Below are 122,326 nucleotides of genomic sequence, written 5' to 3'. Positions count from 1 at the left end.
TATCTGTCTCTCTTGTACTGGAAAGCCCACAGCTGTACACAGGACTCCAGGGGTGGCCTCACCAGTGCTGGGTATAGGGGAATGATCACCTTTCTCAGTGTGCTGGCAATATTTTGCCTAATGCATCTCAGTTTACAATTAGCCTACTTTGTGAACATCCGGAACATCGTTAACTCATGTTCAGGTTCATGTCTACCAGGACTCCAAGGACCCTCTTTGCATGGCTGCTTTCCAGTTGTGCTTGGGATTATTCCTTTCCATGAGGAACAAGAACACCAGGTGCATGTTTCCCTTTGACTTCATGAGATCTTTATCAGCCCATTTCTAAAGCCCATCCAGGTCCCTCTGAAGCAAAACAGTATAGTGCTATAGCAACAATTTCTCCCAGTTTTATATCATATACAAAAATGAAAAAAAACTATCTAGAGGTTGAATTGATTCTTGGAAGGCAACATTTAGGCATCAATATGAGCTAAATACTTAATTGCCTGTTAGACATTGCCAGATTTTTCCTATGCTTATTTATATGCCTCCTGGTATGCTTAATGGTGATCTCCATTTGCCCGTGAAATATAAGCATTGGTTTGACTGCAGTGTAAAAACATAATTTTATGTTCACATCACCCTGTGAGTAAAATTCATATTTTCATTTACTGAAGGGGTCATGGACAGGAGTAACTTTCTCAGAGCCACTCAAGAAAAGAAAACCACTGGCAAAGATAGGAGTTAGAATCAAGAAATCTTGGTCTCAAGTGGCTTTTACTGGTAACATCCTACACTCACAGCTTGAAAGAAAAGAACGTGCCAAAGAAGAGGATAAGAAAATAAAGTATTTAAGTCAGTATTTAATTGATGCCTCTGTAAAAACTACTATAGATATGCCATAACTTCTAAATGTGACCATATTTTTCTTCTGGAACATCGATACAGAAGTCACTCCAGAGCTTACTATTTGCCCATGCCGTGCTACAAAAGATCGAACATACTCACATTCACTGTCACATAGTGAAACTGTCTGTCTTCGAGGGTTATGATCACTGTTGCTGAGTAACACGCATCATACATCTGGTAACATTAGATAATAAGCTTAGCAGTAATTTAGATGTTTTCCTTGATAAGATTTTCCTAGTGAAAAATTAAACATAGATTCTATGTGCATGCCACTAAATAAAAGAAAGCTGGGACTCTTCATGACTCCAAGGTCAAGTAGCACTGGCTAGTTTATGTCCACTTAGCTTGGGTGAATAGATTAGCTTAAGGGCAAATCTGCCTTGGAGAAAGCTAAACTAAAAAGTGAGAGAGTAAGCATTGTGTTCTTGAGTTCCCTCTGCATCTCTCCTCCATGTAGCAGCATAACTACATGCTGAGAGACCGAGACACCTGTGAAGCTGGCCTGGAAAAGAGAAAAAAAGAAAAGAAAAAGGAAAAACACGAGGAAACACTACTTACACAAGCATATTTTTGTTTCTGTTTGTGTGATCATCCAGATAACACTCCAAATTATTTTGGGATAACTACACCTTCCTCCTGACACCTTCAATAGTGAGATCTGTTCAGAGCACAGAGTTTAACCGTACGCAAAAGGTCAGTCTGGGAAAGGGTAGTGGTCCTAGAGGTACAAAGCTCCTTGAGATGTGATGCTGTAGCCATTTGCTTGACTTCCAGGCAGAAGGAATGAAAGAATAAAGCAAAAGGATTAGGTCTTTCTGCAGTTCCTGTATCCCTTGCCCTGAATGCAGCCCAGAGAAAATTCAGGAGACCTAGCTATTTGTTGGTACATTCAGATAGGGCAATGGGAAAAAAAAGCACACAATAGTGATTTCTTGTGTAATTTCTTTAAAAGTCAGTCAACTGTGAAACATAAATGCATTGGGAAGCAAAGTCCTTGATTGGTCATTTTCATTGCTCTGATCAATGAAAAAGATAATTTCTTCTGAAGAAGAACACTTGCATCTCCTGCTATTCCTCCTGCAAGCCCAATGACATGCCCAGAGCCTGGACACAACAGTGCCAGCAGTCTCTCCTCTAAGCAGTAGATGACTCATTTGGCGGTGCTCCAGATGAGCATTTCCACTAGAAAACAGAGACTTAGTTGTACGGACCCTATGGAAAGCAGGGTAGTCATGAGAGCAAACAGAAGGAGATGACAAGAATGAAGCAAAGACAATAAAGGAAAGGTGAGCAGACATTTTAGAGAGAATAGGAAAACAAACACCAAAAGTCAGGGTAGAATGAGGAAAAGAACAAGAAAAGACTAAGTGACTGAACTAAGGACATAAATGCAGAAAAATACGGTTATAGGAAAAGAGGTAGAGAATAACAGGAGGTCTTGACGCTCCTGTGTACATTCCTGTGGAGATCATTGAGAACATGGGAAAGCGAAATAATGTTGAGACCAATTTCTCATAGAACATTTGAGTACCAGTCCTCTGTACTGCTTGTACTTAAGATTCTTCAGTATCACTTCCCAGAAGCTGTGGCCACATCCTCACTGTTGCAGAATGACTTAGAAAGAAAAGTCTGATGCTGAAGAGATAAGCAGGAAAGTGTCACACTACCATGAAGGCTTTATCTGCTGATGCACCAGCACAGTGTCCTGCCCTGTCTCTACTTCTGGAGATTCTAAAAGATTGGTTATGTTGAGCCATTTTCATGAAGTGTGAGAAGCCCTTCAAACACAATCAAAATTCCAGCTTGCTTGGATCAAACTGGATTTTTTGCTTAAACCACAAATGGAGTCAGTCTTAATCTGTTCTTCTGAAATGTCCAAAACAGTTAATGGAGAAAAACAGACAATTAACAGACTACTAGCACGTTTCTACACCTTCCCTCCCTCCCTCCCCTCGTTCCTATATTTGTTCCTATATTTATCAAATAGTCCTACAATTAGCCCTAGAAAAGGGATATCTCATGTCTTCTGAGGAATTCCTCTTCAAAAAGGATCATTAAGATAATACTGTCTCTTCGGGGAAAATTAGTCTGAATACTACACAAAGACAGAATAAGGTTCTGGAAGATGTTTACAGCTTATGGAAAGAAATTCATAAGCTCAGAGGACCAGAAAGGCTGTATACTGTTTATTAATATGTAGTTATTCAATCAACTAAATTAAGACATAGAATCACAGTGTCAAAAATAGCCATAAGGGGAGTAAAAGCAAAGGGGTAATAAGCAGCTGGATTCAACACAGGAACACTGCATGAAATTATTACAAAAATTAGAATATAATTACATTGATAAGCAATTCTGATTGAAAAATAAACGCATTCTCAAATCAGGATTCAACTTTCTCTGTCATCTATGAGAAATTTGTAAGTCTATCCATAAAAGATAGGAACAAAAGTAGGGAAAATCACTTAAAACATATGACTTACAAAAAGCTTGATGTAATAATCATATCTCAGAAGTGTGAGTCTTTAGCTCAGACAAATATCTGTCTGCTAATTTTGGATTAGGTATCAGTGAAGCAGATTTAGCACTTTCCCTGACTTCTTAAGTGTATTTTTTAGTCAAAGTTCAATTGTGGATCAGTTTATTTGTTAGTTCAAAATTGTTACAGACATGGTTCTGTAAGGCAGTGTCAGATTTTGATTATGAAGAATGCATACTCACGCTTTATGTCCACAATAAAGTTCAACAAGTTCTGGATCCAAAAGAAATAAGGAACAAAGAAAGTACAGGAAAAATGCATCATGTTTAATAGTGGGATGCAGGAAAACTACACCTAAGAAATGGGATTATTTAGTACACTCAGTTCTCCATCAAAAGGGGTGAAAAGTGAGGAACCACATTAAAAAAACTAAGTAAATAAATGAATTTAATTCAGGTTAGTCAGAAACTGATAGAAATATAAAGTTTATGAAATGCTTCTATTTGGCATACTCAGGAGAATAGAAAAGCAGCTGTATCTAAGGTTATCCGTAGTCAAATGGAATGTGGTAAGGCTCATAAAAATTCCAGCATCTAGGGCACTTTTCTGAATGGAAAACTTTCCTAAGCTGGTCAGAAAAGAAAAGAAGAAAAGGTGATAGTAAATAATGCTGGAACTGGCAGAGTCATAGAATCTTAGAATCATTAAGGTTGGAAAAGATTTTAAAGATCATCCAGTCCAACTGTTCACCTACCAACAGTGTTTCCACATTAAACCATGCCCCTTAGTGCAGCATCTAAACATTTCTTGAACACTTTGAGGGATGGTAACAATCACATTGCCTCTAAGAAAAGAATGAGAAGAGAAGTAATTTAGGGAAATGCTTTTAAGCCATGGTTGTCCAACCTTTTGGTTCACCTTTGTTCACATATAAAATATATAATATAGTTAATGTATATGTGTAACCAAACTTCTTATGTTTTATATATATATATATATAACTTTATATATATATATATAAAAATATATATAAAACTTTTTATGTTTTATATATATATATAAAAGGAGGGCAACAAAAAAAATACAACTAGTGCGATACTTGACCTTGATTTGCGAAATACAAATCAAATACATATCACAAAACTCATTAAGAATCTATCTAAAATTATTTTATATTTCTGTGAGCTTTCTGAGAAGTTGGATATTTCTTCCTCAGTGAATGAGTGATGTTATGAAGTGACATAAGTCCAAGTTTAATAAGAAATAAGAAAATTTACATAGGTGCTTAATAACAAAAAAAAAACCTCATATGTCTCCACAGACATACATATGTAGGTAGGTTGAAATATTATTGACAATTATTGCATTTTACTCACCAAGCAACAGAAACACGTGTACAGTGTAATGCACAGAGACATCAGTTCAGCTTAATGTGTGTGGTGGGCACAAGAGGTGTAACTAGCACTGCACTGCATGTCTCTACACAACATTCCATTGTTGCCTACACAGTTGGCACTTGAGTTAAGCTCAATGAATTCATGAAAAATGTTATTAAAAATCACATAATAACAATAAAGTTTATAATTTTCTGGGACCACACTACTAGCTGTCCAGGGCTGCATGTGGCCCATGGGTCGTGGGGTGGACAAGTCTCCTTCAAACACTATTGATGTTTTTCTACATGAACATTTGAAATCAGCCTCAAATTCTTTTCAAGCAAAACTGTACATTTGCCAGAGCTAAGAAAAGTAGGTCAATATTTAATTCCAGCCAAGACCTGGCAGATATTGAGATTTTTCTCCTCCTGCTTTGCGTGAACAAGTCAGAGCTCATGGTGTTTTCCATGCATTGCTAAGATACTAACAGGAGGAGAAACAAGCTTTGAACTTGGTGCTGACGCTTGGTTTAACAGAGCACTCCTGGAGAAGTGAGTCACCCACAGCCTGACAGAGCCGAAAACCAAACTGCCCACTTCCCAAAAGATGCCTTCACCAAAGAATTGAAGCCAAGCTAGGTGGTCATTCTGCAGCAGAAACTGGAGCACCACATGACATGGCAGTGGCACAGGCTGTTAAGGAAGGTAGCAGAGTCACTATGCCTGTAGGTGTTCAAGAACCATGTGGATGTGGCACTGAGGGACGTGATCACTGGGCATGATGGGGGTGGATTGGGGTTGGACTTGATGATCTGAGAAGTCTTTCCAACCTTAATCATTCATTCTATATTATCCTGGAGATGTTCAGGAAACATATGGATGTGGTACTGAGGGGTGTGGTTAGTAAGCATGGTGGGAATGGGGCAATGGTTGATCAAGATGATCTTAGAGGTCTTTTTCAATCTTAATGATTCTGTGACTCTTTGATTCTATTGTAAAATTGGCAGGGCTGTTAACAGGATCAGAAAGCAAGAACACTGAGCTTTTTGATTGGTTAGGACAAATACCAGAAAGAATATAAAGAACAGCAGTCCTAAGTCATGGTCCCTGTACTGTCAGCGAATGGATGTGTAGTAACGAGAGTTAGTGGCCTCTCAATCTCAAACTGCTGTCTTGCAGTAGATAATAGTATAATAGTGAGCTTACTCAGATCTTTTAAAGAATAGATGCCTACCAGAAATGCGGAAGCACAGTTCAGCTTTTCTGAAGAATATGTTCTAGGGGTGAATTAAACAGCTTTTTTTTTGCTCTTGTCATGAAGAAAATGAAGATTTGGAGCAAAAAATGCACTTTGATGTAATTTTCTTTTGTTTAAATTTTTATTTTCTTTTTGCCCCTGAAGGCTTCATTGTATCTTTACAGAGAAGAAAAGATGTTTGACGCTCTTGGACTCACATGCATGATTTGTTGGTGCATGATGCTATTTTGTCCTTTACATGCTGACCTTCAGTGTATGGGGTGTAAGTATATTTTTATGTAGTCTGAGGAACGGTGTTTAATTCCTCATTATTAGAGTTATTTGAAATTAAGCTGGTAATAGTGAATTTAGGTCTGAAATATACTATACTCTCTAACAATAGCAGCACCATATTCTAATTTGAACTTATCCTGTAACCATTTCAGCGGGGACACAAGAATCGCCTATCTCAAACTTGACATTGAATCGGAGAAGAATGGAGCTGTCCTGGCAAAGCAGCAAGAACTTCTCCAGTTACAAGTGTACCATGGCTGCAAACTTAAAACACAGAGAAATGAAGGTAAACATTCTGTTCATTGAGATAATTTATTGCACTTTTTTTGCTTAGCTCTTACAGATTTCATTTACCTTGAAAAAAATTGCATCAGTTGGCTTTAAAATCTGTGACTGTTTGCAGTCTACATCTTGATCTATGAAAAGCTATTGCTGATGCCAAAGTGTATTTGATATGAAAGAAGCTTCCCAAAAGAAGCACAGAAATTAGGTTCAGTCACCCAAGAGAAAAGGTGATAGCCTGAACTGCAGCTGTGCTGAAGCATGAATGGGAATGTAGCTGCAGGAAAAAAAGGGATGTGAGACTAAGAGAGACATCTGGAGAATTTAGAGGGGCACAGATCCTTCAGCTGAAAAGTGGATATTCCAAATGATGTAATGGATTTTCAGTGTTTCAAGTTCTTCACCTATTTCTCAGTAAACTGGAATGAGCCTCTAGGACACATTTTGTTATAAGCTCATGCTATCCTAACAGAAAAGTTGAGGAGACTGTTGCGGAGAGGAGGAGACAGAGAGACAGCTTATTTAGAACAGCAAAGCAGAAGCTTAATTGGAAATATGTACTACAATAATACACCATGCTGTCACTGAAGATTTTAAATTTAATGCCATAGATATCTTTCTTAACCCCGTGGAGATCAGATGAAGATTTTTGTTTAACTGGGATCCTCTGATTTAATTTCATTTTGATTCTCCTGTTGATTCTGCATCTTCTCTTATGTCTTTGGGTTAATATTAGCCTTCCTTAATTGTCACATGATGGTGTAGAAATCTCTTTGTGTAGTTGTGCTTTCAATTACTCAGTTTCATTCTAGATTATCCTCAATTTGTAAAGAAGAGCATAAAACAGCCCCAGGCATTTGAGGCATTGAAACAGGCTGCCCAGGGAGGTGGTGGAGTCACTGTCCCTGGAGGTGTTGAAGAACCGTGTGGATGTGGCACTGAGGGATGTGGTCAGTGAGCATGGTAGGGGTGGGTTGGGGTTGGGCTTGATGATCTAAGAAGTCTTTCCAACCTTAATCATTCTATGATTCTACATATACACACTAAATTTTGGCCATTGGAGTTACTGCTGACTGGTCCTTTCAAATCCAGCACTATCTAAAATAGCAGAGGAAAATCAGAGAAGCAAAATATGTACATGTTATTTTTCAGGTGAAGCGCAAATCATGCAGATTTGAAGTAGAAGATAGTGTGCCTCTGTACAGAGGAGCAGTCTTCACCGTTACAGTACCAAAGACAAACATCTCAAAAATTTGTCCATTTTTCCCTGAAGGTAATGCTTGTGGTTTTCTCCTTTTACAATCTTTTGAAGGTAAATAATACCATAGGAAATAGCTCCTTAAACAGTAGTTAAATACTATTTTTCTATTTAAAATGCTTGTCTTTTTGCAAGTTTGTTTAAGCCATTTGTTTTCTACTGACCATTCTGCAGTTCTGCATGAGAGGTGTTACAAAAAATATATCAATAATTGTATTATTCCTTTTCTAGCTAGGGCTCCAAATTGCTGCTAAATTGCAGTGGTTTCAGGGTAATTCAAGTAATTGTTCTGGCTGTTTGACTACTACAGACACTAGTGCTTCTGCAGCTGCATGTAGCTGGGTTATTTCAGACTTGGAAAAAATGATAAGATTAAGTAGTTTGTTTATCTTTTCTTAGGGACTCTACAGAGGAGACTTTTTCACAGTGCCCTAAAAAATACAACCCAGGGCACTGCCTTTTAAATGCTCTTCCCCATCTGCATCTCAGGTCCAGGCATGCAGGTTTCCCAAGGGGACTCCCATGTTTCTCTGAGGGAGGGAAGGGAAGGGCAGAGAGAAGAGAGAGAGGAGGGAGAGGAGAGGGAGAGGAAGAGGAGAGGGAGAGGGAGAGGGAGAGGGAGAGGGAGAGGGAGAGGGGGGAGGGAGAGGAAGAGGGAGAGGGAGAGGGAGAGGAGAGGAGAGGAGAGGAGAGGAGAGGAGAGGAGAGGAGAGGAGAGGAGAGGAGAGGAGAGGAGAGGAGAGGAGAGGAGAGAGGAGAGGAGAGGAGAGGAGAGGAGAGGAGAGGAGAGGAGAGGGAGGAGAGGAGAGGAGAGGGGAGGAGAGGGGAGGAGAGGAGAGGAGAGGACAGGAGAGAGAGAGAGAGGAGAGGAGAGGAGAGGAGAGGAGAGGAGAGGAGAGGAGAGAGGAGAGGAGAGGAGAGGAGAGGAGAGGAGAGGAGAGGAGAAGGGAGGGGAGAGGAGAGGGAGAGGGGAGGAGAGGGGAGGAGAGGGAGGAGGGAGGGAAGAGGAGGAGGAGAGGGAGAGGAGAGGGGAGGAGAGGAGGAGAGGAGGGAGGGAGGAGAGGAGAGGAGAGGAGAGGAAGAGGGAGAGAGAGGAGAGGAGAGGAGAGGAGAGGAGAGGAGAGGAGAGAAGGGGGAGGAGAGGAGAGGAGAGGAGAGGAGGAGAGAGAGAGAGGGAGGAGAGGGGAGGAGAGGGAGGAGAGGAGAGGAGAGGAGGGAGGAGAGGGAGGGGAGGAGAGGGGAGGGAGGAGGGAGAGGAGAGGGGAGGAGAGGGGGAGGAGAGGAGAGGAGAGGAGGAGGAGAGGAGAGGAGAGGAGAGGGAGAGGAGAGGAGAGGAGAGGAGAGGAGAGGAGAGGAGAGGAGAGGAGAGGAGAGGAGAGGAGAGGAGATTTGTTTGAAGGGACCCACAAAAATCAAATTCCACTGCCTGACTACTTTACATCTAACTCTCAGCCTCTGCTCATAGGACATGCCGCTAGCCTTCTTAGCTTTGGTGCCCTCCTCTGGGCACTTCCAAGTTTCTGAAAGTCCAAGTTATGTTGTGGAGCCCATAACTGCATGCAAAATTTGAGATGAAGCCACACCAGCGCTAAACACAGAAGGATAATCACCTCTTTTGACCAGCTGGCCATGCTGTGTTTAATGTACCTCACAGTGCGATTTGCCCTCTTGGCTCCCAGAGCATACTGCTGGCTCATGCTGAGATGCTGTCACCAGAGCCCACATGACCCTCCCTGCTGAGCTGCTCTCTGGCCACTCCTCTCCCAGTTTTGCCTGTGTCTGGCATTGCTCTGTATCTGATGCAGCACACAACATTTACCTTTATTGAACTTCATGCCACTGATGATTTGGCCAACACTCCAAAGTATCTAGATCCCCCTGCATGGCCTTTTGTCCTCCAGGGAATCAGCAGCATCTCACAGTTCAGTATTGTGAGCAAATCTGCTGAGGAGACTTTCCACTCCAGCTTCCAGAACACTGATAAAAACGTTGAACAGAACTGTCACTAGAATTGAGGGACCACTGCCAATGAATGGCTGTCAGCCAGAGGTAGCCCATTCACTACAACCATTTGAACTCTGCTGTTGAGCTCTCCCAGTTTAGTATGAACTTGTTTACCTCATGGCTGGACAATTAGTCCAGAATGATGTCATGAGGGACAGTACCAAAAGCCTTACCGAAATCCAGAAAGGTTACGTCTGCTGCCATGATTCTCCAGCATGGAGAAGTCCACACATTTTTTCTTCATAATGGACATTGCTGTGTTTGCAGGCATTAATGGGTCAGCCATTGAGAACTTCTCCTGTGTGATTTATGACATTTCCCTCATGAATTGCACTTGGCATGCAGGCAGGAATGCTCCAGGAGATACCCAATATTTTCTCTACTGGCAGAACTCAAGGTGAGTAGGTCTTCTTGAGTTTTGGGTAGTCTGAATTCTCAACACATCACTATGCCTACATTTAACTAAAACCCCTTGTTATATATCCATTATGTTACCTATAGAAATGATGACCAGACAGAATGTGAACTTTACATGAAAGATGAAAATGACAGAAACATGGGATGTAAATTCCAAAATGTGACAATTAAAGATAAAACTACTTATTTCCTGGTAAATGGATCCCACAAAGCCTTCCTGATCCAGTTTTATGATAATTATACAAAACTATACACAATTGGTAAGTAGACAATTTATTACTGCTGTACCAAAAGGAAAAAAAAAAAAAAAAAAAAAAAAAAAAAAAGCCAGGAATTTTTCTCTGAAGGAAAAAAAGAAAGAGAATAAAACAACATGTGTGCAGCTGTTATAGGACTCTATACAGTAATACAAACTTGATTCCAGACAGCTGAAAAGATAGCATTCCTGAAATTAACTAAAATGAACAAAGGCAGAGTGCCTGAAATTGCAGCTTGGGGAACAATGTGAACAATTCCTTGGGACTCAAGAAGTGAGAAACAACTGTGAAAAATGTTTTGAGGGCAGCTTTCCTGTGGGCTCATTTCTCCACCTCAGCAATTCCACATCTCTATGAGAGCCGCAAGGACATTGTGCCCTAAAAACCAGAGGGAGGATTCAACTGGCAAATTAAGACTGTATTAACTAAATAAGTGAGTACCCACAAGCTTAATTTCTGATAGAGATTTGGGGCAGGATCCAGTTGCCAAAAACCATGCCTCTAGTGCCATTTGAGACACTTTCAGACATCCAGAAGTTTTGTAGACGTAGGTCAGATGTTCAATAGTTGTAGCATCGTAGTCTCTAGTTTTCATACTGTGTTTTACCTGTATTTAGCAGATAGATAACATTTCTTTCTACCATCAGCATACAGCTGAATTAGTTGCCTCAGCTTCACATATATTTTGCTAAGAACATGTGAGTTGTAGTTGATTATTGATCATGTCTATGTGAATTTCATTTCATTCCAGAAAGACTCCCTCCTCCATTGAATGTCACAGCCAACTGTACTAGCAATCCAGGAGGTTGCATAATTACATGGCAACAACCCCTTCTAAGTCATGTGGAAAACGCAGATTGTTTTGAGTATGAAATAAACATACAAAACAAGGTAAAAACAATGTACTGGTTTGCATTTGGCACCATATCTAGCTAAACAACATGCAAATTCCTATTCTGGGTTTATTGACTTCTATTTGATAAGCTGTGGCATGTTCTACTGCTCCAGTCTTGCTGTTCTAGCTTACACTGCTTCTGACTTTTTTTCAAACTAATATATCATAGAATAAGAGAATCACAGATTCATAGAATGGTTTGGGTTGGAACGGGCCTCTAAAATGACCTAGTTCCAACCTCCCTTCTGTGGGCTGCTGCTCACTAAATCAGGCACTGGTGAGTGGAGGTACCAGGGATACCCACGTGGTGACAGCAGCTAAGACACATTCTGGAGGGGCCATCTGAGGCTAGGGAAAATACTACAAAGCAGCTGTAAGGGGCACTACAAGGCTAAGTGAAGGCAGCTCAGTAACACCTACCTTGTCCACAGCAGACCAATGACTTCCATCCATGTCCTAGATCGAGAAAGCTCGTCTGACAGTGAATAATGGGGAAATACTAATCTTTATAATGCATTATACACAACAGGTTTATTTTCTGAAATGAGACATTCCTTCCAATAACATTCTCTTTTTCATAATGCCAGCTGTCCTACTGACATTACATGTAAATGTTTCCTGGATCCCATCTTTTCTGGAATCCTTACCACAACCACTGCTGGTGATACTGCTTGCTAATTTTTACACCTATGCACTTCATCTTAAATATTTCAAAATGTTCAGGTTCTTCAGTCCATGTTAATGCTTTTTTTTTGTTGTTGTTAATTAAATTTTGATTGCATTGAATGTGTAAGTAAATATTCACAGTGATTTTGAATATGAATCACTCTAATGTCAAGGTGGGAGATGGACTCTTCTTCCAGTTGACTAGCGATAGGACAAAAGGGCATAGCATAAAGTTGTGCCAGGGGAGGTTCAGTTTGGATATTAGGAAAAATTTCTTCTCCAAAAGAGTGGTCAGCTGCTGGAATAGGCTGTCCAGGGAGGTGGTTGTATCACTGGAGGTGTTCAAGGAATGTTTAGATCAGAAAATCATAGAGTCACAGAATGGCTTGGGTTGAAAGGGACCCCAAGTATCATCAAGTTCCAACCACCCTGCCATAGGCAGGGCCACCATCTTCCATATCTTATACTAGACAGGTTGCTCAGGGCTCCATCCAACCTGGTCATGAACACCTCCGTGGATAGAGCATCCACAACCTCTTTGGGCAGCCTGTTCTAGGACCTCATCACTCTCTCTGTAAAGGACTTCCCTCTGACATCCAATCTAAGCCTTCCCTCCTTGAGCTTAAAACCATTCCCCCTTGTCCTATCACTATGTACCCTAGTAAAAAAGTTGATTCCTCTCCTTTATACAATCTCATTTTAAATACTGGAAGGCAGCAATGAGGTCTTATCATAGCCTTCTCTTCTCCAGGCTGAACAAGCCCAGATTCCTCAGCCTGTCTTAATAGGGGAGGTGCTCCAGCCCTCTGGACCTTCTCCAACAGCTCTACATCTTTCCTGTAGTAGGGGCCCCAGACCTGGATGCAGTACTCCAGATGGGGCCTCATGAGGGCAGAATAGAGAAGGACAATCACCTCCCCATCCCTGTTGGCCACTCCCCTTCTGATGGAGCCCCAGATACCACTGGCCTCTCTAGCTACAAGAGCACACTGCTGGCTCAGGTTCAGTTTTTCATCCACTAGAACCCTCAGATCCTTCTTCTCTGCAGGACTACTCCCAAGGAGTTCTTCTCCCAGTCCATGTACATATCTGGGATTACTCCAACCCAAGTGCAAAACCTTGCACTTTGCTATGTTGAACCTCATGAGGTTCACCTAGGCCCACCTTTCAAGTTTGTCAAGGTCCCTCTGAATGGCATCCTTTCCTTTTAACATGTCAATTGCACCACTCAGCTTGGTGTCATTGGCAAACTTGTGGAGGGTGCACTTAAGCTCATTATTGATGCCACTGATGAAAATGTTGAAGAGCACCTGGGGGACACCACTTGTCACCAGCCTCCACCTGGACATAGTGCCATTCACCACAACCCTTTGGTTGTGACCATCCAACCAATTCCTTATCCACCAAAAAGTCTACCCCTCAAATCCATATCTCTCCAATTTAGAGATAAGGATGTGATGTGGGACCATGTCAAAGGCCTTGCATAACTCCATGTAAATGACACTGGTCACCTTCCTTTTGTCCATCAAGGCCATCATTCCATCATAGAAGGCCACCAGATTGGTCATGCATGACCTTCCCTTGGTAAAGCCGTGCTGGCTATTTTGGATCACCTGCTTATCCCTCATATGCCTTCTATGTTGTACTAAGGGACATGGTTTCATGGGGAAATATTGGTGGTAGGTAGATGGTTGGACTGGATGATCTTGGAGGTCTTTTCCAACATTAATATTCTATGTCCATCAGAGTTCAACTTGAAGGAAATAAATTTGTGGCTCATGTCAGTTTTGTGCTCTGTGTTATCAACCTATTGCAAAGTTATAGCCTACAATACTGCTACTTTAGAGGATTTTTTTTTCTTGGATAATTCAGATATACACCTGTTGGATGGGAGTGTGCATCGTATAGAGGCAAATACAGCTCACAGCCACTGACATAATTTATTTTCTTCCTTTTCTAAAACCACAGAATCACAGAATGGCCAGGGTTGGAAGGAACTTCAAGGATCATGCCTTTGCCACATACAGGGCCACCAACCTCCCCATTTAATACTAGACCTCGCTGCCCAGGGCTCCATCCAATCTAGTCTTGAACACCTCCAGGGACGGGGCATCCACAACCTCTCTGGGCAGCCTGTTTCAGCACTTCACCAAAATGAAACAGAGGAAGACAAAACTCTGAATAAAGTGTTATATTCTGGGATATTACTGGGGTAGAATCTCCATTTGTATTTCACTTATAATTTTAAAGTGAGAAACAGAGAAAAATAGAGGGGGAAATATATGATTATTTGACAAGAAAACAAACAAACAAAAAAATTGAGTTTGTCTTTGTTTTGCAGGACAAGATCCCAGAAGAGAAAAAAGATCCTCCCTTAATCGTAACTATTCTTATTTCAACAAATTTGTTCTTTTGCCTGTTTATCATGTAAATCACTGTAATATAGAATATAGCTGTCTCTGGAACTGTAGCTTTTCCATCAACAAAAGAAATTAGGAATATATTTTCCCATGGCAGCATCATGTGTCTTAATATTTCCCTTTTGGATGGGAACAGGGAGAACTTTCCTTGCATTTCAGAAAAGGTCACACTTTCCATTAATTTCACAAATAGATTTTAAGAGAGTTGTTGGCTTTTTTTCTTCTTCAATAAAAATTGGAAATATTCTTTTCATTGTGTCTTTTTCTGGACAAATAACACTGTAGTTCAGGACAGAGAGATGGGAGGAACATTGAGATCTTCAAAATGAATGAAACCCTTGCAAATGGGCAGTTCTCAGCCTTGCAAGCATCGTCGACTGCCTCCAGGCTCTGCATAAAGCACCACAAGGCCTGACAATCCATACCTGGTGTTGGATTATCTCAAAGGCATCAACTCTATTTGACAAAAAGAGACTCTATTCAGGGAAGTCTTTGCATGATTTGCTTCTCCAGTTTCAGCTTTCTGTCCTGTTTTATATTTGTTAGGGTATATACATGACAAAGAAAACAAGATATCCTTAACAGAAAAAATTTAAGTAGCAACAAATTCCAAAAAACATCTTTAAATTCCAAAAGTCAGTGGTAGGATGAACTAATGGGTAACAAGGTTTAACATTTGGGGGAAAGATCATCTAACCCTTTACCTGCAAAGTCATAAAAATAAGTTTCATTTGCAGAATTTGTATCAGGAAATTATAACTCAAATTTTATTAATAGTTGCCGATGGAGTGAATTACAGCTTCTAACTCTGATTGCAGGTAGCTGAAAACAAATATGAATTCAAAAGTTACAACGCAGAAAAAAAAAGCATTCTGAAAATCAGAGCACGTGGAAAAAGAAGATGTTCTGTAAACAGAAAGTGGGGGGAATGGAGTGACCTTATAGAGTTCGGTAAGACTGAAATATTCTGTAATCTAGGGTGGGTTTGGGGATTTTTTCTGTATTAATGTGTTTGCAAACTCTTCTCTCTCACGCTCACAGACTGGAGTAAAATCTTAATTCTCACTCAGTGACATGGAAGGAGCAGGGTAAAAATTATTAATGTAGATGAAGCGCTCACATCCTATGGCAACAGATGCTGGTGGCCCATGAGTAACTGCAGCTGTGACTCAGACAGGAGGATCACAGGAAGGTGTACCCAAACTGTTTTCTGTCAGAAGTTCTGAAAGTCCTCTTAAATCTTCAAATTCATAGAATCATAGAATGGCCTGGATTGAAAAGAACCACAATGATCATCTAGTTTCAACCCCCTGCTATGTGCAGGGTCGCCAACCACCAGACCAGGCTGCCCAGGGCCACATCCAGCCTGGCCTTGAATGCCTCCAGGGATGGGGCATCCACAACCTCCTTGGGCAACCTGTTCAGTGCTTCACCATGCTCAAATTCCTCTTCTTCCTTCTGAATCTTCCTATTCCCTCCTTGTTTGACATTCCTTTAACAGTCCCACCTCTAACCTGACTTTTCATTTCGTTTCTCCTCATTGTCTGGATTTTTTATTTTTCTCCGCAGTTTAAACGTTCAGAATGTTCCAAGGTACATTAAATGCACCTGAACTTTTGAACAAAGTTCTGTAAGATGCCAAGTGGAAATCCTTTGGATGACTCAAGAAGTTCAGGTGCAATTGGAGCTAAAGCTTTCTGGCAGACCGCTGACATTTCTCTCTTATATGTTTCAGGTGGAGAGAAAGATTACTTTATTTCTGTGATTTTACTTCTGATAGCACTCGGAACAATCCTAGTGACGCTGCTCCATTATTGCCTTTGCAAGAGGTAAACCAACCTTCTTAATGCAGGAATTCTGATGAAACATCACTCCTACCTGCACAACCTTGCAGAATCTGATCAATCTGATCAATGTAATTCAGGATTACCAGCAGGATGGTTTTGGATGGCAGTGTGGCACACTATGGGGAGACAAAGTGTTAGACTTAGTGAGTCGTTCCACCAGATCCTGAAGAAAAACATTTTTTGTCTTTATTTCAAAGCTTTTCACATTATTTTAAAATTACTGACTTCACACAGTACCAGAATTGAGAACAGGGAATTGAGACAGATGAATGCGTCCTTACTTTGATCAAACTTCTTGTTTAGTGGTAGAGGATATTTGTGTCAGGTGGGTTATTTTAAGTCTTGCTTAATAAATCATTTATTGTAACTTCAGTCACAAAGTAAGCTGAGTTACCCAATGGAGCAGTGTAAAAATAGTTAACCCTCAGCCAACATTCAGAGCCTTTTCCTTCCTCTCATTTAGCGATCTATAAGGCAATAAATAGCACTCTTAAGGTTTAACACAGAATTTGCTGTGTTGCACCACTAGCATTTTATTTACAATCCCATTTTCTATCCAAAGGTATTGCAGTTCAAAAAGAATATTTCCTCCTATCCCACAACCAAGAGGCAAATTTGATGTGCCAGCTGAGGAAGATATCCAGGTACGTACATCTGTTCAATCAGATTGGCTAACTGTAACCTACCATAAGCTGCAGGCATGAAGAATTGCTGCGTAAACATGAGATCCATATTAGGTCCATTAAAAACTGATTTGGTCTTGTGCAAAGTTAGTTGTGTCCTACGTAACTGCTGAGTATAGCAGTTATCTTCTGTGTATTCTCAGCCATATTTTACAGTTAAAATTGACAGACTGGTAATTTTTGGAGAAGGCTGTGGGGAGACCTCATTGTGGCCTTCTAATACGTGAAAGGAGACAATAAACAGGAGAGGGAATGACCGTCTACTTGGGTGAATAGTGATAGGACAATGGGAAATGCCTTTAAACTGAGACAGAGGAGTTTTAGGTTAGATATTAGGAGGAGGTTTTTCACACAGATGGTGGTGACACACTGGAGCAGGTTGCCCAAGGAGGTTGTGGATGCCCCATCCCTGAAGGCATTCAAGGCCAGGCTGGATGTGGCTCTGGGCAGCCTGGTCTGGTGGTTGGTGACCCTGCACATAGCAGGGGATTGAAACTAGATGATCATTGTGGTCCTTTTCAACCCAGGCCATTCTATGATATGTTTCTATGATACACAAAGCAAGTAGATGTGGTTCTCCAACTGTTGCATGGGCACATTTGCAGGCAGCAGCTGACCAGCAATAACTGCCAGAGTTCAAGTGAAGTTCAATTTCATAAACACCAAGGCTGTGAAGATCATTTTCAGGTCTCTTACCTGTCTGACTCTCCTTTGTCTAATTCAGTCTTAAAAATGAATTTTATCTCCTTTCCCAGACCCAATTTATACTTGACCGCTGTAATTCTTCAAAATGGATCAAGTTAAAATGTGTTATCCAAGGAGTTTCTTCACTGAATAACAGGGCTATCCCTTCCTACTATTTAAATCCAGTACATTTATGAACTATTTTGAAATATACACATCCCTTTCCTGATTCTGCTTTCTGAAGCTTACATTTCATCATCTTGTCCCTACTTGCTCTCATGACCTTTCATATTTACTGTTTGTCCCATTTCTGAAGACATCCCTGATCGCTGAAAGATCTCATGACTTACAACCCTAAATGCACTGTACTGAGTTCATAGTTGCTTCTTTAAAGCTTATGTTAAACTACCGCTTGCTTTCCTTTTCAGATTTGGTTAGATCCTACCAACCAACTCGTTTCATTAGAAAATTTGTATTCCTACAATCATCCACTGTATTTCAGTGTTCTTTAACTTTTGGTCATCTTGCCCATCCCTTTCTTTGCAAACATTTCTTATGTATCAAAATAGTAAGACCAGGGTGCCTTTAGAACTGTGTATCTAATGTTTTTAAATGTTTTCTGTGAACACCAACAATTAACCTTTAGTTTATTGTATGTTAAAGGCTATTCTTTCCCCCCTCTTCTTAGACAGAGAATGTGCTTCTATCTCAAAAAAGTTGTACTGAGGAAATAACTGTGATTGAAGAGATGACCTAATCTTCCAGAAGGAAAACAGATTTGGATGCAACACAAAAAAATCACCCAACCTCCTAATAATTTCCAATTATTTACGGTGTTCTTCACAGCATGGACTAGAAACGAGCATCACCTATGAAACTATTTCACCACATTAAAAAAAAAAAAAAGTTTCTTTTCCTTTTGTTCAGAAGCAATGCCTGGCAACCAAGCTCCTCCAAAAACGCGTGCTGTGAAGATTTGCTTAAAAGTTGCTGAGATTCTTTTCACCATCTAAGACAAAGCCTTTCATCAACAACATAACAGAAATGTGGTATAATTTCTTCTGTTCATTGCTGGAGAAATTATTTCCTGAATTAGGAGTAGTGCTACAGAAAATCAAAATGCTATTTCCCCAACTTAACATTTTATATATATACACTCCAAGAATTTTCTGGAGCAGAAAGTAGCTAAAAGTTGCTTTCTGCCTTGTAACCCTGATACCAAACGTTTAAAATATGAACCTTATGCAAAAAAAAAAAAAAAAAAAAAAAAAAAAATCTTGCTAAAACTAACTAAGAGGGGCTGCCAGTCAGTCATTAATGAGCTCAGCATCTCCAACAACAGTGCAAATCTCTGCGATAACATCAATAGCATAGCTAAAGGCTTCAATAAATCCACTGTAACAATTACAAGACTTGGAATCAAATCTGTAAAACTAGGTTTTAAATAGTTCATCACACCAGTCTACTTCCTTCCAAGTGTGCAGGTCTTGTTTTCAAACCTATTAAAAATACAGCATTTTCTGTTAAACAAATTCCAAATCTTCCTGCTGAAAGTATTTTCCAAAGAACCACATTTCACCAATTAAGTGCTTCAATAAGGCAGAAAACAAATGCTTTTTTTAAAAGTCTCATTTATTGTTTGCCTCTTATGTTCCCACACTGCATAATCACATCAAAAAATGCTGCTGGATGACTAAGGGAAGCAACATACTAGAAAAATAAACACCAAGCAGTACATGCTGTAATGCACAGCAGAGGTAAGTTGCATTTCCACTTAAATAACAACCCACACTTGCATTGATTTATTTGCTTTCTTCTCCTGATTAACACCTAATTTTGTTGGAGGAGGGGCGGTGAAAAAAAAAAATATATCCCCTTTTCAAGGGCTGCTTGAGTTAACTGTCATGCTTGCTTCTTCCCCACAAAGTTCAGCCACCATGCACTCACAGTAAGGTTATATGAGGGACTCTATCATTGTATACCTACCTTTTAAGCCACTGATGTAGAAAATAAACCTATGAAATACACCTATATAGACAGACTCTTCCTCTGTCCCTTCCAATCAATAGAATTACAATTGAAACAGCAGCTTGATTGGAGAGGTCAGCATCAAGTGACCTGCCCACACCACAGGAGAGCTACCATTATCAAACAAGATTTAAAAAAAACCCAACAACAACAACAACAACAAAAAAAACCCACTTGCAGTAGGTACATAAAATTTGCCATTAGCCTGTGTACAAAGTAGCTATGTAATGTACTTACATTCATAGAAAGATGCTAAAAGCAGTGCTTGTGCCATGGAACATCACATTGGTGCAAAATCACCAGCCAAAGCCATGTTGCAAATTTAAATTATCTCATCTCGAATAGCAACCTCAGAAGGCACACAAAAAAACCTCAGATAGCTCAGTCAGCCTCCAGTGACTCATCACAATGACATTTTCACAAATACAGGACGAGTTGTAAGAATGTACTGAAAGATGAACACCTTGTTTTCATTTACTGGTCCCCCATCACATCTTTGCAGATTACAAAGTACAAAAGTAAGATTATGTACATACAAAGAGCACAGATGTAGTTTCTCGTACTGCTTTTCGAGATGTTTTTAGTCTTCTAGCAATCCTTAAAATTAGACATTCAGTCAATACTGAAGGCTGACTTATTTCTACCTTTATTTTACAGCTACACAGAACCACGCATATTCCCTGTTACATACCCATATCAACTTCACCTTTTAGAATGAATTTCGGATTTTTCCAAAGCTACTGGCCACTTCTAGAGATAAAAGCTTAAGTGGCATAATCAACACTTCCAAATAGCAGCAACAATACTCATTCAGAGGTTAAAAGCATTTAACCAGGTTCCTGGTTTTTTGCATGAACATCATGTGTTGCTTCCTATACTGATTTAAAAAAATAGATTCCATTTTAAGACTTTTGCCAGGAGCAAAAAGCATTCATTACTTCTTGACTGCGCTTGGGACTTTGGGTAATTGTAGTACTACAACAGAAAAACCCTCATTTTACATCATATGAAAAGCTGCAAATCAATTTCTAACAATCATGCAAAAAGCCACTTGCAGCAGCCCATCATACACTATTAGGCACAAAGAAGGGGAGTGGTTTCCATGAGTACAACCCATGCTTTTTTCCTCAAAGTTGTCACATTCAGTTTTTCTAAAATAAAAATCAAACACCCTGTTACAGTGCAGCGTAAGTGTATCAGAGGAACCATTATCAGAAACAAGTTTTCAAAGAAACGACACTTTCCCAAAGCTTTGATGTAATAATTTCAACACAGACAGAATAAGTATGTTTATTGTTTTACAGCAGAATGCCCCAATTTAAGAACATAATTGCTAGATGTTCAGCTGTGCAAAATGGTACATAGTGCTTCAGTACAAGTGGAAAAGAACATGATTTGTTAGCAAGTATTTTCAAATACAAATTTATGGTCCTAAAAGGATAGGACTTGAAACTGAGGACTGATCCATGGGCATACTTTTCTTTCTGCCTAAATTGGACCCAGTCACTTTGGACCCAGAACCACTGTCATTGATTTTTCATCACTGAAAAAATCACCACACTGAACTGCCAGATTCAGTGTCTTCATGCAGGTTACCGTGAAATGGATCAGTCCTTTATGTCAGTTTCCAGCCCCATCTACAAGTATCAGCTGGCTCTGATAAATAAAACTCACAGGAATTTCTTGAAGGTCAATGGTCCATAATGGTAGTTACTCTACAAGACCTGCTCAACTTGATTTCCAATTTTAGCTAGGCTGTTTAAATGACTTTCTTGAATTCATCATACAGCACGAGCACAAAAGCACCCCCCATGCCTCTAAGAACATTGGACCATGCACCCTTGAAGAACGCCTTTCCTCCCTCATCCCTTGCAATCTTCCGCCAGCAGTCAATCGTTCCAGAGTACATGATATCAGCTGTAGAGAAAGAGCAAAGAGGGATTTTTAACTTCTGTATTTCAGGTGACTCTAAAAATAACTGTTCTGCTTCCCCAGCTGCTTTATGCCCCATATCTCACTTTAACACACTATCAGTTCAGGCAACAGAAAAAAATCGTCCTGCCTGCTTACCTAGCTATTAAAAGTTATTCAAAATAAGAGTGTTAATTGCTCTTATGACAATTACGCTGTCAACTACTTGCTTTCACTTAATTTGTCACCACAAACAACCAATCCATTTACCCAATTTATAAAAACGAAACAAAAACTTCATCATAACTCTTCACAGACACAAGTTAGAAGCCTTATACTACTTGAATTGCCTCCTACTACTAGAACATAAGAGCACTTGAATCAGATTTACACAGTAAGAAATCATAAGCACTGAGGGATCACAATTAGCATCACTTAAATATTGACACGGTAACAGCCTACCTCCTTTGCGTCCTGACTGCATCATCATCCTACGCCGCACTGTGTCAAAAGGATAGGAAACCACACCAGCCACAGCAGTCACTGTCTGTGCAATCATCCAGCTGATAACAATGTGAGTATTTCTGGGATCTGGCAGCATGCCTGCAAAAAAGAAGCTCATTAGCTTTTTGGCTTGCAAATCCTCCTCCAATTCACAGCACAACAGCTACTTTACCACAAAAAACTACCACGAAGCACTGTAAAGCAATGCTTTAAGCTGCAACAAGACACTTAAAACACATTAAGCATACAGAAGCAACAGAGAAATAAATAGGAAACATGCAGCATTTCCTTGTCAGTAATCAGAATGCGTAACATTTAGGTACCAAGATCCTTTCAGACAGGCATAGGTAGTGTTCTAATTATTCTCTACTTGTTTATAGAAGTAAACATCATCAAATAAATCAGTTCCTATGAAGTTTATTAAGCTACACAGAGATCAATAAACTCTACATCCAGAAGCCAAGCTTAACCAACAAGCGCTTTACAGAAGAATAGCTCAAATTCTGCTAAATACACTTGAATTATTCTAACAGAACTACAAATACTCAGCAAGAAATTACAAACTTTAAGTGCTTGTACTCTGTTACCAAAACACATTACTTCCATTAGGAAAAAGTGTTGTGTTGTAAAGGCAAGTGTAACGGGAAAATTCTAAAGCAGCCTGAACCATCAATGCATGCTGAAGCTTTGCCTTTGAAGTGTTGCTCTCAGTGCAGTGCCACCCCTCTTCCACCACACTTACATAAGTATTAAAGTCAAAAACAGAAAACAATGCAGAAGAACAGGCAGAAGCAGGCAATACAGTTCTACAAACAAGCTTATCAATACCCTCTTGAAACGTTACCTTTTGCTGTATCATAGATTCCAAAGTAGGCAGCTCTATAGATGATGATGCCCTGGACAGAGACATTGAACCCTTGATACAAGCCACGCAGACCATCAGACTTGGTAATTTTGACTAGACAGTCCCCGAGACCAGAGAATTCTCTGTCTGCACCAGCTTTGCCGACATCAGCTGCCAAACGGGTTCTTGCAAAATCCAAGGGGTAGACAAAGCAGAGGGACGTGGCTCCAGCTGCACCACCAGAAGCCAGGTTGCCAGCAAAATACCTCCAGAACTGAGTGTGCTTGTCTACTCCTCCTAGGAACACCTGCTTATACTTATCCTTGAAGGCAAAGTTGAGAGCTTGAGTTGGGAAGTATCTGATGACATTTGCCAAATTTCCTCGCCAGAAAGACAGCACTCCTTGTTCCTTTGGGATGCGCACTACACAATCGATGATACCCTTGTACTGCTTATCGGCAGCAATTTGCTTACTTGCATGTTGCACCTGTGAATAAAAACATGCATTCTATAGAATCACAGAATGGCTCAGGTTGGAAATGACCTTAAACACCCTCTGGCTCCAACCCCTCAGCAATAGGCAGCACTGCTCTCCAATATGTTTTTGGCTCTATACCTCAGCCAGCCCTCACTGCAGCTGGGCCTGAGTCTGCTCTCAGCATTACGCAGAGAGCTGCTTGGCCTGATGGCCTACAGAGATAAGTCCATCACAGCAGTGAGCCTGCTGTAATAGAAGAAAACTCAATGCTCTGGGTCGCTCTGAGCCTTAAAACTATGATTTATTTTTTGTTTGTAACTTGGTAAAGTCAAAACACTGAACAAACTCAGAAATTAAAACCTTATCTTACACACAGACTAAAGGGTTGCATACAGAGCCTCCAGATAAGAGATAACTGCACACAGAACCACAAGGTTGGAAAGGACCTACAAGATCATCTTGTCCCAAACAACCCTAAGAACTAGCGAAGCTCTGCACAACCCTAAGAACCAGCGAAACGCCTCTCCAGCTTTCCCGCAGCTCAGGACCAGGCCCGCTACGAAGGTCACCTTGGGGCGCGGGGTCAGCCCGGGCCGCTCTCGCAGGCCCCGCCCTGCCGCCGGCTCCACGTGAAGGTCACCAAGATGGCGGCGCGCATGCGCGCTCCCGCCCCGCGCGAGGAAGTGACACCGGGAACCGCCCCCCCCAACCGCGCCCCGCCCCCGCCGCGCCCCGCATAGCGGAACCGGCTTCCCCGCCGCGCCGCGCGCCCCCCGCCCACGTGACCTCACCAACCGCCCCCTCGCGCGCGCGGCCTTTGTTCCGCGCGGGCGGCTGCCGCCCGCTGTCCCGCCAACTCGTACCCTCCGTGTCTCCTGAGGCCCTCAGGGCGGCCGCCGCCGGAGAAGGTCACGGCCGCCCTCGCTCCCGCCGGGCCCGGCCGCGCCGCTCACCTGCAGCAGGAGCTTGACCCGCTCGATGGGCGCTACCGCCGTCTTGCTGATGGCGGCGGCGACGCCGCCTGCCAGGAAGTCCTTGAGGAAGGAGATGGCCTGGTCCGCCATGTTCACTCCACAGCCACCGGTGAAGAAACGCCGCCACTGCTCGGGCAGAAAGGGCGGGCTCGCTGCCGCGCAACAGCTAAATGCCGGGCCCCGCCGGCCCCGCCCCCCAGCTCCTGATTGGTCGTGCCGCCGAGGGGGCGGGGCCTCGGCACCGGGTGGGCGGGGCCGGGTTGTGTCGGGGCGGTGGTTGCGGTCGTTGCCGTGCCCCTCCGGCGCCAGTGTTACGGCGCCGCGTCGCAGCGCCCGCGTCGCGCGGCAGCCTCGGCCGGAAGGCGCCGTCGGAGCCTTTGTGAAGGGCGAGAGGCCGCGCCTCCTCCCGGCCCGGGGAGCGGCACGGTGCCGTCCTCGGGAGGGACACTGCGGGACGCCATCGGCGTCAAAGAGCTTCAGCCTTGGCTTCCGGCAGGGAGAATGGGAACGTGCGATCCTCCGCTCACTGCTCGACCTCCGGTAGTGTGCGAAGCCCTTCCGCAGGCTGACAGCTGTCAGCGCGGTTTCGGCCCTACAGACGCACCGTCCGTCGGCAATTTCTGGCAGTGTTACGTGTGCTGAAAGCAAAATTGTACATCTCGTAGCCGAACTGGTGTCTGAAATTGTGCTAGCTGCCGGGCACGAGTTCTCATGCGCCTCTTGTAATTGCTTTTGCTTTTAATGGATGCTTCCTGTAAACGTTAATAAACCAAGCTTTTTTCTAAACAGATGACTACTCAATTACTAAATCACAGAGAGCAGCAACGCATGGGTCCAAAACCAGTTCACACGCACACATGTTGTGCAGGAGGTCAAAAAGAGCAACTCAGGCATGTTGTGAGAACAGGACGTGCCTGGTGTACTTCCACTTCATGGATTGTCACATGTCGCTGCACATTTTATTGCACGTGGAAAGATACGAAATAATTGTATGCTGCTTTATATTCTGATCTAGGATAGAGAGGTAGTGAAGTGACTCCCCTGCTGACCGACAGAAGGTCACACACGTGCTGCATGACAGGACCGCAGTCTGGATATGTGTAATGAAAGGCTGTATTGTGTTTTCTCAGACACACTTGTGGCTTAAAAAGTTGTTCTTCTTTGAGGGAAAAAAGCCTCATAAGTAAACGCTAATTCTCTCATAGTGCAATACCTTGTGCGTAATTATCTAGGCTGGCACTTTTTTTCTCTGTGAAGCTCTCTATTGATTAATAAAGAACTTTGTGCTTTGGGTGGCGTTGATTTGCAAAATGAAAGTGAAGTGCATTTGATACGTAACCATTCAGTCAATAGTTGTCCTATGCCATCCTGTTCACTTTGGGACCTCAGATGCATCTGACTGAGGCAGATCTCATTTTTTTCCTTAGCACCATTCATTTCTGCCTCTGTATTGCTTTGTTTTTGTCTTTCGCTGTTGTTTTTTCTCTTTGTTCTTTATCTAATGTCATATTCTATCCACTTTTTTTTTTAAGAGCTCACAAATTAAGTAGGGCTAAAGTGAAGAAGGAGAATGTTCTTAAACTAAACAAAATACCCCCACACCTCATCTCCAATTATAAATTAGATGAACTCCCCCCCAAAAAAAAGAAAAACAAGAGGTGAAACTTTTACGTAAACACCTTCTCCAGAAACCCCGCAGAATGCTGGGGAGTCTTTTCTAATGCTCTTGAGAAGGTTCTGCTTTAGTTCTTCCAAGCTTGACTTCACCACCAGGATAGTGCTGTTTCCTGACTTTGTTAAATAGTTAATGCTTACCTCCTAACAAAGTGCATGCCTAATGAGTTCTATACAATATCAGTGAGATAAGCAGCAGTCACATGCATCCCAGGTTACCTCAAACACCTTTACTTATCTGTGACGTATAACGTTACACGAATCATCTGGAGCAGAAGATTCTATTTGATTGGTTACGTAGCAACTGGCAAGACTAGAGCAAGATTCATCTCCTAGCACAAATGTTTTGAGTTAATTCCAAATATCCTTGTCCATTATGCCTACAAATTATCAGTACATAATCTATGGTCCCCAAAAGCAAAAAGTCAAGGGAATTCACTGAAAGCAAGAGGTCTTCTTCATCCTCTTTAGCAGAGATACCTAAGCAAGTGAAAACAGAGGAAGACTGGTTTCTGCTTTAGTGCAGCATTCTTCTGGTTATTCTGAATACTCCTCAGCACAAGTAGATATAATGCATTCTTGCAGAGGTTTATTTTTTTTTTTCACTCAGGTTTTGGAATTGCCTTTTAAGTTCTCATTGACTGAAAATGTTTTTTAATTAGAAAGTAGCTCTCAATCTTTTGCTAATAGTAAGCCTTATTGATTTGCTCTCACAGGTAGAAGACTGTACCACAATGGGCAAGTTTAGAAGAGGGAAGAGAGGGTAACCCACTGGTGATAAATTCAGTTTCACCAAGGCAATTCTAACTTTTATCACAGATTTCCACATACAATGAATAATGAAACATTTGTATATTAATGAATACTTGGTATCATGTCCATTCCAACACATCTTTGTAAATGAATGTAACCAGAAGAATCACGTTTCCTTAAGCAAATTGTTTCCATAGCCCCCAACATTCTGAGATTTACAAATGATGTGAGTAGGTCAGTGGAGAAAACATGAGCCCATAACTAACAACTACAGCAGTGTGACCATCTTGACTGAGTTACTAAGAAGACAGGCCCTACAGTCAAGGAGCACTGCAGTCAAGGAGAAAGGAGAAGAGAAGGCAGTCTGGGAGATAGTTCTGGATGTGTAAAAGGACAGAAGAGTTATGGTAGGCAGATGGGTGGCAGCTCTAGCATCTCAAACTAAACCTTGTCTCTATAAATGCAATAAGCCCAGCTTTTTGAAATACTGCTGTGCCCGGATAGTTTCTAACTGTGTAAATAGCAGAGACAGCTGTGGAACAATGAGAAGAAGAGGTGAGCAAAAAGGAGGAACTACTCCAAACTGTATTTGAAACATTTCCTTTTAGTCAAACAGTAAGCTGTGAAGTAGGAGACAGTGAATAGCAGGAGATAAATACCGAAGAAAAAAAGATGCAAAATATATGAAGAATACAAAAGAAGGAAAGCAAAATGCAAAGCTATAGGCAAGTAGTAGAGAGAAAATAGTAGAGAGAAAAAGGCAATGGCTTTTTTTTTTTTCTTACAGTACAAAGTGTAAAATAAAAACAGTATTAAAATGGCTGTGGTTGGAGTATTGAAACTGTACCTGCATTAACCTAATGAAACAGGACGAAGTGATGAGTTCTCGTCTAAAAGTTGGACTATTCAATTTCCTCCACTATGGAAAAACTGATTTCTCAGCAATGTCAATGTGTGGAGCTGCTAACAGCACGTTTCTGACTATATTACAGGTATCGTGTGACTACAATATCAGTGCCATCAAATCATACCAGAAGAATTGTTATTTTTGAACCTTGAAAGCTTCTCAAGTTCAAAATAAATGCGATCAATTGCTTCCCCTTTTTAAATGCAACTTCAAAATACAGACAAAGCATATGTTGTTTACACTATTGGGAAACAGAATATATTTGTATAATTACAAAACATCAAGTATAATCCAGATTCTATGACTAAATCTTTTTTTCCTATACCTTAATGCAGAGAACAACATCTAACAAATTTCCCGTCAGTTTGATTTTGACTTTAGAGAATCCATGTTGTTCCAGTAAACCTCGATATTCAGAGCCACTTCTTTCCTTTCCCTCTGTCTGCACAAGCATGTTCAAAGACTGAAGCAAAGCTGCGCTCCTGTTCTTCTTCTCATCATCCAATACCATCTCAGCCAGCAAAATCCCACAGCCTAATATAAAAAACAAATGCATACAACAGTACTAATCAACTATCAACCAGACAATTTCTGCTAAATTGCGCCAAGGGGACAAACAGTGGATGGCAAGCATTATAGAAGACACAAAGCAGCCAGTTTTTTTTTTTTTTTCCTTTGTTTGGTTTTTATATGATATTTCTGGTAGGAGTGATCAATGGTTGATGGCAGAACTCAAATAGTTTGTTCACGCACAGCCTCTTCTTCCATCTTCAGACCCATGAATGGGACAGGGAAGACATGAATGAGGGGTCGGCCGATAAAGCAAGTGCTATTTTACTTACTGTCTCTGAGACTGGCATTTTATGTGGTAGTTGTTTCTCTTTGCACAGTAGAGGTAAGGACCACCAACTCAGATCAAAATGGCTGCAATGATCTTACTATTAAGTGCTACACAACATTAGAATTTTTGTTCTGACCCTGAACACAATCCCCTTTGTCATTCCAACCAGCACATCTCAGACATTTAGCAAACAATGAAGAATACAATTAAACATACCACACCTCAATGCATGCAGTTTTGAGAATCACAATACAAGGACATAAAACTATCAGAAGGCATCCAAAGGAGGGCTACAAAGACAGTAAAGGGTGTGGAGGGCAAGGCATATGAGGGAAAGCTGAGGCCCTTCGGTGTGCTCAGTGCAGAGCAGAGGAGCTGAGGGAGGCCTGATGGCGGCTGCAGCTCCTCACAGGGAGCGGAGGGGCAGCACTGAGCTCTGCTCTGTGTGACAGCGACAGGGCCTGAGGGAACGGCATGGAGCTGTCAGGGGAGGGGCAGCTGGGGGTTAGGGAAAGGGGCTGCACTACAGGGCGATGGGCATGGAACAGGATGCCCAGGGCTGTAGACATGGGCCTGACTGCTGGAGCTCAGGGAGTGTCATGACACCACTCTCAAACGCAGGGTTTGAATATTGGGTGGTCCTGCGTGTAGCCAGAAGTTGGACTTGAAGAGCTTCATAGATCACTTCCAACTCAGAATATTCAGTGATTCTACAATAAGACTGCAGCCTCTTAGAAAAAAGATTAAGACTTTAGGATAATATTGCTAGCTGAGACCTCTATGTTACTATCAGGTGTCATAGAAGTCCTTCTGAAAGCTTATTAATAAATACCCTGCTTCATCACCCTATCATTAGTAACCTCAGTAAATGCAGGCTCAAGCCATGTATCCTGTGGTGAACAGGTGCTTCACAAAGAAAAAGGATTAGCCAGGTATGCCCGAGGTGAACCTGAGCCTACATTCTCTCTCACCCACAAGATCTTCCTAATTTCCGAATGCTTTAATACAGATGTATTTCAGCTAGCTATCAAACACTATCCATTATAACTTTTGTAAAAAACAAAACAAGAAAAAAAAAAAAGGAAGTTTTCTTTCACAGATTTCCAGGCAATATCAGGATAGTCTGAAAAAAACATACCTGGAAAGCACAACGAATCTGGGAAAAATACTCTCAAAAGTTAGACACAGTAAACTAAATTACATAGGGGAGACATACCTCTGCAATTGATGGAAATTTACTAATGTAATTGAAGTTTCTTCATGAGGAATAGAAACAGAGCTGACTTCCAGCCATTTCAGGAAATATGCTTTGATGAAGGAAATTTGGCATGATTTTCTACATAAAAATTGATGGTCAGAATAGGTTCTTCTAAATTAGAAGATCATTTAATCCATATTATAAGTGTTTAGCAAGAACATAACTTCTAGCCAAAAGATAGCAGAAAAATTGCCAGTCCCCCAATTTTTTTAAATTATTTTTTAAACACATGAAATAATTTCATTATCCTATTGTCAGCTAACAGATTCAGAATTTAACTGAGCACTTTCACAAAGAGGGTCAGCCATTCAATACTTCTTCCAAGGATTTTATGCTGGGTTGCTCAGTTACAATACTGCCCCATTCATTTTCGAACCACAAATACTGGTTAACAGCTATAATGTGGTCAATATTTTAATATAACAGTGACTGAACTATGACAGTTAATCGAGTTTTTTCTGTTTTCCTTTTACCAACTTACACCTTCTATCCTCCTCAAGAATTCTTGCTCACCCCTCTGCTCAGTGAGCAAATTCTGAATTTCTCCTCATTCATCTATTATTCTTTAAATCCCCATTATTCTCCACTTAAAAAAAAAAATATTACTGTGCATCAGATTTCAGCTGAATTATTTGTCAATACAGAATGTGGATAAGACAGCATCTTCAAGAAGGCATAGCTGAATGTCACTTCCCAAAAAAGCAAAAAAAAAAAAAAACACTTATAGGGTTTACTGGCAGAAAATCACTTGCATTGTAAAACTCATCCCTGCATTCTTTGTCTTTATTCTTAGGCCCGACTGCTCAGGAAATCTTTTCAATGTAACACCTTTAAATCCACCCCTTCCAGTCAGAAACAATGCCAGCCTTTTCCAGAAAAAAAAGATGTTTGAACATTAGTGAGAAATGATGAATTTACCATTTCTCATATGAATGAAGTGTATCAAATACAGAATAGCTTGAGTTGAAATGGATGACAGGCAAGTTCTGCTCCATCTTCCTACATGAAGTGCAGCAACTCTACAGTCACATCAGCTTGCTCAGAGCTTTATCCTCAGATCTTAAAACTTCCAAGGACAGAGATCCCACAACTTCTCTGGACAACCTGCTCCAATACTTAATGAATGATTTTTTCCCCAGCTTGTAATCCAGTCATGGTCTCCCAGTTGTGTCCATCATCCCTCATTCCATGATTGTGCATCATAGGAAAGAGCCTAGCTCTGTCTTTCTGGTACTTGTTTCTTCGGCAGTGAAAGGCAGGATTCCCCCAAAACCACCTCTAGACTGAAGCACATTTCTATCAAAGCTGCAAGCCACATACTGTGGCACCTGGGCCATCCTGGTTGCTTCCACTGGACTTGCCCAAGTTTATTACAGTTTCACAGGCACCTCCTCCTAAATACTTTTAGAACTGCTACTCCTGAGTTCTCTCTCTGTCTAGATTCATGATTTTGGTCAATCTCTCCACAATCTCACAACATCAAAGTTGAGGGTTTGAACAATGCAAGCCACTTGAGAAGGTAAAAATGCAGCTTGCATTTTTTTCCTCTCACTATAAGAGCAGTTTCTAAAACAGAGCAGCCTATTCTGTTTGAGATCATCCAGGAGCATAGACTGGAGGCACCCACTGTTCAGTAAAGCAGATTCCTGTAGAGCTTGTATTAGCCTCCTTTGTACAGCAGACAAGGATAGCTAGCAAAATGATCCTGAACCCTCTAACCACATTGCACTGCAGTAATTTATTATGCCGTTTTTTTATTTTGTTTTGTTTTTATATGAATGGTTATTTCTTATTCATATCTTAAAACTGATTTCACAAAAAAGAAACAACAAAGAACATAGAGCTGTGTTAGTATATTACCGCAGTCACCATGCTCAAGGAACTAAGTCTCATTTTGTATAAAATGCTGCACTTAAATAACAGAGTACATTGAGGTGATGTGTTAACCACATGTGCTAGTCAAGTTTTATAGCCATTAAGTACACAGTACTTAGAGGTACAAATTTAAGTCTGACAGTAATAAATGTGCCAGCTTTAAGAGTGCTGTGTTCTGACTCAAACATTTTTCAACAGCTTGATATATAGCATAAACTTGATGAATAACTGAAACAGAAAAATTGCTGGAATAAGTCTTTTAAAATATAAACCCTTTAAGCATAATGGCAAACTTTGTATCAGTACAGAAAATAAACTTGCTTCAAACACATTCAGTAGTTTGACATCTCTCTCCAAACATCCTTACAGATGAAATCAGCAAAATTTCATGTATAAAAAGCTTCTGCTAAGACTTACATACCCCTGTCTGGAAGAAATCTGGCATTCCCCTAGTTTTCTACAGCTGAAATACTCTGTACTATGTGTCTCTTAGATGAGCTGAATGAATCACTGTATTACGTTCACTTTACTCAGAGTTCAAAGAGCAAAGTAACTTCTGATTAAATAACAAGGCTGAGTCTAGCAGGCAGATACAATTCCTGACCTTGCTCAAACTATTTGCTGAGGTTGGCTCATCAGGATTATTGCTCCAGAAATGTGACAGGCAAAAAAGTAATAACTGATAGAAGAGAAAGCTCGTTTGAAAGTACAACTTTAATCTCTAGGAATGCTTCTACTACAGAGGACATTTGAAATAGAAATAGTAAATATTAATATAGTATCCAAAAAACTATTAAAAGTTGTGACATTAGGGACAAAGTACTTGAGGAGAGAGGGTGGAGAATATTTCTTTAATTAAAAGCTGGAACAAAGAAATATCTACTCATAGATCTTTGAAAAGTTGCATAAAACCTGAAATTCATCTCAAATGAGGCAAAAATATAAATAGCCATTTAACAATACTCAAAAATACTCAGAAAAAGAACAAATCTGACAGGAACCAATGGAAACAACTCAAGTGGAGTCTGTGTGAGTATATACTGTGCCTGGAAATTAGAAGCTACTGAAGTTCCTATGATATTACAACTACTCCAGGAACTCGATTAGAGCTTGGTTGTCTTTCTTTAGAGCAAATTAAAAAAAGCATAAAATGGCATCCTTGAAGTGCTTCCCAGTAAAGTCCCATAGAAAACTGAAGACGACAACTACCATCCCAAAGAGTACAGCTCGTACAGGATTGAGTTTAAACCTTTTATTCAAAACTTATAACACCCACGTTTCATATAAAGGGTCAAAATGGACCTAAACTGACAATGTTGGGTGATGACAGGTACATTGCACACGTTAAAACAATTCAGCATCTCATGCTATTTCTGTGCATGCCAAGATGACTGACTCTTCTTGAAGCACAAAACAGTATCTAGTAAGTTGCCTGTGATCTTAATTTGTGTATTTGTGAATCCATATTTCTCCAGCAGCTGCTTATATTCTGAGCCACTTCTCTGCTTGCCTTCAGTCATACTCAGAGACTGCAGTACAACTCTAGGAGGGTGTGTCTTCTGCTCATCAAGCACAGTTTCTGCCACTAGCAAGGCACTTCCTGCATTTCCAGAACAACCAGAAGCACTTCAGTAGTATTTCTAGCTTCATATTTTTAGTGTTATATCCAGAGACATTTACATATAGATCCCCCATCAGAACAGTGTTTTAATGGGCTTCAGGGGTAATCAGTAACTAAAGTTTACTTTCAATCATCTCTTCCTGGAAAAAAACCATTAGTTGTTAGGGGAAAGGTGGAGCTTTGAGTACCGTTTCTACTTCAGTGAAGTTTAGATCACTTCCTGAACATGATTTTTAAACTCTGTCTTGTTATCATTTGAACCAAGCAACTCCTTCCTGTCATATTCCAGTCTACAAATAAGGAAAGACGCCATCCAGTTTTCTTTTGTAGTTTATAAGCAAGCTGCCCAGAGATGTTCTAGAGTCTCTCTCTCTCTAGAGATATTCAAAACCCATCTAGACACCTCTGTGTGACCTACGTGTAGGGAACCTTCTTCAGCAAGGGGACTAGACTTGATGATATCCAGATGTCCCTTCCAACCCATATGATTCTGTGCAACAGGATTATGCTTTGCAGCCTAGATCTTTTTTTGAATGCTCTCTTATGAAACAAACTTCATAGCTACTGTTAATCCTCTTGGATTAAGGAATCAGTTGAGTAAAGCAGGAAGGCTTTTCTCTTGCTCTTTGTTTAAAAGGCTTCCCCTTTGATCTTTTATACTATCAAAATGTAGTTGAAAATACAACACTATATATTTTTCAAGAAATCTCATTATATAGTAGTTCTGAACTCCACTACTCTAGACACTAGTGACATAGCAAGAACTGCCTCTCCTTGATTAACTTGCAGCATCTTTAATTGGCTTGCTTGTATCTATAGGTAGAAGTGCATGCTTCAGTATTTGATGATACAAGTCTTTGCAAGAAAGGTTGAATGTAGTAGAGATAAAGGAGATGAAGAAGTTCCTTGTAAAATCTGCAACTACAGTAAGGATTTATTTCAAATCATTCTATGAGTAGATCTGGATTTTTTTTTTTTGAGGCATTACTATAATGCAAGCATAAGCATATAAGCAAAGACTGCTATGATTAGATAAGAATATGCATTTTTTAATATGAACTTATGATTATGATTGTGTATTAATATGCATCTGTCATCATAAGAGATTAAAAACCTACCTGGTCTGCAAACAGTTGATATTTTGTTTAACAGTACATGAATCTTTTCATCAGGCCAGTCATGAAGAACACGTGAAAGTATGTAAAGATCTGCTTCTGGAAGGTCATCCGTGAAAAAGTCACCTGTTGAAAGGCAGAGTTAGTATGTTTATTTTAGTTAGTATAGTTCTACAGCAGGAAATAAAAATATTGAGATGGAACTAGGAGTTTCAGCAGAGGTAAAGTAAGAAGCCTGAGTAAAGAGGAGTACTGATACATTGATTTCTAGCTAAGGAAAGAGTTGCGTAAGAGCAGAGCAGATAACAAGTAAGAATTTTGTTATATGTAGAGATGGAGAGAAAGCCTAAAGCAAGCAAGAAGAGATTGAAGTCTTATGTAATAAGCATATTGATCTTGCTTAGATAGGAAAAGTCAAAGACACAGACATACAGGAAGCCTCTACTTCCATTCACACTTTATTTACCGCCACTCTCCAACCACTGTTTGGTTCTGTCCCTACAGGCTTGAGAAGTACAATGCCCCTGTTTAGCATGGGTGAGCCAATGCTGCATTCTAACAAGTCAGATTTGGGGTTGGAGCAGGGCAGCACACCATTTTCTGCAGCAAGAGACTGTCCTCTGCTGGAGGATAATAGATACAAGATAAATGGTAATGTTACATTTACCTGATACAAATGTCACTGGAGCTGTGCATTGTTCTGATGGTTGAAAGCAAGAGCTGTTTGCAATGACTTCTGGAAGGTCAAACACTGTGACCTTCATATTTGGATATATTTGTATTAATTCATGAGCCAGAGCTCCAGTACAACCTGTTGGAAGTTTAAAGAAACTCAAATAAAACCTTCTCTACTACCATCTGCATAAATTTTTAAGGACAAGTCTATATGTAACATTAAGAGGAGATAAACATCAATTCAGAAGTAGAGGTAGCCAATAGTTATTATTTCAGTATTAATATCCACAGTTAATATGATCAAGAGCACTTTCCAATGGATAGAACAATGCCTCAAAGTTTGGGCAGTATAGTTATTATTCCCTACTCTATCATAGATTTGTTAGTATGGCCTTTGATAGCATTACTTCAGGTTTTTTTTATTTGCTGTCTTATTCTTGCACAAGACATTCTCCCTAAATATTTCATTTTTGCCACACTAAGTACAGGGTAAAATAAAAAACAAAAAACAAACAAAACTACTAACAATGAGAGTTTCTTCACATCCATCACTGGTCTTCAACATTTTGGTGGTCATCTTAGATATTAATTAGTAAAAACACAAAAAACACCATAACCACAGGAGTCCTCAGCCCATCCTAAGAGAGTCCAAAATTTTTCTTGTAGCAGTGGTTTCAAGGCTGACCACCAGCACTGAAAGATTCTACTAGCAAAGCCACAAACTTTGTTTTCTGTGTTGACTGTGCATCAGTATGTAACTCACTATGATATTCACTTACTTCAAACTGTTCAAGTACCATGAAGTCACTCAACTACCATTTAAATAACTTTGCTTTTAGTTAACTGCATTAAGTCCTTTCATTTTGACATTACAATACCAGAAAATTAACAGTAGTCAATTTTACCCGATTCAAAACATGCACTTTTTTCCACTTAAGTGATAAAACAAGGACCTGAAAGCAAGCTTTTTCCCTTTAATTTGCACACAGTCTCAACTCACAGACCATACCTCCTAAATCACAAGCAGTCTTAAACTCTGAAAGATCAAATGCTGTAGCCACGTCTCTTGCTGTAAGGTGGGCAATGCTGTGCATGGCAGCCATAAAACGCTGCTTCACTTCCTGGCTCTGATAATAGTCCTAAAAATGAGAAAGAAATTTTAAAAAAAAACAAGTAATGTAAACAAATTTTAATTACTGTAACTAAAGTTACGTTCAATCAAGGCAGTTGGTGCACTAGTATATTAATGAGAATTCTGAAATTAAAAATAGATCGAACTGTCATTGCCTGGTTGCTCATCTAAGTTCTTTGCTGGTTACAATTGCTTCAGTGTAGCGATAAGCACATTTCTGCACCCTTTAACTGTCACCTAGACGTCTTCTGTAGTGTGTCTCAAAGAACACACACTTAGCTAGCTTAGTCTTGGCTAGCCTAAGGGTTATTAAATTAACCACTTGCATCTGTCTACATGATTGCTATTGAGGTAGCATAGCAGGACGAAGAGGTGATCTGAAGTGTTTTTAATGCGATTCTATGCCTTAGATATACATTAAGGAATTTGCTCCACAGCAAAAAACAGACAAACAGACTGGATTTTCATCTATGATCCTTCCTCCTGATATATTCACAAACTGATTTCATGCAATTCTGGCATTTATTCTAATTATTTTCCCATCACGTGAGATTATTGGGCTTTAATTTTAAAATAGCAATGTTAAAGACCACACTGCTTGTCTTAGATTAGTTAAGAAAGCATGAAGAACTAGAACCTTGTGCCTCAGGCTTCTAAGTGATGCATAAAGCACATCTCACTTCCATACTAACCTCATTGGTTATACACTGCTTTAAAGCTATCATTAAGTAGAGTATCTACAGGCTATGGTATATACAGTACCACAAGCAGTGTCTATCCTGATGGGACGCATACTGTACTGTAGAAAGTGCAGGTCTGAACTAGTAGTGACTACTGCCTGCATCATCCAGTAAAACTCAAGTCAATACTTCAGATTAACACGAAGTAGTTCACCTACACTAAAGTAGGTAATTCACACAGATTTAGCCACCTACTACAGCAGTTATCCTAAAGAATCCAAGTTCCCTTTAAAACAGTCTCTAAACGATTCCTAAAGGAGCTTCTGTCCATCAGTAACATAGATAGTGCTAGCCTAAAAGGACTTCCTAGAATCTCTAAAGGTTGTTACTTCATTCATTAACTACACAGGGAGAGTATAGACATTTTCTTTAGAAAACTGGCTTCCTCAACATTTAGAAGTTAAATTCAAATCAAGAACCTCAAGATGCAGCCTAAAGTACTGTAGTTAAAAAATAAATCCTTATATAAATCTCCACACTCTCCTTAAACAGGCACTAATATTTATGCCCCCAGTCTGCTTTACTAGATGTAGAACTACTGAGTTAGGAATCACATTAAGTGATACCCCAGTTTGAAAAGACCCACCTGGACTAGTATTAAGAAAGGAATGCTATAGAGATGGAAACAGATTAAGGAAAGGATTATAATTCTTAACGGCAACATGTGCCAGCTTGAAGTATATAGAAAACTACAGATCTAGATAAAACAAAGATTGCACCAAAAGTAACACCTCTTATTTTATTCAGTTGGCCTACAACAGAGGTTGATGTTGGTAGTATGGTAGCAGAGGCTGAACTTTTCTGCCAATATTCTGTTAGATGTTGTTGTCACATGACACCTCAGCAGATTGGCAGTCGGACAAAATGGCATCTTGACACCAATGGCAACATGGACACTTGCTGAATGTTTATGGAGACCAAACTGTAGATATGAGCACAGTGAGGCAATGGATGGTGCATTTCAGCAGTGGTAAAAGTGATGTGAAAGACAAGCAGCATTCTAGATGGCCACACAGACTTATGAGTGCAGCATACAGGCTTATGTTCATCACCAGCAAAAATTTATAGCTAAAGGTGGCAACTGTTTAAAAATAGTGTTTTTTATCTGAGAATTTGCTCTACCAAATAGTGTTATTGTGTCCTTTGAATCTGCTGTGGTTTCCACAGAAATAAATAGGAGGCATTACTTTCAGAGTGACCTATGTCCCTGCATTCATCCCCCGCATTAACAGAATGATACTTCAGAAACAACTTTGAATGTACAGCCACAACAGATTGCACTGGATGCACATCAGTAACAAGCTATTAGCACCCAAATTGAAGGAATACATATTTAATGTATGCCTGGTATAATAAAAAGGCCACACAGTGGTTAATTAAACACACTGAGAGGTTGTTCTAGGGCATGTTAACTGCATGGGCAGAACTTCCATCTGAATTTTATCAGCACTGAAGTTTTCTAGTATATTCTGTGATTGCTCCAGAATTTCTAGAGCCTTAAGACTACACTGTTAACGTTGAGGGGAACAGAAATCTATGACTAGCAAGTTATATTGCATTTCTAGCATTTGAGATTCGTGAATATTCTTCAACAGCTCGGTTTCTACTTCCCTCTAGATAAGTTCTGGGCTCATGAGTCTTGAAAAAAAAAAAAAAAAAAAAGAGTTTACATTACATTAAATAAATCCTCCGTTTTCTTTCCAAAGGCTCGATGATTCTGCCTGCTTCCCTCTTTAACAGCAGACTCCAGGTGTGTAAAGAGAGGCCAAAGATGGTCATTAGAGTGGATAATGTAGCCATGAAGCGAGTATTCACCATCAGATGCCAGATAAGTATTTGCTGAATCTGTATTACTGTAACCTTAAGGGAAGAGCACAATTGTAACCAGTTTTGTTCCACCACTTTATAGATATCAGCTAATATTTGAAGGCATATTACCTTATAATGCCATTAAAGAGCCACCAAATCCTGATTTTTGGCATCACAAAGTGTTTTACTGTACAAAGATTTCTATGAAATACTTCTAAAGATCTCCTCATTCTTGAAGAATGAAAATCACTTCAGGACTTCCTTTTTAAAAATGAATGTAGGTGCTGAAGGATGCAAAGGATATTTTCATTGCTTATTTATAATCCAGAGAATTTTAACTATGCATCTGACATTCATAGAAGACCATTAGAAATTCCTCATTCTTGACTGCATTTTTCTGTTTTAGATGATGCCTTTTCTTCCCTTAAATTCAAACATTCTCCAGTACATTCCAGTTTAGTGCTTTCTCCTTCATGTTGCCCTTCAGAGTTGAAAGCATCCTCTATTTCTTTTTCTTGGCATTTAAGCCTCTCAAGTATTACAAAGTAAGTGATAGATATGAAAATTTATATAGTGCAGATTGAAAAAATTAATCCTGACTGTCACCTACATACACTTCCAAGTACTGTGCAAGTTAGGTGTGCTAGCATTTAAGCTGGTGCTTAAATTCCAGAGCCCTCCTCATAAAATCTGCAATTCTCCACTCAAGTTTGTGACTCTGCACTACTGCAAAGGAGAACAGGCTTGGTCCTTATTTAGATGGTATATCTGGGCTTTTATGCTGCTCCCTGGGACTTGCCCATGAAAGTTATTAGAATTTGGAGATGATTGCTTTTGCTCTCTGAACACAACATCAATCTAAGGTTTCCTCAAAGGAGACCTAGTGTGTTCATTAAATAATTTCTGCTCCCAAACAGAACAATTCCAGCTATTAATGATCAACACAAAAAAGCAACAATCTCCCCACCTCAAATCCAAGTTACTGACAATATGGGAGGGATGGGAAAAGTCACCTTGTGGTGTTTTCTTCAGCAACCCAAGAGCAGCACAGGCATCAAGGAGTCTTTCAGTTCCATGCACAGAAGTTCCAACCTCATCTGCAATATCTGCAGCCTTTAGAGGACTTCTCTTTTTCAGATGATCAAACATCTTCAGCTTAGAGGCTACAAACAGAGCCTACATGCAGGGAAAAAAAAAAAAACAACTTGCATTTGAAAGACTGCAATCAAGAAACAAAGGACTTGAACTTTTTGCCACAGACATTCCAGAAGTATTAGTCTACATGATTACTGTTATTTAAGCACAACATAGTAACAACTCCTAAGAACTGTTATAACAAGTTTCTTTTCCTCTAAGTATTCTAACAGCTTTTCTAAGTAACATTAATTGGGACAGAGGTATATGAGAGAGAACGGCACTGAAAATATATTGGCATGCAGTCTACAGAGTTTGTATTAAGAGCACCTCTTTATTCAGATATTTAGCATATACCTAGCAATATGCATGTTCCATTAAGCCAAATTTAAACATCTGAATGCCTAAGAAAACATCTCAGATCAATTTAAATTTGATTTACATGAAATGTAAGGAACTGTAAAGTTCCACTAAGGCAATGTAGCAGCTTCAGTTAAAGATGGTCTTTATGAAGTAAAAACTATGGCCAAAAAAAGGAATAATACTTCAAAGCACAACTCTACCACATGCACACCTTAGTAAGACACACACGGAACAAAGAAAAATAAAACACTGCAGTTTCAATGCTCAGAAGCACATTAAAATTCCTAAAACAATGGTATTCATGTTGAACACAGTGGAAGCACACACAGCAATCACTGAGACACTTAACTGCAACTGTAAGCAACTATGATGTACTTGAAAAAAAAAATCACTCAGTCAAGAAGGAAGGATACACATTCTATTTAATAAAAAAAATAACTTTGAGAGAAAGCTATGCTAGTGTGTAAACATTTTATTATCTTCATCCTTTCTATCATTTCCTCTGTTGTTCTAGTAAGAACATACAGTTGGGATTTCTTAGAATCCAGACTTCTGCAGTATTGATCCAACTGCATCTATACTACAACCATTTGACTTCCAAGATCTGCCCAACTTTTGAACTAATTTGACCTGGACATAACAAAAAACAAAGAGATTCAAAAAAATTAATGATATAAGTAATTCTACAATTCTGTAATGCCCAGTTCACAAACAAACCAAACAAATATCGTAACAGAAGTGAAAATCAGAATATGCAATTTCAGAACATGTTGGAGAACTGGATAATGTATCACTCAAACCTGATCTCCTGTTCTGCAACAGTAACTGTTCATAGTAAAGTAGGTGGTAATGCCTCCTTCCTCTGCAGGAGACTTCAGCCTGCTTTATGAAGCAACACTCAAGAAATAAAAATGAAACAGATCCTGAAAGCTTTTATGAAGCTAAATGCTTATGCGCTCTTATCCATATTCTAGAAGTACAGAGAGAGGAGGTAAGATTTGTCAGTCCACAGAAGTAATCCACAACCAGTAATGTATTGTACAAATATCTTCAGGCCTCAGGAAAAGAAATCCCCAATAGCTCAACACAAAACTTCAGCATTCTGTGCTGATTTTACACTGATTATTAGAAAAGGAAAGCTCCTGCTTTTATTTACAGTGGCCATCAACTTTCACTGCACAGAACTGAATTAGCCATCAGATCAGAACAATGAGCATACATAACGTGCAATTACAGAACGCTGGTAATTCTCCACATGGTGCACTTGAAGATGTGCTAAGCATTATCTCATCTATTCGGGTACTTCCAACTTGCTCTCTGTTGATACAACTTACTTGACAAGCCTACCATTAGCCTTTGCTATACATTTGAAACAACCTACTGTTACTATTCAGCTATATAAGAACATCTGATTTTATTAATTATCATAACTTAACTGCATTGCTAGAACTACAATAAGGGTAAGTCACCAATTCACAGGCTTAACTGTGACTTTCTGCTGTTTCAACCACTGTTCACTGTTTTGTGTACCCTCCTCTGCTATTTTTAATTACATTTAGGTTTGTCATTTCACTGCCACTTGAGCAGTTTTTTCATCTCTTCCTGAAACATCACCAACTTGATATCAGTAATCTATTCAGAATGACTAGTGTTCAATTTCTCCTTCACCTTCTTCACTACGGTGGAGCTCTGAGTAGAAAGCTTGGTAGCATTTAAAACACCCAGTTATTCATTTCCCATTACACTGCTGCTCCACTCGTGCTCCTCACAGCATGTGACCTTCAGTTTGTAGCCTGTATTACATGGATGTCTCTCCAGCTGATAATCTCCAGGCAGTATATGATAAACAACTGGAACATGAAACAGGGTATAAAAAAAAAAAAGCTACTTCTTTAACAGGAAATAAAAAAGCTAAGATCTCCCCCAGAATTCTAAAACTAAGCATTATAAGTTCAAAAGGAAAAAAAAAAAACTATGACAAGCACTGCACATACTTAAAATAAGCTTGGTAATTAAACCACATAAAAAGCCTTCCTAGCAGTGTTGATAAAAAGTTATTTTCTATTTGATTGCACTTAGTACAAAAAACTCAGTGATAAATTTATATTTAAAAGCATTCTGAAGTTTCCCAGCAACATTCCACTTTCACTGTGGAATGCATTTTTGCATGATACATTTCTGAAATTACTGTTATTTCGGAGCATTCTAGTTACAACATGCACCAGAGACAGAATCACTGATGTAGCTAATGAAAGATAAGTCAATCTTCCATAAGTTGCATTTAATTAGACAACATGACAAAAGGAACATATGGGAAGAAAGCAGATAGGTACTGTTTCCAGACATCCTAGAAGCACAGTTTAACCATTTATACCCAAGACCCAACATGCAAAGGCAAAAAAAAGAAAAATAGTCCTGTGGACTTCTTCACTTTCAAATTAAAAGGAAGATTTTTTTTAATTATCTCTGCTGTTAAAGTTTCATAGAGTAGATAGAATTCATACAAAAAAAAAACCACATCTGTGTTGTGTCAGAAGTTTCAGCTATCTTAGATTCTCTGCACAGTAATTCTTTTATGCTATTATTCTTATTCCATCTCAAGCATTTCAAATTACCTCCAACAAAGCAATTGTAGCAGTCAAAGTAATTAGTTTTACTTTTCTCCCCCCCCTTACCTTTGAAGCTCTAAAACCATCCATCAGGTCTAGAATTTTAGATGGAACTTTTGCTGCACTGTCTGATACTCCATTCTGATTTTCCAAAGGTACCACAGAACCAGTTGTAACACCAGAGCTGTTTTCAGAGTTGCAAATAACTCCTGAGGGACTGTCCAACTTACTAGCACCTTTATGTTCCTTGAAACTTGAGGATTCACTTTCTCCATCACTTAGGCTCTCAAAAGTGTCCACAGAAGGGATAGAGTCATGCTTTGTATGCTGTATGGTATGTTTAAGGGGTGGATAGTACAACTCTGCTAGCTTTTTGCAGAAGTGATTCAGAGGAAATCCCACCACATTCAAGAAGTCTCCATGGACATACTCAACTAACATTCCACCAAGGGCCTGGATTCCATATCCACCAGCCTTGTCCCTGGGGGAGAGAAAATGAAAGCTCAGACCTATCTAATGAAGTTTGAGAATGTGTTTGACAGTAAAGGTTGCACAGAACATGTAATCACTAGTACTGCAGAGACTGGAATAAAGACTAGTCTACTCAAGTTGGAGATGGATTCTAGTTAAGCTCAAAGCTTTTTTTTTTGTCATAACTAAATATAAGGATTAATATTTCTACAATGGGTGAATAGCCTAAGGTCATTAAGCTTCTACCAGTCCAAGTGACACAGTCACCTACATGGAGGTATACCATCTGACTGCAGTCAAACTGCACTGCCATAGGTCACCCAGCTTCCTCCATGTCCTGTCGGGCAAGGATAGTAACAGCAAGTATTCCCTGAGACCAACACTGCCACTCAGTCACCCAGTTACATTCTGACCCTACCCCTATTCCACTAGAGGCTGAAGGGTCTTCAGGCATACCATCAGCTTGAAAAGGAGCTCAAACTTAAGGGGACATCTTAGAACTCAAACAATTGCAGTATGTGTTTTGCAGCTCTCAGTCTGAGTAATATCTAAAATGAAGATCAGGGGAAAAGTTGCTCTTTTTCAAAGTCCTATTCAATTACAAAATCCAGTGCTATCTCACTCGGTCCTACTTAAATCCTACGTAATTTTCTGGAAATGCAAGTAGAGCTCTAAGCTACAAGGTGCTCTAACATCACGGTACTAGTATACACATGTATTTCACAGCAAGTAACCTTGGGAATTTAATCTGTCTTTAAGTTAATTATGTAAATTTCATTGTGTAATGTTATGTATGCAGCCAGATAAAGTGCAGTAAACCAACATTTTCACTGCTCACACCTACGGAACAAAGTAGTTAGAGGTACGCTGACTAACATCTAAACCTGAAAGCTTAAGTAAGCAACCTTTGAAACCAAAGGTCAGTCAGTCTCAGATCTATTAACTCCAGACTGTACAGAATTACAGACTGCTTTCGAAAGAACAGTGCTGCAAGACAGTTGATAGTTTAGTGTAGATTTGATGAAAGCAAGTTCAGAGTTTTTGGAACATACAGAAAAAAATGCTGGCTCTAAGAGGCTAACAGAAACCATATCAAATCATTAGAGAATCACAAGGTAGTTAAAATTACTATAGACCAGCCTTATTTCTACAGAGAGAAGTAGTAGGAAGAGACCTACAGAAAATAAAAATCCTTGGTTGAAGAAAGGAGAGGGAAAAAAAATCAAATAGAAAGTGAACAGCCATATTTCTGCAGCCATCAGAAAGATGTTGGGCTCACAGCCCACTTTGAGATAGTGTTCTTCCTTCCTTGTTCGTATTTTAACTTGCTATATACTTTTAGAATTAGTTTGTGTCCCCAAAGACCAAACTTTAAAATACTACATGCCGCTTATTTTCTTGATAAGGATGCACAACGGCAAAAAAGTTAGTCAATTTTTTTAATTTCTCATGCAATTATTTAATTCTAAGAAATTACACAAGACTAAGTCTTTATTAAAAAAAAACCAACAACTACTTGAATTGTAATAGTGTTTTAAAAAAAAAAAATCTGTGTAGGTGGCAATGGTAGAACAACAGAAAACAAATACCAAAAGACTTCTTACTGTATTACTGAATTTCCAGGGCAAAATATTTTATGCTGCAGGCTAGTAATGTAACCCAAAATCTATTCTGAAGTACTGTTAGATAGCTTTAGAGTCTTACTTACATGGGCTCTCCACTATGAATGTACTCCCATAAGAGCTCTTCTGAAAGGTCTGAAAATTTTACTTTAGTCTCTTCATAGAAATCAGTGATTTCTGTTTCTAGCTGATTATCTACAGAGAGGAAATCTCATTAGAAACAGAAATTGTAACACTACAATGACAGTTTAGAGAGTAACATCAGTTTAATTACACCTCATATTAATATGAATTTTACTTAGAAAAAGTGATATAAATCATGAAGTAGCTAATAAAAGTCTTGAGGGACAGTGATCTCTTCTGTTTATTTCCCTCTGCACATACTCATCACTTCAGTAAAAGCTGAGAGTGTGAAAGCTTCTACTACTGTGTTCCCCTTTTTAAGCTAACAGCTTGCTCTCCCTGTGTACAATATGCTCAAGTTAGCAAAACTAATTGCTAGTATATACACCCAGCAACAAACACAAAGAAGGCTGCAAACGTTCTTCTAACTTAAGAGTATCAACAAACAACCCATAACACAACATAGTTAAAATTATAGCTATTATATATGCCAGAGCATGTAGCTGCATCTGTACTGCAGGCATCCAGCAGTGTCATCTGCAGTGTGATCTTCCATCTTTCTCAATAAATAAGAAGAGTTATTTCAGCCTTCTTTTTCTAGGAGTGGTTGTAAGAGTGCCAAAGGTGCTATGAAGCACTGCGTATGTGGGTGTGGGCTCCAACAGTATAATGCATGGGTACACTGAACCCAGTAAGATTACAGAGCAAGGCTGCACCAAAATATACTCAAAAGAAAGCAGCCTTTAAGAATGAGCACGCACTAGCACATTACATGTTATTAGTTGACTCTTTCCTACAAGATCGAAGTCCACATCTCCTCCTACTGCTGTGCAAATTATTGGTCTGTATTCTGGTAGCAGAAATTCCCCAGGTGGTAGAAGGAAGATCTGCAGTACACTAATTGCAAGTGGTGTTAGCACTGAAAGAACACAACGATTCAGGTGAAGTTAAAAAAATGCTAGTAACCAGTCTTCCTATGCTACGTGTTGATGAAAATTCTGTCTGGAACGTAAATGCAAGACTTAGCAACACATTATAATTATCAGTTAAAACAAAAGTGAACCCTAAAAAAACCCCAGACACCTCTTCTCCTGAATCACTTGATGAATATGCTGACTTCAGCTATTTTTATTCATCTGAATATACCATGACTTCAACTTCTAAACTCCAGATGAGACAAGCTGTCCTCAGCATCGCTACTGACAGTACACGCAACTTTATTTTTCCCTTAAACAAGAGAAGGCATTATTCTTCCTAGACTGCTCACAGACCACTTGAAATCATTTTCTTTCTTTTTCAGCTGTTCTTTTTCTACTGTACAGACATCAATAACATTATTGGATCACTGATCTTATTTCTGCTACAAGATCTAAGAACAACCATTCCAATAAAAACAAAGCTATAATGAATTTATCTACATAAAACCATATTCATTGAAATTTCAGAAGAGATTTTGATACACGCTCCTCTAATGAAGTATTGACATAACTATCAGAGGAAATCCTTTAAACACTCAGATTTTGACATTAGAGTGCTCAAAAAACAATTGTTTACTGAAAAAGTTACCTGATACAGATATATGGCTCCCTACAGTTGCCATGTCTGAATTTCAGTTACAGTATTTCCTCCAGTTTACACTGATCTTTTAGTTTGTCCCATAGATCTCAGAGCATTTTTGTAAGCTTGTATTTTGTCATAAAGGAAGGGCGATGACAACTGAATGCAGTAAGGAGGACAGCTTTTGTGATGAGTTTTTAGTTTAAATATTAGGTACTTCCCATTTTGAGTTAGACACCAATTCAGACTATATAAGAGAAAATTCAACGCTATTTATTTGCTGTCCAATGCAAAGTCTTTATGCAAATAATTACTCATGAAAACACTGAGTAAAAAAAACAACAAAACTAAGGTACCTTTACTGCTGCAGTGTATAATAACCACTCCTGTGAAAACGCTGTGCTCCTTCCCATTCAATCTGTGAGGGAAAATCATTTATTAAGCAATGGTTATGAAACCTATCACAAGAAAAAGCATTCTTCATAATTATATTGCCACACCCCAAAACAGATCATACAAAAACACCAACATGATTTAAATGTCATAGGCAAATACATTCTTAGTTCAATATAGGTGAAAAAATATTAACAAAACTCAATTAAAAAAAAAGTTAAGATTTATGGCAAGACTCTAAAAATCCCACTAATACCAACGTCCACAATTTGAGAAAGCAATTAGCTGTGTCAGACTATTCACCACGCAGAAGAAGCAACTATTTCAAATGCATAAGAAAAAGCTAGTCAACATTTACACTACCATTACAGGTACCTTCACTGAAAGCCACCAATAAGCAGTTAGGTCACTGAGCAGGCTTCTAGCATGGAAAGCCTGAAGTAGTCACCACACTTCTAGTGGCTCCAGAGTGCCACACTGTGGCTGAATAATTGTAAAGGCATTAAGTTTGTGTAATACAGAAGCAATTAAATTATCCTAAATATCATGAAAATTAGATTTTTGAAGAGGTTAGCCAGGCTACCATGTGATGTGACCAGAAGCATCTCACTCTTAACACCTCACACTGAAGTCAGTGTGATTAATTGCAGAATGAAACCCTGAATCAAAAATCTTTAATCTGATACTTCAGATATGAGGACATATTTTGTCTAAATATTTTCCAATTCATTCAGAACACAATTAACATCAGTACATAATAGGACTTTTTTTTAAGAAAAACTTGGTATTATTTTAAGCAAAAACAGTAGTAAGAAGTCTCTTGCCAGACTTTAAGAATCTCCTACTAGTAACATATGTCACTGTTATATAGTAAAGAACCAAAACAAAAAACCCTACTACTATTAAATTAGCAACATGCCCCAAAGGATTAAAAATTCAGATTAACTCACCAGTGCAAAAAAAAAAAAGTAATCTGAAAGCAGACTTAAAGAAACCCAACAGACTCAAGGTTAGACCTTCAGCTAAACTGCAAACCCAGCCAAACCCTTGTATTCTGTTTAGCAGACTCCTCAGTTGGAATATGAACTGCTCAATCAAGCACTGCACCCTCTTTTTCTCTTCCTGTACAACACAAGACTGACTAGCAGACTCATCACATTTCATCCTTTAAAAATGAGGTTATTGGTTTTATTTTATTCAGTTAGTGTTTCTTTAAAAATAATGAACAAAAAAAAAAACATTAAATTTGAAAAGAAAAATATCCTTCAGGAGGAAAAAAAAAAGTAGAAGCTTAAAAGCCTGACAGCCTATCCACTGAGCACAACAATGGATGTAAAAAAAAAAAAAAAAAATTCCTCAATTAAACTGTAAATCCATAAAGCAGAATCTGGGGTAGAGCAAAACTGCAAGTATAGCCTCAGTTTGAGATACTAACACATTTTCTTATAATTTCACAATGCGACCCTACTTGAACAGATGGGCTGGAGAAGATGACCTAGAGGTTCCTTCTAGCTTTAATCATTCAATCAGTCATTTTCTCTACTGACTGTATTAGATCTTACTTACTGAAAAGTAAATTAGAAAAATGTTTATCCAATAGTAAATTTAAACTGAAGACATTGTTCATTTCTTTTGAAAGGAAACAAAGTAGTAGGAGTTCAAAGCAGGTGTCAATGAGCATGCATCACTCTCTCATACATGCAATTATCTTCATTAAAATTCAAGCCTCAAACTACTTCTGTTCTTTTCCTCCATCATAATTCTCTCCCTGTCTTCCCCTCCAGCATCAATTGAAGCATACAGAAAATCCTGCAATAATTCACAAATTAAAGTGAAAACAAAATAGTTTGTTAAGTCCCCCATCACCCTGCAGTGAAAGGGCAAGAACAAGTAGCTTTGGCTAAGGGAAAAACACATCTAGTTTTCAAAAACAAAACTGGCTTATGATATTTAAAAACATCAGAAAAAAATGTGGCCACAGATTTCTCAATATACATCTATACAGCTCCCATTAAAACAACTTAAATGTACACATTTTGAATCTTATGTAGAATTACAAACCTTGATAACATCCTATATGCATCTTGCTTATCAACTGGTTTCTCCAAGATCTGCTCATCCACAGACTAAAACAGAAAGATAGAGACACCGTGCTGTGTTCTCAGTTGTCCGGAAACTGAGGATTTAAAATAATGATTTAAAATAAGTTTTCAGCCACATTTACAAAATGAGACTACTGAGCAGAGCAAGAAACACAGATACTACTGTCTCTGGAAGAAGGGTACTGAGGCTTCAAGCACTCAAGACAGCAAAAATTGCCTTGTTAGGAAGCAATGACTTAGTAACCTCAAAATACATCTCACCTCAGGTGCATCTAGTGAAAAATCATTTCCCAACCCCAACTTCAAGCCTAAATATGCTTGTATTTTCTACACATGTCATGGTTTAAAACATTGCTAAAGCTCAGAAGACCTCTTACCACAATAGTGTCTGCTCCTATAACAATATCAGGTGTTCTCAGGTGTTTCTGAAAAGGCATAAAGAAAGAATGTATATTTCAAAAAAAAAAAAGTAGAAAGGATAAAACACTTTAAAAAAAGAGGCAAGAAAACATTAGTTCACCAGGTAGATTTACAGGCAGGGCTTTACAGGGAACTGAAAAACATGACGCTTTTCTCCTTTTGCACTGTATACAAAACAGTAATCCTTTATAACACTGCAGAAGTGAATAAAACAGGAGAGTTGAGCAGACTAATATCAGGTTACAGCTTCACCCAAATACATTACTGATGAATAAATGCATCCAGGAGAGAACTGTCTGCACTCTCAGAGGTCAATTTGATCTTGAAAGGGCAGTTAGATTTCCTTCATAGCAAGCATCCTATGCAGTGGGGACAGGAATACAGACCTGAAGCCCTGTAGAACCACCTTTTATAGTCAAGATCTCTGAATGATTTCTCTTAGCTACAATTCTACAATACAAACCTAGGGGAACACATACAATACAGTTCAAGAAACTGAGAAGTATAGGCATACAAAGAATCCTTATAGCCCTTTCTTTCTTGGCTTTAAGCTGTATGTAAACTGTCCTTGTAGATAAATTTTTATTTACTTGCATGTTAATGAGGTAAATAGCTACTATTTAACACGAGAGAAAATTTGTCTCCAACTCTGGCCCTTAAACAAAAAAGTTTATAGGGAGGAAATTTTTCTCCAGAAAAAAGATCCTTTTTCAAAATGCATTTAGAAATCCACTGAATGAACATTATCACCAGCATACTGCTTTGAAATGAATTGTAGAATGGTCTGGGTTGGAAAGGACCACAGTGATCATCTAGTTTCAACCCCCTGCTATGTGCAGGGTCGCCAACCACCAGAGCAGGCTGCCCAGAGCCACATCCAGCCTGGCCTTGAATGCCTCCAGGGATGGGGCATCCACAATGTCCTTGGGCAACCTGTTCCAGTGTGTCACCACCCTCTGAGTGAAAAACTTCCTCCTAATATCTAACCTAAAACTCCCCTGTCTCAGTTTAAAATCATCCCCCCTTGTCCCATTACTATACACCCTCGTAAACAGCTGTTCCCCCTCCTGTTTATACGCTCTCTTCAAGTATTGAAAGGCCACAGTGAGGCTCCCTGGAGCCTTCTCCTCTCCAAGCTAAACAAGCCAGTTCCCTCAACCTTTCCTCATAGAAGAAGTGCTCCAGCCCTCTGATCATCTTAGTGGCCCTCCTCTAGACCTGCTCCAAGAGCTCCACATCCTTACTGTACTGGGAACCCCAGGAAAGGCCAGTGTAAGGCAGATTGCAAACCTGGGTTTGATATACACTCTCCTAATTTCAAGCTATTCTCTGAAAAAAGTTGATAGAAACCTGGATAACAATTTACACTGAAGATCATACAATATTTGCTTTGAAGAATGGTAACATCTGGCAACACTGTTGGTTTATAGTGTTTTCTGACATCAGTATAGGCTGAACAAGTACACTCCTCTTTCACAATTGTAGTAAGATATTATTACAATATACTTCACAGGATCTCATCAGCCAGACTCCTGAAAAGGTTCTGGTAAAGAACAGTCTGATGTGCTCAAACACAGCAGTTGCAGACAAGGGCAGAAATCCAACTGACACTGCATATTTGATCAAAGATTTTATAATATTTAAGAATCACAGACATGAAACTGTTAGATTCTCACTCTTTTTAGATTATGTCAGCCTTCTTCTCCAGTGTTTTACAGCAAGTTGTCTCCTTTTTCTGCTTTCCAAGCAACTTCATTCTTATGAATTCTGAATTCTCTCGTCACAACTGTTCAATTGAATTATTTTTTTTAGTGAAAGCTACAGCAAAGCTCATGGATTCACAGTCAACGAATTCCTGGAGTGAGCAACTGTCAGGATAAGAGCTAGTCACAAACCCGATGCTGTAAGGAACTACCAATTATTCATCCCAAGACAGAACAGGTGCGCTGCTGACAAAAGATGCAAGACATGTCTACCTGACAAAAACTTTATTTGAAGGCATTAGGCCTTCTTGTATTTAGGTTGAGTAAATTTCAGGATGCTATCTATCACAAATGACAAAACATTTCCTTTTAATGGGGAAGATCACTCACAGACTACCTAAGTAGTACATGGAAGTTAAGTTACCGTAACACACAAAATCTGAAGACAAAAGTCTCATTGCTGAAATAGCAGGCAACTTAGAATCATAGAATCATTTGAGTAGGAAGGGACCCTCAAAGGTCATCCAGTCCAACTCTTCTGCAATGAACAGGAACACCTACACTACTTCAGGCTGCTCAAAGCCTGGTCCAGCCTGACCTTGAACTTCTCCAGAGGTGAGATGTCCACCACCTCTCTGGGCAACTTGTTCCAGTATTTTACCATCTTTATCTCAGTTCTTACTGAGATCCAATCTAAATCTCCCCCCTATTAGTTTGAAGTCATTTCCCCTTGTCCTATCCCAACAGACCCTACTAAAAAGAATCTGTCCTCTTCTTTCTTATAGCCCCCCTTTACCACACGCATTCCACACTTACCACATGCATTCTATTTGCTACTTCAAGAGCTTTCTGTTTTGCTGTTTCAATGGCATATTCATAAGGGGCTGCAAAAGATGACTTTTCAAGTGTCTCTTTAAACCAAGATGGAACTACCTCAAACCGTAGGCCCTGTAACAAAGAAAGGAAAGCAGTACAGAAAGTAATCGCATTAGAAGTTGCTCCAAGACACATCAGGTAAGTGACAAATTCAGTTTCTGCTCCACCCACTTTAAGACATCCTACCTTTACGCTTACAAGGGGGAAAAAATATGCTTTTAATATTATAGGGTTCTTTTCAGTATCAAATTTATGTACCCTGGGGATAGTCTATTCCTATAAGTAGAGTTTTTACTGAATCCATTCACAGTACTTGTGCAGCAGTACTGCATGTTCTTACATGAGCTTTACCACCTGTAGTTATACACTATTAAAAATGTAGTAAGTAGAAAATAAGTAGATGGTTTTATTAAAAACATTGTACTTCCCATCTCCAGATGACACACATAAGTTTACTATACCCAGCAGACATTACATTTCTAACAACTTGGCACATGTAAACCTCTATGCTTCTCTTAATCTCCATATACTTTTTTTACATTTAAAGTTCTGAATTTTCCTATGAAGAAACCTGTGTAATTACATTACACATTTTGTAATCATAAGTGTTGGAAAAGACCTCCAAGACCACCTAGTTCAACCATCGACCCATCACCACCATGCCCACTAACCATGTCCCTCAGTGATGCATCCACACATTTCTTGGACACCTCTACACATGGCGACTCAACCACCTGCCTGAGAAGCCCATTCCAGTACCTCACCATTCTTTGGAAAAGGAATTTTCATAACACCCAACCTGAGTCTCCCCTGGTGCAGCTTGAGTCCATTTCCTAGTTATAACTAGTTATGCAGGAGAAGAGGCTGATCCCCACCTCACTAAAACCTCCCTTCAGGTAATCGTAAAGAGCCATAAGGTCTTCCCTGAGCCTCCTCTTCTCCAGACTGAACAATCCCAGTTCCCTCAGCCACTCCCCATAAGACTTATGCTCCGGACCATCACAGATACATTGCCCTTCTCTGGGCACACTCCAGGATCTTGATGTCTTTCTTGTTGCAAGGGGCTCCAAAACAAACACAATTCTTGAGGTGCAAGCTCATTAGTAAGGTATAATATTCATAGTACTGCCAGTCCACTATCCCAGCTTGCACATGCCTCCAGAGACCAAATGCTCTGGAAGGATTAAAGCTTCCTTTATACTTCAGAAGTGCTTTGCAAGAAGAAGGGCAACTACTTTACCCCCCACAACAGTAATAACTCATCTCATGAAGTTAGGGCAACAGATTGACCCTTTTAATTACTCCAGGTAGTGTCAAGGTCTTCTGAGCTTTTCTTTAACAAACGAGACGTAACAGTGCTGCCTTTTAGCAGAGTAATCTGTTCATCAGCTGAGAAGCACTTAAACACAGATAAAACCTAAGATGGAACCGAACCGGAATCTAGAAGGTCATGTTAACTCATGCACACGCATGTAACGAGCTAAGAGGTTTCAGAGTAGAAGCACACCGAGCAGGCCGAGCCAGCTGCAGCGCACTCCCCGGGGCCGCTCACATAAGCAGCCGGCCACCCGCCGCGCTCGCCCCAGGGACAGAAGACCGACAGCAACCGCAGGAGCGCCGGCCTCCGCCCTCCCCGCGCTACCGATCCACGGGCCAGGCCTCCTTCCGCGCCGACCCCGCCGAGGGGAGGGAAGAAGAGCGGCTCGGCAGCACTCACCACATTGGTGAGGATCTCCTGACGGCGCGGCGAGGCGCTGGCCAGCACCACCCGCTTACTGACCAGCTTCCCCAGCACCGGACTCAGTACCATGACCGCGGAAACAACAACCCGACGTCCCACTCTGCGCACCTTGGGGGCGGGCGGCGGGACGGCCTTATAACGGCGGCGGGGCGGGGCCGGAGCCGGGCAGGGCCGCCAGGCCGCGGCGGGACCCGGCCGGCCGATTGTACGGGGAGGGTGGCGGCCCTGCCAACGGCTGGGGGTTGGGGCTGGGTGGGATTTGAGGTCCCTACTAATCCCAGCCGTTCTATGATCTCTCTTACTTGTGGAGACCCAGGAACTCAAGTTATATAATCACTGCTTGCCTCTTCTGGCTGAATTCTACTTACAGACTGCTTCTCTGATGTGCACAAAGAAATTTTCAACAGTTGAAATAAATAAATAAACAAACAGGAAACGTGAGAAATTTCCATAGAACCCTTTCCAAGAAAGTTCAGTGTCCAAAAATGGAGATGGCTAAAGGAATTTTTGCAACCTAACATGTCAAAGAGTGAATTAGGTTGCTTAAAAGGCAAAAAGCACAGAGCTGTTAAAATACTTGTATTCATTTCCATGTGCGTTACTTATGCAGGAAAGTTCAAAAAACCCTTTTTGAGCACGCTAAACATCATCAAGTAAGCTATCACAGTTTAAACTGTGATACAAAGATTTTATAAGTAATTATTTCTAATTTATAAGTAATTATTTCTAATTAATCTTGCCTTGCAAGAGCTGGGCAAAGCAAGTGTGAGGCTGCAGTGAGGTGACCGAGGTGAAAGCTGGTGACACCAACAGTTATCAGAAAAGTTTCTGCCTTGGCAGACTGTGCTAGTCAAAGATTAGCTTGTCCAAGGTTGGTTATGAAACTGTTGACTTTTTCAAATAACTGGTGTATTTTGAACAGAAGCAAAGTAATAGAACTATAAATACCTTTCCTCAACAATTTTTTTGTGAACTTCTCTGCTTCTTTGCCTGTACGTTTATACTATGGCCATCACAGTAATAACTTGCTGCGTGTATAGAAGTAAAGAACGCTATGCTAATCAAACTCTTGTGCCAACATTTTTATATATCCCAGTAAGAGTTTGTATTTTAACCTGAATGTATTATTTAGCTGAGTCATGTAGCACAAGATCAAATGCTGTGGGGAACTATACAGAGAATCACAGAATCACAAAATAGCCTGGGTTTGAAGGGACTTCAAGGATCATGAATCTCCAACCCCCCCCTTCCACATGCAGGGCCACCAACCTCCCCATTTAATACTAGACCAGGCTGCCCAGGGCCCCATCCAATCTTGCCTTGAACACCTCCAGGGATGGGGCATCCGCAACCTCTCTGGGCAGCCTGTTCCAGCACCTCACCACTCTCATAGTAAAGAACTTCCCCCTCACATCCAACCTAAATCTTCCCTCCCTCAACTTCAAACCATTTCCCCTTGTCCTCCTACATTTCCATTGCAAAGAAGGTAGAGAATCCTACAGGTGTCGCTATGAAGGGAATGAAACATTTCATCTTTCACAAGACAGTTTGACTTTTCTAAGACAACTTCAGATTCATTCATTCAGATGTACGTTTTTGAGAAGCCTCTTTCTGGCATTGAAATTCTTGTTGTAGTCCAATTTGTCTACACAATTCATGAAGAGGTATCTGTTCATTGTTACTGTAGGGAGAACATATGTGATTTAAAGATGGATTCCATTTCACCAAACAGCGATCAGCTCCAGGGAATCTCCTCTGCTTAAAATTGACATAATTGTATCATTCAACATTATCTGCATTATTTTTTTTATCTTGTGGATTTTGGGAAAATCCTAAGACTTTCAAGAGCTGTTTTTCCAGACTGAGGGAGTGCTTTCAGAGTGGGTACCTTAGATCTTTTTCACAAAATTGCTAGCTCTGTGCTCTCCTAGCTCAATTTTAAGAACGTAATTATAATATCAAATAAGTTTTCTTCAGCTCAAGTCTAAAGACTTTGTTCTCTTCTATAAAACTTTGAAGGCCTGCAATAGCTCAGTGTGCCTACATGGTCGCTTCACATAATTCCTTCTTATCTTAAGCAGTCTTTCAAGAACATAGGGAATTTTTGAGGAAACCACAGGAAGTCATTCAGGATTATTTTCAGTTAAATACAGAGTCTGTGTATTATATAATGTCCCTATTCATGTTTTTATATGTACTTCATTTAATGGTGTTTATCCCACATAGTTATCAAATGATATTACACCTTGCCTATGAAGAAACTTCACATCTGAGGGAGTACAACATATCTCGTGCCAAAGACATATCAGCCCATCTCTCTGGCAGCTTTATGCCCATCTGATGGGACAAGTAGAATTAACCAAATCAAACACGAATGTAGCAGTGCCCACGGGGACCATGTAGACACTCACAAGGCACCTTTTTAACACAGAAATTGTCATCCAAGCCTTGGTGAAGCACCAGCATACTTAAATAGTGTAAGGAAGTTCCTTCCAAGAATTAAAAAACAGATGCCAGTACTTCAAACTAACTTCTGTGCTTCTGCCACCAGGGAGGTGTTGCAAGGCAGAAAAATCTAGAGTCTTGAAAAAATCCCACTGAGAACACAGCTACACCCCAATGAATGACAAATTGTCTCCTTTTACTGTCCAAGAGGATGAGCTACCAGGTCCACAGCAACAGCACAGGGCAGAAATATGAAAGGAGTGTTTCCCTTCAGCTCATTTCCACCTGACAACAATATGTGCCAGTTTACACGATACAGAAGCAGTGCTCTTTCCCAGCTGTTGCCATAGCTGTGCATCTGCCACTGAGAGCAACTTCTCTGAACTGCAATTTCCTTTTCTCTCGGGGCCAACAAATGGCCTCAGGGGAGAAAATGGGACAGTGCTGAATAACCCTACAAACACTGAGACAGAGGGGTAAGAGTTTGCTGACAACACTCCTAGTTCTTTGTATGTTTGTAGGGCAGTGGTCTATTTCAAATTCCTGGGTCTCTCTTAAAGCACATGGCCTCCTCGTGCTGCAATTGTGGTTCTACATCTCATCTCAGTGCTGCCCCTGTCTCATTCCTATTAATGCTTACATAAGCTCCAGAGAAAAATAAATATCAGATTGTGAAGCCCACTTTGTCTTGATTGCTTATATTCAAAAGGACATACGAACAAGCTAATAAAATGCTTTCAGAAAATGTATGTTTACATTATGTCTGTACTATGTACAAAAAATGCACACTATATATGTTTGTGTGTTTATGTAAAACATACACAAATATTACATCACATACAAATCTACATTTGTCTAAGTATGAAAAACAAATAGATTAGGTCTTTTAGGTCTGGTAGGGCTTCCTTCTCTTCTGCTTATACAGTGTAGTGATTACTAGAAAGACAATGCTGCAAAAGCAGAAAAAAAAATGAAGATAAAATGCAGGGAATATTTTCGTTTATTTCAGCTGGAATTCCAGCTCTTCCAGAAAGTGATTTCCTAATTGAATCTCCACGTTTTGTGATCTTTGTATGTTTACTATGCCAGTCTCCACATGAGGGCAGTAGATTCCATCATTTTTCTATGGCTTTGCTGTATTTACATAGTTGTGCACAACTGTAACCGGTAGGGACAAAAACCCACAGCCACAAGCACTCGAAGTACCATTTAGTAGACTTAGCTAAGGATTACCTAATATAGCTCTGTGTGTGTGTATGCGCGCACATAGGGATACTCAGAACTAAAGTTAATGTCAGATAGTCTTGAAAGTTGATGTATAAACAAAATAGGAACTATAAGAGGACATCATAAAGATACCTTGCTTGTAACAGCATTTAATGCCTCACCAGCAAATGTGCACGACTATGTGAACAGCAGTAACTGGGACCCAAATACCTTTATGAAAATGCAAGTGTAAAATCTAGATTAAATACTGTTAGCTTACAGAGTTTGTCTTCTACCTTCTTGATCAGATCAGATTTATCAATTAAAGAAAAGTTATCTGCTCTACTGTATCTTATTTTTTACCACATTGAAGGCTTGGCTTTAGCAGCAATATGTGGAAATAGTTGTCTTTCTACAAATATGTTGACATTTTAGGAAGAATCATACTGACTGATTTGCATTATTCATCACAATGTGGTGAGACACTGATGCATTCTGCACAGACTGGAAAGCAACGTGATATAGGGAAAGGAAAAATGTCAGCCTGTGGTCAGTAAGCAGGAGCTGGGAAAATAGCGCTATTGATGTTGCATTGCTGAATCCTTTTGAAGAAGAAAAATTCACTGCACATCCCTGCAGAGTTTTAAAGTGAGAAGTTTGTATACACTGTTAATAGAAGTAAACAGCAAGATGAGAGCTACAGTCATTTAACATGATATATTTGTCTTGAATTTTGTGGAGCCATAAAGGTTTAAGGAAGTGAGAGAGACTTGCAGTCTATTTGTGCGTTTGCTGTGGTCCCCAGGAATATTTTTACCAGCTTATAAGCCTATATGGATTTCCATCAGATGAGCAAGCTCCTGTTAAAAGTGTGAAGATGGCAGAATAAGAAGAAAGCTATCAAGAAGCAGAAAGTAGCAGGCCCAGCATACTAACATTCCTTTCGTGGTGTGGCTTCATGGTAATGTGAAAGTTTATTAACATCTGGATGTCTGAACACAACCGACAGCAAATACAGCTATCACGTGGATTCCAGAAACAGAACAGGCAATCAAGATGTATATTGCCATGCACTAAGACACTTAGAGCAACACTTAATATCTAGTTTCTGATCAGATGAACTGTGCCTGGCAAGCCCACATTTCTAGATATCTGAGTTCCTCTGTGAGGTGTTTGCTCTGTATCTAGGTAGTGGTTTATTTATCTGTTAATCATATTCCTTTCTTTGCAGCAAGAATCTGGAGAGTTGCTGCTGCTTCCAACTTTCACACTGAAAGGGCTCCATGTTTCTAAAGTAAAATTGGCTGTTTATGAAGAAAATTATTTACAGACATTCTCCAACCATGGATGGTTTCTGTTGGAGACAAACTTCCTGCATCTTTTTCCATACTCTCACTTATGGTATTACTTCCCTCAGCTTCCATAGAGGTTACTTCTTCAGCCCCTCACCCATCTCTTACTTGAATCTGTTTATACTTCCCCAAAGCCTTTTCTCCTTTGACAAGGTCTTTAAGATATACAGCAGGAGTCAAACCTTTGAGTTCCTTTGAATTTGAAGCACTCAATGAAACACTTTCCCATTTTCCTTGTACCTCACCTGTATTCCAGCAACAACAGTTGAGGATGTGGAAGATATTGGGAAAAGCTTCAAGGGAGAATTAGCCTTGGCAGCTCCCTCGAAAGATAATGTGCACATTTTCCTGGACAATTCTGATATGACAGAGCCAGGTCATGTGAACACTGATGCAGGAGCTGTGGAAAGAGAACCACCACAGCTAAAATTCTTCAGAAGAAAAAGCTTCTTGAAAGATTGTCTGCTTGGCATTGTAATGAGCCAAGATAATCAAGCAGGTGGCATTTTATTTGCGCTAAAATTTAGAAGGGTATCCTGGTTGACATCTTCAACCTCTTTAAGAGTCCTCAGAGTCTCCTCAGCTGTTAACATATCTCCGGCTATTTAGACTTAAAGGAAAATATAAAAAATCATAAGCCTTACAAGCAAATCATGGAAGACTGAGAGTTCTGTAGAAGTCCAGACTTCAGACAGATTTTTTGTCGAATGGCTTTGTCAGAAGGCTTTTAGAAAGATATTTCAGCTTAGTGTTGTCCCCTACTCTATAATGTTCTCCATGATTATACTTTATGAGTTTGACAAGATCACACTTATGCACAAAGATGTAATCTAAAATGATTGTAATCCAGAAGAATATATTATGTATGAGTAGCATGATTGAAATCTTGCTTTCAGCAACTCCTTTTGAGAATATGAACTTCATCATAATTGAGGAAAGATAGTACATGATTTATTTCAACAATGAGTTCTTCATTTTTTTTTCTTGTGAGCATCCCATTGCCAGCCTCTAGTATTTATATATAAGATTTACTATAGAAGAGTAAATGGACAGGTATACAGAGAAAAGAAAAAAAGACAGTTTTCAGAGAGCTTGGAAAAGTGAGAAACTTTAAAAGTTGCAGAGATGTAGAAAAAAGGGTCAATAGCAATGGAAAACCAATTCATTTTATTTAATAACTTGATTTCCATGCCTTGTTCTAAGCAGAGAAGTAACTTGCACATGATAGGTGCAAACACTTCTTAAATCATGTCCTTTTCATGGTTTGTTTATTTATTCATTTATTATTATATAAAAAAGTTCAAGCACATTCAGACATTAAATTGTTAAGCAATAAAAAAACAAACCCAACAATAACAACAAACAGAACATGAGCTTATATATATCCATAGCTTCTCAGTAAAATTACTGCCACAGAGGCAATCTAGTAAGCATGTCATCCAGATCTCATACTAGAATCATAAAACCGTAGAATCACCAAGGTTGGAAAAGGCCTCCAAAATCATTCAGTCCAGCCATCCACCTACCACCAATATTTCCCAACTAAGCCACATCCCTTAATACAACATCTACATTTTTCTTGGATGCCTCCAGGGACAGTGACTCAACCACCTCCCTGGGCAGCTCGTTCGAGCACCTGATCACTCTTTCAGAGAAGAAATGTTTCCCAGTATACAAGCTGAATCTCCCCTGGTGCAACTTGAAGCCATTCCCTCTTGTCCTATCAGTAGTTATGTGGGATAAGAGGTCTACTCCCACCTCTCTGCAAGCTCCTTTCACATTGTAGAGAGCAATAAGGTCTCCTCTGTGCCTCCTCTTCTTCAGACTGAATAATCCCAGTTCCCTCAGCTGCTCCTCATTAGACTTGTGCTTCAGACCCTTCAACATCTTTGTTGCCCTTCCACAGACATACTCCAGGTCCTCGATGTCTTTCTTGTAGTGAGGGGCCCCAGGATGAGCACAGTACTTGAGGTGCGGCCTCACCGTAGCTGAATACAGGAGTATAGCAATGCTATTTCTGATAGAAGCCAGGATGCTGTTGGTCTTCTTAGCCACCTGGGCACACTGCTGGCTCATATTCAGCTGAGTGTTGACCAGTACCCCCAGGTCCTTTTCATCCACACAATCTTCCAGTCACTCTGCCCTAAGCCTGTAGCATTGCTTGGTGCTGTTGTGGCCAAAGTGCAGGACCTGGCACTTGGTCTTGTTGAACCTCACCCCATTGGCCTCAGTGCAGTGATCCAGCCTATCCAGATCCCTCTGTAGGCCTTCCTACCCCCAGGCAGATCGACACTTCCTCCCAACTTGGTGTCATCTGCAGACTTGCTCAGAGTGCTCTCAGTGCTCTCATTCAGGTTGTATTGTATTGAGCAGAACAGGCTACAGTGCCAACCCCTGGGGATCACCACCCATGACTAGCCAGCAGGTGGATTTAAGTCCATTCACAACCACTCTTGGCCTGTTCATGCAGTCATTCCTTATTCTAGCAAAGACTGTACGTGTCCAAGCCACAGGCTGCCAGGCTCTTTAGAAGAATGCTGTGGGAAACAGTGTTTCCCTAAACTGAAGGCAGTATAGATATGAACTTCACAACAACTTCTTAAATGGCAACATATGCTTATATGTATGTATATATACACATAAAAATACACTTAAACTCACATACACTGAACAAGGAGGGTAGTAGTCTTACACCTTCTGGTGTCCCTTGAGGACATGTTTCCAGTGTCAAAGAGCAGTTCGTTGGGTTATTTTTGAAGTGACTTCTTATCTTCTTCTTTTAAAACAACCCCCAAAGCTTCATAGCATGCACCATCAAATTCAAAATGTTGTTCACTTCCACATTCCTTTTCTGAGAAACAATCCCATTAACAAAAACTGAAAATTTTGCCTAATCTGAGCTAACTTGAGGCCAGCTGATATGAAGAAGTACCTGCATGGGATATTGTTCCTATTGCTTTTGATGCATGGTTGAGAAAAGGATGAAGTATTATGGTGAGTTGAGTGAAGCTGGAAAGAAGAACATTTTCAGTCAGTTGTGAGCAGCTTTTCTGTGTTGCAAAAGGAGCAATTCAGTATTTTTCAAAGTATAACAGTTGACGTCCAACGTGCAAAGCTTCTGCCTTTTCTGCTCTGTTTGATGTCAGTTACATTAGAGACATTTCAGCACATTTCAGGATGCAATAAGTGCTTGAAGATTAAATTCAAAATCAAACAGAACGAAAATCCACATTAGAGCTGGAAAAAATAACAAAGAAAACTATCTGCATATTAAGGAAAAAAAAAAAAAAGAGGGAGAAAGAAAGGGACATTAGGGTAAGTGACAAAACAGTTTCTGCCAAAGTGTTGAAGACAGTTTTGGTTGAGAGAAAGCTGTAATGCTTTAAGTGGATGGAAGAGGGATTTGAAAGCAAGGCAAAATCATGCTAAATTATCATGTGGGCCTGCAAAACATGTATAATTGAATTTTTGTCTTGTGATGATGGGACTTCTTAGGAAAAACCCAGCCTGTGTATCTTTTCAGACAGAGTAGATAAATAAGGCATACGTCCAAACTACTGAAAGTACTGTGCTATGTCTTGTATAGCTTTCTTTATTATTATTATTGTTTCTTTCTTTAGAGGGGTAGAGCAGGCAACTGTGTAGGGCATGCTTGAAGAAAATGACACTGAATGAGCTGGATTTGGACACTACAGTCCCAAGCAAGTAAGCAGTGGATTTTTTTGTGTGTATTTTTTTTTCTTTCTGTTTTGTTTTTACTTTAAACACATTAAGTTGTCTTCTCTTCTTTTACCTCCTTCTCCATCCTGAGAAATGAGTAATTTCAGAAAATGAAAATGTAATCCATGCAGCAGTTGAAGTTGTCTCAAATATTCTTTGTTTTAGCTTTTCTTTCATTGCATGAGATATTTTGCTAGATAAAATTGAAGTAAACAATATGAGTCAGTCTAACCTTTTCAAAGGTTAGTGTGGTTTGATTCCGATAAACAGTCGGGTGAGTGTTGTGGTGAATTCACAGTGGCTATGTATTAAGCATTAATGGTAAAATGACAAGCTATGTTTACTCATTCTTTCATAGAAATACAAGAGAGAAAGCAATACATTAAAAAAACCCAAAGCACAATGCTTAGAAAAATAACTCCCCTTTCCCAAATCCCTCTTCAACATAAGCTTTAACTCATTCATATGCAGCAATATTTCACATTCATCTAGGACGTCAAGCTTTGGGTAATGCTTGAAATTTTACATCTTAAATGTAGTTCTTGTTCTAAACTTATCCTTTCGACTAATTCCAGGCTAACCCTTAAAAAACTATGTTGGGTTTTCTTCAGTGGTTTTTTGAATAAACTCAGTTTCTTTTGTGCTTGCACTTCTTATCAGCAAACAGTTGTTTACTAAAGTAGCGTGCACAGTATGAATATGGTTTGATGTCTGTCACTGGAGAAAGTTATTTTCAGAGTAGCTATTCAAAAAGAAACATTATCTACCTCTGCATATGGAACTCAGAGGTGCTTTCCAGCTTGAGGCTAGAACACACTTTCTTGCCTTTGCAAACAGATCTTCACTCCCTCTAAGCCATCCATAGGTCCACTTGACATCGACCTGACTGACATGGTCCTGCCAGAAAATAAGCTTTCTCTTCTAGTTTCCAGGCTGTCACTCAGTGGTACCTTAGGGCGAAAAACTTGCATGAACTTCTGGTAAAATTCTTTAGATGCAAAATAATAAATGAAGGGATCTATGCAGTTGTTGAGGCAACTTAAGCATAAGGTGAGTTTGTAGGCAGGGTACAAACTCCTTTTATAAAACAGACGGACAATCATATGTGCAAGCAGGATAAAATTATTGGGGGCGAAGCAAGTGATGAATACCAAAAGAACTATAATTGCCAGGTATATGGATCTAGTCTTCTGCCTGTTACCATATCTGCTTGATGTCTGAATAAGCTTCCGAATGGTGCCGATGTAGCATCCAACTGTTACAATGAAAGGAATCAGAAAGAGCACAACAAATAGGGTGAGAAGAAAGGCTACCCAGGCTGCGAAGTTGGGCAGCATCTCCCATTTGAGGACATCAAAACAAGTTATAATCTCCAGTTCTTTCACTTCATAAGTCAGATCTGTGCTTTCCAATGGGTAGAAAGCTAGTAGCAAGAAAATCCACATTACCATGCAGGCACCCAGGGCATATCTTTTTCTCCTCCACTTGATCAACTTCATGGGATGCACCACGCCCATGTACCTCTCTATGCTGATACAGGTCATAGTCAGTATGGAAGAATACATGTTGGAGTAGAACATCACAGTCACAAGGCTGCAAAGAGTCTTGCCAAAGGTCCAGTGATTGCCATATATGTGATAAGAAATCTGGAAGGGAAAGCAGCAGGCCAGCATGAGATCCGTGATGCTCAGGTTGATCATGAAGATAACAGAAGGTGTTTTGGGTTTGATGTGCCAGCAGAGCACCCAAAGGGAGAAAAAGTTTCCAGGAATACTGATAATAGCCACCACTGTATATACCACTGGGAGAGTGATGGAGATAGCTTTATTTTGAAGCATTGCAAGTGTTTCAGCATCCAGGTGGGATCCGTTTTTAACCATTATTCAAAAGAGCGTTCTTGTTCTCTGTAAGCTAGCTTGATCATATCATGAACACTTGGCTTGAAAATCTAGAGAGAAAATGTCAAGAAAGAGAAGCAATACGTCAAAGCAGAAATTGCAAACATGCTTAATATAGTAATTAAGTATTAATTTTAAAAAGCCCAATTTCATTTGATGTTATTCCTGAATGAACTGAATCAATTAAAATTTTCTGAAAACTGCCTTCTTCCTTCTACTTATTGCATTGCTTTATCTGTCTCATTTATTTCTAGCTTTGAACAGCTACTTTTTCTTTGCTGAATGGCTTTCTGATAGTTTTACAGTCTATACATTACCATTACCACACTTCATTGTCATGTGATTGTGACACAGAGAAGATCACAAACTGGAATTAAATTGATGTCTGCATTAGAACACTATACCATAAGTTCCTCAAGAGCTAAATCCATTCTATATACTCTGGATGTCAAGACCTTGCTGTCTTGTAATACTGAATATTTTTTGAGGTTTTTTTTTGTTTGTTTTTGTTTTTTGTCCAATGAAATAGCAATCTATTCCAAGTAAATATATATATTTAACTGGGGAAAGGAGAACATGCAATCAATTATTTTTTGTATATCTATGATATGAACTGAATGTAAGAGCAAGGCCATGTATAATCAAAAGCCAGGGACAGACTGTGTGCTTTAAAGGCTAGAGGGAACAGCAAAAGAAGTCGCACACCTTCTTCTATCTAAAAGAACAGATGCTGCATTTCGGTTTTTGAAAGATATCTTATCAGTGTCACCCGTAATTCTGCAAAAGGAGTTTCAGTTTAGCAGTCTACAAAAAAGACCCATGCTTTCACTGTCTGACCTTTATAAACCTTTATTGGCAGACACAAGTAGCTTATGGTTTGGCTTACTGTAGACAGTGCAGCATTATTTAGCAGCTGCAAACAGGAACTCATATCTCAAAGTACTAGATGCATACATGTAGTACAGGAATGTAATTTTACAAAAGCCAAGGGTCAAAAATTGAAGAAATGGCAATGAATGGTGTGAAAGGCAGATGGTCAATGAACAGCACGTTCTGTGAAGAATGGAACTATGGACCTTTCAAGGATTCCAGGCCAAGACATTTGATAACTTTGGATACATCTATGGTGTTTTTATGAATAAAGAGGAACAGAGAGTGAGTACAAGCATATCCCTTTACATGGACTCTGATCACCTCCACTGTTTAATGCAAGTATCTCTTTCCAAGACACACCTGCCACAATAGAGGCTAGCAGTTAGTGTCACTTAAGCTCAGATCTAGTCAAATAAGACCTTTAATGTAACTGTGTAGTCTTAACCTTGGAGCAGTGTGTCTGTCCCTCAGAGTAGTGGTCGGCCCACAGTGCTGAGTATCTCATGTTGGCAAAAGCTATTCTGCCAAAAAATGGTGCTTTCTGAGCAAAGCTGTTACTGATTAACTTCTTAGCCCTTTCACAACATAACTGTTGATGAGTCTTGAGACCTGGCAAAAAATGAAGCTTCTAAAGGCTGTAGTGCGAAAAAGAAATATTCAATTCTAAAAGTAAAGAGTGCAATCCAGAAAAACTATAAAAAGCACAGCCACGGCAGTAAGAAGTTCACTGTGGGCCTATTTCTGTAGTTTCTTGATCTGATCAATAAGTGCTTCAAATGTCACCTAAAAATATTTGAAAATAGTGAGAGTCAGTATCAAACAGGTAATAACAAGAAAATAGAAATTGCAAAGAAGTCAGAGATGTGTTCTGAATACATACATGAAATTGAACACATAATCACAACTGCAAAAAATACTTTGAACTAAATTCATTGCAGATGAAATTCTGTTCTTGTCAGTGGAGTTGTATCAAGAATTAAAACCAACTCTTCAATTTTCAGGGGAACTAGAAAAGGCATTTAACTGACACATAGCTCTTAAAAAAAAAATAACGTAATGCCATCTATTTCAACTGTTCTATCCACGAATAACCATAGTAAACATGAACCCATTATTGCCTTAAAAATCTTTGTCGAGTGACAGCCATTCATGCCTAGCAACCCTATATTTCCCAAAACAAACAGGAAGGTTTTATCTATTCCAAAGTATTTATAGAACTTTAATGTTAAGCCTGTGAAAGTGAAAGACTTTTGGACTTGGAGACTGAGAGATCTCACCTCCAGATGCTATTCCTATAAGAAGCATATGTATTTGTGAGGTTGAAGTACAAGTGAAAATTTCCATTAAAACTTTCACACCAGGCACAAAGTTGTTGAATATCTGTTACACTGAGTTTTATATAAGGAATAATCACAAACATATTTTCTGAAAGCAGCTAATAAATCACAGAATCACTGAATTGTAGGGGTTGGAAGAGACCTCTAGAGATCATTGAGTCCAATCCCCTGCAAAGCAGGATCCCTGCAATAGGCTGCACAGGTAGGCTTCCAGGCAGGTCTTGACTATCTCCGAAGGAGATAACTTAGAAATAGGAGAAGACTCTACAGCCTCCCTGGGCAGCCTGTTCCAGTGCTCTGTCACCCTTACTGTGAAGAAGTTTCTTCACATATTCGTGCAGAACTTTCTATGCTTTAATTTATAACCATTTCCCCTTATCCTGTCCCCACAGACCTTTGAAAAGAGGTTGGCCATGTCCCTTTGACTTCCACATTTAAGATATTTATAAACATTAATAAGATCCCTTCTCAGTCTTCTTTTCTCAAAGCTGAACAAACCCAGGTCATCAGCCTTTCCTCATATGAGAGATGCTCCAGGCCCTTTATCATCTTTGTGGCCCTTCGCTGGACTCTTTCCAGGAGACTCCTGTCTTTTTTCGCACCAGGGAGCCCAGATCTGGACATAAACTTGCTTTTTCAGAAAGTACACAATGACAAGAAAGAAGGGAACAACACACAGAGATGCTAAAATATGCAAAACAGTTGGGATTCAGAGCCATTAAGGGTTAAAGGCAGATTTTATACATTTACGGGACAGAACTGTCAGTAAAACCTAATTGCCTCCCAGATTTAGGCACCCCTTGAACTGGGATTGTAAGGCTCTGGGCTTTGCTGTTCTGCCTACAAAAGTTCTCCAAAAATGGTGGGTCCCCTTGGCATGGTTTTCTGTAAGGAAATTGTCCATCATAAGGAGCTACAAAATATGTCCATCGCAAGCAGTGATAGTTCCTTAGTGCCTTCTGCAGAGGAGTAGGGAGCCTGCAGGGTATGGAAGACTTGCAAGCTTTCTTATGGAAATGTGGAGTACAGAAAATCACCACTTCATCTTTGCCTTTCTTTTTGCCAAATCTTTCTGGATCACTAATCCTGAATTTCTTGCTCATGAAACACGGACCACCAGCAGTTCCTGCTCTGAGTCGCCACTATTTTTGATGTTTTGCTTTTAACAGCAATGGATGAATGAAGCTGCTGGATTCACAACACAGTATTTCAACATGCTTCCCCATTATTCTGTCTATTAGTACTACAACTATATTTCCATCTCATTTGGGGTAATATGAAGTCCTTCCCCCATGGCAACCACAGTCTGTGTTTGTCACTTGTGGTTTTAGTTGAAAATGTCATAAATAAAGCAAGAAAGTTTTTTTGTTGTTATTTGGTTGGGTTTTTTTGTTGCTTTTTTTGTTTCATTGGTTGGTTGTTTTTTAGTATTATAATTACATTCTCCTTCCATTTATGAGCTGCTTTCCTGCAATTCCAGACTTCCAGTACAATTTAATTCAATGGAGTTGCCATGAATCACTGCAAGAGAAAATTTCCTGCAGAATAATTTTACAACATAAAATCTCACCTCTGGTTTCAAAACTGTAAACATGCATTCTCTTACATAAATATCCTGTAAGAAAGATGTTGTTTTATTTTGGCAACAGCTGTGTCTGAACTATGACAAGTGAAGATGTAGGTAGACAGAAAGAAAGACTTGATATGGATTCTTCAAATGAGAAAGTACAGTCATATTGCCATTTACAGTAGCCCTAGAAATTTGGGCATAGAGAGAGAAATGTTATGAAATACCTAATTTCTGGAACATTTAGTAGACTGGTGTATTTCAGTTCAATACTAGGTACTAACCCCTCGCTAAATCTGGAGAGAATATTTTTGCTCCTTTTCACACTTCCTCACTCGGAGCACTCAAAAGGTTCACTTGTAATTTCAGTAAGCTGTAATCATAACTGAGGGTGAAAGCTGCTTAGTGATTCTTTTGTCGGGGATGGTGATTTCTTTCCCTTCAGCAGACAAAAGATGGCAAATAAAATAGTAAAAGGTATACGAAGAAACAAAGACTAAAAAAGCAGAAGAGAAGAGAACTCTCTTATTTCTTTGTCATGGAAGAGTAACAACAGAGATGTCTACTTTCTTTTTAGGAGATTACTAAATAAAACTGAGGTATTTCCTTTCTCTCATCTGTTCTTTTCCTGTTGTGTCAAGTGCACCTGCAAGAAAGACTGAAAAGCCTGTGAGCTGACTGAAAATAGATTTACCATTTTGTAAAAAGTTTTGTGATTTGAGGAGGAAAAATAAATCTCAAAGCATGCCAGTAAGCAGAAAGCCTTCTAGTGTTTATTCTGATTCATTAATTTGGTTCACTACCTGGTAAAGCATTCCTGAGTAGAATATTAACTCCTTGTTTCCAGAATCCTTTGAAATCTTTGCACTTTTAGAAAGACACTACTCTAGCTGAGGTATGTAGGACAGCATGATTCACGCTCCGGGAAAATAAACAAATCAACCAACATGGAATGCTGAACTTAGTTGCAAACATATTCAGAATGAAAATAAAAGCACATATTTTATTGTAAATGCTTAAGGAAGTCATATTAAAAGTTTTTAATGAAAGCCAATGTGAGTAAAAATTTTGGTTTGTATTTTTTTTTTTAAATCAAGATAGTGCATTTTTAGCAAAAAGTAACACTGAAGTTCTTTTACTTGCTCTGCTTATCATTAACAATACAGTAATGAGAGCTAAAGGATTAGGATAGTTTATTTCTAACTAAATTTAGCTAAAAGTGATGAAAACTTAGGAATCCTCTACATGTAATATTCCTTCTGGGTATTCAACCTCTGCTGGACTGTTGAGTTTACAGTTCCTGTCGAGTTAACAGAATATTAGACCAGTGTAGAAAACAGATCGTTAATTTCCTTTGTAGATTGGGTATGAAAAGACGAAATAGCAAGGAAGGCCAAGGGATAACATCTCGAATTGTGAGAAAAGTGACAAACACTTTGATGTTTAGACAGACAAAAGGGTTTTATATGAGGAAAAACAAGAAGTATCCTTTTTTTAAACACAACTCAGTTCTTGCTCCCCAAGCATTACTGAAATAATTCAGAGAAGCATTTCTCTAAGTGTTCCTGCTCACCCAGCTGAGGAATGTCAATGAGTGTGTTGCTGATCACGTTCCCAGAACTAAATGCCGACTTTGCTGAAAGAGGCCAAAGGCTTTCCCTGGACGTTCATTCTCACTTGCAATAAACTTTTGTGGAAATTTTAACACCTAATGCTATACCTCAACAAGCCAAAGGTTTTGTTTGCTCAGTCAAGATCTGAACCTGTCTTCTAAGAAACTTCTTTGTATTTGGCCTTTGCTGTTCTTTTTGCTGAGGTTTTTTGTTTCTGTTTTGTTCTGAGTATCATACTTGCAAAGATCATCAAATGCTGCCAAGGATGTAGCCACTCTATCACAAAGGTATTGTTTCACACTTTATTAAAGTCTTTAACTTATTTTCTTAAAAAAAAAAAAAAAAAAAAAAACTTTCAAGAAATGAACATGCTTGTGTACTTTCCATAGAATCATCAAGGTTGGAAAAGACCTCCAAGATCGTCCAGTCCAACCATCTGCCTGCTACCACTATTTCCTACTGAACCGTGTCCATCGGTACAATATCTAAATGTTTCTTGAACCGCCTCCCTAGGCAGCCTGTTCCAGAGCCTGACCAATCTCTCAGAGAATTATTTCTTAACATCCAGCCTGAATCTCCCCTGTGCAGCTTGACGCCATTTCCTCTCATCCTATTGATGATTACATGGCAGAAGAGACTAATCCCCACCTCACCACAACCTCCCTTCAGGTAATTTTAAAGAGCCATAAGGTCTCCCTTGAGCCTTCTCTTCTCCAGACTGAACAATCCCAGTTCCCTCAGCTGCTTCCCATAAGATTTGTGCTCCAGACCATCACAGATACACTGCCCTTCTCTGGACATGCTCCACAGCCTCAATGTCTGTCTTGTAGTGAGTGGCCCAAAACTGAATACAGCACTTGAGATGCAGCCCCACCTGAGTACAGAGGCATGGTCGCTTCCCTGCTCCTGCTGGCAACACTATTTCTGATACAAGCCAGGATGCCACTGGCCTTTGTGTGTACAGGTACTGATCTGTATTTCCAAGCAAACAATACTGACAACAACCAACTAGCTGCAAAATTCTGGACCTTCTATGTCATTTAGCTTTGAACAAATAAAATTTTGTATTTTTCACAGAAGATTATTCAAGTAAAATACATAAGAAAAGTAAATGCATGCCTCCACTACAAAAGGTGAAGTATTTTTACACTGAAAGAGTGACTTTAGAAATGCCATACTGATTAGAAACTCTTGCAGAGACATATTTCAGTCTTTTTTTAGGTACACCTTGTCAAAGTAAATCTTATGGTGGTTATGGGTCTGACCTCAAACAGTTAGGTCAAGGCAAAACACAAGTGTCTTCCCTCCACAAATATTTCACACTTAGAGGTGAGAAAACTTCTATTTTTAAAGCGAAGAAATGTGGAAACATTACCAGCTTTAGTGTAATGGAGTAGTAAATGCCTGTTGAGTTTGTCAGATGCATCAACCTAAATGAAAGCAGCTTTATTCAAAACTGAAGAAAAGTAATCTTACCACTAATGCCTATTAGGGAGTACTTCTCCAGCCTGAGGGAATGCAAGCAGGCAGCTCCCATAGTAAAACAAAAAAAGTCACACTGAGTGTAAAATCTAAATACACAGTTTAGAGATGGGTAAACATCACATGGAAGTACTGTTCTGATTCCACAGAACTAGCTAAGTAGAAAATTTAACTATACATAGCTACATTTACATTTCCCCACGTCTCTCCTGTAACATACATTTTTACTGATAGTTGAATATTACTGCACTTGAACTTTTGCCTTTGCTAACTATAAATTAAAAAATTAGGATTCTGTGCTGATTGCTAACACTGCAGTTAACAACGTTCATTCTATTACTGGTAACAGTTTGCAAATATACAGCCTGTATTTTCCATGTTAGTAACCCTGTTCAGAGTGAACCTAGTCAATCCCATCCTCTAAAAGTTCATCTCTGGCATATTCAGGTTTATGGAAATATTAGTATTTCCATAAACATTAGGTTGTGGAATAGTCCTGTGCTATGACAGTCAGTACATGAAGCCTGAATCTATGATTCTAAGTGCTGCCAAGGAGCTGGTTTCATCATAAAACAAAGTGGTTTGCAGTTTCAAGGCAGCTTTCAACAATGGTATGAGCAGTCTCAGGTCAATTTGTATAACTACACTGACCAATTTTCTAGGCTGGTCTAAATTTCAGTCAGACTAAGTAAGCATCCTAAAGTGGATTTAAATTATTCTGATTATTACGCTCATAGCTAGAATGTATCAGGTATATATCAGTCTTTCCTACACACACAGACTCTGTAAGCCTGATTTTTTTTAAGCCTGATATTTTAAGAAGTGTTAGCAAAGGTCACTGTCCATGTGCATGCTCTTATTTCTCAACAGCACAAGGTAACTTGCTTCTTGTTGAAATAATGCTGTCTTGCACTTAAGCATGGAGCAAGAGCATGCACGCAAGCAGTTAACTGAAAAATTGCTGATTCCTGGCAGGGAACATTGACTTCATGCAGTTTTTATCAGATGGCTACCCAGAGTGTATGGCAATGGACAATCAGTTTGCAAAACACTCCACCTCAGCAGATGTCCTGAGCCGCATGGAATGATCCTATGCCAGAGGGCTGCAGGTAGCTTGCCACTAAACAATTATTAAACAGTATTGACTTATAGCAAAACATTGATATTTTTATAAACGTCAACCTCAAAAAGTCTAAATTTAAATAATACATGAACTAGTTTTCTGTATTACTTTGCATCTTTGCATATTGTCTATGCCCAGGATTGACAAACGTTTTTTGGTCTGCAGTTACCTCCTACTATGAGTAAATACCTCACACAGTCATTGTGAAAGTCAAATGTATAGTTGAGACTATTTCCCTTCTGAATTCAACTGTCAGGAAAAGAATCAATACTTTGTTGGCAAAGGCCATTTGTGATAGACAATTCAAGGCCAGGCTAGATGTGGCTCTGGGCAGCCTGGTCTGGTGGTTGGCGACCCTGCACATAGCAGGGGGGCTGAAACTAGATGATCATTGTGGTCCTTTTCAACCCAGGCCATTCTATGATTCCATGATTTCTGTGGAAACTACAACAGATACAAAGAACACAATAACACTATTTGATAGAGCAAATTATCATCAACAAAACACTCTTTTTCAACACAATCACTACCATTAGCTATGCATTTTCTGCCAGTGATGAACAAGTGCATACATGCTGGACTCATAAAAATCTGCACCAGTGGAGTTGACAGCTGTGCATGTAGCCATTTGGAACATGGCTTATCTTTCACATCTCTGATGCCACTGCAGAAATGCACCACCCACTACCTTACTGTGCTCACATCCACTGTTTGGTTTCCATCAGCATTTAGTGAGCGTAAACAAATACCAAAGGATTCCATTTCTTCCATGTGGAGGAATGCAGTGACACATTTTTGGTCCATACACACTTCCATATCAGGTGCCATTTTGTCAGACTGCTCCTTCTCTCCCATCTGTCAAACAGCAACAAAATGTAATAGAATATTGGTGGGAAGCTTCAACCTCTACTGCCATACCACCACCATCTGCCTCTTATACTATGGCCCAACATCATGAAATAAGAGGCATTACTTTCAGAGCAGCCCATGTATATATATCCTGCTTGAACTATATCTTTTCTATCTTTTCATCTCTCCTGTGAAATTCTTTTTGAATGTTTCCTCTCCTGCTTAGTCCAAAGGAATTGAGGTAGAGCTGTATGTGTGTTTTTGAAGATTATCTTTAGAGATTAAAAAGAAAGCACAAAGTAAAAAAAAAAAAGAAAGAAAGAAAAAAAGAAAGAAAAAGAAATAACCATAGCTTTCTCTTCCAGTTGCATTAAGGATATGAGAATCTTTAGCTGTTGATCAATTTAATATATGCTGCAGTCCATAAAAAGCTCACTCCACCATATTGTACGTGTAGCTGAAAGGTTAATTTGACATGATTTTTGGAGTTTCGAATAGAATATAGTGTAATTCTAGCATTAATGTAAGACATTTTGCGCAGAAACTGGAAACAAACGTGTTAGGGAAATCTCAGAAATAACTACATGAGCAGTTAGCATGCATGACCTAGTTTTAAAAGCAGCATTACATGCGTACACAGCAGAATAGAAAAGATGCAAAATAAGAGATTTTTTTTGCCTTTTTTTTTTTTCTCCTAACTTGCCATTTTTTTCCTGATTTCTCAATTTGATACCAGTCAGAAGTATGACTGGTAACACAAAAGAAATTTTTTTTTTTTTTTTTTTTTTTTTTTTTTTTTTTTTTTTTTTTTTTTTTCCAATTCATAATCTCCAGTTCAGCAGGCTGGAACTAGATGATCTTTAAGGTCTCTTCCAACCCAAGCCGTTCTATGATTCTACAATTCTATGATTCTACGATTTCTAACAAAAGCTCCTCCGCTTGTTCGGTTCCTTTGCAACTACTTGTGCTACCACACTAATATACAGGGATGTAACAAGAATAGCACTCTGAAACCACATCTACTACCATTTCATTCTTCTGAAAGTCATCGAATGCAGGTGACACAGTGGGTCAAAGTTGAAATCTTATCAGTTGAACTAAGCTGCAACTGTTGTTCTAGTTAAGATTTTTGTCTCTCTCACAAATCTTCACTGCGCATAGGTAACTTAAATGTATAAATAAGGTAAAAATTTGATTATACTCCTGTCTAACATATCTTTTCTGCATTGAGAAGTATAAAGCAGCCTAATTTTAATCAAGAAGTGTGCTAGTATATAATTTAATGAAAATTTGGGGGTGGGGAAGGGATGCCTAGTGTGTATTCTCATCTATGAGCAACACATTGCAACAACTTGTTGGCTTTACTCGAACTTGAGCTCCCATCACCACTAGTGAAATGCCCTGAGATAAATGGATCATTGCAGTATGAGGCATTAAGAGAAATCTTAGAAATTTTAAGAAAGAAAAAAAAAAAAAAGGATTATTTCCTGTTTTAGAGAGTGTTATTTATTGACCAATGTACTAAAAAAAAAGTGTATTTATAGCAATTTTTATGATCCTGACATTTAGGTGACTTGATAGAGCTAATTTCAGATATTCCATGAAAGGAAAGCAATCCTACAGTACAAGAACTCCAAGTCCTAATGAAAAACTTTGTCAGATAAAATTTGAAGCTTGAGCTTCACTAGGACCAAAGCACTGTAGAAAAAAAAACAGGGGTCCAGAGATCAGCCTGTCTTAAAGTGTATTTCCATGTGAGATGAGACTTTAATATATACCTCGAGAAATGCAGTGACAAGGACAAATACAGAGAACAGAGAGGAACTTGACAGAAAATTCAGGTACGGCAAAAGAAAATGCAATTGTCTTACTCTAACACTTGAAAATGGCATAACCAATGTTCTTCACCTGAAGAGATGAAAATGAAGGGGAAAATAAACTCCTGCCCTGCTGAAAGCTACTGATATAAAATGAAGGTAATAATCTGGCTGAGAAATAAATATGCTGAAGAAAAGCACAAGCATACTATAAAGTAGTAATCCCATGACGGACTTGCAAGTCTGACTTTCTGAAGAGAACAGGCATTTACAGGAAAAAGGGAAAGCAACCTGGAGAAAAAGCTCCTGCAGATGGGAGCTCTTTCAGTAGCACAGGTTAAAACATCACCCAATAAGAAATAAATAAATTACATCTGGAAATTATATCATGGACTGATGATCATGTACCTTATAATATTTATTTAAGTTTGTGTGAAAACTGTGTGTTGAAGAGTAAGACACTGAAATTCATGGGATATCTAAAAACAAACTGAAGTGTTTTGAAAACTAGCATGATTATGATCCAGTAAGTCAATAATAGCAACAGAGCAGAAGGAGATAGCTCCTTGGAAGCAAAATGTGAGTTATCAGTACCACTACAGATCTCCAAGTGACATTCTTTAAAATATTACTGAATGCTTGGAGTGCCAATGTATGACTAGAAATTGACGCATAAGAAAATATACAAATATACTAAGAGAAAAGGAAAAGTTTGGCACAGTTGGAGCCTATACAGGAAAAACAGTTCAATCTAAACTAAAACAATCAAAGTTTCTGTTGCTAAAAGTTAAGGTTACAGCTTTTAAACTGAAGACTAAAGAAAGCCATTTGGCACAGAAAAGCGTATGGTTCAGGATGACACACACATTGGGGGTGGGAATGTTATTAAATCCTCTGTATTCTTAAAGGACAGGAAAAGATATTAATAAAATCCAGGAAGGAACTGGACAAACAGCTTCTGCAGTGTTTGAAGTAGATCACGTATAACAGTCATAACAAACCCAAGATATTTGCCATAGAATCATAAGATGACCAAGGTTGTAAAAGATCTCCAAGTTCATCTAGTCCAACTGTCCAACTATCACCAATATTTCTCCACTTCTTGAATGCCTTCAGGGATGGTGAATCAACCACCTCCATGAGCAGCACATTCCAGAGCCGCAACACTCTTTCAGAGAAGAAATTTTTCCTAATATTCAACCTGAATCTCCCTTGGCTCAACTTGAGTCCATTCCTTCTTGTCCTGTCACTCTTTGCTGGGAGAAGAGACTGACCCCCACCTCACTAAAACCTCCTTTCAGGGTCATTGTAGAGAGTGATGAGGTTTTCCCTGAGCCTTTTCTCCAGACTGAACAATCCCAGCTCCCTCAGCCACTTTCCATAAGATTTGTGCTCTAGACCCCTCACAGCTTCCTTGCCTTTCTCTGTACACACTCCAGGGCCTCAATGTCTTTCTTGTAGTGAAGGGCCCAAAACTGCACAAAGCACTCGATGTGCAGCCTCACCATGGCTGAGTACAGAGAGATGATCACTTCCCTGCTCCTTCTGGCTGCACTGTTCCTGATACAAGCCAGGATGCCATTGTCCTTCCTGGTCACCTGGACATGCTACTGGCTCATGTTCAGCTGAGAGTCAGCCAACTCCCAGGTTCTTATCATCCACACAGTCTTCCAGTCACTCTGCCCTAAGCCTGTAGCATTACCTGGTGCTGTTGTGGTCAAATTGCAGGACCTGGCACTTGGTTTTGTTGATCCTCATCCCATTGGCCTCAGTGTAGTGATCCAGCCTTTCCAGATCCCTCTGTAGGGCCTTCCTACCCCCAGAAGGTATTTCTACAGATTTGCAAAGAGTGTAAAAATGATGGGAGTGATCGCCCTGTTGTATGGCTGAGAATCTGATATTTAGCTATCAGATGAGTCTGATGGAAAGACGCAACCTCTAAAAACTGTATGGTCAGGACAAACACTGAGACAGCTCTGCCATTATAGGCTGGTCTGCTAAAGGATTAGTATGATTGTATTGCAGGAAACTGTGTGTCACATCCAACAAACAGTTCAGCTGCATCAACATGTGATGCAGACTTTTGAAGACTTAAATACCAAAATAAGTAGAATATAATGTCAGTAGCAGCATCTAGTGACCTAGCCTTCTACCATTGTCCTGGAACTGCTCAGCAGCAGAAGCCCTGACCTGGGATCAGGCTCCTCCCCTGAGTCCCAGGGCCATCCTCTGCTGTTGAGGTCACCTTGCCAGTGCCAGCCTATGCCACGCTGACAGGCTTTCTCCATGGTGTGATGGCATGCAGCGTAATCAGAACATTCCAGGCCTAAGCCAGCCACTGCACCACACCAGGGAACCAGTGGGGAGGAGGGACCTAACAACCCAGACTTGCACCAGGCAGCACTGCTATCAGCTACTGGTGCAGAGTTCCAGTGACCAAAAGCTCTCACTGGAGCTGACTAATTTATCAGTATTGCTATAGCGCAAAAGTACAGCTTGCTGTCCCCAAAGAAATGCAGAATACATGGAAATAACTGATGAGAAATGAGACTTGTTAGAAGAAAACTTTAAGCTTGAAACCTGAACTCTCGTGAGGGCTTCCCTATCGAAAGGTTTTGGTTCCCTTTTTCTGTTGTGCCTCTGCTGTAGAGGCATAAGTCTCGAAGGAGAATTGCTCCTGGGACATCCCTCGGTGGTGGTTTGACACAGGCTGAAATCTTCCCACAATCCTCTTAGCGGTCTTCTCTTTTGAAACCTTGAGGGTGTACTCTGCTTTGTGGAAGCAAAGACAGGATTGTGCTCTTGCAATACAGCCTGCCCTCCTGCCCATTGCAGTTACATTCAAGAAGAATGTAAGAATTCAAGAAGAAATTTTGGGCAGTAAGAAACCGGATGAGGTTCAACAAAAGCAAGTGTAGGGTCTTACACCTAGGGAGGAAGAATTGCATGCACCAATACAGGCTGGGGGATAAGCTGCTGGAGAGGAGCTCTGCAGAGAGGGACCTGGGCGTCCTGGTGGATGACAGGTTGGCCATGAGCCAGCAGTGTGCCCTTGTGGCCAAAAAGGCCAATGGCATTCTGGGGTGCATTAAGAAGAGCGTGTCCAGCAGGTCGAGGGAGGTGATCCTCCCCCTCTACTCTGCCCTGGTAAGGCCTCATCTGGAGTACTGTGTCCAGTTCTGGGCTCCCCAGTACAAAAAAGACAGGGATCTCTTGGAAAGAGTCCAGCGGAGGGCCACAAAGATGGTGAAGGGCCTGGAGCATCTCCCCTGAGAAGAAAGGCTAAGTGAACTGGGTCTGTTCAGCCTTGAGAAAAGACAACTGAGAGGGGACCTGATCCAGGTTTATAAATATCTGAGGTGTGGCGGCCATAGCGGTGAGGCCAGTCTCTTTTCAGTGGTACGTGGAGACAGGACGAGGGGAAACGGACATAAGCTGCAGCACAGGAAGTTTTGCACGAATGTGCGTAAGAACTTCTTCACAGTGAGGGTGACGGAGCACTGGAACAGGCTGCCCATGGAGGTTGTGGAGTCTCCTTCTCTGGAGATATTCAAGTCTCGCCTGGACGCCTACCTGTGCGACCTGGTGTAGGGAACCTGCTTTGGCAGGGGGGTTGGTCTCGATGATCTCTAGAGGTCCCTTCCAACCCCTACAATTCTGTGATTCTGTGATTCTGTGAAGACCAGCACCGACAACTGCTTCTCTTGAAAAAAAGTGGAGGTTGTTTAATTTTTCTTACAACTTTGTTCCCATCTCTGTTTTGGGATCCATGGTCAGAGAAGCAGGATCATCATCATATTTTCCCACAGGGTGGCCCAGCCCCACTGAAATTATGAATAGAACAGGGTCTATCCACATGGCACCAGGTACATGGCAGGGAGACCAGGTGGGGTGTATGAGGTGGAGTCACTGATGCCTGTGGTAGTCTCTAAGCATCACCACCCACAGGGATTTTACTGCTGATAGGCAGCCAAATGATGGAAAAAGCCACTGTTCTGGAAGTCATTTGTGGACTAAAGGAAACAGATCCAGGTCCCTTTTATTTTAAATATCTCAGGAAGATTCTCATCTCAAAAATATAAACGCAGTATAAATTTCAGGAGAGATGTTTTACTCTCCTTATTTTTTTCTTGTGTATGTTTCAGTCTCTTGCTCTGCCTCACAGTCATAAATACACAAATAGAGAGGAAGAAATGTAAAGCAGAGTTTTAAGCTTTAAAATAAATTTATTTCCTTCTTTAGTAAAGTTTGTGAATGATATACTCCTAAAAGAGTCTACAAAGGCAAAGTAAATTCTTGCAGCCCCTTCTAGAACCAGAGGTGAGGTGAGAAAAGCTGTAGTGCTTGAACCTCTCAGATAGCAACGGTAAGAGCGCAGTGATAAAATATTTTTCATCACATGATGTGGGGAAAATGTTTTACAAGTTAGGACATGCTGCTCAGTGCGGGTTCCTCTTTCAGTTCTCTGATTCACTTTAAAAAAAAAATTCAAAAAGTAGCAAACACAAAAACTGAATATAAAAAGCGGTTTCCTCAGTTCAAAACTACTTACCACTCCCACACCATCTCTTTAGATGTTACCTCTAAGGCATTCTATAAGGTACACATTGAAGTCATTTGCATACAGATTGATAGGCTTTAGAGCACTCTGTTATATAGTGCTATAAACTACACTATGCAAAAAGCATGGTTTGTAATCTAGTTTTATTTGTCTGATGATTTAACATAGAAGAAAACCATATTTTTTTTTTTCCAAGACTAAGAGAAAGAGAAGACACCTAGAAATTGTTCAGATAAAACCCATCCTTTCTTTTTAAAGGTTTTTCAATCACAACAGGAAATATTTTGAAATGGTCACACTAATCACAAGACTGACTACTTTTTAGGCTGAACATGTGTTCATACTCGACTCCTATTTTTAGGTCATATCATGTGCCACTGCTGTTTGCATTCTAGCTGTAAATGAAATGATAACTTTTACAGTTCTTTCTTTCCTTCTTTCCTCCTTTCTTTCCTCCTTTCTTTCTTCCTTTCTTTCTTCCTTTCTTTCTTTCTTTCTTTCTTTCTTTCTTTCTTTCTTTCTTTCTTTCTTTCTTTCTTTCTTTCTTTCTTTCTTCCTTTCTTCCTTTCTTCCTTCCTTTCTTCCTTTCTTCCTTTCTTCCTTTCTTCCTTTCTTCCTTTCTTCCTTTCTTCCTTTCATTAAATAAGAAGAGTTGCTTTTCACTCTGCTCTATCATATTATGTATTCGTATCTCCATGGATCCAGCTGAGATGTCCCATACCTTGTCAGCTCACAATCAAGCATTTTAGAATAAGACTCTGAACAGCAAGCAAGTTAGACAAGAGGAAATATCTTGGTCCATGAGAAAGCTGCAACCTTCAACACTTTGCTGGAGATTTCAAGGAGATCCAGCCACAACAACATATTACATATTACAATCAAACTTTCCCCTGGAGCAAGATATTTGCAACAGTTTTATTTCAGAAAAAAAGCTTGAAAGATCAAAAACTGAAAATACAGAAACTCAAAAAAACAGAAAATACAGTACTGCCCACATTCCTCAAATAGGGAATGTGGTAAGTAAGTAAGATCTTCTTAGTCACTTCATATAAAACATATAAATTGGGACGTCTCCATTTAAGCACTAAACAAAATACTATGCTTTTTCATTCTCAGCATTTACATTATAACTCAGTTGCACCACGCAAACTGGAACAAATTCAGCTTCAGGAGTAAAGATACGTTGTAGAAAAATAACTATAGCATAGTGGCTAATCTATGCAAAAATGTTTGGTTCCAACCAGTTAAACATCTTTAGTTTGTAGAGAGTACTCTCAGCATCAACAGGATTAAAAGGCACATGGCATCACCACCTTTCTTCCAGCTGCAGGATTTACTAGGATTTACTCTGATAAGTCCTCAGCAAATGCTTAGACTATTTATAGCATATTGGGTTCTCAGAATGATACAGCTTTAAAAGTAATCTTCCCCCTCCACAGCTGTGGTTCACTTCAGACCTTCCTTCTAAGCTAAGGAAGATCTCAGTCTTGAGTTTTAGCACTTGCAGTGAAAACAACAGAGGGTTTCAGCTTCTAAAGCCTTTTTTTTTTTTTTTTCAGTGTTAGAATTAAGATTACATTTTGGTAATTCAGCTTGTGAGGAAGTCTTTTTTATTGTGAGGTTGGAGCAAATGCCAGCAAGTTGTTTAGGCCTATGAATTTGCAGAGGCCTGATTACTGTGCAATGACTATTAGCCACAAATGCCCATCTCTACCTTCTGAGATTGTGCTTCCTCTGCAGCAGTACCTCCTTGGCTTGTGCATCTAGTTTATCTCTTGATGATCATGATATTGCAAACCAGTCCCATACTGGATGGATTACTGGCACTGTCTATTGAAAGCTTCAGCAGCATTCAATTAAATGTACTTGCCTTTCCTACTTTTGAAGAAGTCCAAATGCCTTTTCTTTAGATCAAAGTTCATGACAAATATTCCATACTGTAATCCCACTCAGTCAGCTAATGAATCCCCCAAAATCTTAGTAGGTCCTCAGAAGTTGACTTTTCTGTTGTGAAACTCCTTGAGAATCATAGAATCACAGAATGGATAAGATTGTAACAGACTTACGAGTCCATCTGGTTCAACACCACTGATAAAAGGAGCAGGACCATGTCAGGATGTCAATGACTATCTCCACGGAGGGAGATCCCACAACCTCCCTGGGCAACTTGTTCTGTTGCTCTGTACCATACATCCTGTCCATATATCCCATCCTACCATGGTCACCAGAAAGTGAGAAAGGCTTTCAACAGAGAAATAAGTTGCCTGCCTCAATTCTGCATTTTTGTAGCATTCTCCCAGGCAGAGGAGACAGAAGACACTGTACCCCTTTGATAAATGAGAAAGGAGAACTGGCTTAAAAAGACATGGCAAAGGCTGAGGTACTCAATGAGTTCTTTCCCTGTGTCTGCACTGGCAATCAGATTTCCACAGCTCTCACATCCCTGAACATCTAGGCGGGGCTCAGAGGAGAAAAATCCCTCCCACTGTAAGAGCAGAGCCAAGTCAGCAACCACCTCATGAGGCTGAATAGTGTAGAAGTCTATAAGGCTGGACAACATGGATCCCAGGGTCCTGAAGGAACTGGCTGATGTGGTTGCCACTCTCCACCATATCTGAAAATTCATGCAATCAGGTGAAGTCTCCAATGAGTGGAAAAAGGGAAACATCACTCCCCTTTTCAAGAAAAGTGAGAAAGGAGAACCCTGGGAACTGCAGACCAGTAAGCCTAACCTCTGTGCCTGGGAAGATCACTGAATACGTTCTGCTGAAAGCTATTTTAAGGCACAGATGAGCCAAGAATTTGAGCCGAGACAGCCAGCATGTCTTACCATGGGCAGACTGTGCCTGACCAATTCAGTGGCCTTCAACGATGGAGTGATGGCATCAGTGGACCAAGAAAGGGCAACTGATATTATCTACAATTTAGGCTCATGAGGAGACATTGCATGCAGGTATAAAGAAGAGTTTAGCTTAACTGAAGGGCTTAATCTTGGTCCAGTTTAATGCAGTGTCACACTCTCATATTAGCAGCCAACTTGTCTTAGCTGCAGCTGTGAAAAATCTGCAAACTTTTTTACTGACGATGTATTTCTAATGACCACAACACCACTGATCATTGCACTGATTATTTAAATAATGAATAATTGAAATCATCAGTTGTGCTGTGACCTGAAATTGAGGGGAGGAGAAGGTATCTCTTATGAACATATTTTTTCCTTTGTTGTCAAGGAGTGCTCTTATAGTTCAGGCAGGTTATTGCTCTAATGGATGGATAAACTACTGAAGAATGTGGGAGCCCAAATCTTGTCAGCAGGTTCCCCTGATTGCTTTGTAGTGTAATGATCAAAGTAGGGAAAAGCTGGAAATCAACAAGCTGAAGAGAGGCAAACAGTCCAAGTGCCAAGAAACTTAACAATTCAACTGGATGCAAAATGCACAAGTTTAAGCCTGCCTGTTTCCATTAGATTTGTACTGGAACCAGTGCCCTCCTAGCAATATTCCAAAAGCAAAGTAAACCACCAGAAAGCTTTAGACTGTTCTTCTCACTATTCAGTGAATGACAACTAGGCCCTATGTTAAGTGCACTGTTCAACCTCTTGTTCTGAATGCCAAATAAATAATTTATTTGTGGGTATTTCTGTAGCCTGCAATGTTGATGAAAAGTGCTTCAAAAAGAACTGAAAAGTTTTTATCTTCAGCCTTTCTCTATTATGAAAATTATTTGACCCTGTATTGCAAACAGGAAAATAAGCAATGGAGAACCTGAGTTGCCTAAGTCCTCAATTCTCTGAGCATTTGACATTACTCTTCGATATACTATATTTGAATCTCTAAGTGCTCAATACTTCTTCAAGTCAGACCCAGGTGTCTTTGAATACACATTAGAAAATGAGGAACTCTGAATTGGTGGCTTTTTCTGAAAGCTTAACCCCTTGAAGACAGATATGAAAAAAGACTTCGTGCTCTATGAGATGAGAATCACAAAGATTAAGGTATCAATGAAAATTTGATATGAGAAAAAACTTTTTCATAGTAAGGGTAACAGAACACTGGAACAGGCTGCCAAGAGAGCTTGTGGGGTCTTCTTCTCTGGAGACATTCTCTGGAGACACGTGTTCCTGTGTGAGCTTATCTAGGTACTCCTGCTAAGGCAGGGGGATTGGACTAGATGATCTTTCGAGGTCCTTTCCAATCCCTGACATGTGATTCTTTGTTTCTGTGATTTACTTGTCTCAGAATGGGATGCGAAATAGTAAGATGGTTAGGGATAGCATGAACTCAGCACTCAGACTGATGTAGTTTCACACTGAACAGACTACATGACAACTTGGAACAAAATCTTGGTGAGTTTCCCAGAAATACCCTCTCTTCTTTAGGAAGATTACTTGAACACCTAAGCCTTCAACCTATTTGTGAATACTTTTTTTAAAGATTATCTGTTTCCTTTTATTTCTGGAAAATGATTATTATTTGTTATAGTCTTTTAAGATGACTGACAGAAAAGAAACACTTCCTTCACTTTCTAAATGACACACTAGCGGTTATGGTCAGGAAACAGAGCCCCAGGTTGCCTACCATGTCTCACCATGGAAATTGTTATCTGAGCAAGAGATTGCTTTAACCATGAAATGGCTGTGTACAGCCTGTATTTCATGTAAAAGATGCGCAATAAAAAATATATTGACATGACTGCATAGGGAAAGATGAAAGCACCATGCAGGAGGGCATGGTATTCCCTAGTCTAAAACACAGGGGAAGTTATCCATAAAAGATTGGTCATAATCTGATTGCTACTCTTTAGACTGGGATTATCCAATGACTACTGAATGTGAAACAGTACTTTGGAAAACAAAATTAGAGATCAGCTATTTTGTCTTCTAGCTGACCATATTTCAGGCATCTGCTCCTCTTTTGTCCAATGACCACTGCTTCCTTGTCCATCAATGTTGCAATTTCAACTGGTCAAGTGCAAATCAGCCCTAAGAGTGGTAGTTTGTATACTTTTAAGGAAGGAAATGGTCAAGGTTTTTAATACTTTCCAAAGAGAGCACTGAATGTGTTGCATCTTTATCCTAGGAAAGTGCCCTAGAAGAAGAATTACATGTACTTGAAAAGAAAGCATTTGTATTTATAAGAAAAAACAATTTTAATTACATACTTCAAGCATGCTCCTTCCTGGCACGTGACCAGCTCTCTCAGTCCTGTCAAAACCCATTGCCCTATAATTGCAAATGGATATCTCTCTGTACTTGCCCTTAAGTATCCTAAGTACTGCTATTTTATGTTATAAGAAGTGACTATTAGGGACTGTAGTCAGTGACTGTGTGAGAATTGTCTCCACTTGGGCTGAAGCTATAAAGTTTCAACTCAGCTTAATTTCAGGTATTTTTATGCATCCGTTTACTCTCAGCATCACCCAAGACTTTCAAGCAGAATCAGTGACAGAATCTGATTTCCCAGAACATCACTCAAGCATCAAAATCACAAAGTTACTCCCATTTCTTCCTGCAGTCCTACCTCCAGTCAATATGTGTCCTTCAGCAGCAGTCACGTAAGGGCTTTTACATGCTATAGTCTCCCTCTAAATGAGTGACTGTTTGATTTTTTATGTTATTTTTTTCTGTTCTATCCATACTTATATGATTGAGGGATGTACCATCTTCCATATACACAAAGAAGTTGCTACTACACTGAATCTAAGTCAATATTAGTAAATCAAACTCTGTCAAAACTTGGGCTCAGGCTATGAAATTCACTTCCTTGTGTGGTTACAAACTAATAGATTAAAGAGCTGAGCCATCACCAACCTTTTGAACTCTAACAAAAGCGAGTGCCAGATTCTGCACCTGGGAATGGGTAACCCTGGCTATATGTACAGACTGGGGGAATAGAGGCTGGAGGGGGTCAGGGGATTCTGGCTGATGGCAAGCTGACAGCAGCAGCCCAGCACTGACATCCAGCGAGGAGTGGGGATGTCCTGCTCCCACTGTGCAGGTTTGGGGACCACATATGAGAATATGGACATAAAACTATTAGAGAGCGTCAAAAGGAGAGCTATTAAGATGGTGAATGGCCCGGACAGCAAGATATAGGAGGAGCGGCTGAGGCCTCTCGGTGTGCTCAGCGCAGAGCAGAGGAATTGAGGGAGGCCTGATGGCGGCTGCAGCTCCTCACAGGGAGCGGAGGGGCAGCGCTGAGCTCTGCTCCGTGGGACAGCCACAGGGCCCGAGGGAACGGCATGGAGCTGTCAGGGGAGGGGCAGCTGGGGGTTAGGGAAAGGGGCTGCACCACAGGGCGATGGGCATGGAACAGGAAGTGTCTGGACATTGCTCCCAGGCACAGGATTTGTTTTTTAGGTGGTCCCGCGTGCATCGAGTTGGACTCGATGATGCCTGTGGGCCTCTTCCACCTGGGGATATTCTATGCTTCTATGATTATAATTTTGTTACAATTTTGATTCACACAAATTAATACTCTCTTAACTTTAGGAGTTATCATAGACGAAAGATCATTCCAGAAAAAAGGAGTTTGGATGCAGCCAACCTGTTTCAGAGGCTGGGAACAGTTGTTACAGATGTGTCAGATTGGCTGAGGAACAAAGTTTGACTGATTCCAACAAATGGTAGTATTACTGAAGATGTCAAGTGAAAATGTCATTTCTGTTTAGACCACTAGAGGGTGCAGGCAAACCTACTTTGCCTTGGAGGTTCCTTTTTAGGTTTCTGTGGCATGGATATTTCTTCTCTTTCTTTCTTTCTTTTTTTCTTTCTTTCTTTTTTTTCTTCTTCTTTTTTTTTTTTTTTTTCTCCAGAGTATTTGAATAAATGAGCTGAGAGGATCACATCTTTCTGTCCTCTACAACCTAGTTACATGTAGCATGTAACCCAGAGTGAGTATTTCCTTCTCCTCAATTAGCTGCCATCCAGATACATCCATCCTCATCTCCCTCAATTCTGGATTTCTAGCTTTCCCCCTGTATTTTTTTTTCCTTTCCCTCAGCATTTCAATTCCTGTTGTCCGTGATCTCCTATCCTACCTCTTGCCCCGTACTCCAGGAGGATTTCCCCTCCTCCCCCTACTGCCAACTGTTACAAGGAGAAATAATAAAAGCGCAAAAGGCTCCTTTTCCCAACCTTCAGCTGCTGAATCACTGTAGTACAGAAATGGGGTCTACTTAGTGTACCCAGGATTCTGGGATAACAGCATTTCATTTGGCACATTTTAGAGAATCTCAACAACTAACCATATCTTTGTGAACATATGGTGAAAAAAAACCAAAACAACAAAACAATCTTTACAAGGTAATTCCTTTCTTTGTGCTTACTCACCTGCTCACGGCAGAAACTCGTGTTCCTGAATATTCCCTTATTGCCTCAGAAATTGCCTTATATAGCTAAACTCTGCATGTAACATCCTGTCAAAGAATATGCAACACTTTTCATCTTAAGTGTTGATCAGACTTACAGGCAGCTCCCTAAGGAATTTGTCTCGCCATGGTCACTGCTGATGTTTCCGTGCTATAGCAGATCAAATTTCCTCTCTGAGTAAGAGCTGTAGAAAGGACCAAAGTAAAACCTTTTAAAAATCAGTTGTTTAAAGATGCCAATTAATGGCAAGCACTAATGACACTGCCTCTCATAAAACACAGTTCATTAGCTGTATAGCTATCTGTGCTTGATTGCTAAAGATACATCATATGCATATCTGAAGAAGGGAAGATAAAAGGGCACATACTTTTTGGTAACTTTATATTTTCTTTTCTTATTGAGTGAGGTGTGATGTGAATCAGGTGCACCTAGCTGCTTCATCATGACCGTATTGGTGCATAATATCTCATGTTATTTCAAGACCTAAAAAGGAACTACAAGAGCAAGGACCTCATGGTAAAATTACTTCAATTCACCAGCTGTTGAGCATGAATTCTTCATGCAGTAGTGTAAAAATATGACAAAAAACATACCACTCCTTATGAAAACGGCTTAGAGGTATGTGCACTGGCCTGGAGAACTCTTGGTTTCTCATCAATCTCTGATTCTGAGAAAATCTCTCCTTTACATTCTCTGATGGCTAGTATTCATTTGAAAAGAGGAGCTACTACATGAAGAATATACAAGCTCTCTCACTCACCCTCTGTGTTCTTATTCTTAGTTAGACACTCAACATACTTATATTTCAGTGCAACACTGAGAAATAAGACTAGCAGTGGAAAATTTCAGTCAGAACTCATGAAAAATGTATGAAGAGTGAGCAGATCAAATTGACATTACCAAATTCCGCGTGTTAAGCCTGTGGGATATTTCTCAGTGATTAGCAACTAAGTGTAGACAAAAAATGGATTATATTACCCTGGGCAGCCTGGTCTAGTATTAAATGTGGAGGTTGGTGGCCCTGTCTGCAGCAGGGGGGTTGAGCTTCATGATCCTTGAGGTCTCTTCAATCCAAGCTATTCTATGATTCTATGATTCTATGATTCTATGATTCTATGACTAACTGTTCTAAACTTATCTAACAATCATGACCCCAACGGTTCATTTAAAAGTCCCTTTCAGATTTTCTGTATGTAAATAAATAGTAATCCCAAACAGAACACCGACTTTTCTTTCCAATTTCAACCAGAATATAAAGATCTGTCTGTAAGAGAAAATGAGCCCAAAGCATAGTCCCAACAATATTTACTTATAAAATGAACTAATTTTATCAGGAAAATTTTGATGTACAAATCAAGTGTGTCCTATTTCTACAAAATCTTCTTTTTTTTTTTTCCCAAAGAAAAGATCAATTTTTAAGATTATTATATACTCTGAAAAGTAAGAATGGTGTCAGAAAACATGTCTGGTATAAAAATGTCAGTTGTCTATTTGGAGGCTTTGCAAACATTAGTTGTCAGTGGTAAAGCACCTTGGACTTCTGCTTCAAAAGCAGTTTTAACATGGAAACTATGTAAATATGAAGTAGAATTGTAAGGCTACAGCAGATGTGCAAAACACCACTGCATCACTTAAATGCCTTGAGAAATGGTCCTCGTGTCTCTTCACTTTCAAGCAGGACAGAAAGCCCACCACACAGTAACCTCTTGAGGCTAGATTGTGGCATGCTGGGTTTCTTCCCTCCAGCCACTCAACAAGAAGCCAGCAGATAATGGAGGTGACTACATTTACCATAAAAGGTAAACTTATGCTGTTTATTTTCCATCCTGTTATGGCACTACATGCAATGTATGCCTGCTTCTGACAAACAGCTGAGAGGTACACTCTATTTCCATGCAAAAGATGCTGAAGGTCAAGGAGAATGCTGAAAGCATTTAGAAACATTTAAGCTGACCCCCTGTTTTATGCACTTACACAGCCATTAGTGAGAACAAAATTATCTGCACGGACAGATGCATCAGAGTGGGACTCAAACCCACAGTGCAAAAGGGGAATAAAACATTTTCAATAAATGTACCTGAAGTGATGCTGAAATCTGGAGGCAGAAGCAGCAGGGAATCTGCTCTCTGGTGACAGGCAATTCCTGTGTTCAGTTCATTTTCCTCCCACAAAGCTGCTGCGTATTTTCACTCAAGCTATGCCTACGCAGTAACTGTGAAATGTGACCATGGGACGGGTAGGCATACTTTAGACAGCTTTCATCTAGCAATGTGCAGTATTAGTAGTGATGTGTTTCAGTATAGATCATAGATTACAACTATTTACCAGCTAAGGTCATGTACAACTGTAAGGAACCTCAAACTGCTTAGCAGTGATATTCAGATACAACTAAGCTGATGAAAATGCTTCTCCCCATGCTGTAGCCTCTTCCCTAGCAGCATGATGACATCCTCCTGGTCGTGTCTAAACTAACCTACAGCTGTTTGCAATGGAAGAACTGGGATTCTTGATCAGATCATATATTCTGGGAAAACCAGGACAGAAGTCTGGTGTCAGCTGAGGTTGGGTTCATTCAAGTTCAGTGACAAAATGTCTCTGTTTCACAGGATATTTTAAGGGTAAATTTCATTACAGAGTTTGAAGGCTGCTGATGATTTAGAAACAAAGTCCAAAATTTGATGGAACTTACATTTCTGAAGCTAACAAATACTTTCAGAAGATACAGTGGTTGGATTGTCCCAATCATTATGCATAAAATCCAAAAATTGTTTTTACCAGACACTGAGTACAGTCAAGGAGCTGACACCCAAACATTAAAACTGATTACAAGCAAAAAGAATTATTTAAAACAGTAAATGCCAAAGAACTGATTCTCCAGTATATTACTTCACTCGGTGATCCTCTCAGCATGTCACCTTCTGCAGCGACCAGTGACAGCACTCATTTACAATAACTGCCTTACACAGGCTATTTTATGTTTGTGTCTAAACTATTAAAAAAACCCTTCACACAAATAGTCTCTTCCCATCTATTAAGAGACAACAAATGCAGTATGCAAGAGTGCACTCTGTTATGAGACTTCCTTCTGGTGCCACTCTGTCTGAGCATAGTTTTTGTGCATCAGAAGACTCTGATAAAGCTACATCTTCTTATGATATGCTTCTACAGTCACTTCTGTGTGTATGTTCAGTTGCTGCAAACCTCAGGAACAGTCTCAGGATGACTATAATATGTGACTCTGCAATAGCTAAAAATAGTTATCAGATAAAGTTTTACAAATCAAACTAGCCCAAACTTGTTGATTTTTTTTTTCTTTTTTTTTTTTCAAACAGCATGTAGCAGCTCACTCTTCCTCCTTTTAAAAAAAAGCACTGAAGAAACATTAAGATTTTTACTGCCTTCTGCTAAAGCAAACCATACACCTGAAAATCCCTTATTTCGGTCACAGTTGCGGAGAGAACTCCTTAAAACTGGCGGTAAGAGTCTTCTTTCTCTTTTACTGCAGTATTTGCTGCAATCATTCTGTCTTCTGACAAACAGTAGCCTAACTTCTTCATTGTTGTTGCTCTCTTATTAACCTACACAGTATTTACTTTATTAGTAATGCTCACAGTCATCTGGGACAAAGACACACATGCACTTCTTAGATGCAAGGAACTTTGTTCTCCCTTTGGATGCAAATAATAGGAGGGTGAGAAAATCAGCCTTGGCCGAGTTTAACTCCACTAAAAATCAATTTTGTAAAAAGCAATCAAGAAATGAAAAGCTGTAGTCCTTACCTGATCTGAGATGTACATTGAGTGCACATTGAAAGCCTCTTAAATGCCAGAGAAGAATTAGAAATAGTTGAAAGTTTGCATTCATCCAACCACAGGGCTCAGGAAATGACCTCTGTATTTTGTAACGATTAACTCCTTCCTTGCTGTCTTCACTTTTTCAAGTACAGCAAAAAATCCATCCTACCCTCCACTGCAACCTGGTAACTAATGCCATGCTCTACACTTGATTTCTGTTTCACAGTGAGAATATGCAGGTGTCTAGAGAAGATGTCTCTGATCACCTCCATGGAAGAGAGAATTTACAGCATCTTCTGCATAACTGTAACAAAGTTTACTGTTTACACATTTTACTGTTGTGTGAAGCTTATGTGATGAGGTGTAGAAATGACTGAATAATGTCTTAAGCAGCTAACTCTCAGTTTTAGAAGCTTAGAGCAATATTCTCAGCATGACTTGCGCTGTGTCACCCAGCAGAGTAAGACAAAAACCAAAAAACAAAAACCAGAAAATGCTGTTATTTGGAGAGCAGTGTCCGTTGCAGTCTGGACATGCCTTTGGTGCATATATAGTCCGAGATACTTTTATGCACACAGGGTCTCTAGGTGAAAGTTGGGCATACTGCAACACCAGAAATTAGGTCTTCTGTACATAAAAACCTTCTGCTCCATGAGCCCTACTCCCTTGGCTGTATGTACCTGTTCAGGTGAAAGGCATTTCTGAGTCTGAGCATTACATAAAACCACTGGCCTGGGAGCTAGTAAGGGCCAATCTCTCCAGGAACACTCACCATCATTGGGGTACTCCCACACTGAAGATGAGGTGGCACTTGGGATCTCTCCTTGCAGATCTGGGAGGCAATCAGGACACTAAAGTGTATTCCCCTCACCTGAAATCTGCAGCCCAAGGAAGAAAACACTTCCAACAATATGGAACACAGAACCCTTCTCCTTTTCTTATGATTTAGAAAGCAAGTCCTGGACACACATGCATGCCCTTTCCTCAGCTTTGAAGTCTCCTTACCTAGGCATGTGTAGTTTTGTTTAAAAACACTGTGGGTGAGAGAAATGTCATTCACTGCATTTGGGGTGTTGGTAGAGGAAGAGAGAATAGAAATCTCATCAGCATGCACTTTTGCATGACAGTTTCATAGCTAAAGCACTCAGACAGATTGGTTCAGGTTTTTTTTTCTTTGAGAAGAACTAAATCTATGTTTTGTACACCTCACAGGGCAATACCTGAGCCTGCAAACCGCAGCATTTCCTCTAGTGGGAAGGATAAGGCTCTCTCTTGCATCAGATGCTCACACCTTCCTGTTTGCACAAAGAGGAGGGTCTAATGAGGAGGTTGCTGAGGATGAAACACAGATTTGAATGCTGCTCCAAGGATAAATAATATTCTGCATAAAACATGTCTAAAGCCCACAGAAATACTGTTATGTATGGATCTAGTCCATTCTTCTCATTAAAGTTGAACAGATCAAACGGACTTGAAGTATCAGCGAGACTGCTCCAGAGATTTTCCATGGAAGATGAACTGTATGAACGACATCAATCACTTCAGTAACAATTATCAGAGCTAATCCTTGTCCAGCTCTTGATGGGTGGTGGGTTTCAAGAAATGGGGTTCTTCTGTATGTGTGTTGGACAGGACTGAGGTTCCTCCAGACAGGCAGACACTGTGGGGCTTCCTCCCCCAGACAACAATTATTCAAGGAAAGGGTGGGATTGTCTCACCAGGCCCTGGATACTCACACTCTGGATCTACATCAGAGCTAGCCATCCCAGGCAACTTGGATATGGGCAATGATGAGAAACAGGAATGTATAGGATTACTTATCTGAGAGTTTAACAGTGAATAAGACTTCCTTTTGATATATATATACATTTGCATAATTTGTATTGAAATTGTTTTCTAAAATAAACAAATAAAGTCCTTCACATGCATTATCTCCAGTAGTAGCAACTCATGATGCATGCTCCCATGAGGCACCAAGGAGTGCGATCTGCCCTCAGTGTTAATTCTTTCACACCTTGCCCCAAAGATGATGGTTTTCATTGTAAGCAGGTGATTCCTCAAGCTAGGGCTATTTATTATATTGCTTCATATGCAGAAACATCTGAGATTTTTATATTAAATGTGGCTGCAGAACAGACTCAAGTTCCTCTTGTCTTGACTCCTCCACTTTCATATAAAAAAACTGAATTAACTGTTTGTCCATGTTAGCTGTCAGACTCACTTCTCACCATGGGCCTGCAGGTAAACAGGAAGGAGTTTCAGTCTCACAACCTCAAAGTATGCAAAAAATATTGAATGAGATATCCTAAAAATTAATTAAATCTGGTCTGTTTCCTCAGTTATTTTTTAAAAAGTCTGCTTTCATTTTAAACATAGGGGGTTAGAAAGAGGGGAGCTCCATTTCTACTTTTTGATCCCTAAAGGTGCAAAATATCTCAAACTCTTATTCACTGCATTTTTAAAAAAATCTTTCCCCTCTACAAATGCTGAAAGGTACTTTCAGAAAAAAAATAATCAGCATATACTTTTGGTAAAAAAAATATGAAATGCAGTGATCCTATAGTATTACACGCTATAATGAGTGTTACTATTATTATTACTATAATTATTATTATTATTGTTTCAAGATAGGCTATTTGAGAGAATCCATTTGTCCATGTTCAGGTTTCCTGAGCAAGCAATTAGTTGCTACGAAATCATTACTCTGAAAATTGATCATGTCTTTCAAAATGACTATGAGTGATGCTGTAGATTTTTATAGATCAGTTTTCTTTGGGTGACTTTGCAGCCCTCTGCAAGCCCATAGTCACCTTACTGAGCTAAGTAAGGTCAAGAGTTCATCTTGCAAGCCTGCCCTGAAGCCATCTCGGTTTATGAATATTTGTGTTCCTTCCACTGTTGGTATGAATCTACACTTCGACTATATTCTCCTGGGAGACAGGGGTGTGATTTTTGTTCCTGAAAGACACTTAAGATGACTCTGTTAATGATGATTATTATTTTTTTTATGATGTTAGAAAGCTTCTAATTATTCTGACATTGCAGTGAGCTTCCTCTAGCGTGAATCTGCACCAGCCTTGAGGGGGACCTGAATGTGCCTCTGGCTCTGGTGCCCAGAGGAAGAATACGTGAAAGGGGATTTGATTTGATCAAGGCACTGAGGGTTCCCGGCCACAAGGCATAACAAAGTCCTATACAAAAATAGAGCAAAAAGAAATACTGGGGAGCTGCACAAAGGCTAAATGTGTTTATTTATTCCCAGAGCAACAAATGTACAGTATTTTGCATCCCCCTGCAGCCTGGCAGTCAACATAAAGAGAGGGAGACCTGACAACTGGAGCATGTAGCAGGATGCTAGCTGTGATATCAATAAATATGAGAAAGGCAAACTGACATCACACTCTTCCTGAAGGCCTAGTTCTAGAAACCTGTGGCATAGTTGCCATCACTAAGACCTAGTGGGATGATTCCCACGGCTAGAATGTGACTATTGACAGCCAGAAGCTGTTCAGGGAGTTAGGGAAATTGCCCTCAAGGACAAGGGAGGGAGCAGAGTTGGCATATGTTTAAATGAACTTTCCTTAGGGAACAAGAGCACTACATTCCCAGGTGTAGGAAGTCAGGAAAGGAAGGCAAGAGGGCAGCATGGCTGCACTGCAACCTGCTGGTCAAACTGGATAACAAGAAGAAAATGCACAGGCAGTGGAAACAGGGACAGTATAGCGATGCTCCTGGTCTGAAACTGGACTTGGCAAAGGGTGCAAAGAATAACAAGAAGGGATTCTACAAGTATATAAACTAGAAAAGGAAAATCCAGAAGGGCATACCCCGCCTCAAGTGAACAATACAGGCAATCTGGTAACAACGGACAAGGAGAAGGGGACTGTACTGGAACAAAAATTGTTTAATGTCTTCATCAGTGACATTGATAGTGGGATTGAGTGCACCCTCAACAAGTTTGTGAATGACACCAAGCTGCGTGGTGTGGTCAACATGCCTGAGGCACAGGATGCCATCCAGAGGGACCTAGTCCAGTTCCATTTGTGCCTTGGCTTTCTTGACCCCATCACTACATAGCATAGCAACTGTTCCTTATGAGGGACTGTTCAGCCTGTAGAAAAGAGGGCTCCAGAGAGATTTGATAGTGCCCTTTCAGTATCTAAAGGGGGCTTTGAGTAAGAAGGGGACATACTCTTTAGCAGGGTCTGTTATGATAGGACAAGTGCAAATGCTTCCAAATTGAAAGAGGGGAGATATAGACTGCATACAAGAAATAAGTTTTTTACAATAAGGGTGGGGAGTCAGTGGAACAGGTTGTTCAGAGAGGTTGTGGGGGGCCCATTCCTGAAGACATTTAAGGTCAAGCCAGACAAGGCTGAGCAACCTGATCTAGCTGTGGATGTCTCTGTTCATTGCAGAGGAGCTGAATTAGATGAACTTTTAGGGTCTCTTCCAACTCAAACAATTCTAGAATTCTATGATTCTATGATTCTACATGTATTAGGAGGCAAAGAGAGAGTGAAGGTATGGGGGGCAGATCTGTAAGCAGAGCAGTATGGGAGTGTGAACAGGCTGGTGGAGGATGAATCACAGAATCACAGAATCACAGAATTGTAGGCGTTGGAAGGGACCTCTAGAGATCATCGAGACCAACCCCCCTGCCAAAGCAGGTTCCCTACACCAGGTCGCACAGGTAGGCGTCCAGGCGAGACTTGAATATCTCCAGAGAAGGAGACTCCACAACCTCCCTGGGCAGCCTGTTCCAGTGCTCCGTCACCCTCACCGTGAAGAAGTTCTTACGCACATTCGTGCGAAACTTCCTGTGCTGCAGCTTATGTCTGTTTCCCCTCTTCCTGTCTCCACGTACCACTGAAAAGAGACTGGCCTCACCGCTATGGCCGCCACACCTCAGATATTTATAAACCTGGATCAGGTCCTCTCTCAGTTGTCTTTTCTCAAGGCTAAACAGACCCAGTTCACTTAGCCTTTCTTCTCAGGGGAGATGCTCCAGGCCCTTCACCATCTTTGTGGCCCTCCGCTGGACTCTTTCCAAGAGATCCCTGTCTTTTTTGTACTGGGGAGCCCAGAACTGGACACAGTACTCCAAATGAGGCCTTACCAGGGCAGAGTAGAGGGGGAGGATCACCTCCCTCGACCTGCTGGACACGCTCTTCTTAATGCACCCCAGAATGCCATTGGCCTTTTTGGCCACGAGGGCACACTGCTGGCTCATGGCCAACCTGTCGTCCACCAGGACGCCCAGGTCCCTCTCTGCAGAGCTCCTCTCCAGCAGCTCATCCCCCAGCCTGTATTGGTGCATGCAATTCTTCCTCCCTAGGTGTAAGACCCTACACTTGCTTTTGTTGAACCTCATCCGGTTTCTTACTGCCCAGCTCTCCAGCCTGTCCAGGTCTCGCTGAATGGCAGCACAGCCTTCAGGCGTGTCAGCCAATCCTCCCAACTTCGCATCATCAGCAAACTTGCTGAGGGTGGCCACTATCCCCTCATCAAGGTCATTGATGAAGATGTTGAACAAGACCAGACCCAGCACAGACCCCTGAGGGACACCACTGGTTACACGTCTCCAGCCAGACTCTGCACCACCAACGATGACCCTTTGCGCTCTGCCAGTCAGCCAGTTCTCAACCCACCTCACTGTCCACTTGTCTATCCCACACTTCCTCAGCTTTGTTATAAGGATGTCGTGGGAGACAGTATCAAATGCCTTTCTAAAATCAAGGTAGACTACATCTACTGCTCTTCCCCCATCCACCCAGCATGTGACAGCATCATGAAGGCCACCAAGTTAGTTGAGCACGACCTCCCCTTGGTGAACCCATGCTGACTACTCCTGATAACCTCCTTTTCTCCCAGTTGTCTGGAGATGGTATCCAGCACAAGCTGTTCCATCACCTTTCCAGGGACAGAGGTGAGGCTGACTGGCCTATAATTACCCAGATCTTCCTTCTTGCCCTTTTTGAAGACCGGAGTGACATTGGCTATCCTCCAGTCTTCAGGGACCTCCCCTGTTATCCAAGACCTCTCAAAAATGATGGAGAGCGGTTCGGCAATGACCTCCGCCAGCTCTCTCAGCACACGTGGATGCACCCCATCAGGTCCCATGGACTTGTGGACCTTAGTACTGCCTAGGCGCTCACGCACGTCCTCTTTCCTGACTAAAGGAAAGTCTCCCATTCCCCAGACCCTCTCACTAACCTCCAGGGTGTGGGATTCCTGCGGGAGAGCCTTTTCACTGAAGACGGAAGTAAAGAAGGCATTCAGTATCTCTGCCTTCTCAGCATCCCCCGTTACCAGAACCCCCCCCTCACTTAGTAAGGGGCCCACATTCTCTCTAGTTTTCCTTTTGCTGTTAACATACTTGAAGAAGCCTTTTTTATTATCCTTTATCACTTTAGCCAGATTCAATTCCAGATGGGCTTTAGCCTTCCTCATTGCATGAGCTACCTGGAGGAGGAAGTCCTGTGCACTGGGAGTGAGACAATGGGAAGGTAAATCTGTACAGAAAGAAGGAGCTGGGAGGGATGGAGAAGTGACAGAAGGTGGCAAGAGTGAGTGAGGCTGACAGAAGAAGTCCCAGAACTGTGTGAGAACAGCAAACAGAACAGAAAGGATGAAAGAGGATCTGTGATGTTCCTTCTGTATCACAGCAGAGAGGAAGGAAAAGAAGGAGAACAATGTTTTTGGTAAACTTTTACTTCTTTGTCATCCACTACTAGGAGGTCTGGGCAAGCTGCCAGAACTCAGACACTTTGTCTGTACTAGTTAGGCAAGGTTGCCATAGCATTAAGTGCTCTGTTGCAAGGTAAGTTCTTCACGGAGATGGAGGGATGGTAAGTGACCCCAGCCAAGAGAAAGGAGGCATCTCCTCCATCCTTGGGTCTCCACACTCCCTAGCACCCACCCCCCTCCAGAGCTCATAATTGAGATGTGATGGCCAGCAATGAGAAAGGCAGAATACATTATTTCAGCCCTCATCCTCCCAATGACTTTTTTTGCCCATGCTATTGAGCTGGTTGTGCTATGGTGCCCTTACACATCTGATGGAAGTCCAGATATCAGCTCTGACTGGCCACCATTTTACTGCTATTGTGCTATATGGAGCTATCCAGGAAAAAGAAACTCTGACTCTCCATGAGATAAGTGGACAGTCTTGACCAATTATTTCTAAAGCTGGATTCAGCATCCAGATGTACTAGGTACATGATGGGATGGAATGATGGGAGATATAATCTGTCTAACACTTTGTCTTGGGAGAGGCCATATGAACTGCTTCCATATCCAACTGTAAGACTTTCACAGGGTCAAAACGTTTCAACTTCTTGTTATTCATTCTCCAAGCTGAAGGTTCATGTAATTCTGCCCAAGGGAAAATAAAGGGTGAAAAACTCCCAAAGATAAAATGACTCATTTCAGTGCTTTCAAACTGACTTTTTTTTTTCAGCAAAAAAAAAAAAGTCTGTCATAGGAAATGAGTACTGCCCAATTTAGTAGCAAGAGTAATAGTATATATTACAAGTCTTTGCTTGAAAAGAGTGTTGCATTTCTTCATGGTGCTTTTTAGACACAGTATTGCAATTTAGGGCCAGGATCTCTCCAACTACATCTGTCCTACCACATCTAGTGATATTTCTTGCTTCTTACACTGAGATGAGTGTTCTGGCTACACCCAGAACTGAACTTTGAGACCTATAACCTTTACTCCAGGCACACTAGTGCATGTCCCTTTCAATGCAAAGATGGAGACATTCTCTAAATGAGACTCTTGCTATACATTTTTTCTTGCAGCTTGAGCAAGATTTCCTTTGCTTTGTCGAAGGTGAATGGGGAGAAGTGAGTGAGACTATTGCAAGCGATAGATGTGAAAAAAAACTGCAATAGAGATGGAGAGTGATAATAGATGGCAAAGGGGAGTGAATAGTCTATGATGTGCAAGGGAGAGGACAAAGCAGAAGAGCAGGGGGAAAAGAAGAAAGAGCTGTTTGACACAGCTTGTAAATCAGGAATGACAGAAAAACAGAGCTGAGGACCAAGCTCATCAGAAGCACTGTGGAATGCATGAAATGGCAAGTTCAGCTGTATAATATGCCTTTCCTGCTATATATTGTGTAAAACTTTAATGAATCTGCAGCCTGGTGACTGTTCCTGGGAGGCAAACGATGCTTGGACCGAGTAACAACAGGTACTCTAGTCCCTTGCAGCTGAAATTGATCCATCAGACCTCTGCTGCCACTTCTGTGGCTGCCATCTCACAGCATGCGTATGAGTCTAGCACCAATTGCTTTGAAAAAAAAACTGGGAACAAAAAGATGCATTTGAGCTGAAAATAAAGTTTTCATCGGCTCAAAAGAAAATGCTTGATTCACTGAAAATTCTTGAAATGTTTATCTCTGGCACTTTAGCATACAGAAGGATTTTAAGCCCTTTGACAGTCCTTTCCACAAATGGGTGGGTTTGGCATTCTTAAGATTTAAGCTTCTCCCTGCTCTGCTGATGGCCTCACAGCAGGCATCTAATGCATGATGAATCCATGGCCCTGATTCACGGAAATCTCACAATAGCCCAACCAGCTACAGCACACACGGCACACGAAATCTTGCATAAGGATCCCTCTGATTTCAGAGAGATCACATTTTTGACCCATGTTTTTCCGCTCTGTCTCCTTGCCATGCAACTCTATGACTTGTCTATGACTTGAAGACCGTCTGGTGCAACCAAATCACATTGTGGTGTTGAGGTACCACAGACCCCTTTGTGATAATATAAGATGAAATCATAGAGAAATGTATTCTGGTGAAAGGTTTTCCTTGCAACAGTATGATCAGGGGAGTTGCACATGAATGCCTCCACTGCAGACAGCTATGAAGTGTAACAGTACACGACCTGACTGTGAAGAAAACCACCTGCGTAGCACAAATTACAGCCTTAGCTTTAATTTACTCATCTTCAGGAAAACTAATAAGTGCTTTTGAAATCATTTAGAAAATTGCTGACTAATTGCTGGCCTGACTAACCCCCCACTAGGCAGATTTCAGTTTGATAATCCTGACAGTAACACTAAAGCAACTTCCTCTTCCTATCTTTGCTATTTCAGAGTATGATTCCCATATGTCTCTCCGTTACTTTTCTCTGGCAGAGTAAAGGAGCCACTGAGCACGCTAAATAGAAAAGAGGTGGGGAGGGAATAGAAAAAGCAGGGATAAGAATTCCTTCCTTTTTATTCAATGATTGGAAGTATTTTCCCATCAGCCATATAAAAACAATGTAATTTTTTGTCATTTTTCTTTATTAAAGATATATTTAAATTCCAGCCTAAGGACTGGACCTCACAGGTTATTTCTGTAGGAAGAGAGCTGGGAAGAGGTAGGATGCAGACCTCAATCCATAGGGTTGCTTTATTCTGTTGAGATAGGGGCAAGCAGAATCATTAGTAGCTCAGCTGCTTTGGGTTGGAAGATAATGTACTCACTTGTTGCCATTTTCCAGGCACCTTTTCGAACCAGACCCTCAAGTTTAGATAGATGGGATGCTCTCTGATTAAGCAGTCACCTATCATTTATCTGAATCCCTCCCAAAGAATGTATCAGCTTGAGAGAGAGGTTTCTGTGGTACTGTAGAAGGCAGCGGTCTGGTGGTCCTTCTACACTCTTACAGCTGAGACCATTGAGTGTTGCCCCAAAACTGGGCTTTATCTTGGTCTTCTACTCCACAGTTTCCAGGTAAAGCCACTAAAATCACTTCAGCTGAGGTTTTCCCAGTTGGGTATATTCCTGGGTCTTAATTTCAGGGAGCACTGCTGGAGATCCCTAAGGACAAACCAACTGAGTTCAGTAGGAGCAAGACTGTAGTAAAAAACTATGTTATTAGACACATGCGGTTTCTAGAAAAGCTTCTGCTGGTGGTCATCAAGAGAGTTTGGTTGCCCTAATCACAAACAAGTCTTGTTTCTTTCCTCACCTTAAGCAGCCCAGGCAGCTGACTGAGAGGTTGACAGACTGGAAGGAAAACAATGCTTCCTGCTAGCCTGTTTGGCTGATTAAGCTGCTAGATATATGAAGGAAGAATAAGTGGCAAGGACTTTCCTCAGGCTGCCCATCTTCTTAATTCCTTGTAACCACAAATTCTTGGACAAAACAGATAAGAAATGGCCATTTCCTGAGAAGGTTCCAACATGCACCTTACAGAAGCAACACATTTTATTGTGGTTAAAACTAATAGGTTTGAATTTGTTTGTTTTGTTTTTGTTTTTAACAACTGACATGTTTCAGTTGTTTTTTACACGTTTGGAGGTCATTTTTCTTGGTCCTTGTTGCCCAAGATGTTGATGTGACAAATGGAATACACTCAGTAGATAATTTGGAGCACCCAGCATCTCCAGAGCAGAGTGTTCTGAAACAAGAGGTGGCTTATACAGAGTAGTAGGACACCTTTTGGTTTTTTTTGTATTTGTTTTTTGTATCTTTTGTCTGCTTTTTGCACCACATAGTTACTAGGAAAATAGATTCTGCTGTATCTACATGAGCAGATGCTTTCAAGCCTTTACTGCCACCAAAACACTTCCAAAGACATGTTGACTTATAGACTCAACACTGGGTGTGGTTAGTGTGCAAGAAAGAAGCCTGTCTTCTGAGCAAGAGGGAAAGTCAAAAGAAGAATTGCTGAAGCAGGGAGACAGACACACAGGCATTTTAAAGGACTCAGGATCAGGCCCAGAGCCAAAACTTGGTGGGAGAACCTCTGCTTTTTAGTGCAGAAAGTTTGTTTTTCAGACGTTAAGTAAGATGTCCTACTTGTTTCTCACTTCTCACTGATTGCAAACGGATAACAGGAAGGAAGCACTCCACCCAGTTTCTTAATTTATCATGCACCATTGCTTAAAGGTGTTATCACTGTCTCAACAGAAGACCGTTATTTTTTTCTTTTTAGAGAAAAAAAGAAAAGGTGAAAAAACAGAACAAATGATCTTACACCTTATTAAATTTTAATTGTATGGCATTTACAGGCAGAAAAGCTTTTGCTTTTTCCAGCCGCATATTTGCTAAGAAATCCTTTTAACAAGATACAGAAAGATTCAGTGAGAGAGCAAGCAAGGTTAGGTGGTGTGTATTTCCAAAGGGCTTGATATTGCAGCCCAAATCAGAAATCTGGATCCCAGTTCTACAACATAAACATCAGTCAATACTTGTAATCTTGTAATCATTCCTGCAGACCACTGTATAAAAAAGTGAGGGTCAAATGCTGTTCCTAGTTTTGCCAAGGCAGGAGTAGTGTTGTCACAGCTGCCAAGGTTCTGAGGAAGCTGGGCTTGTTTAGCCTAGAGAAAAGAAGGCTGCAGGGTGACCTCACTGCAGCCTTTCAATACCTAAAGGGAGCCTACAAAAAGAAGGGGAATCAACTCTTTGAAAGGGTAGATAACAGCAGGACAAGGGGAAATGGTTTTAAGTTGAGGGAGGGAAGATTTAGGTTGGATGTGAGGGGGAAGTTCTTTACTATGAGAGTGGTGAGGTGCTGGAACAGGTTGCCCAGAGAGGTTGTGGATGCCCCATGCCTGGAGGTGTTCAAGGCCAGATTGGATGGGGCCCTGAGCAACCTGGTCTAATATTAAATGGGGAGGTTGGTGGCCCTGCATGTGGCAAAGGGTTGGAGATTCATGATCTTTGAGGTCCCTTCCAACCCTGGCTATTGTGTGATTCTGTGATTTTTCCACATGGACTGCCCTTTCCATGTGGCTAAAGCTTTGTTCATTAAGTTCACATTGCTTTTACGTGCAGGGTTGAGCTTGCAAAATTCTCCTACTCAGTGCTGGGAAGGTTCTTGGAGATTGTTTGAGGAAGCGCTCAGACGGTGCGTTGGTTCTCCTCAAACAGGTCATGGCTGGGGAGAGGAGGGGACAGAGATCATGGAGCAGCACCTGGTTCTGGAGGGCAGGCCGCGCCATGCAATCTGTGGAGCCACCTCTCCACAGGCCAGAGCCACTGTTGAATGTCTGCGCAGGAGGCTTGGCATTGCAGCAAGCTCTGAGGGGAGGGGAAAGAAGTGAGGAAGGAAGCAGGACCGCCAGGAAGCCATTACATTAGTGACGGACAGCTGGGGGAGGAGAAGTATGCCGGCCATTTGCCAGGCCAGGTGTCCTCTCAGCTGCAGCTCTCCAGAGGAGCAGCAGTCTCAAGTGAAAGCCTGATGGCTCACATGCTGCAATCGTGGCAACTCTCAGGTCCCAGTGAGCACAGCTGCTATCACAAGCCAGCTCGCCTCAGCAGCAGGGAGAGACCAGGACCAAGCTCTGGGCAGCTAGCGGAGTTGCCATGCCAGTGCTAGAGGGAGAGGAGCACCAGGATCCTGCCAGGCTGCTTTTTGGCTGTGCTGAGCTCTGCTGTGTGTTTCAGACATTAGGAGCTATTTTACGTGATGGACTGTGCCCATAAATGGACAACAAAAGCCATGACTCTATTAGAAAATGTACATATAACGTGTCAACGCTGCATGTACCAACAATGCAAAAACTAAACGCAAAGAGGAAACCAAGCTTACGTAGACAGACTAAAGCTAATCTGAGTCTTCTTGCCATTCATTTAACTGCAGACTCTGTCGATTCATCAGCACTTTACCCTTGACCCAAGTAACACTGAACACTGATCTCAGTCCAGATATTCCTTTGCCTTATGACTGAATGTTTATTGTATTGTCTTCTGCCATTTCCTTTAACGGTGCAAACAGGAAAGAAGCTTTAGAAGAATTTCTTTAAGTTCAAAAGATGTGGTCCAGCCGGGTGCAGGGCCCCTGCAGTAATATGCAACTCACATTTTTAACTTGGGCCCGTTCCTATGCTACAACATTCTGATTCCCTGTCTGATCAGCCCCATTCTTGCTTTTCACATTGAGCTGTGTCTAGTGCCAGAAAGTGTCTCCCAAAGAAGTTTGCAATCGTGTTATGACTGACAGCAGTATGTGCTTTTTTGTGTAGGTTTTTTTTTTTTTCAGTCCGAACTCTAACAGAGGAGTATTTTCAAGTCCCAAATAAAACTGTAATATGTGTCTATTACAGATTAAATGCATTTTCAATACTGAAATTCTCCTGTCAGGAAGTTCCTAGCATATCTTCGTTTCCACTGCATACCTCAGGAGTGTATCTGCAGGTCTTCATTTGTGCCCTCTGTTGAAACTCTTTGAACACAATAATAACAGGAGGATCAAATCCACAGCAGAGACCATTTGATACCAGCAAAAGCTTATATAACCACAAACAAACACTTCAATTTGGCAATGTATGCCAGCTGGATTCCTGCTAGTACTATACTGAGAATACAACACTTCATAAAAATCTTACACAAAACTGATTTGAAAGCTCTACTGCATTGCTTGGTTTCACCAATGAAGGAGCATAGTACAAAGTTTTTAGTAACAAGTATTTGAATAATTGTGATGCCACTGACAGTGAGGAAAAAGCACAAAGAAGACCTGTGGATTGCAGCAATGTCACCCTAAAATGCTGTCATCCCACAATGTTGTCACCCCACAACTCTGTCTCTAAGGCAAGCAGTGTTTCTCAAGAAAACATAGACAGGGCAACACATCAAAGCCAGGTACTGGCTGGGTAAAAAATGATGTTCATCCTTATAAGTGAAAGCCAACATTTGAAGATGTGCCTCAGCAGAGTTGTACTATGCATCTCATAGGATTGTCACAAACAGTGGTGAGCTCTGGCACAATGTTCAAGGCTACTGCCAGCAGCCTGAAATGGAGCACCGTGTTTCCACAGAAGACAGCAGCCACAGGGTGAGAGAGTGGGGCCAAGAAAGCAGCTATTTCCTGGACTCAGACGACAGTGTGAAAAGGGAGGCTTGTGCTGTGCAGGTTATTTTCTGTAGTGTTTAGTATGTCTCCCAGTTGTAATAGCAAATAGGTATTTCTACATAATGCAATAGCAAAAGGTGCTCTCTTCGTTTTTCAGAATAGCTGTTGCAATGAATTAATGTTTTCATTAGTGTATATTTTTACCCCCTCAATTATTAGTCCTCTCTCTTACGCCAGGCACATCTTCTCTTGTCACCCCTCCATTAAGTCCAGTTCTTGCTAACAAGATTCTGTGCTTTACATATTTAGATCGCATCTCTATTTTTAGGCCACCCAGCCTAATGCCCTGCTCTTGTTTCTGGAGGGTGGCTCTGCCTTGCCACTTTATGTGGCCAGCCTGAAGGTGTGGATGACTACTTGCTGCTCACTACAGCAAGCAGAAAGGAAGGGTGAGAGAAGGCGAGGGGAGGAGATGCACCTTCCCCAAGAAAAAGCGGTGAATATCCTGCCCTTCCTCCCTGGGTGAGTAATGTGGGATTTCCCCTTTTTCTCCCCCCATCCTCTGCCTGAAGGACCCACTCCGCACCTCAGAAGGTCTGGTTTCACACCTGCTGCACCTCCTGCTATTGCCAAACCAGCGAGGTGTGAAGCATTATGAGCGCCATGGGAGGGTTTGGCAGGGTGGAGGTAACAGTGTGTCCTGCTGACTTTGCAGTAATGTGAAGCACCTGAAGTGAAAAACACAGATGTTCTCTAGCGGTTGATGGTCACTGAAACTCCAACAGTCTGAGTACTGTAAGATACAAATATTACAGACCTCAAGAGAGCAGCTTAAGGGCTGCTCTGAAAGTAATGCCTTCTGTTTTATTATGTCGACCCATGATGTCACAGGCATTGATAGTACGGCAGTAGAAGTTGAACCTTCCCATCAACATTCCATTATGTTATATTGCCATGCAACAGATGGTAATTTCTTCTATCAAATAGTGTTATTGTGTTCAGAAAGTGCAATTATCAGTTGCACTTTCCATGAAAATAACTAGGAGGCATTACTTTCAGAGCAACCTATGTAGCTTGAGTCTCTTCCCCCTCCACTGCAGTCAGTGGGGCAGGACAGTAATACACAACCAGGAGTGAGCATATGAATCTGAAGACCTTCTGGGGGTTATCTCATTATATTTGTATGGCACTGGTAGAGACACTGAGAATACAAAAAGCCCCCCCAGTTGAATGGGACAGCCCACTGGATCTCTCTGACCTGCTACTTCTCCTACATGACTTGGCCTATCTTTAAAGAGACTGAATCCAGTGGCAGAGATACACCAAGCCTCTGGCTAACAGGGAGTAAAAATTCAGTCCAAAAACATCAGCAGCAGCATTTTCCTTGGTCCTTAATGATCAGTATAGTACTGAAGAAACTCTTCAGAATCAGATAGCAGTGAAACAAGAAAAGGCAAATTAAACAAGCAAGTAAGCAAACAAACAAACAAAAGAAACCTAACCCCATGCACTGATTTGCAGGAGTTCTTTGTTTCCTATTTAGTCCAGTCCTATGACTTCATAGAAAGAAAAGGCCTCCACTAGGACTTGAAGCAAACTTTTCTCTGTTTTTCTCCCTGAGCTGATTTTGAAGTATATTTAATCTTAAGGCCTTGATGGGAAATTTAAGGACTTTAATGTTTGAATTTATGGTGGCAGCAAGATGGCAGGTGGATTTTGAAGTGTTTGAGTACACATCAGACTCCAGAATATCAAAATATTTTGTGCTTCCCTCGTTCCCACAGCTTGACCTGATTTACACCAGACTTCCTATCCTGCAGATTGTTCCTGCTTCACCTCAGATACGGGGAATGTTATTCACCTTCCTTTTTTGTCTCCCACATACATAGATGAGGAGCAATCTCATGTGCAGTGACTTGTTTGTAATTTCTGATTGTGGAAATATAGCTGCCAATGTGAGATGCTGAGTCTTTAATGAGTCTGTGGCTGGAAATGATAAGAGATTCTTCCTGTAGGCTTCAGCTTCGTGTATTGTGTTTTGTAACAATAGGGAAAAATGAAATGTGTTTTCTAAATCAGCAGTTTTATGACACAGTTAGTTTGCATTCCCTAGTGAGAAGCTATTAGGGAATACCAAAACATATAAGTGAGAAAGAATTCAAACAAACAGGATAAAAATTAACAGTAGTACATCAGTAATTGTCGCTCATTGAGCTCATTTAATGCATTTGAATTTAATTCTGTGGTAGGCCGATTTTCTTAGTCGCACATCTAGAAGCCTTGATTTACAACACCTTCCTCTCATGTATAAAGGCATCACTTTCATGAGCCTGAAACGCCAAAACCTTAGTCCCACGTGCAAGCGGAATTCTCCATTCCTGCAAATGTCCCCAGATCTCCCAGTTTTGCGACGATCTATGATGTTCCTTCCCAAAAGCTAAAGCTTGCATCAAAAACATTCTCCTTCTCCTGCTAAAACCAGACAGTTTCTGTCCCACAAAGGGAAGAGAAGCAGCAGGAGAGCCAGGCTGACCTGGCACGCGTCCCAAGAACCAGTAGAGCTTCTCTGTTGTTGTAACTTGCGCCAGGCTTGGATACTTCTGCAAAATGGTCAGATTAGGAGGAACAACTTCTCTTAGTTGCAGCTGCAGACAGTGGCTACCTACACCTATTGTTAGCTAAAATATCTTTATCCTGTCAGGCCAGATAAGTCTGAGTTTAAAGCTCAAGTGATAATCAACTTTGTGGATGAGAATCTCATTACCTATGTTGAAGTTGCTGAACCTTGTTGGCTAGATTTGTGTTGCTGAGGAGAGTCACAGCCATCCCATCTCTCTGTTATAGGGTACAATGGAATCTCTTTCTAGAAGTGTTAATTTCTCTCTGATTTACAAAAATTACACCAGACACCTGCATTTTAGATGGCTTAATGTATGTGAGCTGAATCCCATCCTCTGTGACTTACTTTGGAAACGCAAAGTCTCACTTAATGGTTTTTTAATGCATTAAATGTATTACTATAATTGCTGAGCATGTATTCTGCATGCAGCTTCCCAAAGCTGTCTTTGGTGTACTCACAATCTGAAACTAAATTATTTCAGAGTGAAGCTGCGATGAAACCTGATAACGTCAAGAGGAAAAAGCTTTTTCCATTTCTCATAAAGAGAAATAACTCTTTCATTTCCATAGGTGTACAATCCGACAAGCTGAAAACTTGAGTGCAAGATAGTAGTACTTGCAGCTGTAACAGCTGATTGCTCTAGCAAATAAAGTGTGGGATATTGTTAGCTGCACATATGGATCTTTCAAAGTGAATGTAATGGACATACAATATCAATAGGATACCATGGCAGCAAAAAAATAACACTGTAATTAAATTATTTAAACTTTTAGCTGAACTTAGTACTGCCAGTCCCAAGCACCTAGAAATCCTAATTGGGACAAATACCAAAAGAATGTTTGAAAGATAAATTATTTATTTTCTGCATATCATTCACTAGGTCTCAAATCTTCCTCTTTTTTTTTTTTTCTTTTTCTTTTTCTTTTTTTTTTCTTTCTGGAATTATAGAGAGAAGAATCTTTCTCTTAGGAGAAGTAAAGGTGAGGGGAAGAAAGTTGAAAATGTAATTAAAAGGAACTAAGTAATCCAATTTAAGTAAGGAGTTTGAGTGAACCTAAACCAGTTCTATTTATCCACACACAAAATTCTATCTGGGGAAAAGACTAATCCAGTATCATCAGCCATTCATAATTTGACCAGGTGTAGGAATCCCCAGCAGCTCCACAGGTATGAGAGGAGTTATGTTTCTGATTCAAATGTAGGTGAATCCTCATCTGAAAGATGTTGCAGCTTCAGCATAGAGTTGTAGACCACCAGCTAAATGTTACCAGGCCAGCAAGAAAAGCCAAGGAGAAAGTGAACTTCTATTAAACATTAAATGACAATTTAAGAAGTAGTTTTGAATATCGGACGTGTGGATAACTGCACTAAAATGTCTGTCTCTCTGCATAAAAACTGTGAGGAAGTTTGCTCTTTGATTACCTAACTATATTCTCTTGAAAAGACAGTTATCTTAATTCCTCAGCCCCTTCCATCTCCAGCCTAAGAACTCTCTCAGGAGGTCAGTTTACTCATCTGTATTGAGCATTTGTTCCTTTTCCATTTGACTAATTCCTGCCAAGATACCTAGTGTATCTGACTCATCACCTTCTGGATAGAGGTCAGCCACAGGGCTGAGAAGTGACAAGCAGACAGAAAATCTGTCACTTTTAGAGGCAGGAGATACATAGAGTACTACAGGAAAAAAGCAAGAAAGGTGTCTTTGTATATCCCACTTTTGAGGTTTGGCGGCTGTATGGTGTTTTTTCTCGATGTAAATGAGAGAACTAAGAAATAATTGTTGAGTCTTGATAGCATTGCCCAGATTGCCTTGCATCACAATTCAAAAGACTTTAAAACTTAAATGTAAAATATTAAAGCCCAACCAATCAATGATTCACATTATAAGTATCAAAGTTTATTACTTTCCAATGAAAAACTTTCAAGTTTACAAGCACTGCAAGGAATTGGTCTTCATGCAAGGCAATGGGATAATATTCTGAAGTAGGATCCTAAAATGACAAGTTAAGAAAGTTATTAAAGATCCAAAGTATGAAAATCCTGCAAGAAATTTCCAGGGAATTATCAAGAATTTTCCTGTGATAAGAGGAACCTGATAGAGACACAGGTGGACTGTTTTTTTGGAGGATAAGAGGTGACAGTCTCTGCATTTTGGAAGCAAAACATCTGAAACTTTCTCAAAGCTCCTGGGATGAGCTCTCAGTCCTGGAGCAGTGCAGTGCAGACAGCTTGGCATTACGATAGACAAGACAGATCCTTTGACAGAGTGCCTGAGTGTTGAGGACAAAAGAAGAGCTGCGTCAGGTTGAGCAAGATCACAGCAAGAGAGATGGTGCTGGGTCAATTTTGGATTCTTGAAGCTGAAAAAATGGCACCTGTTGAAAGCCTCAGTTGTTCATTTTCAAGGAACTGGAACTCATTCCAATATTACTCTTCTTGTGGCAGTAATAAAATACCTGAAACACCTCTGAAGAAGGAGACATTTTTTGCTCTAACTTAGACCAAGTGTCACAAATCTTTTCAATGGCATGGCTTTGTGCTGACTTTATACTGAACTTTTACTTGATAAATACAATGCAAGACAAAAAGTAGATTTTCTATTTCCTTTTGCTAGGTGTTCCTCACTAGTAAGAACTGTGAATGGTTTCTCAGCTGTTTTACAAACAGATTTTGTAAAATAGGCTTTGTATCACCTGCACAAGTAGGCAGAAAAAAAGGAAGCACTGAATTACAAATTATTCATTGCAGGGACAGCTTTCCTTTTCAAAATTTTGTGCTTCAACAATGGGTTCCTTGACCTCTAGCTCACACTACTTGCCTATAAATTAAAGCCAGGACCTTGATTTACTACCAAATCAGTGTAACATCCACCAGATTAAAATTTCAAGCAATCTCATTTCTGAAGAGCTTCACTGGCACAGAACCCAGTCCAATCTAATTCAATTAAGTACACATAACAATTTGAAAAGTTCAGTGCTCAACCAACTTCTTGAACTTTTTATCATAGTGAGCTGTGTAGAAGAGCAGTTTCCAGTGCACAGATACAGAAAAACAGAAGTCAAGTCTACTGGCTTTCATTTTATGGCAAGACAGGGTTACATTTTCAATCCAGAAATTAAACTTCACTATACTGACAGCAAAGCTATGTTTTCTCCCAGCAGGATCTCACCAGAAACAAGATATTCTTAATTTTTACTTTGTTATCTCCAATTGAAGCTAAACTCATCTCCCTTTGTGGCACAAACGAAAGTAAAAGCCATTTAAATGGAATCAGAAGGAGTATAAACCAGTTTCTCAACACAACTAAGATTTTGCACATACGATGTAGTCCAGATCACATCCCTACACTTACCTGTGAATGATCAAGTAGTGATAAATTAAAAAAAAAAAAATTAAAAAAAAACAACGCTAACAGCATTTCTTAAAGCAGTCCCTATATGTCCCTATATGAAAAGTGAAAAAGTTTTACACTGTTCACATTGCATCTTTTACCTGTATTTAACATCAGACATATCATTCCCTGGAAAAGCTCTACTGTCTAAAACAAATGACATGAAGCTCATTTACATGCTCATGTCAGTACTATCCTTAGCAGTATTTTTATTACACTAAAGTAGCAAGTAGCTCATTGAAACTTCATATTGAAATACAAACATTCCAATTGTTATCAACTACATTTCTGTTATGGTGTAATCGTTGCTTTCAGAGAAACACAATTAAAAATTGATTGCCCATGTTCCCTCCTGAGAGCTGAATGTCCATACTGCTACAAAAGTAATTATCTTTGAGGAGCTATGAAGTAAATGGAAACAAGGATGATATTCTAAACACTCACTATTTTGACATATTCTACATCATTTCATCCACAGTCCTCTCTCTACTTACTGAAATTTTTCTTTATCAGCCACAGTCACAAGTAAACAATGTGCTTCCTAAAAAATCTGAAGTCAGTAATTTTTTTCTAAGAAATAAAAGAGTGACAGCCAATCTTCTTCCAGAGCTGATTAGACAGAATTCTGAGATTTCTGGGAACTTCAGGCACTTTTGTGTTTCAGTTTTGGTCTGAGTCAGAACAAATACAAGCCAAAGATTCCAAGAAATGAAGATGTTTCCTCAGATGAGGCAGGGTATGGATACTGTCCCTGCTCCTAACAGTTTGATGTTTGTTGTAGCAAATCCTCAGGGACTGTACTGACCATTCATACCCATTGCCCGCTGCACAGACCCATTGTGCCAAATACCTGAAGCCTCCAGTGCCTGGCATGGGTTCCTCAGGTTGTCGACACTCTGGCTTCTGCCAGAACGTAAAGCTTTTCATATTGCGGGCCCTGTGCTCCAAGGCCCTGTGCTCCAGGGTCCTGAGAGACATAGATGGGATCCATTCAGTCCTGCTCCCTCACAGGGTGCTGAAGGATGGGCCTTGGTTGAGATGGCATGGCCCCACAGGCCTCATGGGCACCCTCAGCTCCCAGCTCCCTCCCTGGGGGCAGACGTACAGTGCCAAGCCTTGACATATCCTTATGGGAGAGCGAAAGCAAAATGAGTGCTCTTCTGTTTACTTCCCAACTGCTCATTTAATTTGTGCGCATGCTTGGTTTTATAAGTTCAAATAATATCCTAAATAAAGGCTAAAGCACAAAACATATAAAAAAATCAGATCCTAGCTACTATGCATATGTGTGTGTGAATATGCAAGCATATAATCAAAAGAGAACAACTGAACAGAAAGTCAGTATTTTGGACACTTTCCACTTGGTGTTATCTTTTCAGTAGAGAGGCACAGCTATCAGATTGATGTTGATCTCTGTGGCTATGGCATCACACCCAACAAATAGAGAGGAAAAGCTATAAGATTTCAGGCCCCGCTTTAATTCTCTAATGGGACTTTCTGCAGAAGTTGTGAATTCTGTTACATAACATGCCATCCTTCTTGAAACAGTCCTATAGAAAGAAAGCATTAGGAAACATTACTTTTCCAGTGGCTCCCTATGGTTTACTCTAAGCTGTCAAGTAATTGCCTTGTGATGAAAACAGTGAAGGGAAGACAGAAACCAGACTGTTTCATACTAACTCTTCTACAGAAAAACAAAACAAAACAAAATGAAAGAAACACCCTCAAGCATTTCTCTAAAAGCCTTTTTCTGTGGAGAAAGCAGAAGAATCCTTTGCCTGATTATAATGGATGGTCTTTACCTGAAATATTTGAAGAGTTCTCTGTATTGCCAACTTGAGTGTTCACATGCTTTAAATACAGAAAACCCTAAAAGGCAGAGTATTTTTTTAATAACATCTTCACCAGCTTTGCATAAATGTACAGTAGCCTCCTCGCAGTATTAAAGCCACAGAAGTCTGTTAAGGACAAAACCTTCAGCAGGGGAGTCCATTTTCTCCCTATGCTTCAAAGCTGTCCATGGAACATCAGCACCAGCACAGGTGACTTTCTTCTGCCCCACTGTCCTACCTCATCCCTCACTCTGGTTTCACTTCCCCTCTGAGGCTCACTGAATACATATGCACGCAGATGAATAGTCCCCCTCCAGCAACAAACTCGTGAAGCAGAAGTAAAAATACACTAAGCAACAATCCACCTTTTGGTTTTAATCATTATCCTGTCTCCATCCTACTCATTTCTTCTGTGGCAACTTGTCTGAATTACACACTACTGTGCCTTTGGAAGGGGGTGCTAAACAAAATGTTTGTTTCTGCCTAAGTGACTTCGGAAGAGCAACTCTGACTTGGGATTTTAAATGACTTAAGCAATTCTGCAAGTGTTACCTTTTTCCTGTTATGGATATATGTATTAAAATATTTGGCGTTATAAAATACAAATAGTAGAAATAAATAACTAAGCAAGAGCTAAATCTATAGTTGACTAAATAAAAATACTGAAGGTTTGTTTTCAAAGCTGTACTATTTCCTTAAACAGTGAAGTTTTACAAAGCTTTATTTAAACATGGTCAGATGAAAATTCCTTAGAGACACTTTCAATAAAATGTCTTGATACAGTACTTAGTTCAACATAGTTTTAGCTACTTTTACAATTAGTACAAAAAAAAAGTAGAAACACACAACTTTTATTCCATAGGTCTTTGGAGAATCTGTAAATCAAATATGCATTATATGGGTTTCAATATTCTGGATTTAGAGAAGAATTTGTCTCATTGACAGACAAAGCAAAAATAAACCAAAAGCTGGAGTTAGGTTTATATAACATAAAATGCAATGTAAGAAATAAAAATCACAGTTTCACAAAGCAAATAGGATTTGAGGGGATCTCATTTGTTCATATCCTTCCCCAATGGAAGAATCAGCTAAATTTCACACATAAAATGTTTATCTAATATTTGCTTAGAAAGAATGATGGGAAGTGTAATTTCCTCAGGTAATTTGTTCAAGTGCCACCATAAAATTAGAAAAAAAAGAAATCATTTTCTGTGAATCTTCAGCCTGGAGCCTAGGACTCGTCTTAACCATGCTGGACACAGAGAATGACCACTTTCCTTCCTTCTCATCACTGATTAAGCCCTCTTTGCACTTTTCTTCTCAAGCCTGGACAAACTCAATCTTTTCAGACCACAAAGAGTAAACAAATGCAACCACAAATCATATGCTCCCATCACTCAAATGATCTCAGAAGAGAGCTTCTTCTGCTCTCAGTGACTTTATATATTCTTAACAAATAAATTACTTTCTTACCTGGTTTTTTAACACATTAAATTTCTTCAGTCTTTTCTAGTTGAATGCAATTCTGCTGTGCACTGACAAAAAATACTTATACTTCCCTTTTTCTTATCTTTTAATAACTGACAAAGCTATTTTAGAATATTTGCTAAAAGGATACATATTTTTTTCCCCAATTTGAAATCCCTTTTTGGAAAATACATTCATTACTCATGGAGCATTGTATGGCTGTTTCACTCACCTTTCATCACAAACACTGCAGTCATCAGAGATTTTTTTTTTTTTTCCAGAACATACATATAGATTTGCAATACTGACATTCTAATATATTCATATTCACATATATTTACATATATTCACTTCCTATTTAAAACTGGAAATTTATAAGCAATTTCTTAAAATATTAAGTGCAATTCAAGTAGAAGATGAACACAAACATAAGGGAAGCAATGTGCTTGTTTCCAAATTATCAACCTGACATGTCTCTGCCATTCAGAGTTTCATTTTACAGAGTGGAAAATATAGGCAATCTGTTTCAATAGCGCTACTTACTCAAGACTCTCAAATGAGAATGTTCTGCTGAGACTCATGCTCTGCAGTTGTCCATATGGACATTCATGGCAAGATGGCTCCAATGTAACATACAGCAGTGGTCTCTAAACATTTTTGATCACACACACTTATCAGAAAAAAAAAAGAAGAGGAAGAGCAAAAAATGTACATTTATAAATAAATGTGTATATACACTACTGTATTAACATATACTACTGTATTAACATATTGTTTACATTCTAAAACCAAAAAAGGAACATAAAAAGGATGAGAAAAAGATGAAATAAACACTACTTTAAAATATATTTCTTATGTTACTGGTAGTACAAAAATATTTTCTTCCTCTAGCCCAAAAATCGTCTTTCACACCCCCTAAGATGTGTGCATCCTGTTTTGGAGACAATTGACATACACAACACATTAGGAGGTTGCAATAAGAAGAGTGCCAGTCTCTTTTCTCTGCTGTCAAGTGCTAGCATGGCATGAAATAGTCTCATGTTGTGCCAGGAGATGATTAGATAAGCAATTAGGAACAATTTCTTCATGGAGCAGGTGGTCAAGCATTGGAACAGGCTGCATAGGGAAGTGGTGGAGTCTTCATCCCTTGAGGTATTTAAGAGATGTGTGGATGTGATGTGATACTAAGAGACACTGTTTAGTGGTGGGACTTGGTAGGTCAGGTTGATGATTGGACTTAATGATCTTGAAGGTCTCTTTCAACCTAGACGATTCTCTGATTTCTGATTAAGTAATGCTAACGGTGGTTGAAAGATCCTCTAACTGAATTCTTGTGTCCCTGAGTGGTGGTTTCACGCTGATCACATCTAAGCTCCAACGGGCTGCTCTCTCATTCCCTCTCCTCAAATGAACAGGGGAAAAAAATGTGATGAAAACAATCAATTCCTATATTAGAAATTCTTCCTAAAAGATAGATATTGTATTTGTTTTCCAGTAAACCAGAGACATTTTTTTCATCAGCTATAGTGCTCCACAATAATCATATCATGAAAGAATCTCTCCTAGCTGGTACACACTTCTGAGACTGGAAACAGGATGGCTTCTTCAGCCATCAACAGCTGGGATGTTGAAAGAAATTATTACTTCAGCTATTCTTTCACTCCCTAGCAGTCCAATCATTCACTATGAGCTCCTTGAAGAGCACTTTGAATATTAAGCCATATAAGTTAGCAGCAAAATAAGTTGGGATAGTAAGATACACAGCAGCTTATGTGATATTAGTACTAATGAAAAACTTCATGTACATTTGGCTTGGCTTTGGTCATGCTAATAGGAAATACAACAACCAGAAAGCGTCAGAGTTGAGAAGATTCAGAAGTGAGAAGGAAGCTGGGGCTTTCCAAGACATAGAAGTCAGAGAGCATGATGACTGAAAACAGTAAATATTCAGAGTTATTTATAAAAAATACTTACCTCAGTACTAGTTTTAGGCGTATTGATTCTGACAAAAAATTTGCAAGGTAAAAACAGTGATTTGAAGAAGAATTTGCTCTAATACAAACTTGATTTACCTAAAAGTATGAAACATACAAGTAAAAAAAAAAAAAAACACACAGAAAAAAGGTGCTTTACTTGAATGTACTCCTCTTTCATTCAGTCACTGTTTATACTAGTGTCAATGCACAGCACTATTCAAGACCCTTTTTTAAATGTAGTTTCTCATTTTCAAATGATACAAGATTTTTTCTCTATCACTATGTTCTCCTCTTAGGATCTTCAAGGTGAAACTTCAGTTTTGAATAGCAGAATCAGAGAATCACAGAATATTCCAAGTTAGAAGAGATTCATGAGGATCATCGAGTCCAGCTTCTGGCTTCTAACAGAGATTCTGAAAAACTTCACTGACTTAAATCAATGTCCTGAGCCTGGCAGGGGAAGTAGTTACCACAGTCAGCCAGCATCTAGGGGAAGGAGAAGGCATGGGAGAACAAGCTTTGTCTAGCACAGATAAAATCAGTGGGTTTAGTGTTGACCTTTTGCATGGGGGAGCATTCATAGGAACTACTTCAGGATGCCTGTATTTGATTGAAAATGAAGTACCTGAACAAGAGATGAAGGTGATATGGAAATAATTTAAATATATTATTTATGCAACTAAAGATTTGCCTAAGTACTTCTTACAGGTAGCATTTCAACAGCTCTGACCTCAGCATCACTTGGGCTGTAGAATATCGTAGATTTGTGCCTGGAGGTCAGTAAATCTGGGCTGGATGCAGTACTCCAGGTGGGGCCTTATGAGGGCAGAGTAGAGAGGGACAGACACCTCTCTGTCCCTTTTGGCCCTCTTTTGGTGGAGCCCAGGTTACCATTGGCCTTCCCAGCTGCAAGAGCACACTGCTGGCTCATGTTCAGTTTTTCATCCACCAGGACCCCCAGGTCCTTTTCTGCAGGGCTACTCTCAAGGAGTTCTTCTCCCAGTCTGTATACTTGTCTGGGATTACTCCAACCCAAGCACGAAACCTTGCACTTTGCTATGTTGAAAGTCATTAGCTTCACACCTTTTGACTGTTTAGATCCCTCTGGATGGTATCCCTTCCTTTTAACCTGTCAATCGCACCACTCAGCTTGCTGTCATCTGCAAATTTGCTGAGGGTGCCCTTGAGCCTGTAATCAATGCCACTGATGAAGATGTTGAAGAGCACTGGTTCCAAGACAGATCCCTGGGAGACACCACTTGGCACAGGCCTCCACTAAGACAAAGTGCCATTCACCACAATCCTGTCTGCAGACTTCCAACCTATTCCTTATCCACTGAATAGTCCGCCCCTCAAATCCATACCTCTCCAATTTAGAGATAAGAATGTGGTGTGGAAGCACCAGGCCTTGCATAAGTCCAGGTAGATGACGTCTGTCACCTTCCTTTTTTCCACCGATGCCATCACTCTATCGTAGAAGGCCACGATATTGGTCAGGCATGACCCTCCATTGGTAAAGCCATGCTGGCTCTTTGGATCATCCACTCATGTGCCTTAATATGTCTTGTAGGAGGATCTGTTCCATTATCTGCCAGGCACAGAGGTTCACCAGCCTGTAGTTCCCTGAGTCCTACTTTCTCACCCTCTTGTAAATAGGAATGATGTTTCCTTTTCTCCAGTCCCTGGAGACTTTACTCAACAGCTATGGCTTTTCAAATATGATGGAGAGTGGCTTGGAAACCACATCAGCCAGCTCCTTTAGGATCCTGGGATGCATGTCATTCAGCCCATAGACTTGTTTACATTTAGTTTCATGAGGCCATCTTGGACTTGCTCTTTCCTTAGAGTGGGGGGGATTTACTCCCCCAATTCCCACCTAGCAGCTCAAGGATGCAAGGTTCAGGGATGTGAAAAATACAAGAATCTTGGCTGCCTGTGAAAACTGAGGCAAAAACTCATTTAGTACGTCACCCTTCACCATATCCATCGTAGTCAGTTCTCCTTTCTCAATTACCAAAGGAGGTGCACTCTTCTCAGCCTGCCTTATCTGGCCAATGTACGTACAGAATCCCTTCTTGTTACTTCTAACATCCCTCACCAAGTTCAGTTCCAGATGGTTTCACACTCAAAATTTAAGTATCACTGTGCTTACTTCCTTTAGCCAGAATGGCTTTATGTTGTGGATTGATTTATACATGGCTCTACTTTTAATAACAATTTAATTAGCATGATAATTCACAAGATTAGATTGTACGATTCTTACTAGCACTTATCAGTACTTAATCAGTAATCAATTTAACACAGTACCGTAATCCATAATATACAGTGAGCAACTCATATATAAAAGTTTTAAATACATAACCAGAAGAAAATACGAGAAAATCCAGCCCTTAGCTCAGTATGCAAAGGCTTTCTAAAAGGGTAGCAAGCATGCTGGAATGCTAAGCAAGCTTGTGAACCAGAGATGTTACTGAAATATAGTAGAGATACTTATTTATTATACCATCCATGTTTATCAGTACAGGCTAAAATGGCCAGCAGAATCTACAGACACAAATTTCTTAGGTTTTGCAATGTTACCTAGACAGTACTTTTTCCTGCAAAGTCTTCTGAACAAAACAATCTGTCTACCATTGTGACTTCCCATTTTGTAGGTCAAAGGATCTTGCAATAGTGATGTTTTCCCTTTCTATGACTCATAACTAGGTCGTCTTGCAACTCATAATTAGGTCCCCTTGCACTAACCTAAATAACTTTTTTCTTCAAAGGCTGCTTTATGGATTATTTCATAGCAAATTAGAAGAGAGAAACTAATCAGGCTGTAGCTTATGTAGATAAAAAATACATGGTTAAGTTAGATTTCATTGCTTTTAAGTAAAATTACTTGGTAAGCATTATTTTATTCTCCTCCCCCTTCCAGAAAAAGTGTTGCTTTATATTTCTAACTGTGTTTTCATTATATCAGAGACTAATTCTGCCCACAGATACAAAATATAAGGCAACCTGTAACTTTCTTCCCCTTCCATCCCTCTTTCCATCACACCTAGAGTATTCCTGCAAACAGAATGGGAAAGTATAGGTTAAATAAAAAAATAGTGAAAAGAAAAAAAAAGTATTTAATTCAGAATGGAATAAACTGCTTCAGAAACACCAGACAGGAATAATGTCTTACCTGCAGTGATGTTGTAAGTTCTGTAGACAAAATAATGAAGACTCCAAAGACTGATGTGAATATCTACACACTGACAGGGTATGAAAATCACACATGGGGATGCTGTGTCAGATTTTCCTCTGGTGCAGGTCAAGAAAAACTATGCTATATCTGAAGCTGATGTCAATAGAACAAAGTCTTATTTCCACTGACTTTTAGATATTCTAACAATATCATTTCTTATTCAAGTACTTTTTTCTAGCACTTGTATCTTTCTTCGGAGTCTTGTCAGCAATGAGAAAGGCAGTTAGCTGTTAACAATTGATAGGCTTCAATCTACTACTGCTGCAGGACTTGTTGGCTTCATATGCTCTATCATAAGAACCTTGCAAAAATGGTTTCATTTACTTTTAATGAGGATCATTAAAAAGTTATCCATTATATTTTTCATCTACCATAGTGATGCTTATTTTGATTATACACTTCAAAATAAAATGCAAAAATAAAATCTCTGCTTAACATTTGTCAGCGCTACACTGGATGATAAGGTCAGTAAGAACCGATGCTCAGATAGGGGCATATTTGCCCCAAGTCACGAGATAATCTGTTGCAAAACAAGGACCAGAATCAAAGCTACCACTTTAAGCATAGAAATCAGCAATTTAGGAGAGCCCAGAGTGAAATTTCTATGTTTTTGGGGCTAGTTACTGAAAGTTATAAGTGAAACTGAAGACATTTGAATATGCAACAGTAGAAAAAGAAGAAATTGAACAGAAGATCCTTTTAATTCTTTTAAGATCTTGTTACACTGGCACTGAAGAAAACTGCTAAATCCTTTTTTAGCTTATCACTTATTGACCACCTACATGTGGGCAATATATCAAAAACCAAATCACAACAGCTCAAGAGGAAGTAGTCTGTGAATTTGCTATCAAAAACAAGTGTTTAGCAGTCACTTCTTCATGTTCTTCTCAACACAGATTCAACATGTCTTCAGCTCACTAATTCCATTCAACTCTGTAGAGTTTAGATAGAAGTTTGCCAGCAGTTGCTTGGGAACAGCAAGATCAGGGCTACTCCACTAGCCAAAAGGAGGCAGCACAAGTAGGATAGCACCGCCACCACTCAGGGCACTGTCCTGCAGCACACAGGCAGGGACAGGTGGTGAGAGGGACAGGCTCCTCTGAGCGCCTGGTGACAACAGACAGGGCAAGGCATCAAGCCTGAGGTCAGTGTAGGAAGCAACTCACCATGCTGGTTAACTGGAGAGATCCTGGAGGATTGGAGGCTTGCTGATGTGACTCGGATCTTCAAGAAGGGCCGTAAGGAGGATCCGGGGAACTATAGGCCTGTTAGCCTGACCTCGATACTGGGGAAAGTAATGGAGCAAATCATCTCGGGTGAGATTGCACGGCACGTGCGTGGTGTTCAGGGCCAGCCAGCACAGGTTCATGAAAGGCGGGTCATGCTTGACCAACCTCATCTCCTTCTATGACTGAGTGACCAGTCTGGTAGATGAGGGAAGAGCTGTTGATGTAGTCTACCTAGACTTCAGCAAAGCCTTTGACACGGTCTCTCACAGGCTTCTGCTGGGGAAACTGGCTGCTCGTGGTCTGGACAGATATACACTTCTTTGGATAAGGAACTGACTAGAGGGCTGTGCCCAATGGGTAGTGGTTAATGAAGTCCAGCTGGCAACCTATTATGAGTGGCGTCCCCTAGGGATCGGTACTGGGGCCCATCTTGTTTAATATATTTATTGACGACCTAGATGAGGGGATTGAGTGCACCCTCAGTAAATTTGCAGATGACACCAAGTTGGGAGGTGGTGTGGATCTGCCTGAGGGTAGGGAGGCCCTACAGAGGGATCTAGATAAGCTGGATCACTGGGCTGAGATGAATGGAATGAGGTTCAACAAAGCCAAGTGTCGGGTCCTGCACTTTGGCCGCAACAACCCCAAGCAGCTTTATAGGCTTGGGGATGAGTGGCTAGATGAAGAAGTGGCTTGTGAAGAAGAAAGAGACCTGGGAGTGTTGGTTGATGCTCGGCTGAACGTGAGCCGACAGTGTGCCCAGGAGGCAAAGAGGGCCAACGGCATCCTGACCTGCATTAGAAATAGTGTGGCCAGCAGGAGCAGGGAGGTGATCATCCCCCTCTACTCAGCACTGGTGAGGCTGCACCTCGAGTATTGTGTTCAGTTTCGGACCCCTCACTACAGGAAAGATGTTGAGGCCCTGGAGTATGTCCAGAGAAGGGCAGCGAAACTGGTGAGGGGTCTGGAACACAAGTCTTATGAGGAGCGGCTGAGGGAGCTGGGATTGTTTAGTCTGGAGAAGAGGAGGCTCATGGGAGACCTCGTTGCACTCTACAACTCCCTGAAGGAAGGTTGGGGTGAAGAGAGGTTTGGCCTCTTCTCCCAGGCAACAGACAGGACCTGGGGAAATGGCCGCAAGTTGTATCAGAGGAGGTTTAGGTTAGACACAAGGAAAAACTTTTTCTCTCAGAGAGTGGTCAGGCATTGGAATGGCCTACCCAGGGAGGTCGTTGAGTCACTGTCCCTGAGGTGTTCAAGAGGTGTCTGGATGAGGAGCTGCGAGATATGGCTTAGTAGCTTGTGGTAGCAGTGGTAATGAGAAGACGGTTTGACTAAATAATCTTAAAGATCTTTTCCAACCTTGTGATTCTATGATTCTATGCCAGAACAGAAGACAGGACTGCCTGCAACACAGATGATACTTGGCCTGGCTTTCTGGATGCTTGGGCAAGAAGAATCAGTGGAGATGTTGCTCCCAGGCTGTGACAGACATTAAAACAACATTTTGATGGCCATAGCTGCATGATATTTCTTTAAAGCCCTCACAGTACCTTTTCATGTAGACAGCATTGCTGATTGCTTCTATGAGAAAATGTGATTGCACAGGCCAGAAATGTGCAAAATCATAGAATTATAGAATTACCAAAGTTGGAAAAGACTTCCAAGATTATCCAGTCCAATTGTCCACCTATCACCAATAGTTCTTACTAACCATGTCACTCAACACAACATCTAAATAGTCTTTGAACGCCTCCAAGGTCAGTAACTCCACCACCTCCCTGGGCAGTCCAGGGAAGCTGCTTTTCCCTAAGTT

The 122,326-nt window shown here is 40.2% G+C and overlaps 4 protein-coding genes and 1 long non-coding RNA gene across 14 annotated transcripts; 2 read left to right on the top strand and 3 right to left on the bottom strand.

The window, feature by feature from the left end:
• Window positions 1-6,167: 6,167 nt before the first annotated feature.
• On the top strand, window positions 6,168-19,859 carry LOC104916158 (granulocyte-macrophage colony-stimulating factor receptor subunit alpha-like). Its single transcript, XM_085213121.1, has 11 exons — window positions 6,168-6,265; window positions 6,429-6,562; window positions 7,711-7,831; window positions 10,088-10,217; window positions 10,322-10,497; window positions 11,246-11,385; window positions 14,397-14,435; window positions 15,294-15,426; window positions 16,211-16,304; window positions 16,885-16,966; window positions 18,378-19,859. The coding sequence occupies exons 1-11, from the start codon at window positions 6,178-6,180 to the stop codon at window positions 18,444-18,446; spliced, it is 1,206 nt and encodes a 401-aa protein (XP_085069247.1). The 5' UTR covers window positions 6,168-6,177; the 3' UTR covers window positions 18,447-19,859.
• Window positions 19,860-20,968: 1,109 nt separating this feature from the next.
• Window positions 20,969-24,601, bottom strand: SLC25A6 (solute carrier family 25 member 6). The gene is made up of 4 exons (XM_085213203.1): window positions 24,408-24,601; window positions 22,977-23,463; window positions 22,091-22,231; window positions 20,969-21,634 (listed from the first exon to the last, which is right to left on the bottom strand). Exons 1-4 carry the CDS (start codon window positions 24,516-24,518, stop codon window positions 21,477-21,479), a joined length of 897 nt encoding a protein of 298 aa, XP_085069329.1. The 5' UTR covers window positions 24,519-24,601; the 3' UTR covers window positions 20,969-21,476.
• ASMTL (acetylserotonin O-methyltransferase like) lies at window positions 24,404-54,083 on the bottom strand. 3 transcript variants are annotated; one of them, XM_085213102.1, is made up of 13 exons: window positions 53,919-54,083; window positions 52,142-52,273; window positions 49,580-49,627; window positions 49,162-49,226; window positions 47,064-47,125; window positions 45,114-45,222; window positions 43,001-43,415; window positions 39,842-40,004; window positions 38,695-38,879; window positions 36,157-36,286; window positions 35,140-35,283; window positions 34,476-34,598; window positions 24,404-28,296 (listed from the first exon to the last, which is right to left on the bottom strand). In XM_085213102.1, exons 1-13 carry the CDS (start codon window positions 54,009-54,011, stop codon window positions 28,082-28,084), a joined length of 1,884 nt encoding a protein of 627 aa, XP_085069228.1. In that variant the 5' UTR covers window positions 54,012-54,083; the 3' UTR covers window positions 24,404-28,081. The 3 variants fall into 3 exon arrangements, with proteins under 3 accessions (XP_085069228.1, XP_085069219.1, XP_085069237.1); XM_085213093.1 differs by lacking the exon at window positions 24,404-28,296 and adding an exon at window positions 32,974-33,336 and having other exon boundaries at window positions 53,919-54,082; XM_085213111.1 differs by lacking the exon at window positions 24,404-28,296 and adding an exon at window positions 33,346-33,497 and having other exon boundaries at window positions 53,919-54,082.
• Window positions 54,084-60,092: 6,009 nt separating this feature from the next.
• Window positions 60,093-91,156, bottom strand: P2RY8 (P2Y receptor family member 8). 7 transcript variants are annotated; one of them, XM_085213178.1, is made up of 5 exons: window positions 90,934-91,156; window positions 89,232-89,366; window positions 87,252-87,338; window positions 73,308-73,413; window positions 60,093-64,613 (listed from the first exon to the last, which is right to left on the bottom strand). In XM_085213178.1, exon 5 carries the CDS (start codon window positions 64,543-64,545, stop codon window positions 63,472-63,474), a length of 1,074 nt encoding a protein of 357 aa, XP_085069304.1. In that variant the 5' UTR covers window positions 64,546-64,613; window positions 73,308-73,413; window positions 87,252-87,338; window positions 89,232-89,366; window positions 90,934-91,156; the 3' UTR covers window positions 60,093-63,471. The 7 variants fall into 7 exon arrangements, with proteins under 7 accessions (XP_085069304.1, XP_085069287.1, XP_085069317.1 ...); XM_085213161.1 differs by lacking the exon at window positions 73,308-73,413; XM_085213191.1 differs by lacking the exon at window positions 89,232-89,366.
• On the top strand, window positions 89,426-93,217 carry LOC116217642 (uncharacterized). 2 transcript variants are annotated; one of them, XR_014880392.1, is made up of 4 exons: window positions 89,426-89,772; window positions 90,487-90,630; window positions 91,175-91,254; window positions 92,161-93,217. It is a non-coding gene; the product is annotated as an uncharacterized LOC116217642 (long non-coding RNA). The 2 variants fall into 2 exon arrangements; XR_004162338.2 differs by lacking the exon at window positions 89,426-89,772 and having other exon boundaries at window positions 90,284-90,630; window positions 92,161-93,214.
• The last annotated feature ends 29,109 nt before the right edge of the window (window positions 93,218-122,326 follow it).

Source organism: Meleagris gallopavo, chromosome 1, assembly GCF_905368555.1.
Source record: "Meleagris gallopavo chromosome 1, MGAL_WU_HG_1.1, whole genome shotgun sequence".
NCBI lineage: Eukaryota > Metazoa > Chordata > Aves > Galliformes > Phasianidae > Meleagris > Meleagris gallopavo.
Note: the sequence above shows the minus strand (reverse complement) of the source record. Positions and strands in the feature narration are given on the sequence as shown.

Coding starts and splice junctions, on each gene's coding strand:
- P2RY8 (XM_085213178.1), bottom strand. CDS start 64,545: ATGGTTAAAAACGGATCCCACCTGGATGCTGAAACACTTGCAATGCTT.
- SLC25A6 (XM_085213203.1), bottom strand. CDS start 24,518: ATGGCGGACCAGGCCATCTCCTTCCTCAAGGACTTCCTGGCAGGCGGC. Junction 23,464..24,407: donor GGGTCAAGCTCCTGCTGCAG/GTGAGCGGCGCG, acceptor TTTTATTCACAG/GTGCAACATGCAAGTAAGCA. Junction 21,635..22,090: donor GCAGTCAGGACGCAAAGGAG/GTAGGCTGTTAC, acceptor CTTTCTCTACAG/CTGATATCATGTACTCTGGA.
- ASMTL (XM_085213093.1), bottom strand. CDS start 54,011: ATGGTACTGAGTCCGGTGCTGGGGAAGCTGGTCAGTAAGCGGGTGGTG. Junction 38,880..39,841: donor GCTGAAGAAAACACCACAAG/GTGACTTTTCCC, acceptor TCTTCCCTTAAG/GTTACAGTAATACAGATTCA. Junction 34,599..35,139: donor TCCAGTGACATTTGTATCAG/GTAAATGTAACA, acceptor GCCTTTCAACAG/GTGACTTTTTCACGGATGAC.
- LOC104916158 (XM_085213121.1), top strand. CDS start 6,178: ATGTTTGACGCTCTTGGACTCACATGCATGATTTGTTGGTGCATGATG. Junction 6,563..7,710: donor TAAAACACAGAGAAATGAAG/GTAAACATTCTG, acceptor GTTATTTTTCAG/GTGAAGCGCAAATCATGCAG. Junction 11,386..14,396: donor AAATAAACATACAAAACAAG/GTAAAAACAATG, acceptor TTTGTTTTGCAG/GACAAGATCCCAGAAGAGAA.